The 127,251-nt window shown below is 41.5% G+C and overlaps 2 protein-coding genes across 2 annotated transcripts; both read right to left on the bottom strand.

Moving 5' to 3' along the window:
- Positions 1 to 7,461: 7,461 nt before the first annotated feature.
- LOC121528783 (germ cell-specific gene 1-like protein) lies at positions 7,462 to 46,378 on the bottom strand. The gene is made up of 5 exons (XM_041816374.1): positions 45,975 to 46,378; positions 37,200 to 37,247; positions 29,433 to 29,585; positions 7,910 to 8,021; positions 7,462 to 7,762 (listed from the first exon to the last, which is right to left on the bottom strand). Exons 1-5 carry the CDS (start codon positions 46,273 to 46,275, stop codon positions 7,462 to 7,464), a joined length of 915 nt encoding a protein of 304 aa, XP_041672308.1. The 5' UTR covers positions 46,276 to 46,378.
- A 4,646-nt stretch (positions 46,379 to 51,024) lies between these two features.
- Positions 51,025 to 67,699, bottom strand: LOC121528529. Its single transcript, XM_041816030.1, has 10 exons — positions 67,612 to 67,699; positions 67,396 to 67,465; positions 56,449 to 56,500; positions 56,005 to 56,091; positions 55,766 to 55,840; positions 55,520 to 55,591; positions 53,775 to 53,849; positions 53,552 to 53,629; positions 52,417 to 52,594; positions 51,025 to 51,047 (listed from the first exon to the last, which is right to left on the bottom strand). The coding sequence occupies exons 1-10, from the start codon at positions 67,697 to 67,699 to the stop codon at positions 51,025 to 51,027; spliced, it is 798 nt and encodes a 265-aa protein (XP_041671964.1).
- Between the last annotated feature and the right edge of the window lie 59,552 nt (positions 67,700 to 127,251).

Below are 127,251 nucleotides of genomic sequence, written 5' to 3'. Positions count from 1 at the left end.
TGCTCAGTAAATGGGGACTATAGGGAAAGTGGGAAAGTTTGACCAGAACTTTCTCGTAAAGCAGAATTTTAATCTAAGTGAGGTTTTCCTGGTTAACAAAAGGCTTAATATCATCAGCCGTATGGAGGGATTTTGTGCCATCACTGCGGGTAATGAAGAGGTTGAAACGAAGGGAACTATGGCTGGGCGCCATAAACACCGATGCAGCAGCAGAGAGAGGTCTGCGCTGGCTAATTAGCAGAAGTAGTCTTGGATAAGCCGTTAATGAGAGGAGGACTGGACTGAACACGCTGCAGAGCTTTTGTCTTTTCGGGACTAGTCCAAATAAACCAGGATGATTGGATTTCCAGCTTTAGCAGAGGTTACAGTGTTATTATCATGAGGACTGATGTTAGCAGCTAACGGTAAGACTATTTTTTCATTTGAAATGTAGAGTTCTAACGCAGTGTTAAGAGAGCACTTTTGTTATGTGTTTGGATGCTTCGTTGTTGTCGCTGGAGGATGGTATTTGGCTGTTGTAAGCTGCTAATTTATAGTAGCAGCCAATGAGCTAACAGGCTAATGGTGCTGATGTGAAGCTAACTGTTGTTGTTTATGAGTTTAACGTGGGTGTATATTATGTAACTGACTGCGTGTGTAAGGAAAAGTGTGCAGCTTTCATTTTGATACTTTAAACCACTTACTCGTAAAATAAGAGAGATTTATGCATTTTGATGCTGTTAATGCAGCAAAATAATGTTAAAGCAAATGTCTGGTAGTCCAGAATTCTTGAGGACTGCTGTTGAACGCTGTTCAACCATTACCCTGAATTTCCATATACAGCATGCACGCCGCGCACCGAAGCGCTGCAGGTTAGCTCTGACTGAAAGGCGAGCGACCTCGCCCACTGGAAGCGAGTCTAGAGCGCTGTACTGCGGCGTGCAGCCCTGATCATCAGGAAGAGATCATGGGAGAACTGCGGGTTCATGCAGGAATAGCATGTCAACAGTGGACTATTTTACCTTTTGGGGTTAATTTATCATCTTTTCCAGTATAAGTCCATGATATTATTGCTTCCTCCACTGAGTGAGAACATTAGGAAGTTAAAAAGTTAATGTTTGCTTAAAGGATCTGTGGTTTTATGCAAAATTCTTTGGCTAAATATTCCCAAAAGTTAACTTTGCCTCGTCAATGGTGCCACTGAAGCTGTGTGACCCACTGACCTCTTGGTGACCCTTTGCCCTCGCTGCAGGATGAGACATAATGTTGATATAGTGATGATTTACGATCAGGAGTCTGTGCATTGTTTTATTTTGAAAGAGGTGGATGTTCTACGCTTGTGACTTCCATGGATGGAGCTTTCTGAACGACAGTGAATTTACAAGGTTTGGCAGCGGCTGGCGCTGGCATAGACCTGCAGCGTATCTGAAACGAAGCGGAGCGGAGTGGCGCTCCAGGCACGCGCCGCTGCCGGTCCAGAGCACTGGCTATGGAAATGCTCTGATAGACTAGAGAGGGAGCGAAGTGCTCTGCGGTTCGATTCGCCAATGTTCTGCGGCGCGCACACTTTATATGGAAATTCGGGGTTAGTTGACTATAGGCAAAGTCTGACCAATCAGATTCGACTATGAAAAACCTTAGGCGTTGACACCCCTTCAATAATTTATTTTACAAATTGAATAAAGAACATGTTTGAAGGGGAAGTGAAGCAAACGGCAGGAATAGAATATGGATTCTAGACACTGGTAGTGGTGTTGAGAGATGCAGGATCAGATGAGGAGTAGACTTCTGCAGAGCTGCCCAGGAACCAATGAGGTGGCATGGAGGAGGAGACTGAGGTATGCAGGGTGAGCAGGAGCCCTGTAAGAGTCTGGACCAGACCCTGGTTCACTGAAGAGAGATGGCTGGGGTGGAGGACGGTTGCACAGAACGACTGGCTGACTGTGAAAGAGAGAATGACAGTTTTAAAATCTCACAGGTGCATGATGATTGGTCAGACGAGAATCCATGTGGCAAAATCTGATTGGCTAAGGAGAGTGAACGCCCATAATCAGCTGATCGTCAGAGCGGGAAGAGAGGAAGAATGGAAAATGGAGAGATGTGAATCAGTGGTGACTTAAGAAACTGAAGAAACTTTCTTCCTGCTTGAACTTTCACTGAGCTCCATTTAATCAGACTCACTTCCTGCCCGTCTGGATAGAAACTGAGCCACTAAATTATTATAATGATTATTCTAATTGCTATTATTATTATTATTATTATTATTATCATGATCATTATTATTGTTATTTTTATTATTATTATTTATATTATCATTATTATTATTATTATTGTTATTATTATTTTTTATCATTATTATTATTATTATTGTTATAATTATTATTATTATTATCATTGCCATTATTGTCATTTCTATCATTATTGTTATTATTAATCTTGATTATTAACTGTCAATTTTTCATTTCTATTATTATTGTTATTGTTATATTATTATTATTATTATTATTATTATTATTATTATTGTTATTATAATTGTTACTATTATTTATTGTTATTATTATTTTCATTACTGTTACTATAATTATTATTTATTATTATGATTTTTTTGTGTTATATAGTGGTAGAATTAATCATTATTATGAATAATAGATATTATTTGAAGATGGATTTTGTGTCTTTTTATGCCTTTTACTGTAGATATGGGTGAATGATGAGGGGGGTCTGATGCGCAGGAGAGGCCCTGTGTTTATGTCCAGACCCACACACCAGACTGTCTGCTCCTCTGTATAGTTAGTGAAATTCTGATTGGCTGATGAGTCGCTTGGTTAAACATTTGAAATGAAAGGAGGAAGTTTTATTTTACAAATAAAAACTTTTTAAATCTATCTTATAAAGAAGTGTTTATAAACCAAGTTAACTTGGAAGGGTCCCTGTTTGCTTTGTCTGTGTGTGCTGATGTAAAAGTCAGAGGATGTCGCCATCTGGTGGACGATGCAGCGTTAGCAGGTGGGCAGAACAAAAAAGAACAGAAGCTGGTTAAAAACAAGAAAATTCTTTATTATAATATCCCCAGCGTTTACCTTTATATGTTATACTTCATATAAATTCATAAAATTCAATATATACATGGATGCAAATAATAATAATACACAAAACTTAACAAAAACACAAAAAATGCCACTGAAAAGAAGTTTGACACAAAAACACACAACTGTCCATGCTTCAGCAAAAAACAAGGGAATAAGAAAAATATCAATAATTATAACCTGAATAAATATTTAACACATTTTATTATTTTAATGAAACACAGAAGTGTCATCACAAGTTTATAATGCACTTAAATCGACTTTGAAGAACAATCTGCTCCGTCCATCAGTACGATTCATGTGTTCATAAGAAAAGTTCAATTATCAAGTAAATACAACTCAGAGGTCTCTACTGAGCACGCTCAGATCACAGAGGCCTCTAATGAGCACGCTCAGATCACAGAGGTCTCTACTGAGCACGCTCAGATCACAGAGGTCTTCACAGAACATGCTCAGATCACAGAGGTCTCTACTGAACATGCTCAGATCACAGAGGTCTCTACTGAGCACACTCAGATCACAGATGTCTTCACTGAGCATGCTCAGATTACAGAGTTTGCTGCTAAGCACACTCAGAGAACAGAGGTCTTCACTGAGCATGCTCGGATCACAGAGGTCTTCACTGAGCATGCTCAGATTACAGTAAGTTTGGCAGTTTGCACACCGGTTCAGGTAATGATGAGACAAAGAGCATGATGGGTAATTTGAGGCATGCTTCTAGAAGGCACTCAGCAGGCAGACACTCCTGGTAACCTGTGAGGGCGGAGCTACGTCACTTCCTTAATTCATCAGAGAACTTAATTGACAAAAGCCATGGTCCCAGCGTGAGTTAATCCTTCTTCAGCCCAGCACAAGAGAGAATTTCAGATCTGGTTTTAGAAACACGGGGGTCTCAGACATGAGGACGGTTTACGGTCATGGTTTAGTTTGTTTACTGCCGTGTTTGTGAGCCGTAATCACGCTCCGCTCACTCTCACCGGTCGCTGCTCCATCAGGCTGTCTGACATTCAGGACTCCAGATCAGACCCAAAAGAAGCCATTGTGATGGTTCTCAACTGGTGGGTTGGGACCCAAATATAGGTTGCAGAGCTGCTTGTTCTATGATGTATGGAAGCCCTAAGCAGACAAACATCCATATGAACCATATCTTACTTTATCATCTATTCATTTCTTCATCCATCTACATGCTACCAGGGGAAACGTCAAAATCAAACGTTTGCATGCATGTCCTCCCTCCTTCTTTAATAAACGTGTTGTTTAGTCTCTGAGGCCAAACAGGAACAGTTTTCATCAGTCAGGTTTAACAGTGGTCAGTGGTGGGGGTCCTGAGGATAAACACGCTGAGAACCGCTGGTCACAAAAACACAGATTTACTGCTGCAAAGTTATTCAAAGAAAAATCAGGAGAGAATAGATATTATAATACATTTACCTTTTCAAGCAGCCGCCTCTTTCTTTACAATCTGAGCTCCACAAGGTGAAAATTAATCTGTATTTAGGTTTGTTGTATGACAGCCCACTGTGTTATGAACCCCCAGGTCAAATTCCAGTCAAATAAAACATCTCTGAAGTTGTAAAATTAAGCTTCAAAACCATGAAAAATGAGGCAGTAAAATCTGCTCCAGGACGGTGTGGGCGTGTCTGTTGAATGAGGAGAAGTACATTGCTCCAAAAAAAAAAAAAAAAAAAAAAGCTACAGTCTGACCTTTTGTTGACGTTAAGATCAGAGACAAGGTAAGTTTTCTGGCTCTGTTGTAGAACCAGAACAAACCAGAACCAACTGATCAAAGATCAGACCCATCTGGATCAACGGTGGCCCGGGCTCCAGAACCTCTCCACACAGCTCATGTCCTCGGTCTTCTTCTACGGCAAACAGCAGGACCCTGACCCAACTCACCAGCGTGGTGGTATCTCCAAAAGTTTCATTAAAACCAGTGATTAATTCAGATTTATTTTTATTCCAAATTCTACGCTGTTAATGATCTTTTTCTTTATTCTCAAACCATCCGCTCCCCATCAAACTAGGTTGGCATCATTTCTTTATCATCTTTATTATATCTTTATTTACTCACATCATATTCATATAGCTGTGATTTATGCTTGTGCTTCTGGGATTTGATATTAAATCTTCAGAACGTCAGTCGTCCAGAAATCATTATTAAGTTGGGAAGTGGAGTCACTGTCATGAGGACTCATTACTTGAGATATGAGATTGATTCATAATTAAAAATTTAATTAATTAAATTAAAACTTTTAATTAATTAATGATTATAATATTTAATTTGGTTATTAAATAACCTATCTGTGTGAAAGGAGGTGCCCTGTTATTATTCCAGGTTTATTAAAGGGGCTCTATGTAAGATTTTTTCTTCAAAACCTCCCACTTACAGTCTTTAATGGTGCCACTTTATCCCGGTGTGAAGAATGAGGCTCTTTATGTCGTCCTTGTTTGCCTATATAAGCCTGTGGAGTCATTTCTCTGTGAAGAATTTGGGACGAATTTTCTGCAAATTCTCAACAGAAGTGACGTCTGGTACTACGTAATGCGTGTATCCCCTTGCTCTGTTTATACCTGACAACGGCGTGTTGAATGGAGAAGGCTGCTTCTGCGAGTAAGTGACCGGCTAGCTCAGCCCAAACACCCACGCAAACTCCACGAAAACATAAAAAACGAAGACAGTTTTATCTGCTGAAGCCGATCACGCTAAAAGAGAGTGTGACCGACGATCGATGGAGCATTTAAGAAATGGAGGGCGCTACGCTCGGCACTCGGGATAAATACCGATCCAGAGACGGCCGTCTTTCTGTAGAAAAGGTAAAGCATCACTCTGGACCATGAAACACAATGTAGTGTTTATGTTGTATAAACCATACGCTATGTCACGTTAGCTTGCTTACGAAGATGCTATCCAAACAATGAGAATGTCACGTTGCTCATTTAGTGTTTCCCGGATAATATTGCATCCTTTTCTTGCTTCCTGGCACTGGACTCAACTTACTGAGTTTATTTTTTGATACTTTGTAAAATATCTTGAACACATAATGTCATCTATCTGATACCCGCGGTCGAGGCTCCATTATCAGAGCTAAGCAACGTTAGCCCTGTTGCTTCTGCTCTAAAACGCGTCCCATTCAATACACTTTACACATTACACACGTAAAAAGACAATAAAATTGGTCAATGCTGCACTAAGTAGTGAAGTTGTTCATTCATAGAAATGGTGGTGAAAATATTGTCCTTTTTTAATCACCTCGTATGAACCAATATTTAATTTTGTGCCATGTCTGCACTAGAGGTTCAAATATACTTTATTCATTTTCATTTTTAGTTCGTGGAACTTTAAAGTGTTACTTCACTTACCTCCTCTGAATACATGATGCTGGTAAATCACCTTGGTCTGCGTGTGTATTAGCTCGATCATGAGCAAGGAGCGCCGTCATGGACGAGCAACACGATGTTGTTGTAGTTCGCCTAATGGCTGGCGGTGTTACTACACTGATATTTTTCTAAATCTTGCACAGAGCCCCTTTAATATTTATTTATGATCACTTTATATGGCTACAGTATGAGTAAAAATGTTTACGTGTTTAATAAAGGATATGTGGTTAAATGTTAAATTCTCTGGTTTTCTCCCTAAATAGTTCACTCTTCTTCATCAGTGGTGCTGTAGGAGCTCTGTGACCCTCTAACCTGTGGTTATTCCACAGGATGAGTCAGAATGTTGATTAAGTGTTGATTTACTGTCACTGTGATGTATTTTGAAGATGGCCGCATACTTTACACATTTTTCCACCAGTTTGGATCGATCTGCTCTGGAGAGAGGAGTTTTGGCTGAGGCTGGTGCCACAAACAGATCTGGCAACCATCGAGGTGCTGGAGACGGACCAAGGGTGTCGAATCTGGGGGTTGAAAGGTCAGGGTGAAGCTGTTTAATGCACACTCCAGTGGACAAAACCAGGAGCACTGGGAGCTTTTGGTAAAAATGTGACCTTTGTCTTTTTCTCGCTGCATTTACAGTTTTGTCTTTTAACTCTTTGAGGTACAAACTAGATCTCTACATTCTAACTGGAGTGAGTTCAGCCTCAGAGATGTGGAAAGACCAGAGCTAACTGACCATCCAGAGCCATCCTCTGCTGTCCTCCTCCTGTCCTCCTGCTGTTCCCTCTTGTGGGTCCATGTTTAACCTGGCTGTTCCTCTAGCAGTACTCCTCCCCCTGTGGGTCCATGTTTAACCTGGCTGTTCCTCTAGCGGTACTCCTCCCCCTGTGGGTCCAAGTTTATCGTGGCTGTTCCTCTAGCAGCACTCCTCCCCCTGTGGGTCCATGTTTATCGTGGCTGTTTCTTCCAGCAGTGCTCCTCCCCCTGCAGGTCAGCCATGTTTAACCTGGCTGTTCCTCTAGCAGTACTCCTCCCCCTGCGGGTCCGGCAGGTCGTTCAGGTCTAAGAAGATGGAGGTGTTGGAGAGTTTGCGTCCGTTGGTGGACAGGTCCAGCAGCTCCTCGGCGGTGCTCGGCACAGAGCTGATGTACATGTCCCACACCTGCTCAGGTGAGTCCAGCTCCAGGAGCTTCTGTTTGATCTTCAGGTTCTTCTCGATGTTCCTGCGCTTGTGCTTGAACTCCAGGATGGTTTTGGTGTAGCGGTTGATGGTGGTGACCGAGGACGCCATGCAGGCCGTGAAGGAGCTCCACGCCAAACTGGGGGACACAAAAGCAAACATTTGGAGCTTTAGCATTAACAATCATTTCAGCTCATCAGCTGATGAGGATAAAAAAACATGTCAGTAACAGACATGAACTCCCTGGTTGAACTAAAGATGCATGAATAAAGCATGAATTACTCACATGTAGGACCAGCTGTAGTCCCAGCTCTGAGGCTTCCAGTCCTCTGGACCCAGGCTGACCGTCAGCTGGAAGGCTGTGGTGAACATCATGTGGGCCACCATGCCCAGGAGACCTACGACACAGAGAAATACCATCACTGTACACTGTGCAACAACACTGACCCCGACCTAACACAGAGAAGAGACAGGAGCATGAGTTTCCCTCTGTAGCGTTCAAATCTGCATCTTCTAGTCCTGACCAATCAGAGATCCACGCTGAGACACGGTTTAATGAAGGAGAGAACCACGGAGGAGACATGTTTTTAAAACCATGTGAAGAAGGTGTCATCATCACCATCCTCAGTCAAACATTGCTGCAGTTCCCTGTAGTCACCACAGGGTGGCAGTGTTACATCATATCAAACTGAGCTTTCAGACCCAGATCTGAGGGTCTGTTGGAAAAATGAATGAACTCACTGAGTGTAACCCACATGCCATGAAAACCTTAATGATCAACACTACAGTCTTTATATGTTGTCTTTACAGTGTATGAGTTAAAATTAAGTTAAAATGACAGAACACATACATGTTATGCTATAAATAACAGTGGAACCAGGATGGAACCCAAGAGGAAAACAAATATGTAGTCTGAATGAAGAAACACACAAGAGTTCATCTTTTAACCCTCTGAGTCCCAGGCTACTTTAACCATTGTCTCTCCAACCCTGTGGTGCTCAGTCAAGCTCTAAATGTCTTTTATTTCAGGACAACCTGGGCTTTAAGGATCTGTGTGCTGGAGTTATGTCACTACAATTTTAAAAAAGTGATGGGACTATAAGGACAAAAGGAAAAAACCAGACCAAAAATTAAAGGTCACATATTTGACCCCTGTCAGACATGTTTATATCGGTCTCAGAGGTCCCAGAAACATTCCTGTGTAGTTTGTTGCTGAAAAAAATACTCTAGTATTGGATTTTTGAATGTCTAAAACCCCTCTGTTTCAGCCCTGCTCAGAACGAGCTGTTCCTGTGTCTGTGGCTTTAAATGTCACTGAGCTGTCTGACTCCGCCCCCCCCTCAGGAAATGGATGTGGCTCTCCTGATCCTCCAGAGAGGAGGGCAGAACTTTCTTCTAAGCGAGAAGTGCCAACCAAACCTGGGGGTGTGGCCAACTCCCCACATGACATCATGAGGGGAAATCTGAGAACGGCTTGTTTCAGCACACATTTTCTGAGGGGGGGTGTTTCTGATTCTTTAGGTATTGTGGACAGGCCAGGGGCACATATTTTGTTAGAAAATCCTGAAAAAGTGTATTTTTTTAATAATATGTGACCTTTAAAACCCAAACATTTCTGTGTATTAAAAACAGTAAACACTATTGACTATGTTTTTTTTAAATTATTCAACCATCATATTGGGACCAAAGAATTAAAAAATAATCATTTTGTGACAAAAGTCTTCAGTACACATATTTACAATGAAAGTCTTTTGACTTTTCTGAATTTTCGTCGTTGCATAAAACTGTTCCTGTCTGCAGAGACTCTGAGGGACACGTCACGGCCTCTCTGTGTCTCTTTCTCGCCATTATGACCCATTCAGACTCTCTTCTTCAGTCTCTACTGTCGTGGACAAAAGTATTGGCACCCCTGGAATTTTTCCAGAAAATACACCATTTCTCCCAGAAATTGTTGCAATTACAAATGTTTTTGGTATACACTTGTTTATTTCATTTATGTTCATTGGAACAACACAAAAAATCTGAAGAAAAAAGACAAAATTGACACAATTTTACACAAAACTCAAAAAATGGGCCGGACAAAATGATTGTCCCCCTTTTAAAACTGTGGGTAAATCATTTTATTTCCAGCATGTGATGCTCATTTAAACTCACCTGTGGCAGTAACAGGTGCTGACAATCTAGAAATCACAGCTGAAGCCAGTAAGAATGTCTAAAAGTTGACTCAACCTTTGTGTTGTGTGTCTGTGTGCAAGGGCGTAATATTGGAAACCTGACCGATCCGTAAATAGTTTGAGCAGAAATATGTCATAAACTAACTACACCACAAAACATTCACCAAATGCATTGTGATCTTTTACTCTTTCTTCTTTTTTCAAATGTTTCTTGGAAAAACAGTGCTGTGCACACCTCTATAAATGCATGTATAAAATCTGTATATATATGTTTTATGATCTTAAGATGTGGGCAAACTTCTCCCTCTTCCTCTTGAACAAAATGGCTTCAGTCTTTAATCAAAGCATAATGATTATGGGCTGCCATGGTTCAGCTCCTGAGCACAAAGGTGACTCACTTTAAAACTAAACAGGACAAAATCCACTCATGTGTCACTGCGGAGGAGCATTTCACCATAGAAATGTGCAGAACACTAGTGGGGTGTTCTAGTGCAGCTGATAACCTCATCATAACCTAACCCAAACCTTATATTACTGTGGAAATAATGAAATAATTATTGAAAATCTTTAAAAAATCAACTAGACATCAGTCCTCACCTGTTCTCCTTTCTGAATCTATTATAATCAATAATGTGATTTTTAAACCTTACCTCACACACTGAAGCTCCATCTGCCTCTCCTGTCTCTGTGACAGTTCTTCTCATGATAAAATTGTTTATGTTTAAAAAGTATTAATGGGCTAATACATATTTCACTAATCAGTTTAAGACCTCACCTGAGCTTCCTCAGTCTCTCCACCTTTCATCGCTTCAACTGCCTCACTACTCTGTATTCTCCTGATAAGACATCATTGCACATTATATCTAATATAATGTCATACTTGTTGATAAATGGTTGAGTATGATCAGTGGCACCGCCAGGATGACAACTGAACGTACGCACAATAACCATTCCAGTGCATGAATGACACCTCTAGGACAAAGACAGACAGAGAGAGAGAGACTAACGCTGCAAGTACTGCACCAAAACTCAGATCAACCACATGCAGCCAGAAAACTGCCCCTAAAAACATCAGACAGCTTTAAGAGCAGCAAAGAGAAGAGCAGCTACAGTTACAGGAGAAATTCCACCACTTATAAGTAATATAAAGCCAGTAGATGGAAAATTCAGAGGACAGGTGTATGCTACATGTAGGTCTCACGTTTTATGAACATTGCTGTGCGTTTCCACTCTTACTATTGTTACTTGCGATGTTTTAAACTGCCAGCTCATCCCTGGCAAGACAACGTAAAGAGTGATTTTGCGTTAAAATGCTTGTGTTTTGTGTTGGTGGTTTTGTTGGGTGTATTGTGAGGGTTTTATGTGGATAAGGGATTGTTTGTGTGGTGTTTATGTTGTGTTTTCCTTGCAGCGGTTCCGGCACCATGAATTAGAGTGGGGAGGGTTTTGGTGACTCCGTGGGCCGTGCCATCCAACCGTTTGTGTGTTTATGTCAATAACCTGCACTGAAGGGACCATGCGGTAGTGGCATAATATTGATAGGGATGTATCTCTAGCATCCCTACCCAATTCTACGCCCCTGCCTGTGTGTGTCACACCAAGCATGGAGAAGAGAAAGAAGAGCCCAGAATTGTCTGAGGACTTTAGAAGCAAAATAATGGAAGAATATGAACAATCTCAAGGTTAAAGACCATCTCCAGAGATCTTGATATTCCTTTGTCCTCTGTGTGTAAAATAATCAAGAAATTCATAACCATGGAGCTGTGGCTAATCTCCCTGGACGTGGACGGAAGAGAAAAACTGACAAAAAAATGCAACGCAGGATAGTTGGAATGGTGGATAAACATCCTCAGTCAACTTCCACACAAATTCAGGCTGTCCTGCAGACTCAGGGTGCAAAAGTGTCAGCTGGGACCATACGTGGTCATCTGAATGAGATGAAGCGCTATGGCAGGAGACCCAGGAGAACCCCACTGCTGACAGAGAGACATAAAAAAGCCAGACTGGAGTTTGCAGAAATGTATCCGAGTAAGCCTCAATCCTTCTGGGAGAACATTTTGTGGACAGATGAGACTAAGGTAGAGCTTTTTGGAAAAGCACGTCATTCTACTGTTTACAGAAAACAGAATGAGGCCTACAAAGAAAAGAACACAGTACCTACGGTCAAACATGGTGGAGGTTCATGGATGTTTTGGGGTTGTTTTGCTGCCTCTGGCACTGGGTGCCTTGACTGTGTGCAAGGAATCATGAAATCTGGAGACTATCAAGAGATTTTGGGCCGCAATGTAGGGCCTAGTGTCAGTAAGCTGGGTCTGGGTCAGAGGTCATGGGTGTTCCAGCGGGACAATGACCCCAAACATACCTGAAAAAGCACCAAGAAATGGTTGGAGACAAAGCTGGAGAGTTCTGAAGTGGCCAACAATGAGTCTGGATTTAAATCCCATTGAACACCTATGGAGAGATCTCAAAACTGCTGTTGCAAGAAGCACCCTTCAAATCTGAGAGACCTGGAGCAGTTTGCGAAAAAAGAGTGGTCCAAAATTCCAGTTGAGAGGTGTAAGAAGCTTGTTGATGGTTATAGGAAGAGATTGGTTTCAGTTATTTTTTCCCAAGGGTGTGCCACCAAATATTAAGTTGAGAGGGACAATACTTTTTTCCGGCCCGTTTTTTGAGTTTTGTGTAAAATTGTGTCAATTTTGTCTTTTTTCTTCTGATTTTTTTTGTGTTGTTCCAATGCACATACAGGAAATGAACATGTGTATACCAAAAACATTTTTAATTGCAACAATTTCTGGGAGAAATGGTGTATTTTCTGGAAAAATTCCAGGGGTGCCAATACTTTCGTCCATGACTGTACGTCTGTGCACATGCTCTGCATGATGTGACGACGGAACAGCTTGCCTTGGTAGTCACAGCCTAGTTGCAATGCATTCTGGGATACAAACAGACAATGTGGGAGTGGGCTAGGTGACTCACTGCAGGAATGATCAGAAAATGGATTATAAATGGATAAAAAGACGTCCGACTTCAGAGTTACTGGTGTGGATTTAATATTTAGTCCGTCAAGTTCCAGGTTCAATAGAGAACATTCTGTCAGATTGATGAGGCGTCATCAGAACGGCACAACATGGAGGCTTCAGAGGAAAACTGTGGCTGAGATTGAGGGTATAAAAGTTATTTAACTTTGAATAACACGTGTCTCTTCTTGTCATGTATGACAACACCAGATGATCATTTTCTAATCCATGTAAATAGCAACATCAGAAACCTGCAAACTCCTGATGTGAATGCTGACTGCAGAGGAAGAGTATCTCAGAATAAACGACGCCACAGTCTGATAAAATCATGGTTATAATATTCTTATAAAATCAGGATGATTAGCTGTTGCATCAGGTAGTGATGATGATGATGAATCAAACAAACAGGATGAAGAGGAGCAGATGAAGACAGATGATCTCTGACGTTAAAAGCTCAGATGTTTCTGAGTATAATAGTCAGATTTATGCTTCCTTATTTACTATTACGAGGGAGAAGAAGATGTCTCATTCCCAGCCAGCGTCTCACAGCTGATAGGATCAACATTAGAACACATTTCTGAAAAATAAGCAAGCAGAAAGTGGACAAAAAGCAGAGCAGAGACAGAATAAGAAAATCCTTGATTTAGGTAAGATTGTGATGATTTTAAATCTGAGCCATCCAAAGACAGGAGGAGGATTTTAACAGATCTCAGAGTCCTGCAGACACTAGACCAGGGTTTACCTGGGGTTCCCATCATTTCTACACTTGTTCTTCTCTTCACGAGTCTTTAAAATCCTCTCTGTCACCCACAATCATCTTGACAGTCTCATAGTTTTTACACACAGAGAGGAGGATGAGGAGGGCAAATATTGTCTTTGCATTTTTATTTCCTCTCGTCCAATCAGAGCATCTCTTTGTCGCCCTCTTCTCTTCGTCTCATCCTCTTTAAAGCTCTCGTCTGCTTCATTATTTGAACCCTTTGTTTCTGTGTTTTTATCAGGATATATGTCAGATTCTGTCAGCTCCCATTCTCCTTGATGCTTATAGAATAAAAAACAGCGCCATGTATGCGTGTGCATGCAGCAGGCCAATCCGATTAGCACATAAGCCTCTGAAATCCTGGGACTGAACACAAGCTCAGCTGATCCAAACACCTAAACTCGCTCTGATCCCGCCACGGCTCCGCAGACATTAGCATAATCACATGTAGATCTGAAGAGGCTTTGTGTCCGACCGGTGGAACAAATCAGAAGTCTGGAACGTTCTTCATGTGGAAACGAAGCAGCGCGTTCACACAAGGTCACATGATGTTGGACGAGATGGATGTGTCCTTCCAGGTGGGTTAGAGAAATACAGCAGCAGAGCTGTCAGTGAACTGCATCTACCAGTCTTCTTCTACTGATCCAGATTTATCCTGATCACTCAGGAATTTTGAGGTTTTGGCCCCTCATTTTGGTTGTCCGCTAAGTATCAGGTATCAGTTGGCTAATCTGGGGAACAGTTAGATTAAAATGCGCAAAGTTTTAGAAGCTGACACGGCAAAATGTGCCAAACTTAATCCCTCAGAAAAATTAGAACATGGTTACAGCTCAATGGAAACGTGCCGGGTGGAGATGGCTCAGGTAAGACTGCAGTACCAGATGTGCAACATAAAACACAGTTTATAGTGCAACCAACGACCAAGACTCAACAAAGTCATCCATCAGTGGCCCTAACCATAAGATAGGGGTCTGGGTAAGAGCTTCATGCATAAAAATTCGTACACATACACTATAATGCCAAAAATATTCACTCACTTATCCAAATAATTGAAATCAGGTGTTCCAATCACTCCCACGGCCACAGGTGTATAAAACCAAGCACCTAGGCATGCATACTGTTTCTACAAACATCTGTGAAAGAATGGCTCACTCTCAGGAGCTCAGTGAATTCCAGCGTGGTACTGTGATAGGATGCCACCCATCCAACAAGTCCAGTGGAGAAATTTCCTGTTCCTAAATATTCCACAGTCAGCTGTCAGTGGTATTATAACAAGGTGGAAGCCATTGGGAACGACAGCAACTCAGCCACCAAGTCGTAGGCCACGTAAACTGATGCTGAGGCATCCCTAACCCTTCTGCAGAGTCAATGGCTACAGACCTCCAAACTTCATGTGGCCTTCAGATTAGCTCAAGAACAGTGGTAGAGAGCTTCATGGAATGGGTTTCCATGGTAACAGCTGCATCCAAGCCATAAATCACCAAGTGCAATGCAAAGCGTGGGATGCAGTGGTGTAAAGCACGCCGCCACTGGACTCTAGAGCAGTGGAGACGCCTTCTCTGGAGTGACCAAACGCTCGTCTCCATCTGGCAATCTGATGGACCAGTCTGGGTTTGGTGGTTGCCAGGAGAGCAGTACTTGTCTGACTGCATTGTGCCAAGTGTAAAGTTTGGTGGAGGGGGGATTATGGTGTGGGCTTGTTTTTCAGGAGCTGGGCTTGGCCCCTTAGTTCCAGTCAAAGGAACTCTGAATGCTTCAGCATACCAAGAGATTCTGGACAATTCCATGCTCCCAACTTTATGGGAACAGTTTGGGGATGGCCCCTTCCTGTTCCAACATGACTGTGCACCAGTGCACAAAGCAAGGTCCATAAAGACATGGATGAGAGAGTTTGGTGTGGATCAACTTGACTGGCCTGCACAGAGTCCTGACCTCAACCCCATAGAACACCTTTGGGATGAATTAGAGCGGAGACTGAGAGCCAGGCCTTCTGGTCCAACATCAGTGTGTGACCTCACAAATGTGCTTCTGGAAGAATGGTCAAAAATTCCCATAAACACACTCCTAAACCTTGTGGAAAGCCTTCCCAGAAGAGTTGAAGCTGTTCTAGCTGCAAAGGGTGGACCCACGTCATATTAAACCCTATGGATTAAGAATGGGATGTCACTGAAGTTCATATGTGAGTCAAGGCAGGCGAGGCAATATTTTTGGCAATATAGTGTATGTACCATGATAAGATGACAAAAAAAGTCTCTTGGGGCCATCCTCTAAAACGTACAGGAAATGCACTACGAACAGCTAAAGGTCAAATTTTGGCTTTTTTGGTCGATTCACCAGTTTCATGTTTTAACAAACTAGTACGAGGTATTTCATCTGACTGACTCCAGATTCTTTTTGCTCATGCTAGACAACCTGGAGATCTAAAGTTGTGCAAACTGTGGGTGTTCACCTTAAGGTGGGCCCGTGACAGGAGCTCAAAGTTAAGCTTCTTTTTGTACAATTACTGCAGTGAAAATACATCAATAATGCCTTATAACATTTTAATGCTTATACCAATCATCACCAAACTTCACAGGAATGATCACACATTGATCCTGAATACATTCAAACATCAATATCATAACTGTGTCACACCGCCCCCTTCTGGCAATTGAGTATTTCCATCTCTGATTTAAAAAAAAATTCCCTTTAAATGTTTAGCCCCAGCACACCATTCAGCCTAGGCTGATGATTTTTAGTCTGCGTGTTGGTCATCATCAGACCTACAGGAGTCATGCCCAAATCCCAACAGGAAGTCCACCAGCTTTATCTCAATTTCAAAATAAGGCAGTTTTGGTGGTGCCAAATGACTTTAACCTATTAAAACTTTAGCAAAGAGTATTCTCTGATCTTCTGCTCTCTCCTGCAAAAACATCTCATCTTTAAATCCTTAAAAGAGATACTTCAAAATATTTGTCTTCATCAGCTACGATTGCTTTTAGCGGAGTGAGGGGCCTCGTGATTCCTCCAAATGACTGAAAACAGACTTTACTTATCAGAGGGAGTTTGAAACAACACACGCTGGAACAAACTCACTACTGACGGTTCAACATAAAGATGAACAGCTCTGGGATGTGTTACACCTCTACACCAGAGGTTCTAAACCTTTTCAGATCATGACCCCAAAATAAAGGTGCTAGAGACCGGGGACCCCCGCTGTACCTGAAGGTGGCTGAACACAGCCATGCATTCTCTCTGATCTCCTCCACATAGCCACCTCCTCCCACTCCCTTAGATCCTCCTCCATCCACCTCATCATGACCTCTGCCCCTCTCAACTCTGGAACTCACTCCTACCAGACTTCAGGAACATTGAGTCTCTCCCTCTCCTCAAATCTCGACTCAAACCCACCTGTTCGGGATTGCCTACTCTTTGTAATTACTTTGTCCCATTTTTTACTGTGTTGCTTTTATCTACTGTTTTTACTCTTCTTGTTTTTATCTGTAAAGTGACCTTGAGTGTTCAGAAAGGGACTTATAAATAAAATGTATTATTATTATTATTCAGAATAGTCATGTGGAGACAAGGCCGTCCATAAAGGGGGATAGATGGGAGAGCTTTCTGGGGCCCAGCCAAACAGGGGGTCCATGCAGGTCAGCAAAACCATGGTCTACTGTAAAGTTAAACTGTGATTTCCATATTTTATATTTAACCAAAAAAAAACAAAACAAAAAAAAACACTGTTATCAATGAAAAATGTCTCTTTTAAATCATTTGTCTTATATATAGCCTTCTTAGAAATTTAGATCTATTTTGTAAAAAAAAAAAAAAAGAATTAAAATTGGTTAAAAATGGAAAAAATGGTGGAAAAGATGGTGAAATAGCATCTTAAAAGAAGCAGAAATGGGTTAGAAGTGGCAAAAATTACATAAGAATGGCAAAAAAATGGTTGGAAAAGGTAAAAGTGGGTTACAGTGGCTAAACTGGGCATAAATAGCAGTAAAAGGGAATTAAAAAGTGTCTGAAAAAGCTTTAAATTGGCAAAAATTGGTGGAAATCTGGTGAAATGATAAGAAAAGTTGATATAAACTGGCAAAATAGTGCTAACAGAGAAAGGCAAAATAGGTAGATATTGTCAGAAATTAGTCAAACTGGCAAAAATGGGCATACTAGATAGTAAAATGTGGTTAAAATGGGAAAAATTAGGCGTAAAAAATGGTAAAATGGAGCAAACTCTGGCAATAATGGGTCAACAGAGGCAATATCAAGCTTTAGTGGCAGGAACTGGTTTAGAAGAGGCAAAAACAGGCAGAAAAAAAGTGGTGGAAAGAGTTAAAAATGGCAAAAATAAGTGTTAAAATATGTGGAAAAAATGATGAAAACTGGTTAAAATTTGGCAAAACTGGGGTAAAGTGGCAACAGTGGAATTTGAAAAATATTCTTAGTTTTTTTAGGGAATCTGGAGACCCCCTCTCAGTGCCCCAGGCCCCTCAAGGGGGGCCCGAGCCCAAGCTTGAGAACCACTGCTCTAGACAAAGATCATACTCCATACTGCTGTCTTTGTGAGGAAAGTAGTGGATGTGGATTTGTGTTTACTGACTGGATGAAGGGAATCCCTGCTTTAAACAATCCCTCAGACTCATGTAAGAAGACCATCCTCTCTTTTCTGATTCTCCAAACTTTGGCATGTTCGGGATCAAAAGTTCACTTCTCTTTTCTTGAGTCAAACAGTTTTGATTTTACTGGTGAAGCTGGAAACACTGGACTTTATTTATTTATATGGTTTCATGCAGACGTGGTGCACATGTGAGGAGAATCTTTGACTCCATCCTGGTATCACTGGTGAGCCATGACCAACTGTTTTAGTCCTCTCTTTATGGGTTATGTTGGAATGATGGTTCATATAAGCCACATTAGGCCACTTTTACACCAGAACTCTCCTCTGAAAATGGAAATCAGGCTTAATTGAATTAATAAATGATTGTTTTAATTAACTAATTGATGATGATTCCATCTGATCTGATCCTTAATGACAAACTGATCAATAAGAAGTCTGAGAGGAGGTCAGTGTAAAAATGAGGAATATACATTAGATTAAATCCTGCTGTTTGGCTTGTTCTAATTGGGTTGTATTAATTGGGGGCGTGGCTTCTTCAGAACAGCAGCTGTGGGAGCAGTAAAAAGAAGACAAAGCTGCTGAGGCCACGCCCACCGCCGCCCACCGCCCTCTCATACTCAGTGAGATCAGGAGGAGAAGGTCCGATCTGTAATGTTCTGCTACAGCTGCTAGGATCCTGTGCTAGGGATGTGCTCTAATTCCTCAGCATGGTTATGAACCCACATGGTAAATGTGGAGGTAAAGTCTTTATAAAGGCTCCTCTGGGTGTTTACTCTAAAACAGCTCAGAGTCTTTTAGCAGGATCTGCATGGAGCAGAAACAACGTGGCACCGTGTTAGCTGACTATGCTAGGTTAGATTTGACAGGCTAATGTACTATTCACACAGGGACTATGACCTATGACCTCTGCAGACATCTGTGAAGGTGCTGCATGGCGGCAGATGTTCAGTGAATTTTCATTTCTAAAGGTAATTAAAGAAAATGTAAAGTTGTGCACATCTCAGTCTACAATAGACTAATGTGCTGACGTGTTTTCCCCTCTCTGTATAAATCTAATCATTTTAGATCTATTGACAGCTGTCCATGAATAAACTAGTGAAATACCTCCTCTAACTTCATCAAGGTGGTCTGATACCGGCCTAACACCAGAGGACTTTACTGAAACTCTCAGAGAGTCTGAACCAGTGATACTGGTGATACTCGAAACATTATTCCCCCAGAAAACCTTAGAAAAGGAAACTTTGGCCTCAGAAATTAATCACATTGATCACTTTCTTTCCCAGACTTGAAGGCTTTAATTGCCAAACTTAATTGTCCCATTTATCCCATTTTGCCCTTTTTTCACCCAATTAAGCTACTTCTGCCACTAAACAACATTTCTTCCTACTTTGTTGCCCATTTTTGCCACTGTTCAAAATTTTCTCACCACTTTTCACCCTTTAAAGCTACCTTTTGCCATTAATAACACTTGTTTCCTCTTTTGTCGCCCTTTTTGCAACGAATTTTAACGACTTTTATCATATTTTTGCCCTTTTTCATTATTTTTTGCCCATTTAAGCTGCCTTTTGCCATTAAATACTACCTGTTTCTGCTTTTTTGCCCTTTTTGTCACTCTTGACTGCTTCTTGTCCATTGTAGTCACTTTTCTCTCATTTTGCCCTTTTCTGCCACTTTAAGACCATTTTTGCCACTTTTAACCATTTTTTTAAAACCATTTTTAGCCTACCTTTGGCCATTTAATACACTTGTTTTTGCTTTTTTGCCCTTCTCTTGACTGCTTTTTTGCCCGTTTTAGTCACTTTTCTGAAATGTTATTGCCATGTCTTTGTCACTTTTGGACCACTTTGCCACCTTTAACTTATTTTTATTGCTACTTCAAGCCGTTTTTGCCACTTTGGTTGAGTAACTCTGCTCCAAACTGACGTCTGAGACCCTCTCACGTCTAAAGGCTTTCTGTCAGACAGCGTTTAGTTTTTAGTCTCAGACTGGATTCTGTAAAGATTGTTGGTCACTATATAAGACTGGAATATGACTTGTTTTGAGATTATTTCCCAGCATGCATTTGGTGGGAATTCACAACGATGTTTGAGCAGAGAACAAGATGTAGAAGGAGGTGGAGATCACATTAGAGTTAATATCTCTGATGTTTTTAAGTCATTTACATTGAGTAGAAAAGAAATGAAAAGATGTACTCCATGATTTAAAATAAGACAATTTCATACATAATACAGTTTCATATATGTGTAGATATTTTTTATATTTTCATATTTATTTATTAATCTGATTGTTTGACCTATTTATTCTGATAACTTGCACAACAAGACCTTTTCATGCGTGTACTAAGTACTTCTGGTTCAGCGTTTATTGTACCGGACCACTTCCGCCATAATGGGCCGTCTGCATGAAAAATGATTTATGACTAATTTATATATACTTTTATTTTACGATCAGTTATTATTTTTATACTGATCATTTTTTAAGTGATTCACTAAAATCCACGTAATCTCATCGTTTGAGCTTTTTATTCTGAAACGTTCACAGTCCCTGTCTACTGTATTGAATGACGTAGCGACTTTCCTCTGGCAACATGACGGCGAATTCAGCGTCCAGCCAGCCAAACTCCTGTCACATGTCTGTGCAAAGTGATTGTTGAATTTGGATCATAAATCGATTTAGTAGAATTAATGTTAAGTAATCTCTGTGCTTGTTGGTCTGAAAGGTCACATATTTTTCGTCTACTTGTATTTCCTAACGTGATGAACCTGCGTCTGTTAATACGGCGATACACGAGGAAAACAACAAAGACCAGGTTCAGTTCAAGTGACTTCCTGTATTAGAGGACGAGATATGGCGGCGCTCGGTGTGAAGTGGAGGTCCTCCGATGAATCCAGGTCCCTCTCCCCCTCTAAACCTGAAACCAACCTTTACCTGACAGTAGACCTGCCTGTGTCTGCACTAACATCCATGGATGTTTATCAGATCATTACCAGATAAATCGGGACAGTTCTGGACCTAAACCGCCTCAGTGGTTATGATTCAGGCTGCAGTCTTCTCTCCATGGTTAGTGTTTGTAGAAGCGTGTCTAAATGTGTTTGTTTTCGTGCGTTTGGGGAATTTTAACGTTCGTTTTAAGAGATGGAGGGGAACTTTGCTCCACGATGTGCATCAATAATGAGCTTTATGTCTTCTTTCAAATTCAATACTCAACATTAACGTCAGATCTCTGCAGGAATCAGCAGAATGACCAACAGGATCACACGATTTAAGTTCAGTTTAACTGGAGCTGAAGGGTAACTGCTCCACTGTTTAACATAAGAGACGGGGTTGTTTTACTCCGTATCACCTCCATGCTTCCTCACAGCGACGCCATACCGCTAAACTATCCTCTGTGCTGGTGTTGATCCTGCAGACTCTACATGTTTGATATTTCATCAGTGATAAAGAGATGTCTTTTCTTCATCATAAACCAACTCTCCTCCTCCTCCATGACTGACGGCTTTAATAAAGTTTAATCTGTCGGGGGGTTTTTTCGTTCCCCTGGACCTCCTCGCCATGAGCGCTCCCCGCCTATAACGACCAAAAACAATGATTTTAATGTGGTTCGTAACTGGGACTCCGTCTGTGGTGATCTGAGGAGCAGACGTCAAAAAGCCACCCGGCTGAGACAGACGCTACAGAAATAAAAACCCTGCACTGTGAGTGAACTTCTCAGGGTTGAGCTGACTGTTTCTCGCTCGCTGTGAGTCACATATGAATAAAACATGAGACGTGCAGACGGGTTGACGGGTTCAAGTTGTGTTGGACTCAGAAAGAGAGCGGGCAAAAAGCCAGAGCGAAAAAATAAGTCAGAGAGGCTCGGGTCTGAAACGTGTCAGCAGCAGGGAGCGAGCAGCTTCACCTCCTGTCAGCCGGGAGAGAGACGACGAGGACGCCATGAAGGATGGCCCCAGGATCCTTCCTGTGGTGACACAACGATGACGGTGGACGGCGTCAGCCTCTGGACCTTCGCTCTGCCCCCGTCACATAAAATATGCCCTGAAACATGAACGCTGGACGGTTTCATCGTCCAATCATACAGCGGAGTCTGGTTAGAGGGATTAAGTTCAGCCAGAGCGAGGACACCAAAATAAGAACTCAATATTTAGTTTGGAGCACCGCAGAACAGGGCAGATGTGGTGTTTCTAAAACTCTATTATCTAATATTATCCCACAGAGCTCCATCAGAGAGTAATCTCAGCTATCACAGACAGAGAGCAATATTTTTATATTCATTATTATCTGAGGACCTCCTTACAGCCCCTTAATGTCCTCCACTTCAAATCTAATAAACCCCAAAATAATTCAGATAAATACAATCTTAGAGCCTTAAAACAAAAGAACTAGAAGGGATTTTAATGGGGCGCAGGTGGCCTGGTGGTTTAAAGGTCACATATGATGAAAAATACTCTTTTTCAGATGTTTCTAACACAAATATGTTTCCTGGCCTGTCCACAATCCTCCAAGAATCAGAAAAACCCATTCCCTCTCCTCCTCTCTTTCTCCACCTTTCAGAAACAAGCCGTTCTCAGATTTTCCCCTCATGATGTCATGTGGGGAGTTAGCCCCGCCCCCAAGTTCGATTGGCCCTAAGAAGAAAGTTCTGCCCTCCTCTCCTGATCCTCCTCTCAGCTGGAGAATCAGGAGAGCCACATATATTTTACCTGAGAGGGGCGGAGTCAGGGGCGGAGTCAGACTGCTCATTAACATTTAAAGCCACAGACACAGAAACAGCTCCTTCTGAGCAGGGCTGAAACAGAGGAGTTCAGAGACATGCAAACATCAAATACTGGAGTGCTTTTACAGCAACAAACTTCACAGGGAGGTTTTGGGGACCTCTGAGACCGATATGAACTTGTCTTAAAGTGGTCAAATATGTGACCTTTAAGGCGCGCCGTGGTCAGCCCAGGTTTGGATCAGCCCTGTTGCACTTTCCCGCATGTCTCTCTCATCCCTGCTTCTGATTCTATCCACTGTTCTCCACCATCAGTAAAGGCATAAAAGCCCAAAAATGACTCTTCAAAAAGGGATTCTAAATCAAACTTGAGGGAGAACTCACCAGTTTGTCCTTGGATATTTCATGCTGCAGTTTTTTGGTTTTGTGCAGAGCCAGAGAAAAATCCTTCCATGGTCAGCGTATTTTATGGCAGATTCATTTCCCAGATCAAAAATCGGGGGAAACTCTCATCATGCTGTTTTTCGTTGTTAACTAAAAATGGAAAAACGGCTTTTTATTTATTTATTTTTTTCATATTTGGTCAAAGACCACAAAAAAAAAAAAAAAAAAAAAGGAATAACAAGAGTTTTTTCTCTTTTTTGAGTCTGGTTTCGACCAGGACTTTCTAATCTTTCTACTTCTATTCCACCAGTCTCATGATATGATGTGTACTAGAGCAGATGTTGATCTGGGAGAATAAACCAGTCAGAATTCAGAGATCCTGAATTTTCTCCTTATAATCTATTGATCCATAAAAATCCCATAATATTTTCATTTTCATATTTTCACTGTAAAGGGTCCTCCCTGTTGCCCGTCCTGTCATTGTTTTTATACCATAATGTTCTGGTTTTATAGAACTGTAACTCCACTCGCATCTGTCCTGACTACACGTGACAGGAGAGAGCGTGAAGCAGCCTGATTATTCCTTTAATAATGTCCTGACAGCATGTGAGCGATGCAGTCACTTTTACACGGTTCACACCACAGAGTGCTGGTTTGACTGTTTTAGGAGAGTTCAGAATCAGAATCAGCTTTATCAGCCAAGTATGACTACAGAAGGGGAATGTGAGTCCAGTCAGCTTTGCTCTCAGTGAACAGGAAGTCAACATTAAATACAAAATAAAAGCCATCTGAGTAAAGTATGACAAGTTAAGATTTTAATATTTACAGGCTCTTATCGCTATTATTTCTAGTAAGCCTGTGTGCACTGATGTACAAAGGGAGCAAGAATGCTGACTGGACAGTTGGTGCCTCAGCGCTGATGAAGAGTCCTTATTGACTCTTTAGGAACCAGTCTAGCTCAGAGCAGACCCCCTACACAGAGACCTGGCCTGTATTTATTCTCCAGCACAGTTCTGACTCTTAGAGGTCTGAGTATTCTCCACAGAAACACGTTTCTAATATGATGCCTAAACTTAAACCCTCGGATCCTGCTATGTCCGTTTTGAGTACATTCATCATTTTTATCATCATTATTTTGAGTTGATAGTCACAGTTTCATAGATTGAGGCATCAAATTTGGCCAAAGTTATTATTTTTCTTCATATATATATATATATAAAAAACATGTCGCCCAAAGAACTTTACTGGCACCAAAATGCTCCATCCATGCTTGTTCATCTGAAATCTGGACTATAGACTTCCATTAAAGACACGTTTTTTGACTGTGTGTCTATGGCACCAAAACAACATACAGCAACCTTTTCTATGCAGTCACTCGATCACCAGGGATCTACATTTCACCATTCCACAGTGATCCAGCAGTGCCAGCACACCATTTTAACCCCTTCAGCAACGTGCATGCAAGATTTCTTCCATGGACTCAGAGTGTTTGAAGCGCTATTTCACCCTCTAAACATCATCAGAATTAAATGAACCGATTGATGCCACTAGATAGGGATGTCTGAGAGTGGGCTACATGTGTAAGGAAAAGTCTGTGTGCTCCTACGTGTGTGCTCAGGTGTGAATCTGCTTCTATGTTTACAGATGGACATGCTGTAAGTGGAGCGTTTACAGCTGGAAATGCTACTTCTGAGTTCTGCAGTCTGGGACTAAGAAAGAGGGACATTTAGACAATTTCAACTTTGCCCTCACTTCATAGCAAGTGGATGGACATGCATGAGGATGCACGTGTCTTTTCGATCAATAGGTAAGAAAATATCATATCTCAGATATGCAGTAAATCTGTATATGTGCATAATTAACGTAATCACAGTCATATTTTGGTTAGAGGTGGAAATGTGCGTGTTTGTGATTCATATCCTACATATTTCCTCAGATTTTTTTTGCCTGTACATAAAATAAACCTAACATGAACAAATGCATTCACTCTCATATGATTTGGTAGAGTAGGAGGCTGGAGAAAAGGAGGGTCAAACTGGCTCCGATAGACTCATCTGAATCCAAGTCATAGGCATAGTGTACAATAACTGGCATAAAAAGGGTGTAACATTGATTTTTTTTTTCTTAATTTTTTTTTTTTTTTAGCGGTCAGGTTGAGGAGATTTGAAGCAGTGAAAGTTAAAAAAAAATCTGAAAAATGAGTATTTTATTAACACCTTTCTGCATGTCTGTTTTCTGGACAAACAATGACAGATGGAGCTAAAATATGAAATTTGGCACTACAAAAAAATTTTCAATGTATCAAAATCAGTTTTACTACTCATCAGTGACATGGCCCAGACTGTATTTAATGGAAAAAAGTCTTTTTTTATCTAGACAATTTTATACGGGAATTATGGTGTTTTTGTGGGGTTTTTTACCATAAAAAAAATGTGACATGGCGTACAAAAACTGGCATGAAAAGGGTGTGACATTGAAAAATTAATATTTTATTAACACCTTTCTGCATGTCTGTTTTTGGGACAAACAAAGACAGATGTAGATAAAAATGACAAGGAGCGAGGGTTAAAGACTGCTGCAGAGCTTGACTTTTATCCTGCTGCTGACCTACAGAGTCATGGTCTGAAGAGGTGTCTGTGCAGCCGTCTGCTGATTCACCGCTCTGAGTGTGGTGGTCAGATCGTTTTCACAGAGTGGATTAGAGGAAGGTCGTTGTTAAGTCGTCCGCTGAGAGAAAGAGAGAGAGGCTGATGGGAAATCTTCTCAAGGCTGTGAGGCTGCAGCCGAGCTCAGGAGGAGGCTGGACCGGTGCCAGCGTGAGGACTAAAACCCTCACCTGTGCTTTAATAGAGACTGAAACAACGAGACCAGGAGCTCGAAATGAGATTCTTCATGGGCATCAAGGTTCAGACCAGTGATTCCCAAAGGGGGACCCGTGCAGATCCAAAAACCACTTCCAAGAATATGAGACTCAGGGGTCGAAGATAAAAGCTTCCAGAGGAGAGTGGTGGGAGAGCCTCTGCTCCTTCACATAAAAGGAGCTAATGAAAGCCATCTGACATCTGATCAGGACCCTCCATGATGCCACACCATGTGGGAATCTCTGATATATCCCATCAGGCCTCAGGACCCCCCAGGAGGAGCGAGAAAACATCACTGGAGAAGCAAATGTCTGTGTTTAACCTGCTGCCAAGGTGACTCAAACCCAGAGAGGCGTAACAGGATGAACCCTTCCTCTACATGAGGGCTCTCCTGGGACGCTGGTCTCTATTCATGCTGCTGCTAATTTAATTGGTGCAATAAAAGGGCGGGTCTAAGGCCTGAGAGGTAATGCTTCAATCAATACAGAGCAATAAAAATAAGAGCGAGGTACATGAATTTTTATTCTACTTTTTACTACAAACATGCAGTTAAATGTCATAAAAATGCATTTAACATAAATCCTCTTTACTAGTCCTGATATTACCAAGAGGAGCCTGAACAACAGGGAGTCAAGGAGGAAGGACCAAACACTGCAGGATCTCAAGTGTCCTAACCTGGGTTCTGGGGGGGGGGGCAAAGGGCAAATTTGACAAAATTGTGTTTATCAGTGTCCTCTGTAGCAGCAAACACAGTCATCCCAGCAGTGGATAGAAATCTGCAGCCTTACGTCGTCGATCGTGCTGGTGAGGGAGCGGGCATCTACGAGAAAGATGCTCACTACTCAGAACACAGAGATGAAAACGATATATCTCCGTTTCATTTTGAAAAGTTCTCTGGAAATACGGGATCATTTCAGGAAATATCTCTGTAAGCACGAAACCACTGAAAAGCACTGAAAACGCTGTAGTATATATGCCAGGCCTGTAAGTGGCGCTGAAACGCTGCCACAGAAATGCACCAAAAGAGAGAAGAAGATCACAGAAAACTGACCCAAACTCTCTCCTGGTTGTTCTCTGCGTTGGATTTAAGAACTTCTGGTGTCTGCTGTGCTCTGTGGTGGTAAAGGAGCATCAGATTCTGCTGTAAAAGCTCAGTAGCTTCTGCAGCACGAACACAACCCTGTAATCCGCCGTTGTTGTTTTGATTTGATTTGCACATGCGGGGTAAGTGGCCTACGCTATGTGGGAAGTAATCGTTTCAAGAAACATGCGGTTGGCCGTCCACACGGAGACGAAACAGTAAGAGTTTACATTTTTGTTCACTCTGAGAAAAATAATAGAAAAAGCAGAGATTATGGCCCTCTCAAAACGCTGCTTCCGTGTGGATGAAACACCAACCACAAAACTTTTGTGAATACTCCTGAATTCATCTCCGTGTGGATGGGGCCAAAGCCTGGGAACTACAGGTTAACTGATTTGATTGGCCAGGAGGCGACCCAGATCACTAATTAGTCCTGTAGACCTCCAGCTACAGGTCTAGACAGATGAAGGGGGACCAGAGTCTAGAGGAGTCTTTACCCCTTAAAGCCTGTTGTATCATATTTGATACATACTTATGATCAATTATCTCATCAATAGGATCAATAAATCACAAAAAAAACCTTCTGAGTACAATCTGATAAATTATAAAAACGCCCTCGAGAGGATTATCAGTTACCAAAAACACCTAATGAATAAAATGAGATACAAAAAAATAGGTTACATTTTTGGAAATTTAGATTTTTTTGGATTTCAGTAGAAATGAAATAAACATTTCAGTTCCCAAAAAATTAGAATTTTCTGGCTATAATTTGTGTTTTCAGGCTTTAATGGGTTAACCTTGCAAAGCAGATGGATACGCCCATTTCTGTGTTTCTCACTGGCAAATCCATCTTGCAAAGCTCCCGTCTGAACCGTTTGGGCCCAGTTAGAAAGTGACAGGACCAATCAGCAACGAGGGGCAGTACTTTCAGTCTTGGCGAAGTTGTGACGTAAACAAGCAGCAACAAGAGGCTGGTGCCTTTATGGCGGAGGAGATTAGCGTGGATGCTGCTAAAGCGCCAGTTTTATCAGAACTTGATGACATTTCTTCATTAAAAGAAGAACAAAGAACAGCAGGGAGTTGTTTTCTTTTCAAAATTGACAAAAAGTCGAGTACTGACATGTCTATAGAAGCTATGGTTCTTGTTATGCAGCTCTAATGGAGTTTTCTCCTCAGTAGCGGCTACATCACGTGTTTTGTTGCTCTGATTGGCCCGTAAAGCTGTGACAGACAGAACGTTCATCCAATCACCCTCCAAGATTTTTTTCAAAGGCTCTGCCCTTTCCCAAACGCTGTCTTTGGGAGGTTTACCAGATGGATGTGTAAAAGAAATCCATCTGGTGTGTCAGGGTTAGACTGAGCAAAGACACCAGCTGAGCCTCTTTAACAGCTTTTCTCCCTCATTTTGTCATAAACATGCTACTAATGGAACAGCTGGTATTCTATTGATACAACTAACCTTATGAGGTTAAAGACTGAGTTATGATTTGTTGTCTGCAGACTCTTTTACATGAACGACAGGTGCTGGCTTCTGTTTGAGAGCCAAGCTGGTACCAAATGAAGAGCTGTTCAGAGCCGTTATTACTGAGCTGAGTCAGATGATCCGGATCGAGTGAGACTGGACAGACATCATGAGAAAGATCAGGGTTTCCTGTGACAAACTGGACTGAGCCAGACCTCTTGGTAGAAATGGATTCCTGAATGTTGTCTAATTTTAGACGGAGGCTTTTTCTCCATGCTTGCTGCTGTTTCTCTGTGAGCTTCATCAGGTTTTGTCTACTTTTTGTCTACTTTCACGGCCCACAAGTAGCTCAAGAGCTCACTCATAATAAACAGCACTTTTCTATGCAGAAATTACTCACCCCCCCATCCTGACTTATTTGTGAAACGGGATATGGGATAAACAACCTATCAGGGCTAAAAGTGACGTAAAAGGGGCGTGGCTTCTTTGAGTGACAGCTGGGGTCTGCTGGCTCTCTCCTAGTTCTCACCTTAGCTAATTCCAGTACATAAAACAATCCACTAAAAATGAAATCATTCTGCATTTTAAACTTTCTGATTGCAATTTTCTGATAACAGCTGCTGTGTAAATGACTCTGCAAAAGCAAGAAGAACATGGCAGCACACCTGGCCAGGTAAGAACAGGCAACAGTGGCTAACACATGAGCGTCTGTGGCTAGAACATATTTATTTCAGTTCAAAGACCAGCGATGCCTTTACTGACCTGAAAGGACGGTGAATATGGCGGCAAAGGCGTTGAGTTTGAGGCCGTCGATGACGTTCCCAAAGTGACACACCTCGATGGACATGAGGATGCCCCCGGTGGCCAGCAGGAGGATGTACAGGCACTCTGCTACGATGCACAGCCACAGCACGCCTGAGAGGAGAGGAGAGGAGAGGGAGAGATTAATTTGGTGGGGGAGGGGGTGAGCACAGGTGGGTGAGCGATCGGGGGGGGGGGGGGGATATGAGTGAGCAAGGACGAAGAGGAAGGAGGAAGAGGAAGGAGGAAGAGGAGGGTGTAGAGTGACCTGGCAGCCACACGATTAACCTTCACAGTCAGAGAGGATATAAGACCGTCAGCCAGCTGATCGCGGCGTGGCGCTGCGGCGAGCGTGGAGCGCCTGACTATCAGCGGATTAAAAAGCTGTGACTGTAAGCTGAGCTGTAATTACATCCATCACCAGGGGCCAGACGCTGATTGTGTTAATGAATCACCGAGGAATAAAAGAAGTCCAAATATCTCTGTCTGAATTATGAACGCAGGATTTCACCTGCTGCAAACCCTGGAAGAAGAGAGCAGATTTAATTGAATTTAAAGGAGGGAGACGGAGATAAAGAGGGATATTAAAGTGGCTGTTATTCACAGTTTTATTCTCATTTATTCTGAGGAATAAAGGCCAAAGAGACTCTGCTCTCAGATGAAAATCCAGAACATAAATACGGCTGTCATTCAGAGGCAGTGTTTCTGCTCTGCCTGCTTTCAGACCTCTAAATCCCTGCAGAGATGTTCAGATGGATGCTTTATCTGCTGTTCCATGCATTTAGACAGTCTCTCCATCAGGAGATGTTTCCCCTCCTTTGACTCGTTTGTTTTATCCTGGCAGGCAGACTGAGGCCACTGGTTGAACTCTGCAGTAAACATGTTAGTTTGCTTATTGACCTACAAAATTAAGTCAATTAAGGATTGACTAAGAGCAGCCAGGAGGTCAGACGTCTCAGCAGCATTAAAATTTGACACCAAAACAGAAATCTAGCGCTTACAACACGAATGAGAAAGGCCGATGTTACAGTCTCAGTAACTCAGTGATACTTAACCTGTGACACACGTGGCTCTTTGTGATGATTTGTGGCTCTTTTATGTCTTCATTTGAAACGTTATTCCCATTTTTGACACTTTTGTCCTGCTTTTTGCAGATTTTTGCCTTTTTGTTGCCTATTTTTGCCACTTTTCGCCCATTTAAGCTGCATTTTGCAGTTAATGCCACCTATTTCCCATTTTGCCACTCTTGATGCGTTTTGCCCATTATCCCACCTATTTGCTGATTTTTGCCCATTTTAGTCACTTTTCGCTTTTTTTTTTTTAAACAGTTTTGCCACTTTTGCACCATTTTTTGCCACCTGTAACTCATTTTTTCCCCATTTCTCACCCATTTTTGCCACTTTTCTCCCAGTTTTTGTTGTTTTTTGCCCATTTTTGCCACTTCTTTTTGACACTTTTATCCTGCTTTTTGCAGTTCCTTGCCCCTTTTTGCCTATTATTGCCACCTCTCACCCATTAACTCATTTTTTGGCTGTTTCTCACCCACTTTTCCACTTTCTGCCCTTTTTGCCTATTTTTGCCACTTCATGCCAATTTAAGCTGCCTTTTGCAATTACATGCCACTTTTTACCAATTTTCCCACCTCTTTTCAGATTTTTGCCACTTTTTGACAGTTTTTTGCCAGCTTTAACTTATGTTTTGGTCACTTCTCACCCATTTTTGCCATGTTTCTCCCAGAGTTTGCCGCTTTTTGACCATTGTTGCTACCTTATTTTTTTGCAACTTTCCACCACTTAGATTGTGAATCTTGCAAATGTATTTTTCAACAATTTGGCTTTTTGGTTGAGCGGGGTTGAGGAACACTGGTCTAACTGGTCACCGTGTTAACTGGTGCTAAATGGTGTTTTTGTGTCTTTTTCTGGTTTTCATTACAGACTGAGCTAATTTTGATATTAAGATGAAAGAGGACTTACAGCTGAGCTCTGAAAGCTGTAAAAGTTTAAGGAGAAAAATAATGACAGCTCTACATATGAAGGGGGCAAAGGGATGCTGTCTACATTTACGCCTTATTTGACCCGCTTTGAGCCAGCTTCTCCTCCCAGTACAGCCTCAGACTGAAGTTCAGAATGAGCGTTCATCCTCTGTGTGGTTAAACAGCAGACTGACTGATGCCTCCTGTCTGTCCCAACATTTCTGGTAAGAATATGAGGTGATGAGGGTGTTGCCGTCGTTAATCCACCTACTCACACATATAACTGGAACTTTAATGTGTGTCTGTAACCTCCAGTGCCCACAGACTCCGCCTACACCATGGTTAGGGTGTGCTCCAGCCAAAGGTGAGCAACTATGCACACTGGAGGAGTGACTTTAATGAAACACAGCCCTGAGCTCCTGGAGACTAAAGGTCATGATCAGAGGAAAATAAAAGTTCATGTGGGAGTAGAATAGAAAACTGATTATTATAGCTTTATTATTAATCAGGACATTAGAGGGTTAAAGGTTGATGTTTTTTATATAAAATGTGCAGTCAGACACAGTTCTGTGGTTTTCCACATCTGAAGTAGGGCTGGGCGATAAGGTTAAAGTATGAACCCTGACTTTTACACACCAAAATCTATTTACATATTTATCTTTTTTTGAATGACACAGAAACTTCTACAGGTTTCTTTTATTTTTTTTTGTTTTATCAATAACATGCAACACAGTTGATCTGAATTTTCCTTCACAGGTAACCGTAACCCTAGAGAATCAGCAATAACATCGCGATTACAATTTATTAGCCTCACACATAACACGACAAAGCATATAACTCATTAAAAACGACTATGAATTAGCATTCAAGATAGTGCCTAGCATACCCCGATAGCCGTTAGCATTTCTGACTCAGTATTAGCATCACAGGTTAGTGATTAGGCTGCACAGAGGCACAAGGGTTAACACTGTTGCCTCACAGCATGAAGGTCCCTGGTTCACTTCCTGGTCAGGACCTTTCAGTGCGGAGTCTGCATGTTCTCTCCGTGCATGTGCGAGTTTTCTCCTGGTGGCTTCCTCCCACCACCAAAGTCATGCTCAGTAGGTTAACTGGTGACTCTAAATTGCCCGTAGGTGTGAGTGTGAGCGTGCCTGGTCGTCTGTGTCTGTGTGTCAGCGCTGTCATTGACTGGTGACCAGTCCAGGGGGTACCCCGCCTTTCGTCCAGTGACAGCTGGGATAGGCTTTATACCGCTTATTCCATTGGGGGTTACGGGGGGGCTGGAGCCTGTCCCAGCTGTCCCTGGGCAAGAGGCCCTGGACTGGTCACCAGCCAATCACAGGGCTGACATATAGAGTCAGACAACCAGGCACACTCACACTCACACCTGCGGGCAATTTAGAGTCACCAGTTAACCTAACGAGCATGTCTTTGGTGGTGGGAGGAAGCCGGTGTACCCAGAGAGAACTCATGCATGCACGGGGAGAACATGCAAACTCCACATAGAGAAGCCCTGACTGGGAAGAACCTCCTTGTTGTGAGGCAACAGCACTAACCCCTGTGCAGCAGTGCAGCCCGGCATCAAACAGGACGGCTTTATTACCTGTAAAGTTTGTGAAAAATTTGCAGTCAGCATCTGAACTGCAGAGATGTGCAGAGAAAAGGATCCAGAGGAAGTCTGCTGACTTCACTAACATTTTATGATGCTAGAACAATGTTTAAAAGTTATGGATATTTTAAATGTTTGTGCAGTAAATCATCTTTTCTGGTGAGACTAAAACCATCAAAAGTCGTCTCTGCACCGTAAATCTCTGAGCATGAGCCGTGTTTTTATTCTGTGCCTGCTGTGGGTGAAAGGGACGTTTTGGAGACTGATTTTAGGATGTTTTTGTGTTTGTGCTGAAATGTTGGCACGGCCACCAACAGATCAGACGTTGTCAGAACATCTGTCGGCCTCGGAGAGCCGCACGCTTTCAGTGTTTCATCTTTAAGCCAACATCAGTCCTCTTATACTCTTATTAAAGTCTGCCTAGCATGGTAGTCCGAGGTATTAGCTCGTCTAACGGATCCATAATCCTTTTTCTATGTAATAGAATCAAGTCAACGGCTTAATACCGCAGCAGGAGTTTGGTGTTTGGGTGGATTATCAGATCAGTTACTCTGTTAGGTAACAAGGAAAGTTTGATTCTCTGCCACATTCTGCTCTCCATGTCGGTCCTGAAAAAATGCAGAGAAGTTTTATCAATGTCTACATCCGCTAAATATGTCCCGTAATGGGGGGGTAGGGGTGGGGGTGGGAGGTGGGGGTGTCTGGGATCATCCATGTGAGGGGTCCCATGAAACCATGACCCATGGACTCTGATAATATTGATGCACTCTATAAAACACGCTAACAGGCTCTGTGAATGAGGAGAAACCTCCTGTAGGACACTCCTGGTGCCTCGTCATCTCCCTCTCTCCTGTTCCTCATCCATATAAGAGGGAAAAACATGGCCTGCATGAAAACCACACATGGGAACCAGAGTGATGAGGCTGATGCTCATTCTGTGCAGAGAGGACATGGTGGAAGGTGTGTTTACTAAACCACCTTTAAGATTTCATGGATGACTGCATCACAAATAGAGCGGAAAGCGTTATAAGGTAATATTAAAAGTAAAGGCTGTGCAGATTCATTCTGTCCTTCTGTCACTGCTGCTGTTTGGTGTTTACTGCTGCACCTGAGTGATAAACAAAGACGTTTACCTTCACCTGTCAGCTGTTCATATCAGCTGACAGCGGCCCAGGAGCTCAGATCAATCACCTGAATGTGACGTTTTCAGATAACGCTGCAGCAGAGGTCGGCAGGTTGACTATAAAAGTCATCTCAGAGAGAAATGCAGAGCTGCTGCAGCAGTTTTATCAACATTTTACCATCCTCTAGAAGCTGGTGTCGGCATTTCCTCCTTTCTGTTACATCTTTTATTAGAACAGGTGGCTTTACTGAGGGTAGGGTCAGGGGTCGACCCATTACCGGGGCTGATGATTATCTATATCTGCCTATTTATTTTACTGATTGCTGATATGAAACCCCTCAGCAGTCCTGGTAAACAAAGCAAACACACTTAACCAAGCGTACCCACATAAACTGATGCTGTGTTAAACCACCAGGAGTACAAGCACATATGAGATGACGTTAGAAGGGAAACACTGATGTTTCTGAACACCAGCAGACTCCGTAGAGGTGCTACAGTATACAGATGGTAAAAGGGAGTGTAAGGTTGCAGTATTGCAGCCATCAAACCAGACTGTTGTGGTTAAGAGGGAGCTCAACAGAAAGACAAAGCTTTCCCAACCCTCACCTGTGGTCATGAGCTCTGGGTAATGACTGAAAGAACCAGATCCAAGCAGTCCACATGAGTTTTCTCTGGAGGGTGTCTGTACTCAGTCTTAGAGATAGAGGAGCTCAGACATCCAGAGGGAACTAGCAGTACAGCGGCTGCTCCTTCCCATCAACAGGAGCCGGATGAGGTTCTGGGATCTGATCAGGATGTTTCCTGGGTGCCTACCTTTGGAGGTTCTCAGGCCACGTTCATGGATGATGGTTTTTGAATGGATGATGGATGGATGGATGGATGGATGGATGGATGGATGGAAGGATGGATGGATGGATGAATAATGGATGGACGGATGGATGGATGGATGGATAGACGGATGGATGGAAGGATGGATGGATGCATGGATGGATGGATGGGCGGATGGATAGATAGATGGATGGATGGATGGATGGATGGATGAATAATGGACGGACGGATGGATGGATGGATGGATGGATGGGCGGATGGATAGATGGATGGATGGATGGACAGATGGATGGAAGGATGGATGGATGGATGAATAATGGACGGATGGATGGATGGATGGATGGATGGATGGGCGGATGGATAGATGGATGGATGGATGGATGGATGGATGGATGGATGGACAGATGGATGGAAGGATGGATGGATGGATGAATAATGGACGGACGGATGGATGGATGGATGGATGGATGGATGGATGGAAGGATGGATGGATGGATAGATTGATGGATGGATGGATGGATGGGTGGACGGATGGATGGAAGGATGGATGGATGGATGGATGGATGGATAGATTGATGGACGATGGATAGATAGACGGATGGATGGATAGACAGATGGATGGATGGATGGATGGATGGATGGATGGATGAATAATGGACGGATGGATGGATGGATGGATGGATGGATGGATGGATGGAAGGATGGATGGATGGATGGATGATTGGATGGATGGATGGATGGATGGATGGATGGACGGATGGATGGAAGGATGAATAATGGATGGATGGATGGATTGATGGATGGTTGGATGGATAGATTGATGGACGATGGATAGATAGACGGATGGATGGATAGATAGATGGATGGATGGATGATTGGATGGATGGATGGATGGATGGATGGATGGATGAATAATGGACGGATGGATGGATGGATGGATGGATGAATAATGGACAGACGGATGGATGGATGTATGGACGGATGGATGAATAATGGACGGATGGATGGATGGATGGATGGATGAATAATGGACGGATGGATGGATGGATGGATGGATGAATGATGGACGGATGGATGGATGATTGGATGGATGGATGGATGGATGGATGGATGGATGGATGGATGGAAGGATGGATGGATGGATGAATAATGGATGGATGGATGGATGGATGGATGGATGGATGGACGGATGGATGGATGGATGGATGGATGCTGTGTATCATGCTGAGCTTTCAGATATCAAACTATCCACACTAGGCTGCCTCCATACAAAGCATTTAGGATAACCACCTGGTATCAGAGCCACCATCCAAGAATGAAGAGTAAAAGCAGCTGCTCAGAGCCACCATCTAAGAATGAAGAGTAAAAGCAGCTGCTCAGAGCCACCATCCAAGAATGAAGAGTAAAAGCAGCTCCTCAGAGCCACCATCTAAGAATGAAGAGTAAAAGCAGCTGCTCAGAGCCACCATCCTAGAATGAAGAGTAAAAGCAGCTGCTCAGAGCCACCATCCTAGAATGAAGAGTAAAAGCAACTGCTCAGAGCCACCATCCTAGAATGAAGAGTAAAAGCAACTGCTCAGAGCCACCATCCTAGAATGAAGAGTAAAAGCAGCGGCTCAGAGCCACCATCCTAGAATGAAGAGTAAAAGCAGCTGCTCAGAGCCACCATCCTAGAATGAAGAGTAAAAGCAGCTGCTCAGAGCCACCATCCTAGAATGAAGAGTAAAAGCAGCTGCTCAGAGCCACATCCTAGAATGAAGAGTAAAAGCAGCTGCTCAGAGCCACCATCCTAGAATGAAGAGTAAAAGCAGCTGCTCAGAGCCACCATCCTAGAATGAAGAGTAAAAGCAACTGCTCAGAGCCACCATCCTAGAATGAAGAGTAAAAGCAACTGCTCAGAGCCACCATCCTAGAATGAAGAGTAAAAGCAGCTGCTCAGAGCCACCATCCTAGAATGAAGAGTAAAAGCAACTGCTCAGAGCCACCATCCTAGAATGAAGAGTAAAAGCAGCTGCTCAGAGCCACCATCCTAGAATGAAGAGTAAAAGCAGCTGCTCAGAGCCACCATCCTAGAATGGAGAGTAAAAGCAGCTGCTCAGAGCCACCATCCTAGAATGGAGAGTAAAAGCAGCTGCTCTACTGAACTCTACCATGACATGATGAAACAGGAATGATTCTTTAAGCATGCATGCTTACCTCTTTCATTTGCCGGAGCCACATAAATGAAACTTCTGCAGTGCTCACCTGGAAAGGAGAGAAAATCAGACATTTGAATCAAACTCAGAGACACCTTTCATTGACTAAAGCAGCAGACTGATGGAAAGTCAAGGGGCTGTGGTTATACTGAGTGAGAAAATCTGAATGTGAAGCAGTACATCACTAAACAATGCTCACATCTAGAATATGTAGTCTATCTGCACAGAAATGGTTAGAAATGACTACTTCAATGTTATATATATTTTTACAGGAGTTCTGACATTAACTCGAACATTTCAGAGTTTTTTAAAAGAGATAAATCCTTCATTTTCATGCTCATAATAGAGCAACTATGGCAGACAGGACTGGTTTATCATCACCATGGAAACGCTGCATGTCATAATGAAGCATGGACTAGTAATGGAAGCTGCCGTTCTGTTGCTGTATCTCATCCATGTTTTGTGCTGCTGTCTTGTGATGGACCATGATTATTCTCTGAGTTGTAACCCAGAGCTCCAGACATGATGAATTCAGGACTCTGTTCCACAGCAACACTCCATGAGGTGTGTTTACTAACCAGTATACCGCCATCTTAGTGTTATGGATGGATTTTACAAAACGAAGGAGAAAAGCTGTTAAAGTGTCTGTCCTGGTTTGCTCAGAGGGATCTCAGAATACTAAGGCCCTTGCACATCAGAGGTGTCTTTTGTTTTATTTTCAAGCATGCAGTGACTCAATGCAAGCTTTCACACCTTCATTTTGCTGTGAAATTACCTGTGGCTAATATTTTTCAAAGTTTTGCTCCTGATGAGCACAAATCTGACCAATCAGAGCGCTGTCAGGAAGGACATCAGAGCTAAATCGTTCTCCTCTTTTCACATTCTAATCTGATATTATGTAGTCCAGACAGAGACAGAAGCAGGCTAGGGATGGGAATCAAGAACCAGCTCCACTTGGCTCCAACATCATTTGAGTTCATCTAAACGATTTCCTCGTAGCCCTTAGGGGTCCATGATCACACCAACGTGATTTCACCATGCTCTACTTTTGTGACATGGCAGCATGAAAACAAAGCCACATTTTTCATTGCAATCACTTCATGTGGAAAGCGTGATCTTTAAGCTTTCTTTCAGTTTTTGTTTGATGCCAATAGGCCAAATAAAACAGGAAATAAGATCATTTTAGTTTGATATAAAAATTAATGTTACACACAGGGGACAGTGGAGCATACTGTGCAGGACTGGCACTGGGATTTTTTCATCATTTCAGCATTTTGCAATTTCTTTTTAAAAAAGACAATATATTGTTTTAAATATTTTAATTTGTGGGTTGTAGTGTTTTCTAGAGGCTTTATATCTAATACACTTAAAAAATATAGTTTTCCTTTTATAAAATTGAGGTAGTAGAAGATTAAACCAAACATGAGCATGGTTTACGTTTTTGGAGTGGTTTATTTTGTCAAAAGAAAATTAACAAAAGAGCAAAATAGCCAGAGGACCTCTAAGGGTTAAATGCCTTACTTCCATGTACCTTGAAAAACACGGTCTTGTGAGAGGAAGTGGGATGAGAGAAGTAGAGGAAGTGAACACAGTAGGGCTGGGAAATAATCACAAATTAGATTAAATCACAATATGACCTGCTGCCATTTTTAAATAGCAGACTGCAATATTTCCCTAACCTGAAACCGTTTAAGCTCATGGTGAGGTTAATTTTCCAAATCTATCAGCCAAAGTGGACTATGGATCGTTTAGAGCAGGGGCGTCAAACTCAGTCACAGCAGGGGCCGAAAGCTGGATTCAGGTCTAACCTGAGGGCCTAACAGGGTCCAGATTTAACTGAAAACTGTCAACCATGTTTTTGCAGGTCATTAATTATAGGGAAATTAAACAGTGATGATAAATGATTTTAAGATTTCTAAAAAAAGAGTCAAAATGATTAAATATCACAGCATCAATGTTACTGTGTCCATGTCAAATAAATAAATAAATAAATGAGTTAGAGGCTCAAAATCTGAGGAAAAAAGTCAATTTTAAAAGTCCTAAAGGTCAAAATCAAAATTAAAAGTCAAAACAAAGTTTTAAAAGGCAAATATATGAGATAAAGAGTTAACATCATGAATTTAAAGGTCAAGATATGAGATGAAATATAAAATCAAGAGTTTAAAAAGTCAAAATAGAAGATAAAGTTCAAAATTGTGACTCTAAAAGGTAAATATATGAGATAAAATTCTCCATCAGAGTTTCGAAAGTGAAAATATGGGATTAAAAGTCAAAGTTGGGAGTTTAAAAGGCCAAGATATGATCTAAAATGAAACAAATGTGAATCTAAAAGTTTAAAATATGAGGGAAAAGGTCTAAATATGAAATAAAAAGTCAAAATCCTAAGTTTCAGTCAAAATTTTGGCATGCAAAAAAAGAAATATATGTAAATTTATTAACTTATTAAATTAAATCTTCAAGGTTAAATTTACATTTCTATACTGGAGGAAATCTGCAGACCTCGTTCCAGTGAACCAGTCCTAATTAAGATCTGATCTGGCCGGGTAAAACTGCACCGTGGGCCGCATTTGGCCCCCGGGCCTTGAGTTTGACGCCCCTGATTTAAAGCATCATAACAGAGATGTGAGCCAGAAAAAGGACTTTGTCTCTGGTCTGGACCAGAGCCAGGCAGCTGCACTCTGATTACAAAGGTCAACGTAAGGTCAAGGGGCGGGCTAACAGCGTGAGTGCTTCTCTCCAATCAGATTGTAGCGTTTTTTAAATTTGAGAGGAGTGTCTGTTGAATGAGCTGAAGACACGCCCACACCGTCCCAGAGCAGATTTCACTGCCTCATTTTTCATGATTTTGAAGATAATTTTATAAACTTAGAGATGTTTTATCTGACTGTCATACAACAAACCTGAACACAGATTTATTTTCACTTTACAGGCTCTTTAACACCAGGAGAGCCGTATACAGTGTCATCAATATTATTATTATATTTTAACATGTAGGATCAATGAGAAGTCCGTCCCTGCTCCCACACTGAAAAGAGGGAGCAGAGCAGAGAATGACACAGCACCTGTCTGTCCATTCACACACAGAGAGGAGGAAACCTGCTGTGATGACGATCAGTTTACCAGAGGACAGGGTCAAACACACTCCTGAGTGTTTTTAAGAAGGTGCAGTATTCTGTTTAACATCCCGTTGTTCCTGATGTGAATGTTTGTGAAAAGGCCTGAACGTACAGCACCAACATGAAAGGTCAACATTAGCTCTCTCTAGGGCTGGGAAATAAGGCCTAAAAGTCATATCACATTTTGTTGCCCTTTACAGTAACAGTCAGGTAATAAATGATAAGAGATGACTAATAAATCCATACTCAGGTGTTAACCCCCACAGACTGAACTCACGTCTGAATAGAAGATCCCAGAGCGATCATCATCTCCCTCTCTCTGTGCTCACTAGTACTGTCTGACTGCTGATGCTGCACTTTCAGTTTCATTTCTCTCCTGCTCAGATGTGTTAAATCCAGAATCAGAGAACATTTGACCGGAGAACAAACGTGTTTTTCTGCTGTTTAGCTGGTTAATAGAACGGTTATTTGTTCTGGTCTGTGGTCTGGTCTGTCTCAGCCACTGTAAACGTGATTTTTGTACTGCTCAGTGATTATATGGCAGCTGTTTTTAGATGTAGTCTTTAGACAGAGATAGTTAAAGTTTTAGTCACATTTCAGTCCTGATCACTCTTCACACTTTTAGGCTGAATCCCAGTTCTCCCCTTATCCCTCAGTCTTACCCTCAAGCTCAACCCTCAGTCTGAACTCGCCCCTCTAAACCAAGGGGCGGGGCATCTGGTGACTTAGAAATGGGACACCCCTTAATAGCAGTTACCATTTCAGACTGTAGAGGGCAGTAATGTGCCAAAACTGTGAAGTCTGTCGACGCAGAGGAAGAAGAAGAAGGAGAACGTGTTAGTATTCAACCAAATAACATGAATAAACACCACAACCACGGACATGTTCAGCTGAAAGTCACCGTATAACACGGCCGTTAGCTAACGCCAAACACCAGATCTAACTCGTAGGCTTGTGGTTACCGGCTTATGATCGTGAAATTAAAAGTAAATGTTACACTTCACAAAATAACATTAAACTGAGATATTGGAGTGGTTTTCATCATTTTTAGATCTCTATTAACAAATAAATTTACATTTGTAGCTCCATTTCTTCTCCACATTCGCCGCCATCTTTCTTTGAGCGATAACCTTCAACACCAAGGGAGCTCCAGGAACATCTCAGAACTGAGTTTATAGATTAAGTCCCCACTCTGGTTTTTCACCAACATGGTAATAAATTAAACCCCGTCTGATTTTATAAACATTACAGCAGCTTTGATCATAAACTAGGCTTTATGACAAAACCTGAAACTGAGCTTAAATTATATAAAAACATACGCCCACATGTAAAAAACATAAATATATACTGATATAGAAAACACTACATTACCTCACCACGTAATGACTTTCCTGTCATTAATACTATTAACCTACTGAGAGTCGTGTGATTTAACAAATGGATTAACGTTTCTCTGACATGAAAAACCCCTGGTATTAGGGACGACAGGAGTTAGAGCTGAATGTTCCTGTCTGCTCTAACTGCCTTTATATTGTCTTAAAATCAGAACTGATCTACTCTCAGACTAACAGCAGAGCTCCGCTCTATTCCCACTGACTCTCTCTCTATTCATGCGCTCAGTAATAATTCACACTCGTCATCAAAAAAGAGAATATTTTCCTACACAGAAGTTAAATAATAGTCTTCTAGTGGTTTATTTATTGGTCTTTAGGATAGCAGAACATGATCATGATCATGTTTATGGATTGGGCGGTAAGGACTGTATGATTTACTAGCACCAATAAATAAATGAATATGACTCAACAAAAGAGCATCTATCATAGGTGAAATGTTTCCAACATCTCCAGCATTTTATTTACAATAAGAAGAGAAATTACTTTAAACTTCTGATTTTATTAGGCTCAGACAAAGTTTCACTCACCAGTGTGAGAGCTGAGGCCATTTTCAACAATCTGACGGCAGTATGAGAACACAGATCTTTAATTTTGATCATGTGTGATGAAAGATTCAATCAGATCATGAATGGGAACGCACATTTAAAACTGAGGGTTAAGGGGAGAAATGGGATTCAGCCTTGGCTGATTAAAGGTCCTTACATTTTAGTCTCTACTTTTAGTCACATCATATTTTCTCTCTTAAAAAATCAGCCAAATTGTAAAAAATAAATAAACACTCATTTTGTAAAACTAACAGCCTCCATGGAATAATCTGAAATAAACTGATGAAAATACTGACATCTACTGGATAACAGACATTTGTGATGAAGAGCATTGATTTTATTAATAACGCTGCTTATTAATGCACCTTAATGATGATAATATTAGTAATATTGATAGGAATATTGGTGGAAAAATGAGACAATAGTTAACTGAATCATGCTTTATATCTAATTAAACAAACATTTCTCCTTTAAAGGACCACATCTATTCAGATTTCTCAATAAAAACAGAAATTCTGATTTTCTCCATGTGACTTTGAACACATCATGATAATGTAACTTCGTCCTCCTTAAGTTGTCAGAAGTCTAACTGTCTTTGAACACATCATAATGCAAAGGTACAGGTCTTGCTGACTGTAGCCCTTTAAGACCTGCAGGAGCGCCGGCACCCACAATGCATTTCTCCTTTTAGAGTCCAGCTGCACAGCGGTGAAGGGGTTAACAGTGTTGACTCAGCGTTTCTGTGTGGAGTCTGCATGTTCTCCCCGTGCATGTGTGGGTTCTCTCCAGCTTCCTCCCACCACCAGACATGCTCAGTAGGTTACCCGGTGACTCTAAATTGCCCGTAGCTGTGAGTGTACCTGGTTGTCTGTGTCTGTCTGTCAGCTCTGTGATTGACTGGCGACCAGTCCAGGGTGTACCCCGCCTCTCACCCAATGACAGCTGGGATAGGCTCCGACCCGTAACCAGATAAGCAGTATAGACAATGGATGGACGGAATTGCAACCAAATGAGATAAAGCAGTAAATCGTCATGCATATAAAACCTGTTTCCTTCCTTCTTTTGCAGAAATGTAGTGAAAAGTGCACACATCAAAAACAATATAATGTTATATAATCCAGACCGCTGCCTCTCACAGACTCCCTACTTTACATGAACGTGATAATGAATGTTGAAATTTGTCTGCGTGAAACCTATCAGGCTGTTTTCTTGCAGGTCACACTTGTTTTTTAATCGTGGTCTTCTGCAAACGTTTGCATGCTCAGAAATATCTTAGAGATTTGACTGCACAACTGTAAATAGTTTATTTCTTATAAACATGCTGTCGTCTGCAGATCGAGCACACTTTCTCTTCGTTTCTGCCTTCTGGTAGATCATAAACGGTTTCTAACACGGATCTCAACTCTAGACTGGAACAGGACCTGGAACAAGGTTTTTTTTATCACTACTCCTCTAAGACTGAGGAGGATGACTGTTCAGCAGCAACAGAAGCTCATTTTCAGAGTCTCTGCTACTAAACAGCTGATGCAGAGTTTTGATTTGCTTTTGCAAACTTCTGCTTCTGCAGAGGTTTTTAAAAAGGAGCTTAAGACATCTTTTCAGATTGGCCTTTGAACATCTATAACATTGATTTGGATAAGTGCAATTGTTCCATGGTTTTCATATTTTCATGCTTTGCTGTTGTTTATTTGCTGTATTTTCATTTTAATTGTTGTGAAGCACTTTGTGACGTTCTGTGAAAGGTGCTATATAAATGAAATGTACTCACTAACTTAATGTCTTGTAAAGATTACCACTAGAAAACAGAGAAGAGCTGCGGGTTTAATCGACCTATCAGCTCCTCTCTCTGTCACGCTGCTTCACACCCAGGCTCGCTGCTCCTCCCCCTCTCTCTCTCCTCTGGTTGGTTTAACACAGTGGTTCTCAACCTTGGGGTTGGGATCCCCTTTTGGGGTCGTGAGACACTGAGACGGGGTCTCCAGATGCCCTAAAAACACTAAGAACATTTTTTAAACTAGAAAAGCACTCAGAGAGCGCAGACCTCGGCCGTCAGCCCTGTCTCCCAGTAGTACAGAAACAAACCAACCCGACACAGCCTTGGCAGAGGTAATGACACTGTTGCCACTTCACACCAATTTTAACACATTTTTGACATTTAACACTTATTTTGGTCAGTTTAAAACTCTTTCCACCACTTTTTTTCTGCCTGTTTTTCCCTCTTCTAAACTAATTCTTGACACTGAAGCTTAATGTTCCCTCTGTTGACCCATTATTGCCACTATTAACCCCCTTTAACACCCTTTTTTTTTTTCAATTTTAACCACATTTCACTTTCTGACCTGCCCATTTTTGCCAGTTTGACCAACTTCTGCCAATGTCTGCCTTTGTTTCCTTTCTCAGTTAGCACTATTTTGACAATTTACATCGGTATTTCTTACCATCTCACCACATTTCCACCAATTTTTTGCCATTTCAAAGCCTTTTCAGCCACTTTTTAATTCCCTTTTACCACTATTTATGCCCATTTTAGCCACTGTAACCCATTTTGCCTTTTTTGGTCCATTTTTTTGCCATCCTTATATAATTTTTTGCCATTTCTAAACCAATTCTTGCTGCTTAAGCCTAATGTTCTCTCTGTTTACCCATTATTGTCTCTATTAAACCATTTTTACACCCATTTTTCACATTTTAACCACATACCACCATTTGATATGCCCAATTTTGCTAGTTTAAGCAGTTTCTGCCAATATCTGCCTATTGTTTTCTTTCTCAGTTAACCTTTTTTTGGCCAGTTTATAACAATTTTCCATCACATTTCACCAAATTTCCACCCAATTTGCCAATTTAAAGCCATTTTAGCCACATTTAACTCCCTTTTACCACTATTTATGCCTATTTTAACCACTGTAACCCATTTTTGCTACTTTTAAAATCCAGCTTCATCACCCTCTCCACCATTTTTTTGCCATCATTAACTCATTTTAGCTATTTTTCAAACAATTTTTCCTCTTTTTTTTGACAAAAAGGATTTCCATTTTTAAGGCTTTTTACTGCACACATGAATGAATAAAGGTATTTGTTTCTTTGATAAGAGCGGTTATTATTCAGGTTGAATATAAAGTCTGGCCTCTGAAATAAAAAGTCCTCTACTTCCATCAGTTTTTATCATCAGAATTCTAGTTTTAGCCCGTCCTCGTCCCGTACACACATGTCAGATGTATGATGTATGTTTGCTGGTATCTGACACACTAACATGGATATTAGCCCACTCTGATAAATAAAAGCTGTTCTGCATGATAAACAGGTTTTATGTGACTTATTTGGCTCAGTCCTGACAGCTGATTATCACACAGGCTTCAGATATCTGCAACACTTCTCTGAGATGGAACAATACCAGCAGTTATTGTCTGTTAAAATCAGTTTAGAGGAGCTGGGATCGGGTGTAGTTTTGCTCCAGAGCTTCTAAAAAGCTCTCTGAGTTTTAGTTTTTCTCCGAAGCCTCTCAGGTCAAAGTTGAACCTGTTATTCTGTCTTTCATGGATAAATCTCCTCAGATTAATAAATCCATGTTAGTTTTGGTCCCTGATTCCCAGCCCTAGTCTGTATTTTTGGGTTACTGATGGACCTGGCTCTCCGTGACGCAGCTTTGGCGCGCTCAGCCCATGCGCCTCACTGCGCTCCGGTCCCCCGGTCCCCCCGGTCTCCCCTGTTGCAGACTCACCGCTCATGTTGATGTTCTGCTCGCAGGAGAACCAGATCCCGGTGTGGAACTTCCTGAGGACGTACTTGTCCTCCCCGGTCTCCCAGATGTACTGAACCAGGCGGCTGTCGTTCACATTGGAGCTGTTGAACCGGATACAGAAGGGCTGCTTGCCGGTGACCGGCCCCGTGCACAGAGGTTTCACCACCTTCCGCGTGCCCTCGCACCAGAAGCTCGTGGTGAGCGCGGACACGGCCAGGAAGAGCGCGAGGAAGTTCAAGGAGAGAGCCAGAGACGCTCTCCGCCGCCGGTCTATCCCCATCACTGAGCCACCGAGTCTAATCCCTGCGCTGTGTCACACCGAGCCCTTCTAGCACGCACTCATAATCCCGTTAGTCCGGATCTCCCGGTGCTCCCCGGTATCCCGGTCCTGTCTCTCTCGGTGATCTCAGCGGGTGCGGCGCGTGCAGAGCGCCTCTCACATCTGCTGCTCCCGGAGCTCACGAGCTCAATTTGTAGGCTGCACCCCCCACACCCCCCACACCCACCTGATACACCCCTCCTCACCCTCACACAGAGGATGGAGCTCGTGGGTCTGTGAGGTGGGGAGTTTGCAGCTTTCGCCGCGCGCGCCGGGAGGAACGTTCACTCATTTAAACCGGTTTCTGCAGGGACTCCAGACCATAACCAGCAGCCTCCCTCAGGGTTTAATGTTGAACAGTCAGATTAAAAAAGCCTTTTTCTGTGTTTTTTATGGAGGTTTAATTTTCTCAGTCATTAAAAGTCTCACAAAAGCAGACCAATAAAACCCAGAATCCCCCTCAGACCTCTTCAGAGCTGGGCTGGTTTTACTCTGCTGTAAAACCAGCGAACTAAAACAGTCTGATGGAAAGATGAAGTCCAGATTGATCCAAAATCAAGAACACAAACCCGGACCTGGAAGACCAGAGAAAGACTGAACCACCAAGATTCAAGGGTTCAAGGACTCAGAGGGGCCATCGAGGGTTTCCACCACGCCAGCATGATAGAATAAAGTGCCCTCTGGGGTAGGGGTTCTCAACTGTTGGGTGAGGACCCAAAGGTGGGTCATGGGAGTGTTTTTAGTGGGTCACTGAGACGGGGGGATGACCACACCCTTAGTGCCCTGATGTTTGAAAGATCTTTGCAGTATACAGACCATGTCCTCTAAACCAGGGGGTCTCAACCTTTTCACCCCGCGACCCCCAGAATAAAGGGACCAGAGACCGGGACCCCCACAGGACCTGAAGAAGGCTGAACAGCCATAACAACCAAGAATAGTCCATAAGGGGGGTAAATGGGAGAGCTTCCTGGGGCCCAGCCAAACTGGGGGTCCATGGAGGTCAGCAAAACCACGTTTTAAAGTTAAGCTGTATTCAACCTGAATAATAACCGCTCTTATAAAAAAAAACATTTAACTTTATTTATTCACATGTGTAGTAAAAAAGGCTTCTTAAAAATGTAAATCCTTTTTGTAAAAAAAAAAAAAAAAAGATGAATGAAAATGGTTTAAAAATAGCTAAACTGGGTTAATCATGACAAAAAAATGGTGGAAAAGGTGATGAAGTTGGATTTTAAATGTAGAAGAAATGAGTTAGAAGTGGCCAAAATGAGATAAAATGGCAAATATGGGTTTAAGTGGTAAAAATGTGCATAAATAGTGGTTAAAGGGAGTTAAAATGTGGCTGGAATGGCTTTAAATTGGCAAAAATGGGTGGAAATCTGGTAAACTGGAAAATTGATATAAACTGGCCCAAAAGTGTTAACTGAGAAAGAAAAAAATACACAGATATTGGCATGTTAAATGATGAAATGTGGTTAAAATGGAAAAAATGGGTGTTTAAAGGGTTTAATAGAGACAATAATGGGTCAACAGAGGGAACGTTAGGCTTAAGTGGCAAGAATTAGTTTAGAAGAGGGAAAAACAGGCAGAAAAAAAGAGGTGGAAAGAGTTTAAAACTGACCAAAATAAGCGTTAAATGGTAAAATGTGATTAAATTGGTGAAAAGTGGCAACAGAGTAATTTAAAAAATGTTCTTAGTTTTTTCAGGGCATCTGGAGACCCCCTCTCAGTGTCTCACGGCCCCAAAGGGGGTCCTGACCCAAGGTTGAGGACCACTGGTCTAAATAGACACAATTTGGCAAAGTTGCCTCATTGGTTCTTACAATAAACACAATTATACAACGATCCCCCTTAGATTCCCTCAGTGGCTGAGGTCACAGCCACAGGAGGTTTGATTTATTCTGATCAGAGATTTAAACGTCTCTGTTCACATGGACGCTGATCTGATTCACATGTGTGTGTTCGTGTGTATTATACATTTGATCTGAATACATGCTCTGACAGCAAATCTGCTGAAAAACTGCCATAGAAGAAGAAATTCTTCTTTGCCTGTGCTGTACATAAACCACCAGCAGTCATTTGTTTAATCAGCTCCTCCCATAGTGAGATACTGGGCTGTTCTACTGTGGTGTCTTATATTATCTAATCAACTGTTGGGTGTTCTTTTAAAGTTTTGAGTGAAAGAGCTGTCTCTGCTACAGACCAGTTTGCTTTGCTCCCATGTTTCTGCTGGTCCGTCTGTGGGGCAGATGTGCGCAGTGAGACAAACCTCATCTCTAAGAGGAGAGAGAGTCAGATCAAACGTTTTCATGGATGCTGATCCAGACGACTGTCAGAATAAAGTGTTGATAGGTTTTATCAGAGCTTGTGGAACAAAGAAGCTGCTGTAAAAACGCTCCAGTATTGGATGTTTGCGTGTCTAAAACCCCCTCTGTTTCAGCCCTGCTCAGAACGAGCTGTTTCTGTGTCTGTGGCTTTAAATGTTAATGAGCTGTCTGACTCCGCCCCTGACCACACCCCTCTCTGGAAATGGATGTGGTTTAATGGGTGTGGCTCTCCTGATCCCCTTATGAAACAAAAATATATGGCAATATATTGAAAAATATAATACATTATATTAAAAAATATATTTCCATATATGGGAAAGTGTTGCATATATTTTTCAATATACAGCTATATATGCTTTGCTTATATATTGATACATATAAAACATATATTGCAATGAAAACAAAAGCTGCCCAATATTTTTTACATGTAATTGTTTTATTGAAACACTCAATTTCTTTCCATTGACACAAGTTTACATAAAGCAGATATTTATCAACTCATATAGTACTTGGTTTGCATTATAACATATTTCATGAAAATATGCATGATGGTATACATGAAAAAAGTGTTAACTGAAAAAATACTCAATAAGACGCCTTGTTAGTCATTTTGGCAACATAGTAGGAGGAAACAGATGTGATTTCATACCTTAATGGACTGAGTAGTTTCCAACTTCTACATATAAACACACCTGTGTTTATGAATTTTACACACATTGATACTTGTCAGTGCATTCAGATAATGCCTACAAAAGTACAGTTCAATCTGTTAAGAGACTGTGACACAGCAAGTAACAAAGGGAGTAAGACATTGATGCAAAAATCTGTGATCTTCATAGGACAGACTAGATTTAGGATTAAATTTTCCCTTAAACACTGTCACATTAAATATTGGTTCCTGTCCTGAAGCACTTGTTTCAGACCAAGAGCAAAGCATTTTCTGTGACCTTGTTCCTCTATCACAATATAATAGTAAAAGGTGATTTTGAGTTGGCCTTTGACAAGAAGTCTGAATATTTTTACAACTGTAGCCACAGTGAGTGAAAGTTGCTCTCTCATGACCAGTATCTCTTCACTGGTAAGCTTTTGTGAATAATGCAAACCCAGCACAACACCTTGATCTGCTACTTTTCCAACTGTTTCATTATTATTATTATTATTTTTTACCAGTTAAATGGTTATACAGCTGGATGCATTCTGGCACAGCATTCTTAATGCATCATTTCTCAAAAGAGGCAATACTTGTCTGTATGTGAATTTCTTCATTATCTGTAATGGAACACACTGAGTGCCATGAAACATTTTTCATGAAATACGACATTTTGTCCTTTGGCCAAAGTACATAACAGCATGGTGTTTATAAACAAACAAACAAACAAACACTTGACCCTTTTTCCCCTTTCAACAGACATCTACTTTGCCCTTAACTTTTTAGTCTTCCACACTGCATCTTGGAGGAATGCATGCATAGAGGCCCGCATATTGTGGCAGGTCAATTAGCATGCATTTTTCTTTGAACATTGTCACATCAAATATCTGTTTCCTGCCCTGAAGTACTCTTTTCAGACCAACTACATTTTCTACATTAATCAATGTACTGTGTGATCTGTCATACTGTCTACCAACAGCAAAGCATTTTCTGTGACCTTGTTCTTCCAGCACAATGTAATAGTAAACAGTAATGATGTGCCCATTCTGTAACAAAACGGTGAAGCTGTTCCTTTTTACTACTCTAGTGAACTCTTGTGAGTAATAGAGTTGGCCTTTGACAAGAAGTCTACTGAATATTTTCACAACTGTAGCCACAGTGACTGAAAGTTGCTCTCTCATGACCAGTATCTCTTCACTGGTAAGTTTTCGTGAATAATGCAAACCCAGCGTAACAACCTGATCTGCTACTCTTTCAAACTGCTTTAGTCTTTTTTGACCAGTTAAATGGTTATACAGCTGGATGCATTCTGGCACAGCATTTCTTAATGCATCATGTCTCAAAAGAGGCAATACTTGTCTGTATGTGAATTCCCTCATTATCTGTAACGGAACACACTGAGTGCCATGAAACATTTTAAGAATTTCCCCATTAAATGACTCAAAAATATATCCTGAATGGGCCCACAAAGGTCCCCAATTCTTTACAGACTCAGGCAAATGAAGACATAAATGTACATTAAATGACACATTAGGCTTTCCATAGAGTGTTTCAAACTGTTTGACAAAATTTACAACCAGTTTCTCGCATCTTTTTAACTCTTCTGTTGTAATAATGTCCTTGCATAGTAAGAACATGAATGTGACAAGGACTAACCAGTGCTGGTAAAAAATCTGGGGAAGAATTCCTTTCAACACAAAGACACTATAAAAGAGTAACCAGTTCTGCCACTCACTAGCCTTCCAAAATCTCCGTTGCTGAAGAGATCGGGGCACTCTCGTCACACTGCAAGGAGGCTTAATTATTAAGAGTTGTTGATCAAGTTCAGACACTTTATTCCCAATATAATAAGGTTTCTCGTGGTTTTCACTGTCCAGCCACATGCTTGCCATTTGCCAAACCACACCAAGATGTACATTATGCATATGGTCAGGAGGCATGCCAGATATAATGTCAAAATGTGGGATGTTTATAAGACAAGTGGGTCCTTTAACACCCCTCACAGGTTTTGTGGTCCGTAGAGCCTCCCTTGCATCACTTATAGTTGACGCATGGTCCCTTTTTGGAACTTCTTTGTATGGGTATGCCCTAACAGTACCATTTCCCTTTTGAACTTGTTCACCAGGATGCAGACAGAGGCTGCACCCATATTGACCATTAAACTGGGTCATGTTTTGCAGTACAGGCCTGGCAACTGAATCACACATCATAAGAGCTGCTACAACTCTACACTGTTCCAAAATGCTGTTTCTTTTCAACTTGAAGCCCACAGTTGACAACTTCTGACACTCTAGAGTGAATGGCTTTAAAAATGTATTAACATTTGGCTTTTTATTGCCAAACCACAAGCCAAAAAGTAAAACATTTTCTTTGCGTACAGGGTAAGGAAGCTCATTTACCATCCCTTGCAATGGCCAGATACTATAGAGTGATGATTTAAATACAGGCACTCCATCACAGTTGAGTGTTAAGGAGTATCCTTGAGAACAATCAAGTGGGCCTCCATTTTTGTTCAGATTACGGTACATTTTACCACTATATATATCTTCATAATTTTCAGAACTACATGTGCCTTTTCCTGACTTGAGACAATCTCTGATATCTTCTCTTTGGAGAAGATGTTCCAGCTGTGTTTGGATTGGTAAATATATGAAGAAGTTTCCATTTTTCAGTGAACTGTTTTTATCCCACATTGTGTTGCACACAGTACACTGGCCCTCACTAACTCTGTCCCCAATGTAATATTCACAGTTTGGACAGTATATGTGACATTGTAGGTGACCTTGTACTGGCTTAAATTCTTTGAAGAACAGGTGCTTTGAGGTTGAGTGTTTTCTGGACAGTGAATATTAATCAAATCCAGAAGATCGGAGAGAGCCACACCAGTGAGCGTGTGTCTCAAAACAAATGAAAGTATGAGTAAAAAACTCTGAGCTTTGGTTATTTGTGAACCAGTGTATAGAGGCTCTTTGTTTACCTGAGGAAACTCTTCATTATTGAACTCTGGCAGATGTGTTTCCTCATTTATTGACTCATCAGTACTATCTTCATATACACTGGAAAATTGTTCTCCATGAACAAAGACAGATTCAGAGTCAGCAAAAGACTGCCTGGTTTCAAACACACTGCTGTCGACACTTTCATCCAAGTCATCAGGAATTAAGTTGTTTGATGACTGAGATGTTGGGCTCAAATGTTGTGGGTCACTGGAGTGAAGATCAAATTCTGTGGAACATTCATCTTCAAACAAGAGTGGGGATGTAGAATATCTGGGCGTAACTTCACCACGGTCTGCTTGCAGGCTCTGTAATAGGGAAAAAGAAAAAAAAGCAATTCTGATCTTGAATATTCCAGAACTATAATAAAACAAAAATGACTATACATAGACACAAAATTTGTGATACCTATGTCATCATAAACCTTTTACAAATGCAATTATTTTGCACAATAGGAAATTAACATTTCAGAGGAACTTCCTGGGTTTTTAGGACTCATGGAACTTACCAATTTTTATACAAAAAGCAAGAAACTTGAGAATTTGGATTTGTAACCCTTCAACTTGCAAAGTGGGACAACAGCAATGATTTTAAATGCAAACCCTGAAGCAGTCCTTCCAAAACCCCTTCTGTGTAATTTGACAGGGTTCGCAACAGCAACAATTTACCTGGCCATGATACCTGGTGTACTCTGCCTCCTTTGGGTGTTAATAAGTCTCACTGGGAACTGTTTCACTGCTAAAGAGCACAAGCAAACTGCATCTATCCACCGCTAATTTGTTGTAGGCAAATATATAGGTTTTACCAGTGCTTTTCACCAGGAAGTAGTTCCCATCAAAAACTTGTTATCCCCAAGGCCCATGGATTATGTAATGCATCCATGCCATTGCTTTTTTTTTTTAGTCTATTTCTTTTATTGTTAAATCAATTCCTAAATTTAAAGAGCAATATCAGGTGGTTTTAGAAGCAATGCTGCTACCTCCTGTATGTTGTATGGAAAAAGACATGGCTCTGTCTCAAGTGGCCATGGGGTAAACAGATCATGACAAAATTTTCATTTTTGATTGAACTGTTCATCTAAGGCTCAATGCTTCAGCAACTGTTTGAACTTGCCCAAATGATTAATCTTACCGGATTCAAGTTCTGTTGTGAGAACAACAAAACAAAACAGGATGTCTTATTTGTAAAACTAAATCTGCTGAATTTAACTGTGACTTACAGCATTTGTGAAACTAACCCATTCATATACTTTCCTTTCTACTTACAGTGGTGGGTTGAGCATCAAGAGTGTCTTCAGAGAAGTTTTCAAAGTCATGGTCTGAATCATCACGGCCCATCACGTTCTGTTTTGTGACAACAATAACTAAGTCTTTACTAATCTCAAAATGAAACACCTCATCACACAAATTCACAGGACAGGACAGGCTTATGCTTTGATTTGAATCAAGTATTTACTGATCATCTACACACATTTCAATTGATACCTACAGAGACTTCTTCTCCCGAAAGACACTGCTGTCCTCTAAGAGGGGTCCAAGATTCAGAGAGATTGTCGAATGTCCTCTAAAATATAATTTAAAACAACCATTTACATATATAAATAACAACAATAAATGTGTTAGCCTATATAGGCTACTAAACAACAAAAAAGCGTGAAGATCCCCTTAATCATTGTTTACAATTTAGCTTTTTCCCCCACATGAGAACAGGTATGACTCATTCTTTAATCCTTGGTTAAGGTTAATTCAAGTTAATTCAAGTTGTAGGTTCATCATTTGATGTTTAAACCCACATGCCTTTCTTTTGAATTCTAGTTCCCAAGGTTTCCAATGCACGTTTTCTCTTGATGCAAAGCTGCAGCCATAAAACAATGGCATCTTGGTTTTGAAGGTATCACTCAATATAAGTGTGATATGGCTTCAACAGAGCTGCAGCTAGCACACAGCATGCATGTGACATCGCTGTAAATTTGAGTTGGAAGGGTTAAGCCAGGCAAGCAAAGGTTGAAGATGGCATTAAATATTAAAGCTGCATTAATAAAACAGTTTGTTTAATGTTGTCTGATCTCAAATTAGTACCAGGTGAAAGATACATGGTACTTAGGGTAAAGTCACCAAAACCATGTCCATCTTCAGAACCATCACCAGAGACATGGTCAGAGGAATTACGATTCAGGTTCTGTTGAACAACAATAAAATGTCTGAAATTGTTTTCACATTATTTTAGTGAAGTTGTCAAGAGCCAATACAACTAGAAAAGCACTCGAAGTCCCAGCCCAGTCCCCCCATGCTGTGATTTACTCGTAAAATTAATTTGATCCGGATCACTCCTAAAATCTAACCAGTTCTTCCTTATGCCATTTGTGACATTTCCTGAAAATTTCATCAAAATCTGTGCATAACATTTCAAGTTATGTTGCTAACAAACTAAAAAACCCTCCCAATTACATAACCTCCTTGGCTGAGGTAATTAAAGACAATGACCCGAAACTAGGCTTTGACTGTTTCAGTATTACATTAAACCAGGGTATAGTATGATTTTCAATACTGACAAAAATACAGATGCTCTTCTGAGATGCTGTGTTGAGGCAATGTGTTGTAGTGTGCGGCACACGCCACCACACAGGTCAGTCTAGCAGCTGAGCCGAGAAACATGTCATCTGAGACAAAGTTACAAGACTAGCTAATAAAAAGGATGCCTCTGCTTACGAGTGCTAAGATGATACAGGTAAGCCAGCAAACACAGCAGACTACTGGTCAGAGTAGTGTGTCACAGTACATGAGTAACAGCTAAGTGAGTGGCAGAGAGTAATGGTGAATTCACATTGGCAGTAAATGCAGCTACAGTCTAGGCTACAGTTTGTTATAGTTGCAGATTCTCTTAATCAAATTAAAACTCTTGAACTGTGTGCTGTTTCTCAACTACGGGAACAGTGTCACTATGATAATCGGCACTGCCTCCAGTAAGGGACTACTATCTGCAATGTAGTAAAGACAAGTTGAGTCTTTCTACACCAGTTTCATGCAAATTCCGCCATTATACCCTGGCAAAATGTCAAAAAAAGTATGAAGGCATAAGAAGAAGATACCACCCAAGCTTACCTAAAACCTATCAACCTTTTAATATATATATATTAATCTATGTTGTTGCAAACACAGGCCAGATTTCTGCTACAATTATTAGCATTTCTACAGAATATGCTGTTATCTAGACATCACATGACTGAAACTTACAGAGGCTTCTGCTCCTGACAGACTTTGTTGTCCACTGAGAGGAACCCAAGCTTCAGAATCATCATCAGTTATCTAGAAAACAAATGACACAATAAATAACCATACACAGTTTACAAAACAGCCTGCATGTGATCAGAGTTACTCAGTTCTAACTTTGTTAATTCTTAAAATATTATTGGACAAAAAACATCCTCATATGAAGAAAGTGCAATTAAACAAAGAAAAGAAAAAGTAGACTATACTTACGGCACAGTGGGTGACATCATGTGCATCTTTGGATTGACTGTCAGACTCGTGGTCAGAGGAATTAGGATTCGGGTTCTGTTATATGAGAATAATACCAACATTCTAACCAACTTAACACATTGTGTTACATTGAAATATTAATAAAACACAGAAACATAGGGAATACACCACTGAGCTATTATTAGTATAATGTATCATGACTATCTTGGTAACAAAAAAAGTAAGCTTTTGAAACTAACATCTGCTTCTTCTGCTGTTCCTGGTAGACTTTGTGAAGATTTTCCACTCAGGGGGCTCCACACCTCAGAACTGTCAAGGGGTCTTGCCTAAAAAATTAAAAAAAAGGAAAGATCTCCCTACATATCATGTCCAAACCACTTTCTATGGAATGAGTGCACCTTCAATATTGTCTTAAGACTAAAAGCAATATTATGAAGTTATTACGCATTATCACACACTATCAACTAGCAAGGCATTGTCACAGTTTAAGTATCATACATATTCCAAAATATTGATAATGACCTCAGGTGCAGGAGTGGGGTCTGGCAATACAAGATTGACTGTAAAAACTTTTTTTTTGTCTTCCATTTTTAGCATGTGCTGCCACTTGACACTTGTATTTTCCAAAAGGTTTACAAAAAGGTGTGAATTTGTATTGCCATATTATAAAGTTCATCACTCACCAAATCCTGGGTTGACGTATCAATCTGAATACTGGCGTCTGCCTGTGCTTTCCTATGAGAATGCAAACATAAGGAAAAAAAAGAACTTTTCCGAGTTACTTCACTATAAAGTTATTGAATTACTTTATCGATTGCATGTAAAGATAATGATTTACTCAAAAACGTAACTTTAACATTAATTTAAATATTTGCTTTAATTTCATTATTAATGAGCACATACACAGTTATATTATTTTAGTGTACCTACTAGGGGTGTAATGAAATAGTCAACTCGTGATACGATACAAAATACTCATGATACAATATAAAAAATGAAAAAAAAAATTACCCAGTGAAGATCTGTGTAACGGATTTTTGTTGATAAAAACAATTTGACTACAAAAGTTGGAGACAGTATGTGGGAGTGTTTAGCTTCACAAAGAAAGAATGAAAACAAATTTAACAGTCTCACTGGTTCTTATTTATTATTTCTTAAACATAAAGGTTTTGAAAGCTTTTGTCTTAGGACCTTTATACTTTCGGCTCAAAATGCACAAACCAAAATCAAATCTCTCAGCTTATAACAATTATAACAATTCTGTTTTTAACAAGTAGATCACTACCTTGCTGAGGCTGAAACTACAGCAAAAAGACATTATCTAAGAAACAAACTAAAAACACCTGAGTCAGGCCACAAAATCTGGTCTTTTGTTTTTCAGTCTTCTCCTAACTATGTGCACAAAACAACCAAGTATTTTGTCATCTTCTGCCATTCTCCTGTGCAGAATGTTAGAATAAATGTTATATTGAGTTAACTTAAGACTAGTGCAAAATACAAACATAAAATTCTGTCTCTCCAGAGATGATTGCAAAAATACATTTTTTTAGTTTCTTCCATTATGCAGACTTACAAACATACAAAAGTTATTGCTGCCTGTCTTCAGTACAAAATAAAATGCTCTCTGAAAATATTAATTATTTGTAGTTTTTTTTTCTTATTCAGACTACAATACAAAATACAAACATAAAATCTCAATCTCACTAAAAAGTGCTTTGTTGTTGTAAACAATGATGACTACTCCATTCTTGAAATGAAAAGGCAAAATAAGAAATTAAATTTTCCTCAAAGTAAATTAATAATGTCCTCATTAAGTTTTGGGTTGGTATATTATTTTCAATGAACTGCCTTATTTTTTGCCTGGAACAAGTGCATATTTTTGTTTGTTTGTTTTTTCCAAGATTATTTTTGGCGTTTTTTTTTTTTTTTTATTTTTTTGCCATTATTTAGCCTAGATAGAGGACAGTGGGAGACACATGCCTCAGAGTCAAAACTCTTAGATTTTTATTTTCTTAATGGATATCAAGTCTATGCTAAAATTAAAATACTGTTAATCTGCTTTTTATTAGAAAAAACTACAGCAGATTACAAGAACATCTCTAATTTTCACTCTGACAAATCTTCACCAGAGAATATTAAGTGTCCAACTTCTCCTGTCCTCTGCTCTATACTGTATGGAGGAAATGTTTTCATACATGTGTCTAATAGTAATTAAAATATCTCTTTAAATAATAGATGACTTACAATTGGCGCATGAAGCTCACATTTGGAGAACATTAAACAACTGATGTGTAATGTAAGAAGAAATAAACACACCATTTAGTTGAATTCTCTTGGGCTCCTAAGTGATCAGTTACAGACTTTTATCCTTCTGCCTCTGTTTCTCACTGCCTCAGTGAACTGATTTAAAGTTTCAGAGTTTCTCTCTTTTAAAACCGTTAAATATTGATTTATGGCAAATTTATATTTAACCCTGAATATACAAACGTTTAAAAGTTTCAACAACATTTAAAGTATGCACACCTTTGCGGAGGTTTTTATCATTTAGATCACCCTAAACAAACGGAGTATTAATCAAACAATATTTAGACATGTCAGTGTGAGTGTGTGTCCTGTCCATATATGTCTGTGAGTGTCGCGTTTATGTGTGTCATACAGCATCAAAGCCCTCGGCGCAGCGTAAAAATGCACGAATGGATGAAGAGATCAGACACTTTTCTGTTATTTTGGAGGTAAATTTTAGCTTTTATGTTCCAAAAAGCCTCTCTATAACAAGCCTAAATCATAAGGGCTAACAGACAAGCATTTTCAGAGTGAAGCAAAAGTTGTGACACTGATAAATTCAACCCACCGTCTTGGCTACTTAGAGTCACGCTGCTACCCGCCACGGCCGAAATCCACCCGCATTTGGCTCGTTGGCGGGTGTAAATGTCAAACCCTGCTTATCACCATATTCTTGCTTCATTGCTGGAAAGCCAAAATTACTCCATTCAACCGACAAGAGTCACGGAGCATCCACTATCTTCACCTTGTCCGCCGTCTTATATAAACACTGCAGCATGTGAACACATCTTAATGTAACCATATATCCTGAAGTTAGCTAATTAGCTATCATCCTGCAAATTTCAGCACCGATTTCAACATTCGATTTCTATTTTTAACTTGACTAGTTATAAAGTTAAAACTTCCGGTTGTAACTAAAACACTAACCTTTTTTTCCATCGTTTTGTTCTCGCTGGAATCTCTGTTTTATCGTAACGGGAAGAATATATTTTCTTTTCAGTCGGTGCATTCTTTTCTCCTTGAGACCTTGAGACATATCCTGGTCTAGTGAACAAAAGACACGACATGGACCAGTGAGCTGTCATTGGTCGAAAAACAGAAGATTTTTGAACCAACGATATTAGCCAATCACAGCACAGTAGGGCGGGACAACGCAGGCAGTGCGGCGCACTCTTGGGAAAAGGAGGGAGAAAGACTGTTAATTTTACGTTGCTGATTAAAATGTCTAAGACTCGGTTTGCCCTAGTGTCTTGGGCTAATGGACCAGACAAAGATGCGCTTAGTATCGTACCAACAAAATGGATAATTGACTTTGACCCGACTGATATTTCAAAGACATATCTTGTGGAATGTCGCATGGCTAACACCAAGAAGCCTGTCAACGGATGGCAAGTTGAGCAAGCAGTGGTGATACAGCTAGCAGGTAAGTTCAGCTGTAATTTTAATAGTGACCCCAGTTTAAATTAGAGAACTTTTGGGCCAGCATGCTAAGAATGTGACATTTAATATTGTTAGTAATTAGCAATTTATTTCATCTTAGATGTATCTTAAAGAGTGGGTAAGAGATTACATATTTATGTTAGCCAACTGGAAGTTAGCATCGCACTGGTTCACTTGGCAAAAACCTTATGAGTTTTTTTTTTTTTAAATTATGGCTGAAAATAAGCTCTGAGAAAGAAAACTTACCTAAAACGTACTACTTTTCAAATGTTGTTGACATTGTCAGAAAGCTAATGATTCTGCTTAATGTTCATTATTAAAGCAATAGTGGGTGTTGGTGTGGACTGCATCAAACTGTGCAGTGTTTCTAATATTCTGCCCCTCTTGTATGAGGGGCAGAATATCTATTGTACAAAATATTAGGAACACCTTTAGATATAATGCACTCCGAACCAACACCCACTACCACCTCAATAATAAACAGAAAGAAGATCAGCTTTATGACAGCAACAAAAATTGGAAAAGTAATAACAATAACCAAAATAATTTAGTTGAAGTAGAATTTATGACAGAGCAGTTGTATAGGCTGACATTATATTGTGCAGGTGTACCTAATAAAGTGTCTGGTGAGTGTATATCCCATAAATACATTTAATTTGCACAATGTCCATCTAGCTTTACATTTTCTTAACATTGCAACTTATGACAAAAATCAATAATGGGGCACATTATTATTTAAAATTATGATAAATATATGTAATGGTGCTTATTATTGGCATTTCGTTGAGATTAAACATAATATCTTCCAACATTATTGTAGACAAAGAATCTACACTGAAATCTGCTGAGCAAGAACTTTTAAGAGTGGACATGGCAGAGGACCACAAGAGATCCAGGAAACCAAAACGTCTGTACTATGATGAAGATGAGGATTCAAGTCCTTCTGAAATTCCAAAAAAGGTAATTGAACCACTATACAATGCACAAGGTGGTGGAACTAGATCACAATGGGATGTGACCAAAGACAGCACTACCATCTATACAAGCCCTTTCCACATTCTTTCATTTCATTAGTGTGCAATTCTACTTTGAAATAGATTTTCCGTCAGTGAGCTACACCATGCTGTATACTGCATATAAATAATGTAATCTGATTACTTTTTAAGAAGAAAGGAATTGATAATTAAAAACATTAGCAAAATTGTAACTGATATCAGTTTGTGCAGTATTTCTGTGTTAGTTCATCAGTAATCAAAAATGAAAATTGAATATCTTCATCCCATAGAAGAAGCCCAAACTTGCAGCTCAGAGACGGGCTGAGGAAGAAATTCTTTCTGAAGAAAGCCAACTTACCCCTGGATTCCAGAGTCCAGAAGAATATTCAAGCAATGGAAGTAATACTCAAATCATTGACCTCCAGAACCAGGTCAAGGCTTTGCAGAAGGAAAACACCAGACTCCGCAACATGGTTGTCAAAGGTAAGTATCTCTTTTAGATTCAATAGTAACAAGTATCTTTTTGTTACGGATTAAATTCATTGATGTGTACCTCTTTTTATTTCATGAAATAGATTATTGTGGTAGGAACAAATGGCTTTGCTGCCAGATGAATCTTGAATTTCACCCTGCATTTACACACGAGAAAATAGGTGGGCTTGCATTCAGCAAACCAATTATTAGTTGCCTTTAGTTGAGTACAGGAGACAAGAAATAATAAATACAATTGCTGAATTGTATTTCAAATGTAATCTTCAACAATAACAGTGGTTTTTACATTCTTAAAATGGGCTTGGTACCCAAACCTTTGCAGTGATTGCAGTTACCCACCATTGAAACAGATCATGTTTAACACTACAAACAACTGTGCTGGGTTACTAATCTTGTAAATTCAGGAGCAACATGGGAGAGCATTAACAGTAAGGATTTTAACACTGTGCAGCCCACAAAAGTAATAAACCACAAACATGATACAAATCTGCAGCTTTTGATAGAGTAATTCAACAAACATAATACATTTCCCACAAATGTTATAACAGTTGCCTACTACAAACATAATACCTAATTGTCTGAAAATGTAATAGCTATTGCATTTGTAGATTTGGAGGGCAAGAAGGTAAAAAAATCTTCAGCTTTCACAGTTGGAATTAACCTCCCACAAATTTACCTTCTCTCTCTCTCTCTCTCTCTCAAACACACACGTAGCTTTATCATTCCTCGTCAGTTGACAGAATTATTTGAGGCACGAAAATATCTTGTTCTTATAGATTTATTTATTTATTTATTTATTTATTTATTTATTGCATAAGCACAAAGCCTGTTGTAATTGGGATGTCTCTGCAGCAGGTTCATCTATGTTTCATTAGCCTGCCGGTTCAGCACCACAGACAGCACACGGACAGGTTGATGGCCGAGACCCTGACAGGCTGAAAAGTCAAAAGTAATAGCTATTAAATCTGTGGGAAATTACGTATGATATTTGCAGTAGCCAAATGCTTTAACATTTGCGGGCATGTATTATGTTTGTGATTAATTACGTTTAGGGGCTGTTATTACTTTGGCGGGTGTCACAAGCATTATTCAGATCATTACGTTGTATAAAAAGACCTAGTTGTTTTCATCTGTGTTAACTAAATGCTACTCAATTATCTCTGCTGGAATGAGATACCACCAAAGTTTTTATTTAGGGACTTTTATCATAGTTAAGAGAAAACAAAATGCTATTGCCTGATCTGAACACTCATAACAGGCACGAAAATACTTAAGTGCCAGAAAAGAGGTAACAGAGGAACCAAACTCAGGGCCAGCTGCCTGCTGCTCATTCATTAAAACATACCCTCTGCTGGCCAGAGTGTGCAACACAGCAAAAGTACAACATCTAAGTGAAGTACTTTTTTTTCCCATCATATTAATATATATTATATTTTTAATTACATTTTTTCCCAGAGATTCCAGCCATGTTAGTGGACATGAGAAAGGTTCTCACCAAGAATAATTCCTCCAAAGAGCTCAACATCTCTGAGATTCAAAGTGAGGAAGAAACTGTGACACCTTGCAGACCTTCAGAGGTAAGTCTTTTGCAGTTGCTACATTTGGGGTAGAAATGAAACCATAAAACAGCATTCAGTTGCTTGTGGTGATTTTCTTTGTATTTTGTTTTTCTTTTTTTTCACAATTAATAAGGTGAAACTGGGGAATGATGGCACCACCACTGTCTCATCCCATTGTTGGGAGACTGCAAAAGCACAAAATTCCGCCAGTGGGATGGCACGAGTCCTGCTGATGGGCCTCTTCAGTGTTGATGTTCTCCTGAAGTCCAACCTGACAGGAGGGATCAACAAGGTTGATCCCACAGCAGAGCGACGACAGGCTCTTGATGGGAAAAAACTGCAAGCTTTACTTGGTAAGATTTCCTATATTTTCAGAGCTGGCAGCAAGCTTTGGTGTGTTTGTAATAATTAATACATTATTCAGACAGCTATTCTAAATTTCAAGGACAAGTAGCCTTCTGTGGTTAATAGTAGTAGTTAGAATCAGATGAGCACCTAATGTCAAAATCATTGCAAAGGACTTTTAGGACACACATCATATGGGTTAAGCAAATACTAAAATACCAGCTCAGTAGAGTATTGTTTGACTTGAGTCAGCAGCATATGCATATACCTAAACCTCAGTTAAATGCAAAACCTCTTCATAAAAATAGCATAACCACAGGCAACTTTCCTCCAAAAACAAATCAGTGAAATTTAGTAAGCTATAATTCAATACAAATTAGTTTGTTACTGACTCCATCTCTGTAAAATTAGTCTAACAGTAGACATACCTGAAACCCCAGTTTGCAAGGCTATACAGTCAAATCATTGGTTCTCAACCTGGGAATTGGTGCTCCTGAGAGGGTCACAAGATCATTTCCAGGTGTCTCCAAATAGTTTTGAAGAAAAAAATAAAATATTTATCCATTACATTGCCTGTACCATAGATATTTTTTGCCTTAAAATACATTTAATTGAATATATTCATGAGAATCAAAGAGCGCAGGTATACAAATTCTGATTGGACACATAAAAAACCCCATTTGACACTTTCAGAATAACATGAGTGGGGTCTCAGCTGAAGATGGTTGAGAACTACTGCTCTATATTTGCCAATTATTTAGCACCAAGCAGCATGTTCTATAGCAGGCCCACTTTCAACTGGCATACAGTAAATTAATACATTCACATTAAAATGCTTTTATAGACTTCAGTGAGGGGGCTGTCACTGTCATATCACGGTTTTGGGATTGTCTGAGAACATCTGGATCCAGGGCTATGAGTTCATATATCAGTTTGCAGTTTAGTTCATATTTATCAGGGTTTGTCATGACTTGATAGGATTTCCTGTTGTACCACTCTGAGGCCAATATTAAATTTGATATATCACAATCTCTTGGGCAGATTTACATGAACAAATGATTGGCATGTAAAGAATGAACCATTAAACAATAAATATAGTGACCTCATGTCCTGTCCACTGATAGTGCCATCTTCAGGCCAAAATGTATAAACTATTCAATTATCTGCATTCCTCTCTTATTTACCAAGCCCACCCATGTTTTAATTTATTATGGATATTGTCATATCTATTTGTTATTGCCCTGTTCTGCAGATGCAGTTGTAACCCACTATCCAGGAACCAAGGTATCAGATGTAAGAAAATCCATCAACACAAGAATCTGTGAGTTAAGGCACCAGGTGAAGAGAAAAAACAAGATGGACTGTTAAATAGGATAACAGACTGTTCATTTCGGTCCTTTCCATCTTTTATTCTTTCAACGTTCTGGACCGTGTCTGTGATAACTGATTATGTTTTAAAATCGGCTATCTTTGAGAGTTAATGGTTCAAATCTATTCCAATGGCAAGGCCAGTTAAATATTACTTTTCACTACATGGTTTCCAGATGCTGTGATGCAGGGCCTTGTTTTAATGTTTGATCAGGTTACGTTTAAGGGTAGGGAAGGAAATTCTGGAGAAGGTGGTTGATGAATGAGTCCAATTCCCAGGTCGCAAAATACCAGTCTTTTGGGTTATACTTTCTGGCTGAATACCGATCCAAAACGCTGGTAGTTGAGAACCAGGGAATGACACCCAGCAATCAAGTATCTTCTTCCAGAATACCTTCCTTACCTTTAAAGCTGGCTTAAAGTGTAATAAATTGCTCCAATGGCAAGGCAGAATAAGTATTAAGTTTGACAATATGGTGTTGAAGCATTGGTGTATGGTTCAAAAAAGGATTAAAGATTATTTTGAATGGTTACCCATTAGTCTGTACTATTTTTAACATGTTGCACACACACATATTGCACACACACACACATGCACTATATATATTCACATATATATCTCTATATATAGAGATATATATGTTATATATATGTGTGTGTGTGTATATTTACAAATATATGATTCATTATATATTTGTGTATATTGTACATACATGTTCCCATATAAATATAAATATATTGTCCATATATTTTGTGTTATATTACAATATATTGAAAAATACATAAGGAATTGCCGCTTTCCATATATTGAAATACATATGACAATATATTTACTCATTATATGTTAATATATTTATTTATATATTTAGCAGTATACTTCACAATATATGTTTGTATATATGTGCATACATATATACATACATATATTATGAAATGTATTTCTAAATATATGTAATTATATATTTAGTAATACACTTCATAATATATGTATGTTTATATGTGCATACATATATGAATACATATATTATGAAGTGTATTACTAAATATATGTAATACACTTCATAATATATGTATGCATATATATGCACATATATACATTCATATACTATGAAGTCTATTACTAAATGTATGATTACATATATTAATATATATGAGTAAATATATTGTCATATATCTTTCAATATATAGAAAGCGGCAATTCCTTATGTATTTTTCAATATATTGTAATATAATACAAAATATATTGACACAATATATTATTCTGTATATTTTCTATATATATATATTATATAGTTACATATATTTTTATGTTAATTTTCAGTCAGTAATATATTGATAGTCAATATATAGGGAAATATATTTTCTTTGCATAAGGGGATCCTCAGGGATCAGGAGAGGAGGGCAGAACTTTCACCCAAGCAGGGAGGGCCAACCGAAGCTGGGGGCGGGGCTAACTCCCCACATGACATCATGAGGGGTTAATCTGAGAACAGTTTGTTTCAGCACACATTTTCTGAAAGGTGGAGAAAGAGAGGAGGGATGGAATGAATTATTTCTGGTACCTGGCATTTTAGTGAGTTGTCAACAAAGATGGCTGAGCTAGACTACATTGAGAGGATCGCTGCTCTCTATCTGCAGTGACTAATAAATAAACTCCCACCTCCTCCTCAGCTCAGTTTCATTCATGTACCGGAAGAACAGACAATTTGTGTCATATACACCGGGTTCCAAATGATTCTGCAAATTGGATTTTAGTGTCATAAATATTCTTTGTTTTTCAGTTAAACTCTTGGATGGTTTTGTGTCTCAGGGCTCTTTGGATCACTGACATCAATCTCACACACCTGTGATCATTAGTTTGCCAGGTGAGCCCAATTAAAGGAAAACTACTGAAGAAGGACGTTCCACATTATTAAGCAGGCCACAGGTTTCAGCAATATGGGAAAGAAAAAGGATCTCTGCTGCTGAGAAGCCTCCAACAGAGCAATGACTTGGACAAGGTGTGAAAACATGAGATATTTCAGGAAAACTTCAGCATGACTTCATCGTACTGTGAAGAAATTAGTGTCTGATTCAGAGCACAGACGGGTTCCTGCAGATAAAGGCATAATGAGGAAGGTTTCTGACAGACAAATTCATGGGATTAAGAGAGCAGCTGCTAAAATGCCATTACAAAGCAGCAAACAGGTTTTTGAAGCTGCTGGTGCCTCTGGAGTCCCACCAACCTCAAGGTGTAGGATCCTCCAGAGGCTTGCAGTTGTACATAAACCTACTATTCAGCCCCCCCTAACCAATGCTCATAAGCAGAAACGGTTGCAGTGGGCCCAGAAACACATGAAGACTCATTTTCAAACAGTCTTGTTGACTGATGAGTGCCGTGCAACCCTGGATGGTCCAGATGGAGGAGTAGTGGATGGTTGGTGGATGGCCACCATGTCCCAACAAGGCTGTGATGTCAGCAAGGAGGGGGCGGAGTCATGTTTGGGCCAGAGTCATGGGGAGAGAGCTGGTAGGCCCCTTTAGGGTCCCTGAAGGTGTGAAAATGACCTCGGCAAAGTATCTAGAGTTTCTGACTGACCACTTTCTTCCATGGTACAAAAAGAAGAACCGTGCCTTCTGTAGCAAAATGATCTTCAAGCATGACAATGCTCCATCTCATGCTGCAAAGAATCCCTCTGTGTCATTGGCTGCTATGGGCATAAAAGGAGAGAAACTCATGGTGTGGCCCCCATCCTCCCCTGACCTTTAACCCTACTGAGAACCTTTGGAGCATCCTCAAGCTAAAGATCTATGAGGGTGGGAATTTGCATGATTCCCAAAACACATTCACAGCATTCATGCTGCTTCAGGCAAACTCACGTCTACTCGCGTGTTTACATCAACTTTACAACTCGCACAAATGATTTTACTTGCGTGAACACATTAGGGAACACTCTGTGACAGTGTCTCTCAGCTGCCTTTTAAATGGACAAAAAAGATAAAAAGCCTTTCAGGGTGGTCTCCCTGTGGGCAGGGTCTCCTCTCAGTGATGAACCACATGTCTAAAAGTGGAGAGAAGTGGATTTGAAACTATTCCACTTTAACTGTTTGCCAGCTTTAAACACTGGTGCCCCACGGCACACAGCAGGTGTCCTCTGTATCATTTCACCCTGAGTCCACCACTGATGACGGTGTGCCTGGAAACACCTGTGGCATAAAGTCCATGACGTATGGAAGGTCTAAGCAGACAGATTCATGTTATATTAGCAAGGTGTAAAAATGACATCCACATCATTAAAAATGTTTAACCTTCCCCTGGGTTTCTCATAGTTTCACTGAACTTTTATAAGCTCAGCCCACTGCTGACATCAGGTGGTCTTCGTACCAGTCTCACCCCTCCTCTCAAACATCCTGAGTCCACCACAGTCCTGACGACCCTTTAAAACCTGGAGTCCAGTGATGACCGTCTCCATGTTGGATGTCTGCAGCAGGAAGAGTGGGGCTTTATTATAGCAACAAAAGAGAAAACTCATGAAGATGTGTGAATTAGAACAAGTACTGTGTACCCCAGTCCTCATGGATCCACCAGAACATGAACTAATCTGCAGGAGGATTTGTAAAAAAGTCTCAGGATGCTTTTATAGTTCTGCTTTTTCTGACTGTGAGTATATAACTCTGCATGGTTCCTAAACCAAACAGCTCTCTGATTCATATCTTTAGTATTTTAATGATAAACAGTTCAATCCTACATGTCCCACAATGCAACAGGGTTTTTATTAGTGAATGGACACCCTTTGTAGTGGTCCCCCATGAATGTTCTTTAAGACATCATGTGTCCGGTTTATGAAACACGTTTCCTGATTCCGGTCCCAAAACGACACGGATGACATCACTATGACATCATCAGGGTTATTTCTCCCGACTGGATGAATCTTCTTTGAGAACATTAAGCAAGCGTTCCCATCTGCACTGTGATTCATATTTCTGACATTAGTGTTCAGTGATTGTTGTTTTCAGCGTGAATCACAGCCGAGTCATTCTGCTGTTACAGAAGAACAAACAGTCGTCAGAATAACTCTGACACTGATAAAACAGAGGAGAACACCGCAATTAATAAAAGAGGTTACACAACCCCAATCCCAAAAAAGTTGGTACGCTGTGTAAAATGAAAATGAAAACACAAGTCGGTGATTGCCACATCTCATAAACCCATATTTAAGTCACAGGAGAATACAAACAACATCTCAGATGTCGAAACTGAGACATTTTCACATTTCATTAAAATTTTACCTCATTTTAAGTTTGATGGCAGCAACACATCTCAAAAAGAAAGGGACGGGGTCATGTTTCCCAAACAGCAACGGTAAAAATGACACATGGCTTTGCTCTAAAACCTCCATCCACTTTTCAGCAATGATACTCAGGATCAACAGCTGGATGGGATCTATCCTTTTTAGTCCACATCACATGGTGTCCATGGCTTCCAAAAGTAATCTCACATTTTGATTCCTCTGACCACAGAACAGTTTTCCATGATGATTCCTCTGACCACAGAACAGTTTTCCATGATGATTCCTCTGACCACAGAACAGTTTTCCATGTTGATTCTCTGACCACAGAACAGTTTTCCATTTTGATTCATCTGACCACAGAACAATTTTCCATAATGATTCCTCTGACCACAGAACAGTTTTCCATGTTGATTCTCTGACCACAGAACAGTTTTCCATAATGATTCCTCTGACCACAGAACAGTTTTCCATAATGATTCCTCTGACCACAGAACAGTTTTCCATGTTGATTCATCTGTCCACAGAACGGTTTTCCATGTTTCTTTAGTCCCTCTTAAATGAGCTTTGGTTCCTTTGACTACAGAACAGTTTTCCATATTGATTCCTCTGACCAGAACAGTTTCCCGGTTTTCCTCAGTCCGTGTTAAATGAGCTTTGGTTCCTCTGACCGCAGAACAGTTTTCCATGTTGAGTCATCTGACCACAGAGCAGTTATCCGTGTTTCCTCAGTCCATGTCAAATGAGCTTTGGTTCCTCTGACCAGCGGTGTTTCTGGATCCTGTTCACATATGGCTTCTTCTCTCCATGATCCAGCTTTAACGGTCATTTGTGGATGGCACGGCTGACTGTGTTGACAGACGATGATTTCTGGAATGTTCCTGAGCCCATGCAGTGATTTCAGTCCAGAATCATGCCTGTTTTTCACAGATTGGTGAACCTCTGCCCATTTTTACTCCTGAGTGACTCTGCCTCTCTAAAATTCTCCTTTTATACCCAGTCATGTTACTGACCTGTTATCAACCAAAGCAGCTGTAAAATGCTCCTTCAGCTGTTTGTCATTAGCACCACTTACTTTTCCAGCCTTTTGTTGCCTCGTCCCTGGTAAAACGTTCTGTTGAGAACCAAATATGGGTTTATGAGATTTGACAATCACTGACTTCTGTTTGATTTACATTTTACACTGGGTCCCATTTTTTTTGGAACTGGGGTTGACACGCCATCATCACTTTGATAACATCTTCAAACACAGGCAGTGGCGCTGCTGGAAACACACACACACATGCTTCAGCCATAATTACCATGCACACATTACACACCAGCATTATCACGGCAGTTACTAAAGGACTATTCTGACTATTTTTAAATACCACTGTTGCTGTATTGCTGTCCAGCCTTGTGGAGATCTGACCTTGCATGGCTGGATCAGCATTAACTCTTCGATCATTATTAAATTTAATGTTAATTTCTGTTACAACAATAGAAATACCTACAAACACTACTGCTGCTGCTGCTAAGCATACAACCATAAAGGCCTCCATGTTTCTCTCCACTTGTTTCCTCCATTTTTTCTGCAACCACAATGCACACTAAAACAAGCTGAGATGTAAGCGTGACATCTACTCCAAACTGGTCTTATCTAGGACGTCAATGGTTTCCTCTTCTACTATAGAGAAAGATTTAGAGCTGGCAGGAAAGTTTATCACAATCAAACAGACAGTTAGCACCGCGGTGTGATTGCTACCAGGGGAGTATCTCAGCTGATGGGGGGAGGGGGGCTTTAAATCAGAGAGACATGCATTGACGAGGGAGGAAAACCAATGAGCAGGATGCAGAAATATTTAGGACAATATGAGAAAACACACCGCTCATAGGAGGAGCTGTGTCAGGGGATATGAGCCCGATGTCCATCAGTAATTTCCTCTGACTCCAGCCTGCAGATATGAATTAAAATGAGGAAAACACAGTGTATGTGTGTGTATTAGTGTGTGCATGGTGTGTATCAGTGTGTGTGGAGTGACAGGGTGTGTGTTTCTGGAAGGAGGAGGCTGTCGAGGAACTGCAAACGTTTGTCCCATGAGATTAAAAGTCATCATTCTTCCTCCCTGCCCTTCTTCTTCCTCTGACCTCCAGCAGCCCCTCACAGACAGCATCAGTGTGGGACAATAGATTCCTGCAGTGTGGATGTGGAATCATAATTAATAACAGCGATGTATGCAGCTCCTCAGCCTCCAATCACATCCATCGTTAGTGTCTGTGCCTCCAGAGGTAATCAATAGTCGGCTGCAGCACCCTAAGTGCCCACATACGACACACAGGCTGATCCCGCAGGGACGAGAGGTCTCACTCGGACTGAAATATCTCTGCTCGTCTTATTTTCTGCCTCAGAGAAGGAGGGCTGCGTACGAGCGGCTGCTGTGATAGATTCTGGTCACATGTGATGACCTTGCTGAGGCGGGTCGAGTGGCGGAGGCAGAGAGATAAATACTGGAGCCTCGTAGGTGTGAACAGGTGATGTACTGTCACAGGAGGTTACTGCCGGCTCAGTATGAAGGTCATCTATTTCTCTTCTTTGACAATATCGTTATTTATTTATTCCTGTGATTTATTTGTGCACATCTAAAGGACAACGTGTGTGTGTGTGTGCTTTTACCCAGCATTCACACACAAACATACAGAAGCCTTAAATCTAATGACCTGGACAAGATATGAAGTCCAAAGGCATTACCATAGAGCCTTGTGGGACTCCATATAAAGTATCTGTAGTTATCTGGGGTGCCAGGTTATGCCTCAGGCACACCCCTTTGTAAATTGCATGGTAACTTTTAGGGGTGTTAGAAAATATCGACACACTGATATTTTGGGATATTTCGCTGTGCAATTCTGTATTGATATTTTAAAATGCAGTATTGAAATTTTATTAATGAATAATTTACTTTGTTGGTGCGGTAGTTTGTGGTGTAATTTCACCCCCAGACCACTAGTAGGCAGCAGGCAGTTGACTCTTCCCTGTTCTTCTCTGATTAGACAACGAGTTCAGCAAGACCTCAGGTCTGAGCGAGCCGGTTTCTCATGCCTACCCAGCAGTGCAGCTTCTGCTGCATCTGTAGTGGATATGTGGACTTATTTTAGCTTCCAAAACATTAAAGACGGTACAAACATGGACAGGAGTCAAGTCGCTTGTAAGATATGCTACGCCAGAGTGAAATACTTGAAGACACGATGAAGTGTGAGACATCATAGCGATAGCTTAGCAGCTAACAGCTAATGTGAAAGAAGCCTGCTGAAGCTACCGCTGATTTTCACTCATGTCACTATGATTACTAATGCTGGGCATAGATTAATTTTTTAATCTAGATTAATCTCACTGCAATCCTGTAGTTAATCTAGGTTAATCTAGATTAAAATGCTAGATTTGAATTTTGCCAAAGACTTAAAAAAATGCTTGACCTATCTAAATATCAAGGAAAATGCATCCCAGACTGCTTGAGAGCTCCTCGCTTGCTCACCACTGAACCCTCCCTTTAAACACCAGTTTGCTCATCGTCTGGATTTCAACCAGGAAACATAACAGAGAGATGGTGAAGGATGATTCAGATCAGCGCCTGTTCTCTCTTGCTCGCTCACCACTGCCCGACTCTCCTCTCTCTCTCTCTGAACCTCACTTTAACACGTAGTTTCCATGATATCAGTCATGAAAATCTAACAGATAAAGGCATACGTTTGTAGCCTACAGGTCACAACAGAGACAGAATTAAAAAGTTGTTCTCCATCTCTCCAACTTGTCTCAGCGCTGTGATGCCTGAGTGTGTGCTGTATGAAGCTCTCTGTCAGGATGGATCCAGCGGGATTTTAGGGCGCTTTCACATTAGGCCCAGTTGATTCGAACTGCGCCGCGGCGTGATTCCTACCCCTCCCCCTTCCTCCGCAGTCATGCTTTCACACTAGCAATATTGACCCGTGCCCGGTCTGAAACAGCAGGTGGCGGTATGCTCGTAGCTGGTTTACAAACCCGCAAAGGAGGAGAGAGAAGAAGAAGATTGTTTTTGTTTTGACCCGGCAAAAGTCCATCACGCATCCATGGATGATTAAAATCACTTCTAAGATGCCAGCAATTTCGCTCTTCATATCTGCACATCTACTACAGCTCAGAGGACTAAATGGGCTCGCGCTGCAAAGATACAGCGGTTTCTGAGGTGACAGGAGACTTTTATTGCCTTTGCTCCTCCTCTCACTGACTCCAGCCTGTGTTCATCTGTAAGGTGAGTCACAACAGAGCGTTTATTGACTGGATTCTGATGATTTCTGCCCTTTATGGAGGAAAAAAGGGGAACAAACTTCCGCGCTGTTTAAAGAAGTTTAGTTTTTACGATGATGTCATAAAGCTGATACGGCGCTCTGTCCCAGCGCAGCCTCTGGTTTGTGCTTATGTGCAAACAACATGTAATATCGACTACTGGTTGTAATCACACACCCAAGCATCCACTCTTTCATTAAAAACAGACGTTGTCCAGTTCAGCGGAGCGTAAGCCTGCCCACAGCAGACCCAAACCTCCGCCCTCCTCCCACTGGAAATGACTGGAGGCGTGTTGGTAGCCCACTGCATGTGCTCGGCGGTGTGTCTGTAAGCCCCTTTAGTAAATAGATTAACATGCGATAATTTTCTTATCGCTTGATAAGAGTCTCTTAACGTAGCACGTCAACGCCGTTAACGGCCCAGCAATAATAATTACCTTGTCAATACTTTGGTTTTTTTTAGGACCTGTGCTGTCGTTAACCTTGCAAAGCAGATGGATTCGCCCATTTCCTGTTTTTGACTGGTGAATCCATTTTGCAGAGCCCCCATCTGAACCGATTGGGCCCGGTTAGAAAGTGACAGGACCAATCAGTGACAAGGTGCAGTCCTTACAGCACGGCAGAGTTGTGACGTAAACAAGCAGCAGCGAGAGCTGGTGCAGTTATGGAGGAAGAGGTTAGCGTGGATGCTGCTAAAACGCCAGTTTTATCAGAACTTGACAACATTTCTTCATTAAAAGAACAAAGAACAGCAGTCAGTTGTTTTCTTTCAAAAACGACAAAAGTCGAGTACTGACATGTCTACAGTCGCCATGTTTCAGATTTTTTCTGTGCCCGTGCAGCTCGATAGCGGCTACGCCACGTGTTTTGTTGCTCTGATTGGCCCGTAGAGATGTGACAGACAGAACGTTCATCCAATCACACTCCGAGTTTTTTTCAAAGCCTCTGCCTTTTCTCAAACATTTCCTATTGAAGCTTTCTGGCGTGCCAGGTGATGCCGTTTTAGTGTCGTTAAGAATGGCGACTTCTGTAGTACAATAAAAACAAAAACACTGGCCCGTCACGTCATGCCCTCCTCACAACAGTCCATCAGTCTTTAAACCTGGACATGAGGACCAGTCCTCCTCCACAAGAACCTTGTCTTTACATAAAGACATAAGAGCTGATGTACCATGAAATATAAAAGATTTAAGTATATATGCTCTGTACTGATTTATTTTTCCACTTTTCTTTTAAAAATCCTGAAAGGGGGAGCAGGCGGCCGAGTGGTTAAAGGCGCTCCCCACGTACACGGGCGGCCTGGGCTCGAATCCAGCCTGAGGCCCTATACCGCATGTCTCTCCCCCACTCTTGACCCTGTTTCTGACTCTATCCACTGTCCTCCTCCATCTAATAAAGGCACAAAAATGCCCAAAAATAAAATCTTAAAAAAACAAAAAAAAAAAAAGAAAAAAGAAGAAAATCCTGAAAACATTTTAATTCATGACAACAAATGAGAAAAATCTTCCTCTTCAGATTGCAAAGAGTCAAAACTCTGGATGATGCAGGACCATATATTTTATTATACACCATATATTTTTTATTTGTATACTGTACACATCATTTTAATACATTTTTATTAGTAGCTTAATTCTGTCATGTTATATTCCATATTGACTTAAAATTACAAACATATACACCCCCCCCCCCCCCACACACACACACACACACACACACACACACACACACCCACACACATACAAACATATATCTGTTTACTAAAATATTGCAATATATCGATATTGGCACCCTTGTTTCGTGATACACATCATATCGCCAGATTCTTGCCAGTACACACCCCTAGTAACCTTTGGAGCATGGTCGTAGGCACTAAATTGTTTTTCCTATGAAAGCTCTCTATTGTGCCTTTCTAATTATGTTCTTCATGCATTTGTAGTTTTTACAGAACAGTTTCTAGTGAGCCTGGAACTTATCTGAGTTTTTCAATCTTTAAGGATAGATCCACGTCATCAGATCCAACAATAAATGTCTTTGTAACCAAATTTGAGTCCTTCTTCGACCATTGACTTCAGCTTTCTTCTGTGGGCATTGCCATATTGTTGACCTGCAATGCATTATGGGAGGTGCTGTGGAGCAATGGCAAGCTCTACTACTTTGAGGAATGGCACGAATTTATCTCAATTAATCTAACTGCAAAAAGGCGCATGGACTTTTGTTGTATATATGTAGGTGTTTTAAAACTGTTAAACATAGAAAGTGAGATGGAAGAACACGTTTGTGCAAAAAAAGGCTGAGCCACCGTTGTTTACTGTGTTATCAATAAATATCTTTGAGTTTCAGATTCTGATTGGATTTCTCTTTTGCCTTTAGAGTCCTCTAACTTTTTTAAATTCTAATGTTAATGTTCTTAAAGTCCAGGTTGTCCTGACTAAGATGAGCTTTACTGTGCACCGCAGGGTTGATGTTTCAGAAGCTTTTCAAGACAAAAAGTCCAGGAGAGACATGATGGTGACAAATAAGTGTGAGCTCTGAGGGTTAAATGGTTCATAATTCCTTGTCTGTTTTTCCACAGGTGTATCAGGTAGAATCAGAATGAAAAACAGTAGGTGCCCTTTTATTGTCGTCCTCACACATCCTGAGCGCTGCCCGGCCTACTCAGAGTCACTATTTTGGATTTATAGTGGATTACCTCTCCTTCTATCGTGGGCTGATGTAGGAACCAAATATCTCTCAGTACAGGATCAATACATGTTTACCCGAACTTCAACAGCAAAGCCACATCCTGGAGCATCTTCATGCCTCTCTCTGAGCTGGTACAGGCTAAAAATATAGAGCAGATGGGTTTATAAAGAGAGAAGTTTGATTTTATTGATGCCTGATTGGAGTTTTACCGACTGTTTTTACTGCTCCGTCCCTCCGTCGGTTTTATTCTGACTCTGAGATTTACGTCCTGGAGAGAGAGAGTCATAATGTTTTATAGCGAGGCGGCATCCTGACACCTTCTCCTTCAATCACATCTGAACACACAGCAGCAGCCTGAACATGGCGGTAAATACATCCAGCTTCATTTAGCTGATTACATCTCACACTTATGATTTTATTTATTCACAGGCTGATCTTAAACACTCATCTAAAGAGTCTGCAGGATTGATCCAGAGCTCCTGACGGTGTGAAATATGTGTGTTTATATGGAGTCTGCTGAGTCATGTTGGTGTTCGCTGCCGTAGTAACGGCGCCGTCAGCTGACTCATCCTCGCTCTCCTTAATGAGCTCATTTACATAATGGAGGAATACGCAAACACTAAAACACGGTCTCGTACTAAGAGGACCTGTGGGGTCACCAGGATGAACTCTCACTGAGTAAAGGGGGTCAACATCAGGGAGAGAAGAGGTGCTCTGACTCGTGCACCAAAGTCTCCTGTCTCCTCAGAAAGAAATCATTTCTCCCCAGCATGAGCTCGTCTGATCCTCTGAGCTGGACGGTAGATGTGGGAGGAGACAGTCGTAGTTGGTGTCTGTAAAATCTTTTAAAAAATCTGAAGTAACAGGATGAAACATAAACAAATGTCAGCCTTAGTGGTCGCCATGGCGGTCTCTTCTTTCTTCTTCATGGTAGATTTAAGAGCATCCTGCCAGCAGCCATAGGTCTGATCAAATTCATCCTTCCATCCATTAGACCAGGGGTGTCAAACTCAAGGCCCGGGGGCCAAATGCGGCCCACGGTGCAGTTTTACCCGGCCAAGGTCATTTCATATTATAATTAGAACTGGCTCACCTGAATGAGGTCTGCAGATTTACTCCAGTATAAAAATGTAAATTTAACCTTGAAGATTAAAAAAAACCTTGTTAAGTCACAAAAATCTGAAAAAATAGAGAGTAGAAACAGTCAGGAATGGGGAGAGAAATTAATTTGTGTTTTAATTTCATGTTTTCATTTTGCATCCCAAGATTATGACTGAAACTTCGGATTTTCACTATTTATTTCATATTTTGACCTTGAAGATTCACAGTTTTCATTTTAAATCATATTGTGACCTTTAAAGCTCTTAACTTTGACTTTTAATGCCACATTTTGCCTTTCTCAACTCATGATCTAGAATTTGATCTCATAGTTCGGCCTTTTAGAGTCACAATTTTGACTTTTATCTTCTATTTTGACCTTTTAAACTTTTGTATTTTGTATTTTATCTCATATTTTGACCTTCAAACTCATGATTTTAACTCTATCTCATATATTTGCCTTTTAAAACCTTTATTTTGATGTTTAATTTTTGTATTTTGACCTTTAGAATTTATAAAGTTGACTTTTTATCTCAGATTTTGAGCCTTTAAACTCATTCATTTATTTTTTTTAGCATGTATTTGACATGGACACACAGTAACACTGATGCTGTTGTATTTAATTATTTTGACTTTTTTTTTGAAATCTTAAAATCATTTATCATCACTGTTTAATGTTCCCTATAATTCATTATGTGAAAACACGGTTGACGGTTTTCGGTTAAACCTTGACCCAGTTAGACCCTCAGGTTAGACCTAGATTCAGATTTCAGGCCTGCACTCTAAACCTGAATTAGTTGACATTACTAAAAAGCACGAGTAAACCGATTGCCTTAAACCACTTTAGTTTTTACACGAGCTAAAACTAAAGAAGTTAAGTTGTATTAACATAGAACCTTAATTTTATGCAGTAGGCATATTAAGTGAATATTAGCAGTCTTTACTAAAAATCACAAGTTCACATAAATGAAGTCTAAGTTGTATGAAATAACAATGCTCAGTTTAACTTCCTTGAAGTGTGACACCATGAGTGAGGGGGTCAATGTTGCAGACCACCCTGTCTGTATGTGACTGTGTCTGTGCTTCAGAATAAATAACAGCTGCTCATGCTTCCTGTGTGAGAGCTTGACAAACTCATTCACTTGTCTGAGAGCTAACCTCGTCACTGCTCACCACAATATGAAACTAGAATAGCACCCAGACAACGCAGACTTCCACCATTAGCCATGTCTCCCAACAGTGAAGAGTCCCTTAAAACCATTCCTGGATCCAGACAGTGCTCCAGATCAGCTGATCTGGCAGCGCTCTGGCTTCAACACGTGTGGAAGTCATGATGGAAGCGTTGCCTGCCGGTGCCAACAGATGACAGTCTGACCCATGGTTTTTTGAAAACTTTGAAACAACCCCTCCCCCGTAAGAACTAAACATGTTAGATTATCTCAGCTTAACATGATCATTGCATCTTCCAGCTGAATAGTACAAAAACTAATCTGATTTAGTAATGTCAATGTTTTTTGACCAAACATGGAAGAATACGTAATCATTACTAAAAAGTTTAAGTAGAAACAAAATCTGGGTTTACGGTGTGCTGTGACTGAATTTGACACCCCTGTACAGAATTTAGTTAAAAAGAGCAACTAAGCAGTATTTAAGACAACCAGGCACGCTCACATCCATACCTTTGGCCAATTTAGAGTCACAAATGAACCTAACGACAAGTCTTTGGTGGTGGGAGGAAGCCAGAGTACCAGAGGAGAACCCATGCCTGCACGCCGTTTGGTTCAGAGAATGGGAAATAAAGTTTTAGCAACTATGAGGAACTTTAAATGTATCTGTGTGGTACTGTTTGTAAGCGGAGACAGCCAAAGAAGCAAGATGAGGTAGACATGATGAAGAATTAAAGTCTGGATCTGCAGGTGGCACACTGGTTTTCATAGAAGGAAATGATTCAGACTAAGGCTGAATCCCAATTCTCCCCTTAACCCTCGGTCTTAACCCTCGGTCTTAACCCTCGGTCTTAACCCACGGTCTTAACCCTCGGTCTTAACCCTCGGTCTTAACCCACGGTCTTAACCCTCAATCTTAACCCCTCGTTCTTAACCCCTCGGTCTTAACCCTCGGTCTTAACCCTCGGTCTTAACCCTCGGTCTTAACCCACGGTCTTAACCCTCGGTCTTAACCCTCGGTCTTAACCCACGGTCTTAACCCTCAATCTTAACCCCTCGGTCTTAACCCCTCGGTCTTAACCCTCGGTCTTAACCCTCGGTCTTAACCCCTCGGTCTTAACCCTCGGTCTTAACCCCTCGGTCTTAACCCCTCGGTCTTAACCCTCGGTCTTAACCCTCGGTCTTAACCCCTCGGTCTTAACCCTCGGTCTTAACCCTCGGTCTTAACCCTCGGTCTTAACCCTCGGTCTTAACCCACGGTCTTAACCCCTCGGTCTTAACCCTCGGTCTTAACCCTCAATCTTAACCCCTCGGTCTCTAAATGTGTGTTCCAGTGAAGTGTGAGGGCTGTCCCAATTCTCCCCAGGGTTGAGGGGCGAGTTTGAGGGCGTTATCTCCCTCAACTTTGAGATGTTCCTGGAGCTCCCTTGGTGTTGAGGGTTATCACTCAAAGAAAGATGGCGGCGAATGTGGGGAAGAAATCGAGCTACAAATATAAATTTCTTTGCTAATAGAGATCTAGAAATTATGAAAACCACTCCGATATCTTAGTTTAATGTTATTTTATGGATTATTTGCCATTTTGTGCCGTAACATTTACTGTTATTTTTTACGATCATAAGCCGGTAACCGTGCCGCCGCAGACAAGCCTACGAGTTAGAGCTGGTGTTTGGCGTTAGCTAATGGCCGTGTTATACGGTGACTTTCAGCTGAACATGTCCGTGGTTGTGGTGTTTATACGTGTTATTTGGTTGAATATCTTCCTCTGAATTGACAGACTATGCAGTTTTGGCACACTACTGCCCTCTACAGTCTGAAATGGTAACTGCTATTAAGGGGTGTCCCATTTCTAAGTCACCAGATGTTCCTTACTCTTGGTTTGGAGAGGTGAGTTCAGACTGAGGGTTGAGATTTAGGGTTAGATTGAGGGTTAAGGGGAGAACTGGGATTCGGCCTTTAAGTGTTTGTGTAATGATGAAGCCCAGTGTTTAATCATAGTGTTATTTTCGGTCTTCTTCCTGAAGGTCCTGCTGACTCTCTACTGCAGAGTTTCCCAACTGATTTTCCTTGGAGACCCCCCCTCCCCATACATGTACCTAAGAAAAGCAGCCCCCCCCCCCAGGGACCCAAGAGAGAAGAAAAGTGACACACTGCCCCCAAAAATCAACATACATTTACATTTTTTCACTAGTAAAACCCTTAAAAGGCCCATGCATGCTGTTCTTATCAACAGACCTTTGTATAAACTGCCTAATAATGGCTTTATCATGGTTTTTATCAATATTTGCAAATCTAATATTGGCAGCCTCAGAGCAGGCAGAGCCTTACGCCCCCGCTAAGATCTTTGGCACCTCCAGCAGAGGACAGAGACAGCACATGAACTTTGTGCTGAAAATAACCTAAGAGCCACAATCTAAGTGGTGACAAGTGGCAATAATGGGTTAAAGTGGCACTAAGAACCCGTTAAAAGTGGCAAAAATGGTCAAAAATGGGTGAGCAGTGCCAAGAAATGAGTAAAGGGTGGCAAAGAAGGCCATAAAGGGGCAAATAGTGTCAAAAAAGTGGTGAAAAATCAGTGAAACCTGACTAAAACAGGCAAAAAGCTGTAAAGAGCAGCAAAAAAGGTGAAAATGTGGCATTTCATGGCAAAAAGGCATCTTAAATGGGAAAAAATGGCAAGAAAGGGGAAAAATACCAATAAGCAGGATTGAAGAGGTAAAATCTGGTGAAAAAGGTCAAAAATGGGATGAAAGTGGCAAAAAGAAGTGGCAAAAGTGGGCTTAAAGCAGTAAAAACTGATCAGAAGTGGGAGAAAACTGAATAAAGGGCAAAACACTGCAAATAAGGGCGATGGAAATAAGGGTGAGGATTAAAGCCAACTGTATAAACGTGGGAAACAAAAGGATTAATGTGGGATTATTTCTGAGGTCAAAGTTTCAGTTTTCTAAGGTTTTCGGGGAGAATAATGTTTCTAATTTAAACATAAAAATCCACGTGTTGAGTTTCACTGCCTTAAAGAATCCGTCCTGCTCTTCATCGGTGATGAAGACTGCTGAAACCTCCCTGTCTTACTCCAGGATGGCTCTGACAGTCAGGTCTAAGGTGCAGATGCTTCTCCTCATGCATGAAATTAATTGTGTGTGTGTGAACTGTATGTGCTGTGGGATGAAATGCATTTCTGTTTATGGGTAAAAAAATGCACCAACAGTTGGGAGGCAATTTAAAACCTCCGTATGTTTCTATCCTGCAGAAGAAGGGCAGAAATGGAGGAATAAAAACTATAATAAATGTGTTTGAGAAGTAATTGGCTTTATATCTGAGCTCTGTGGCTTCAGATAAAAGAGGAGTTTGAGATATTAAAGCTGCTTCAGCGCTATTAATGTCAAGTCTGCTCAGATATGTTTGTTATGTTAACTCATTTTTCCAGCTTTTCTTTAAAGAGTCTGTCATAGAGCAGCACAGGAGGATGGATCAGCCAATCAGATCACTCACAGTGATCGTTTCTGGTAAAAAGAAAGTGAGTGGTTTTGAGCTTCTGATGTTCTTTTAACCCCACAGGTCAAACTCACCCATTCACTCCCATTCATTCCAGAGTGTAAACTGTAGATTTCCCTTCAGGGATGAATAAAGTTTGACTTTACTTCATTCACACACTGATGGTGGAGGCTGCTGAGTGGGCTTCAGTATTCCTCAACTTTAAATGAACTAAACTTGAATCCCTTTTTTTGAACTGAACTGATGTTTTTATGTTTTTGAAATAAGGGAGATTTAAAGAAGTGAAAAATAAGAGCCTGAAAATGTATTTTTGAGTTGTTTGGGAGGAAACAGACTGATTTTGGTGTTTGTTTTAAGCTCCAGGTCTTTTCTTTAATGAGTTTGAATCCCTTATGATTATTTTCATGGACTTTGTCTGATAATGGTGTTTATTTTAGTGATTTAATCATTTCTTTGGGGTCATCACTACATTTGTACAAGACCAAGCTTTATTCTTACTCAGATTTTCCCCTTATGATGTCATGTGGGGAGTTACCCCCGCCCCCAGGTTTGGTTGCTCCTCCCCACTTGGAGGAAAGTCCCTCCTCTCCTGATCCTCCTCTCTTGGGAGCCACATCCATCATGCCACATCTTTTTCCTGAGAGGGGTGGAGTCAGGGGCGGAGTCAGGCAGCTCATTAACATTTAAAGCTACAGACACAGAAACAGCTCGTTCTGAGCAGGGCTGAAACAGAGGAGTTTTTAGACATGCAGAAATCAATACTGGAGTGTTTTTACAGCAACAAACCTCACAGGGATGTTTTGGGGACCTCTGAGACCAATATGAACTTGCCTTCAAGGGGTCAAATATGTGACCTTTAAATAGAACCTGTCTGACAAAGTGAAGTAGGCTGAAAGATCTCCAACACATCATGGAACCAGCTAAAGAAATTCAAGAGCAGGTAAGAAACAAAGTTATTGACATCTATCAGTCTGAAAAGAGTTACAGAGACACTTCTAAGCTTTGGGACTCCAGCCGACCCCGCTGAGAGTCATTATCCACAAATAGAGAAAACTGTGAGGTGGCAGACCTACCAAAATAACTCCAAGAGTGATGGAGGACTCATACAGGAGGTCCCAGAAGAACCCAGAACGACATCTTAAGACCTAAGACCATCACTGTTAAAGACCTGAGACCATTACTGTTAAAGACCTGAGACCATCACTATTAAAGACCTGACACCATCACTGTTAAAGACCTGAGACCATCACTGTTAAAGACCTGAGACCATCACTGTTAAAGACCTGAGACCATCACTGTTAAAGACCTGAGACCATCACTGTTAAAGACCTGAGACCATCACTGTTAAAGACCTGACACCATCACTGTTAAAGACCTGAGACCATCACTGTTAAAGACCTGAGACCATCACTATTAAAGACCTGACACCATCACTGTTAAAGACCTGAGACCATCACTGTTAAAGACCTGAGACCATCACTGTTAAAGACCTGAGACCATTACTGTTAAAGACCTGAGACCATCACTATTAAAGACCTGACACCATCACTGTTAAAGACCTGAGACCATCACGGTTAAAGACCTGAGACCATCACTGTTAAAGACCTGAGCCCATCACTGTGAAAGACCTGACACCATCACTGTTAAAGACCTGAGCCCATCACTGTGAAAGACCTGACACCATCATGGTTAAAGACCTGAGACCATCACTGTTAAAGACCTGAGACCATTACTGTTAAAGACCTGAGACCATCACGGTTAAAGACCTGAGACCATCACTGTTAAAGACCTGAGCCCATCACTGTGAAAGACCTGACACCATCACTGTTAAAGACCTGAGCCCATCACTGTGAAAGACCTGACACCATCATGGTTAAAGACCTGAGACCATCACTGTTAAAGACCTGAGACCATTACTGTTAAAGACCTGAGACCATCACTATTAAAGACCTGACACCATCACTGTTAAAGACCTGAGACCATCACTGTTAAAGACCTGAGACCATCACTGTTAAAGACCTGAGACCATCACTGTTAAAGACCTGAGCCCATCACTGTTAAAGACCTGAGCCCATCACTGTTAAAGACCTGAGACCATCACTGTTAAAGACCTGAGACCATCACTGTTAAAGACCTGAGCCCATCACTGTTAAAGACCTGAGACCATCACTGTTAAAGACCTGAGCCCATCACTGTTAAAGACCTGAGCCCATCACTGTTAAAGACCTGAGACCATCACTGTTAAAGACCTGAGCCCATCACTGTTAAAGACCTGAGACCATCACTGTTAAGGACCTGAGACCATCACTGTGAAAGACCTGAGACCATCAAAAAGTAGGAGACTGGGCCAAAGTGGCATCCATGGGAGAGTTCCAAGGCCAAAACCACTGCTGACCAAAAACTAATACAAGGGTTGTCAAGTTTATTTGACTATAAACATCCTGATGATCCCAAAGACTACTGGGAAAATTTACTTTGGATTGACAAGATAAAAGTTGAACTTCCAGACCAGAAGTCTGAAATTTCCGACCATCAGTTCATGACCTTAAACTCAAGCACACTTGGGTTATGGAGCAGGACAATGACCCCAAACACCTCTCTCAAGCAAGTCCACCTCTGGATGGTGGACTTACTCTGAGTGGTCCAGTCAAAGTCTGGACTTAAATCTGACATGACCTTAAACAGGCAGTTCATGCTGGAAACCCCCCAATGTGGCTGAATGAAAAAATCCTGCACAGAAGAGTGGGACAACATTCCTCCACAGTGATGTCAAAGACTCACTGACGCTTCTTTAGTTGTTGCTGCCAGGACAACAGTGGTATCTGTTCTCCTGGTAGAATATTCTTTTTAAAAGCTGATTGGTGGATTTCTGGAAAAATCATCAAACATTTAGTAAGTTTGATAAAACTGTGTCAGCACAGTTGCTCTAAAACTGCAGGGATTTACAGAAAAGGATTCACTAATTTACAACATAAAGTATTTTCCACCAACACTTTCTGAATTTAATCATCTTCTTGGGGTCGGATGTGAAGCTGTGGGGGGCCTCCAGAGAAGGCGTCTTCACTGCTCTAGAGTCCAGTGGTGGCGTGCTTTACACCACTGCATCCCATGCTTTGCATTACACTTGGTGATGTATGTCTTGGATGCAGCTGTTACCATGGAAACCTATTCATGAAGCTCTCTACCACTGTTCTTGAGCTAATCTGAAGGCCACATGAAGTTTGGAGGTCTGTAGCCATTGACTCTGCTGAAAGTTGCGACCTCTGTGCACTATGACCTCATCATCCTCTGACCCTGCTCCGTCATTTTACGTGGCCTACCACTTGGTGGCTGAGTTGCTGTGGTTCCCAGTGGCTTCCACTTTGTTCTAATACCACTGACAGTTGACTGTGGAATATTTAGGAGCCAGGAAATTTCACCACTGGACTTGTTGCACAGGTGGCATCCTATCACAGTACCACGCTGGAATTCACTGAGCTCCTGAGAGCGAGCCATTCTTTCACTAATGTTTGTAGAAACAGTCTGCATGCCTAGGTGATGATTTTATACACCTGTGGACATGGAAGTGATTGGAACACCTGATTTTAATTATTTGGATGGGTGAGTGAATACTTTTGGCAATATAGTGTAGATGAAAATAGTCAGACATGTTATTCTTGACAGCAGTTATGCGGATCTTAAGCTTAGCAGCATCACATCGTGATCCTCCTGTTAGTCTCACTGATGAAGACAGCTCCTCATCATCAGCTGCTGCTGAGCTCTCTTCATCATGTCCATCAGAGTCTGGTTCTCTGTGGTTCACTGGCTCTGATTATGAGTCTGTAATGACTCACAGCATTAATGTGTCTCTTTCACCCACATGGAAAATCTTTTTACCAGCAGACAAAGAGGAGTCAGAGTGTTTTCACCGGGGGCCACAGGCAGGAGGGCAGCAGGCTGATGCAGCCCCTTTAGTGTCCCTCATCTTTGGAAGTGAAACCGGTCCAGTGTAGGTTAGTCATTTAGACCTGGTCCACATGTAGGAGGGAACTATAGAAAAGAGAGCTTTGTCTGTGTGTTCTGCTCTGGTGGAAGATTTTTAGAAACTTACTATGGGTCAAACAAAGCTGGTTTCTTCTTCTGGTTTCTTCACTTTTACATGTTTGTTTTGTCCGTCCTCTTTGTTCAATCGTGTTTTTATGCGTTTAGGTGTACAGTAGGTAAAATTCTGCCACCAGGGGGCTCTCAACCAAAACAATAACACAACGTCACTATAGGTGTCTATGCTCTAAAAACCACTCATCATAGGCATTCTCACTAAACAGAAAACGACGCTCTGTTTTCATTTATACATTTCTCATAGATGGATCGAAGATTCAGTGACTCTTCCAGTGCACATCTCAGGTTGCTTCCAAAAGGAACCAGGAAGTGTTTTATGGGAACATTTCTCTCTCATATGAGAAAATTAGGAATGAATTCAACATGTGACATGATGAGCTGCTTTTATAGAACAGAGGCTGAGATGGAGCAGATAAATAGAGATAAACATTTCACTGATTTTTGTAATGTTACACAACAGACAGATAAGAATCATCCAGGAGAGATGAGTGAGACAGACAGCCTCTATCTTTAAGATCTGTTTGTAAGATACAACATGCAATTATTTGTTTAAAGTAGCTTTGCATGTGTAAATTCAAGGTCAGTGATTCATCTTCTGTGATCAGGGCACCTCTTCAGATGACAGAGGGGTTTTAGGTGCCACAGTTGGCCCACAGGCCTCAGTTTGGACCCCCTGTGTAGAGAGTGTAGGTAAGATAACAGGGATCATGTGAGCTGTCTATCAGAGCTCCTCCTCATCTTAATAAACTGAACCAGGAGCTCTAAATGAGATTAACAGTTGACAATAAAGTCAGGAGTGCGTCTCCGACTCGTTAGCTCCTCGGCTAATGGACACGCTCGCTCTCTCGCTCGCTGCTGTCTTCCTCTGGGCGAGTTTCACACAGTCATTACCCGCTCTGCCTCTGCTCAGGCTTCAGCTCTACATAAACCATAAATCAATGCTAAACACGCAGGATTCACCGTCTGCTGCCTGTCAGAGGAGTAACCAGCTCCATTTGTTGACTTTATTGGTTTTAGAGATTCTGCCTTTAATCGCTCCTCCAGGCAAACTCAAACCAGGCAGCTACGCTTTAGACGGGAACAAGAGAGATGAAGAACAGCCTTTACACGTCCTGTTTTTATCCACTCAGTACTCAGAGATGCTGAAACAGCTGAAGGAAAGAGGACAGCCCAGCTTTGACTCTATTCACTTTAACTGAGCCTGTGTGTGTACATGGGGACAGAACATTTAGGCTTCGACTCAGGAATCATCTCTGGAAAATTATCCAGAATGTCTATTAAGGTTGAAGCATTATAATAAATTATAATCAAATGTTAGGGAATTTCTTTGGAAATTTTGGGCATGTATTTGGACACTTTGAAGACTTTATTGAATTTTTGTGGAATTTACCTTGATTATTTTTATCTGTTGTTGGAAATTGGTCGAGTTGTGGATGTCTGGGGGAATTCTTAGGCACTTTGATTGAAATTTGGGAAATATATTTCTGCTTTTTAGAAACTGATTTAATTTTTTGTCAGCAATTTGATTTGAAATTTTCAGTTTTTTTTTAAAGGTTTATTTTTGGCATTTTTGTGCCTTTATTAGATAGAGGATAGTGGATAGAATCGGAAACATGGATTCGAACCCAGGCCGTCCATGTACATGGGGCGCGCCTTAACCACTCGGCCACCTGCGCCCTGAAATGTTCAGGTATTTTTAAAAAATGTGGAAATTTTGATTTGATTGGGAATCTCAGTGAGGGGGATGTCCTTTAGAATTTTCAAGAATTTTCAGGGAATTTGTTTGGAATTTCTTGTCCTTTTAAAGGAATATATTTACAAATTTGGGATGGAATTTGCCTTGAAATTTCAGGGAATTTTCTTGAAGAATTCCAGGACTTTACAGGGATTTTTTTGTTATGCTTTAATTGGAATATTTAGGGTCTAGTGGATTTTAGGAGGTCCAGGAAGACAGAGCACGCTTCTCTCCTCACACAAGGGGAGACGGTCGAGCGTGTCACCGACATCAAATTCCTGGGCATCCACATCATATCTGAACTGACTTCCCCAGGTGAACACTGCACACCTGGGGAAGAAGGCCCAACAGAGGCTGTTCTTTCTCAGGAAGTTGAAGTGTAACGTGTGGTACAGGAGCTGCACAGAACAGGAAGGACTTAGCCAGGGTGGTGAGAACTGCACAGGGGATTGTGGGGGTCCTCTTGTGGATTTGGACTCAGTCTATCCTCCGGGTCCGGCAGGGGGCCGGCTGGATCGTTGCGACACGTGTCACTCACATAATGTGACGCTGTCCATGGTGCTGACATGTGCCACACTTATAATGTGATGCTGTCTATGGTGCTGACACGTGTCACTCATATTATGTGACGCTGTCCATGGTGCTGACACATGTCACTCGTATAATGTGACGCTGTCCATGGTGCTGACATGTGCCACTCATATAATGTGACGCTGTCCATGGTGCTGACACGTGTCGCTCATATAATGTGACACTGTCCATGATGCTGAAATGTGACACACTTATAATGTGACGCTGTCCATGGTGCTGATATGTGCCGCTCATATAATGTGACGCTGTCCATGATGCTGAAATGTGACACACTTATAATGTGGTGCTGTCCATGGTGGTGATATGTGCCGCTCATATAATGTGACGCTGTCCATGATGCTGAAATGTGACACACTTATAATGTGGTGCTGTCCATGGTGCTGATATGTGCCGCTCATATAATGTGGTGCTGTCCATGGTGCTGAAATGTGTCACTCTTTGAGAAAGGCTGTAAACAGCTGATTCTACTCTCTTGTGGATATTTGCAGTGATTATCGTTTCATTAGCTTATCCTTCTGATTATATTGTTGATGCACTCTTTTTACTGAACACCTTTCACTTAGTTATGCAGTACAGATCAGCATGAGAATGCTTTTAGCAGGATGTCAGACTAGTGATTAGTATCTCAGTGTGTTAGCATTAGCTGTGGTTCACACTGTAATAAGTCAGCTCTACTTATTCCCTGTGTGAGTGCTGGTTGTTTTCCTCCTTGTGATGAGGCTGCTTTTTCTCCTTAAAGCTGGGAGGATATTCACCATTGTTTTCCATTTTAATGCCATGCTGACAGAGACATTTATGCAGTTAAATACCATGAGGAGCTGTAGTTCTCTATCTTCACCTCGTGAGTCTGGAACAAACTTTTCTAAACATTTTTGCAGTAAACTTTTTGTCCTCTCTTTGTCTCTGTGCAGCTCATTTCTTCAATTCTACCCTGGCTGCATCAGGACCGTCATATGTGGAGGAAAACCTCTGAGTGATGAGACGGGTGGCGCCAGCTCAGCCAGAGTTCAGCTGAAACAAACAACGCTCAACTTCTCCACTCGATCTGTCCTCTGGAAGACACGCTGGTAAACACGGAGACTTCAGGCACAATGTTCCCCCACTGCTGCAGTCTGTCCAACACAACAACCAGATTTATAGGAATGAGGAAGAACTCAAGCTCATCGCTGTAATCCTGCTACAGAAATCCAAAGACTGGGAAGCTTTCTCTAACATTTCAACTGGAAAATTCTCCACATGAGGAAAGACTCACTCAGCTCAATCAGTGATATACATTTCCAAGATCCAGAGCTACGGCTTTACAAACATTTTTGATATTCATGACTCCAGAACGAAGAGTCTGACACTAATTTAGAAGCAGTAAAGTGAAAATTTCAGCACACTGGACCATAATTTGGACAAAAAAGATTGGCGGTAAAGAAGCCTTGAATGGGCCCAAGGCTGTGATCAAATCAGCCTCAGAATAGTCCCTAAATTAATCTGGTACGTAGCCTGCCTCCATCATGCTTTGTCTGTGCATGGTCTTACATGTGCTGCACACTACAGCGCCCCCTTCTTGTCAGTCACTGAAGTTACACTGCATGTCTTGTGATCTGGTAGAAGTTCCAATTTGCGCTTGATAGACGAATGAGAACTCAATTTCAAAGCACCCAGGATATTTTTCACACCCATAGATGTGTTTTCAGAAGGACAGACCTTTCAAAATAAATCATGGTGGCTGATTGGACAAACATTCCGCTTTTGACATTTATTATTGACCAATCAGAGCGCACATAGTCACTGAGGAGTAAACTACATAATCTTCAGTCAATCCAGGATTGTTCACTATCAGTGGAGCCAGTGGGTAAACTAAACTGTTGCTGAAGCCGGTGAGGAGAAGAACAATAACATCTTTAACACCAAGGAAATCTTTCAGTGTAACTCTTTGCTGCTAATCAAGGAATACTGTCCACTTCTGATTAAACTGCAGCCTGAGTCTCTTCACCGTCCGCCATCGTTTACAGGGTTGTGGTAACTTTAACTGAACCATGCCTGCAGTGTTGCTGTTGCCTCTTTCTCGGCTTTTTAAATAACAGTGTCTCTGTGTCTGATAGTTCTTTTTTCATCCAAATGTCCAGCTTTATTTTTTCGTTTCCCTGAAGTTCCTGTCTTTTTTCTCTCATTTTGTTTGCTTCTCCTAAGCAATACCATCAATACACACCAGGGGGAGCTGTACTGTTTGAATGTCTTTAGGTAACTCTTAAAGCTTTTGAGGAATTTTGGTAACTTTCTAAAATTTAGGCCGGGGGTCGGCTCTTTTGCCCCTCCCAAGTGTCTCTCTGCAGCTGAGCGAGAAATTTGAAATCAAGGAAACAATAAACAAATATTTTTTTTAATGCTATATTGAGATAGTTTTGTATATTGTATCAATAATAGCTCTTCCATTCCCTTATTATTTTATTTTTTACAGATAGGCCTATTTTATCAACTTAAATATGCATCATATCGTGCATCAATGTCACAGTGCATACTGGTGCTGTGGCTGGGGTGGAGGAGGTAAAGCTTTGCCAGCAGCAGTAGTGTGGTGCATCAGCATTAATGCAGTCAGGGAACAGTGAGAAGAACGTCATATTGAAATGGACCACTGTGTCGAGACAAAGAGCTATGATTGGGAGTGGGAGCTGTAGTAATCCTGTAGTTCTCATGTGATCCTGTAGTTCTCATGTGATGATGCAGTTTTAACGTGGTTCTGCTGCTCTGTGCTTCAGAGCTGGTAAAGGTGCATGACGCCAGATAAGAAAAACCACGGCATATATGGAACACTGGGTTTCATGGGTATGAGACCAGGGTTTGCTCTAGGTCTTTACATGATGATGGGATTGAAACCTTACATAAAAAGGAACTAAAAGCCTTCCTGTCATTAAAAATGTCCTTGATATCTTTCTTTGAGTGTAATAAAAGTCTGATTTCTATATAAAGTTCAGCTGCGTCAAGGGTTCAGTGACCTACTTTTCACTGAGCTGATTTAGTGGAGAAAGAATCTCATCCATCCTCTCACTCTCCTCCTCGGTGTTTTTTTGTTCGGAGGTTAAAAGGAGTCTCAGGTGGCGGGGCACACTCACCAATTACAGCACAGACACCGGCGTAACTGAAAGAGGGAGGAGAGTCATAGGAGGAGGAAAAATCAAACTGGACTCACAGATGGAAGAGAGAGCCGATTGTTCCTCTGAGCTGTTATTTTTAGCAGAAAGAAGGGAGGAAATAACCCCACAAAGGGAATGTATGGATGTAAAGAGGCAGCAGATGGACGTGTGATGAGATCAGAACACCTGGTCGGCCGTTTAATGAAAATAGCTGCAGGTTTATTAAGATCAGAATGTCACACGGTGTAATAAATGATGGTGTCACAGTTCATTATGCAGACGCAGCGCTGGTTCTTCATTAGGATCAGGAGGACTCTGATTCATGGCACCCCGGGGTAATGGAAGAGAAAATGATAAAGGCGAGCAATAAAGCTAACATGAGATAAGGTAACATGCCAACGACACTTCTGATTTATCTCCAGTGTTTAACAGCGCCACTCTGCTCTAGGTTCTACACTATCACACATTTTTGTCTCCAGCTCCAATCAGCACAAGTGAAAGGACATTTCTGCCATGCAGCATTCATCAGAAACGCTTTACATTTGTCAGATTCAGTCTCTGGTGATGTTTAATGCTGCTGTTTGGATCTGTATTTGTTTTTGAAGCCACACTCACCAGAAACAATAAAATCGCAGTTTAATCACATGACCACGTCAGACAGTGACTTCCTCCCGTAGTCCTCCAGCGTGGATGTTTACGTGTCTGGGGGTGAGGATGTGGCAGACAGGTCAACCACAGCCAGCAGTGATGAGAGAGGAGACAGACCCAGGTCTGTCAACGCTAAGTTTCCTCTTAAACAGCCGGTGAGTGGAAGTCTGGATGAAACCAACGTTACGGGTACATACGGCAGTGACGAGTCTAAAGTACCACCTTGTAGCAAAGCGCATACATGCTAATGTTAGCAACGATGCTAAAACAACATGGGATCAAGCCACCATCGTCAAGCTTCACCAGTGGTTCTCAACCCTGGGGTCGGGACCCCCTTTGTGGAGAGGTGGGTCTCCAGATGCCCTAAAAAAACTAAGAACATTTTTTAGATTACACTCTTGCAACTTTACACTAATTTTGTCACACTTTTCATAATTTTTTTCCACCAATTAAACACATTTTTGACATTTAACACCTATTTTGGTCAGGTTTAAACTCTTTCCACCACTTTCTGCCTGTTTTTGCCACTTCTAGACCAATTCTTGTCACTTGTGCTGCCCTAAAGGCATTTAATGTCATTATTGCAGTTCTATATACACAGTAGCTAAGCTGTGTCTTTTTGTTTGACTTTTTTGGCCTTTCACGGCTACCGTAGTCAGTCCAGAAAGAAGCAGGAGGAGGACGCAGCTAAGTGGCCGCCTGGAGTCAGCTAATCTCAGCTTTTAAGTTCGCCTTTAAAGAGTGTTGGAAACATTAGCCTGTAAGTACGGTTATTTAGGACTACTTATGAGGCTGTGTGTTGAAAATGTCTGATTTAAGTCAGAGCTGGGCGATTAATTGAAAAATAATCCAAACTGACATTTAAAGCCTCTAACCAACATAAACCTGCCTTGGCAAGTATTTCAATCTTTTCCCCTTTTCTTGGAAAAATTTGACTTTTTACGAAAAACATTTTCATTTCAGCTGATTTGTGTTTTGATTTCAAATGTTTCAGTAAATGTTTAATCTGTGCATGTTCCTTTCAGTCGTTTGTTTAAGATTCAAAGTCAGAGGTTGGGGAGGAATAATCGTTCATTAATCGTAATCGAGGTAAAAAGTTCAATTAATCGTGATTTTGATTTTTGCCATAACTGCCCAGCCCTAATTTGAGTTTCTGTTTTAATAGAAAATTACCACGATCACAGTGCTAATTTTTGTTAGCCCGTAAATGGGATTTTCCATTATGTTTTAGCATTAAGCTAACGCACCTTTTTTAAGTGTGTGAAATGATTGCAGATAATAAACTAGCTTTACAGAGCATCATGTTAAGACGTGTAATACAGCTTGGTTACAGTGAAAATGTTATAAGTCTGTAGAGTGAAAAACTATATTCTCTGTTATTTTACAGTTTTACTAAAGAAAGTGCCTTCGTGTGTGAGGTCATAATAAACGGCCAAGCCAAGAAGAAACGGTCTCTCATTTCACAAGAAATTATCTGCCAAACTAAATCTGAACATTCAGGGAGGGCAGAATATCACTCAGGCCTAATGTTCTCTCTGTTGACCCATCATTGCTACTGTTAACCCTTTTTACACCCATTTTTCCCCATTTTAACCACATTTCACCATTCAATATGCCCAATGTTGGTAGTCTGACCATTTTCTGCCACTATCTGCTTATTTTTTCTTTCTCAGTTAACCTTTTTTTGCCAGTTTATATCAACTTCCCATCACATTTCACCATATTTCCTTCTCTTAACCCATTTTTGCCATTTTTATCTAATTTTTGACACTTCTAACCCATTTCTTAAAATCCAATGTCACCATTTGTTGCCATCATTAACCCATTTTAGCTATTTTTAAACAGTTTTCATTCTTTTTTGAGATAAAGGGATTTAGATTTTGAAGAAGGCTTTTTAATACACACATGACTAAATGAAGATGTCTGTTTCTTTGATGAGAGTGGTTATTATTCAGGTTAGATATAAAATATGGATATAACTGCTTAACTTCACAATGGACCATGGTTTCCTTTTCTTTTCTTTTTTTTTATTATGTTTTTGCACAAACAAGACTCAGTACAAGACAAATAAACATTAAGAGACTAACAAGAACTGTACTAAACAAAAACATGACAATACAATAACATAGTATCAAAACAAAAGCTACAACAAAAAGTCAGACTTGGCAGCAAAATATGCAGCAAAGCTTCAGCCTCCTCGACGCACATGGCAAAGGATATCCCAAAATTCATATCACCCAGCAGGAACTACAGTTAACAACTGAAAACATTAAGAGATCTAATAACCGGGCCCCAGACCCTCTCAAATGTTTCATTAGACCCATGTTTGTGGCTACGGAGCCTTTCCAAATGTATACCTGAAACTAATTCTTTAATCCATCTAGACAAACAAGGAGCATTCAGTATGATTCTCTTAGCTACTAACATGCCAAACATAAACGCCTGTTGCACAGTATATGGGAGTTTCAGAAGAGCTTTGGAGCACCCAAACAAGGCGATCAGTGCATCTGGTTGAACTTTTAAATTATACCTTTTGCAAAACCATCTAAAGATGTCCTGCATAAAGGGGGCAATCTCTGGGCATGACCAGAACGTGTGACCAAGTGTCCCCTTCCCAACATTACATCTGTCACAAGTGTCAGAGATATTAGGATACGTTTTGCTCAACTTTTCTTTTGAATAGTGTATTCTGTGCATAACTTTAAACTGAATCAGTTGCAGCCTTGCATTGATTGAGCCTTGATGGGTTCTTTCCATCCCCTCCCTCCAAACATCCTCAGAAAATTCAACACCAAGATCAGCCTCCCAGGCGGCTTTGATAAGCTCATCTGAAAGTGGGTTATGTTTAGAAAACAATAAAACAAAATATGACATGAGATGTTTTGTATCAGCTGGTAACTTCATTAATTCATAAAAGGGATGTTCGTTAGGTAAGCTCTCAAAATTATTAAAGCTACTCTTAACAAAATGTCTAACTTGTAAATGTCGGAAAACATGGGCTTGTGGGAGGGAATAGTTTTCCTTAAGCTCCACAAAGGATGCAAAATGATCATTCATATACAAGTCTGCAATTGTTCTGATTCCTTTTTTGCCCCTGTGAATAAAAGCTTGGTCACACTTGGATGGGATAAAGTTGTGATTAAAGCAAATAGGTGAATATACAGAGAATTCAGGTGCATGGATCACCCTTTTCATCTGTTTTAAGATGTTGATTGAGTTCTACAGGACAAAATTTTCTTTAAAACTATTTACTGGGTAATCATTTGTTGCAAACATGAGAGCTGCAAGAGAACTGTTTTCCACTGCTTGAGATTCCAGCTGTAGCCACTTAGGTGTAGGCTTGTTATTGAAGCCACTTGTTGGGGGGTACTGGTCATGCCAGTATACTAAGGCCCTGGCATTAGCCGGCCAATAGTAGTGTTGGAATACTGGGAGGGATAATCCCCCCATTTTCTTGGATTTTTGTAAATGGGCCTTGGATATTCGATGGTTTTTATACCCCCAAACAAATGGCAATATTATTGAGTCCAGAGTTTTAAAAAATGACAAGGGGAGCTTAACTGGAATATTCTGAAACAAATACATTATCCTGGGGAGAGCAACCGTTTTAATAGCATTAACACGCCCTATGAGAGAGAGCGGCAATGATCTCCAGAATTCAATATCTTTTTAAAGTTTGTCTAGCTGACTACAGAAGTTGTTGTTAAACAAGAGCTCTGGATCAACAGTAATAGACAGGCCTAAATAGGTGAACTGGTCCTTGGCAATTACAAAAGGCAGGGAATTAATGAAATGTGGATCCAAATTTTCTGTCAGAGGAATAAATCTTCTTCTTCCAGTTCACAGAATATCCAGAGAGGCTACCGAAGCAGTTTATTAATGAAAGAAGAGGAGGAGGAGGTCATAAAGATTAATAAATCGTCCGCATACAAAGACAATTTACATTCAATATTCCTCCCTTTGATTCCTTTAATAGCAGAATGCTGCCTTATGCTAATGGCCAAAGGCTCCAGTGCAAGATTAAACAACAGGGGACTGGCACAGCAACCCTGCCATCAGGTTAAAGGGTGCTAACCTATTACCATTAGTAAGAATAGCTGCGTTTGGACAAGCATACATCATCTTTACTATTGATAGAAAAAAATGGCCAAATCCATAACGTTTTAAAGCGGCGTGCATATACCTCCATTCGATCTGATCAAAGGCAGGTTCTGCATCCAATGAGATGACTACAGGTGTGCTGTTAACTTCATGTTTGGCATACATTATGTTAAATAATTGACGTGTATTAAAAAAAGAAAATCTGCCAGATAAAAAAACATTTTGGTCAGGATGTATTAATGATGGAATGTGTCTACCAAGTCTACCAGGTACAGCGGGGGGTCCCGGGTCTCTGGCACCTTTATTTTGGGGGTCAGGGGTGAAAAGGTTGAGAACCACTGAGCTACACAAGCGGAGTCCAGCAGACCTGGATTTGTCCACAAGGTGACATCTGAGCTAATTCTGAATAAATGAAACTAATCATGGGTTGTCAAAAACTGCAGACCATCAACGTCATCGTCTAAATATTGATAAAACATTCAAATTAACCCATTATCACAGAGAAGAGTAAAATAAACAAACTTCACAGACTTTTGCCACCATTTTTTTCTAGACACACATTGGCGACTCACTGAAAACTGCTCCACGACCCACTTTACGGTCCCGACCCACCTGTTGAGAACCACTGATGTAAAGTTTATTATCCAGTTCAGACCAGACCTCAGAGGAAAGTTCATTCCTGGTGAGAGAGGGTTAATAAAGTCCTTGTCCTTATGAGAACTGTCAGACTGGGGCTGAGTGTTGTTTTTGATGATGTTAATAAAATAATCTCGGGGTCATGGACAGTAAAAGCACAACTATATATGAGAGCCTCACAGATTCCTGAGAGTGCTGCTCATGTTCTCAGGCTCTCAGTGAAATCCAAACTCCTCTTTGTGTCTTTATTTGCTCCCAAAACTTCACAGCTGGATGTCCATGAGCTGCTTTAATCCCCCTCCTGCAGCAGATGAGATATTACCCAATACGGCAGCTTTGGAGGGTCAATAAGCTTTTAGTTACGGTTCACTTGGACCATGGCAGCGACCTGATGTATGATCCAGAAACACACGGAGCGCTGTATCAATCTTACTGCTGGTTTGTGCTCCGATAATTCAATTACAGCCGGCCGGCTGTGTTTCCTCTTTATGGAGGCGGAGCCTCAAGAAATAAAAATCAAAATGAAAAATACCAAAGCTGCTTTTTTTTAAACCACTCCAGCTAGATAATGAAATAAAAATGCTTCGACTCCAGTGGAAATATTTTAAAGTGGAGCTCTCGGCTTCATCCTCTGATAGTTTTAGGAGGAACTTGTGCAGGATCCAGTGAGTCTATAAAGAAATTAGAGCTCAGCTGATCAATAGCTACATCCATGCTGCTACAGCAGCACACCGATCATGTGAAGCTGAGTGCTTTACTGAGGATTAAAACACGATTTAGAGTTAGGATCTAGAACTAGCAGCTTTTTTTAGTTTAAATTAAGAAATAATCACACTAGCAGTCAGTCATCTGACCTGTTCTCTAAAATCCATTAGATTGATATTTTAGAGGTGTCATGGTGTTTTTATGGCACTAAGCATGATCATGTAAGGGTTAATGCCTGATGAGGTGTCCAGTTATCAGGGATTAATGGATGCCAGGAAGTCCTGAACCACCAGAAGTGTAGTGGAGGACCGTTACCTCCGTGAAGTTCTTGATTCTTGAGCATGATTGCTCCCAGAACTTCTCTCCCCCAAGCTGGTCTGCTTCCACATCAGAAACATCCTTGTGTTCCTGAGCTGACTTACATACACTATATTGCCAAAAGTATTCACTCACCTGCCTTGACTTCTTAATCCATAGGGTTTAATATGATGTAGGTCCACCCTTTGTAGCTAGAACAGCTTCAACTCTTCTGGGAAGGCTTTCCACGAGGTTTAGGAGTGTGTTTATGGGAATTTTTGACCATTCTTCCAGAAGCACATATGTGAGGTCACACTGATGTTGGACCAGAAGGCCTGGCTCTCAGTCTCTGCTCTAATTCATCCCAAAGGTGTTCTATGGGGTTGAGGTCAGGACTCTGTGCAGGCCAGTCAAGTTGATCCACACCAAACTCTCTCATCCATGTCTTTATGCTCCTTGCTTTGTGCACTGGTGCACAGTCATGTTGGAACAGGAAGGGGCCATCCCCAAACTGTTCCCACAAAGTTGGGAGCATGGAATTGTCCAGAATCTCTTGGTATGCTGAAGCATTCAGAGTTCCTTTGACTGGAACTAAGGGGCCAAGCCCAGCTCCTGAAGAACGAGCCCACATCATAATCCCCCCTCCACCAAACTTTACACTTGGCACAATGCAGTCAGACAAGTACCGTTCTCCTGGCAACCACCAAACCCAGACTGGTCCATCAGATTGCCAGATGGAGAAGTGCGATTGGTCACTCCAGAGAACACGTCTCCACTGCTCTAGAGTCCAGTGGCGGCATCCTTTACACCACTGCATTGGATGCAGCTGTTACCATGGAAACCCATTCATGAAGCTCTCTACCACTGTTCTTGAGCTAATCTGAAGGCCACATGAAGTTTGGAGGTCTGCAGCCATTGACTCTGCAGAAAGTTGGCCACCTCTGCGCACTATGACCTCAGCATCCTCTGACCCCGCTCCGTCATTACGTGGCCTACCATTTGGTGGCTGAGTTGCTGTGGTTCCCAGTGGCTTCCACTTTGTTCTAATACCACTGACAGTTGACTGTGGAATATTTAGGAGCCAGGAAATTTCACCACTGGACTTGTTGCACAGGTGGCATCCTATCACAGTACCATGCTGGAATTCACTGAGCTCCTGAGAGCGAGCCATTCTTTCACTAATGTTTGTAGAAACAGTCTGCATGCCTAGGTGATGATTTTATACACCTGTGGACATGGAAGTAACTGAAGCACCTGATTTACATTTATTTGGATGGGTGAGTGAATACTTTTGGCAATATAGTGTAACTCTAATTGCTGATGGGTATCCGCAGAACGCCGGCAAATCGAACTGTGGAGCACGTGGCTCCCTCCCTAGCCTATCAAAGCATTTCCATAGCCTGTGCTCTAGACCGGCAGGGGCGTGTGCCTGGAGCGGCACTCCGCTCCGCTTTGTTTCAGATACGCTGCAGGTCTATTTCAGCACCCTCTGCTGCCAAACCTCGTAAATTCAGTGTTGTTCAGAAAGCACCAACCATGGAAGTCACAAGCGTAGAACATCCGGTTCTTTCAAAATAAAACACAATGCACAGACTCCTGATCATAAATCATCTCTATATCAACATTGCGTCTCATCCTGCAGCCAGGGCAAAGGCTCACAGAGCTACAACAGCGCCATTGACGAGGCAAAGTTAACTTTTGGGGATATTTAGCCAAAGAATTATGCTTAAAACCACAGATCCTTTAACAAACATTAACTTTTTAACTTCCTTATGTATTCACTCACTGGAGGAAGCAACAACATCATGGACTTATACTGGAAAGGACGATAAATTAACCCCAAAAGGTAAAATAGCCCACTGTTGTCATACTATTCCTGCGTAAACTTGCAGTTCTCCTGTGATCTCTTTCTGCTGATCAGGGTTTGCACGCCGCGGCGCAGCGCTCTAGACTCGCTTCCAGTGGGCGAGGTCACTCGCCTTTCGGTCGGAGCAAACCTGCAGTGCTTCGGTGCGCAGCAAACACACTGTATATGGAAATTTGAGGTTGGTCACTTCTTCAGAAGACCAACTCCGACTCTGACTGAAGTTGTGGCAGTTGACGCTGAGAAGGAGGACAATGATGAAGGTGACGAAGATGTCGCGTTAATGTAAACTGAAGCCCCCGGCGGCAATCCGGGTGCATCCTCCACTGCCGGTGTGACCAGTAAGACATGCAAGTTTAATCCTCAATGGCACAAAACCTCAAGGCCCCTTGATATAATTTCCATGACCATTCTAAGCACATGGACAGAAGTATACTTAAGTTAATTATTATTATTATTCAGAGGACCTGGAGAATGTTTAAGGATGGATGGAGCTCTTGTGCCCAGGATTACTGCATGATAGCCTAAAAATCAAAAACATTAAAGACAAAATCAAATTGCATACTTTTTCAAAACTTGCTGATTCTACCTTCTGTACATTTTGTGTACAAAATAAATAATTTTGCTTGTAAATGTCTATTTGCATCACGTTTATTACAGAAAACACATTATTTGATCATTTTTTTTGTGCTCCTAACTTTTTCAACTTAGGAGCACATATGCTCCTTGGGAAAAAAGTTAGCGTCAAGCCCTGGGAGGAGTGTCCACACTGCATGACTTACTAACAGGGGTGCCTCAAGGATCAGTGCTTGGACCTCTGCTTTTCTCAACACACACACCTCACCTTACCTCACTCATCTGCTCCCGTGGCTTTTCTTATCACTGCTATGCAGACGAAACACAGCTTTACCCAGATGACACATCTGTCTCAGCTCGGATCTCATCCTGCCTTGCTGATGTTTCTAAATAGATGAGGGAACGTCACCTTCAGCTCAACCTGTGCAAGACTGAGCTCATGATCACTCCAGCCAATCCCACTGTGGAACCACTGTCAGTATCCAGCTAGGATCAAATGAACTCATGCCCACTGAGTCTGTCTGAAATCTGGGTGTCATGATTGATGACCAGCTTACCTTCAAGGTTAAGCTCTGACATGAGAGTGTTCTTATCTCCTCAAAGAGATAATCACTCAGATGTTCAATAATCTTCCTTAAATCTGTCCAAAATTCAGTGAATAAAGAGAATGTGCTCATATAGCCCACACTGTCAGTGGAGAAGGTCACCTGGTCAGATCGATACGTTTCCTCCTCTGAGAGCGTGACCGTGCATGGAGATGCTGATGCTATCAGAGGAGGAGTTCAGTGTTAGGCAGAGATAACCAGATGACCTTTAACCTCTTTAATTATCTTCTGACAGCTCCATCCTCATTGACAGACCCAGAGCTGATAGGATAGAGCTGCAGCATCCTCTCCTTACATGCTTCTACCTCCACTACAGGATCCTCCAGACAGCCTTTAGGTTTTATTGTTACAGACGGGTCTCCTCCTCCTCCAGCAGTGGTTGTGTAGCCGTCAACACTTTGCTGTTTTCCAGAAATGAACGCTGCAGTCAGCACTTTAACTCAGAGACCTGACGTATACGGACCTTAAAGCTTTAATAATCCGGCTCCTATGGAGGCTGTTCAGAGTATAAATGCTGTCAGGATGATTGCTGATGATCGCTGTAATGCTTTTATACTGTCACTGCTTCATGAGTGGAAGGATTTAATACCAACTCTTAAACGTTAGCATCTCCGTCTGTGGATGAGGAGGAAAAAATGCATCAATAATTACATAAAAATGCACGCATTTGGATTGTTGAGGCTATACTTTAAAAGGCAAAGGAAGTATGTATTGGAAGTCTGTGTCCAAACCTAAAGTGATGCACATTTTTTAGTGATCCTAAACCTAAACCTTTGCCAACAACCACCATGCATACAGAGCCCTGAACCCTAAATTCTACCTAATGCATGTTTGGTCCGTCTCTGCAGAAGAGCTGATGGATTCCCTCTCTAACATGAAGCCCTCTGCAGCAGATATGAGGACTTCCATTTAGATGCTGTACCACTGTGCATCAATTTAGCATGGAGGAGACTGAGCGAGGCAGGAAGTTCATAATCAAATTGAAATATCAGGTTAAATTTCAGAATAAAATACTCAGTTTTGATGCCAGACAAATAACAAATGAGCCCAGCGTCAACTGGTTTAAAGGATAAGAACAAATGTCAACGTTAAATCCTATTTCTCAAACACATTGCAGGAAACTGATTCAGTAAACTTTTTCATGGTTTGTAACAAAAATACACCCCTCCTGAGACAAACCGTTCTCAGATTTCCCCTCATGATGTCATGTGGGGAGTTAGCCCCGCCCCCAGGTTCACTTGGCCCTCCCCGCTTGGATGAAAGTTCCACCCTCCTCTCCTGAGCCTCCTCTTAGCTGCAAGCTGAGAGGAGGCTCAGGAGAGCCACATCCACTAAGCCACATCCTTCTCCTGAGAGGGGCGTGGTCAGGGGCGGAGTCAGACAGCTCATTTACATTTAAAGGTGCAGACACAGAGACAGCTCGTTCTGAGCAGGGCTGAAACAGAGGGGGCAGAAATCCAGTATGGGAGTGTTTTTTTTTAAGCTAAAAACTTCACAGGCATGTTTTGGGGACTGATATAAACTTGTCTTATGCCACCTTTAATAAACAGGTTACATACCCATGGTAGAAGCACAAAAATAAAAAAAAAAGAGACAAATCAACCCTTCTCTAATTCCTGCAGGTTAGAATAATAGCAATAATATAATGTGTTCATGTTTTTATAGTGCCAGTAGGATCATCACATCTGGCTGGGCATGATCCTGTAAATATGTCTACTCATAAACTAATAATATTTATAAACACAAATAAATAGCACTAAATAAACTTTATCTTCCTCTGTTTACTTGATTATGGCAACTGTCCCATATACTGCTATATAAAATGCTTTTATGTAAATGAACGGCTGAAATCATGGTCTAAATGTAGCCTAATGTATACAACTGTGTTTGGAGTATGTGTGCTCATTAATCTCTGTCTGATTTACCTGTAATGTTAGAAAAATTAAACTATCACATCTGCTTTCCCCCAAAATGGAGCAAAAAATGTGAGAAAAGAGACTAAAATGGACAAAAGTGGCAAAAATGAGGAGAAAAGTGGCATTTAATGAAAAAGGGAGCTAAAATGTGCAAGAAGTGGCAAAACATGGCAAAAAATGGCAAAAATTGATTACAAAAACTAATTTACAGGGGGCAAAATTGGTCAAAAATGTGGCAAAAAATGAGTGAAAAGAGACTAAAATTGACAAAAGTGACAAAATGGTCAAAAACAGGCAATGAAGTGGCAAAAATTGGCATAAATAGGGAGAAAATATGGCAAAATTGATTAAAAAAAATGAGTTACAGGTGGCAAAAATAGTCAAAAAACTGTAAAAATGTGGCATAAATGAAAAAAGGGACTAAAATGGAAAAAAATGACAAAATGGTTAAAAACAGGCAAAGAAGGGGAAATAAAATTGATGAAAATTGAGAACAAAAATGACTTACAGGTGCCAAAACTGGTCAAAAATGTGGCAAAAGTGATTGAAAACAGACTAAGATGGAAAAAAGTGACAAAATGGCCACCTAGGCTGGTTTCACAACAGGGGCCTGGACCTGCAGACCTTTGACCCCGAAGTCTTTAACACTTTATCAAACCAAACTCTCCAACAGCGTCTAAGTCGGCTTGAACAGGTGACGCCGCTTGTGTGGTCTTAGACGCCGTCTGGGGAAATGTGAACGCTACCATGCTCAGAGTACTGATCAGAGCTGTGACGGCACCGTCAGACGTCTCTCTATCAGACGGAAACTCTGGAGGTCTGGCTCCATCTACGTCTGTATGCATCTTTGTATTGGCTGGATTAAATCTGGTTCAGTGAATGAATGTTTGTCTAATGGTCAGAGCACTGCTGGTGTTCAGAAATTAATGATTCTGCCACACATCAGCTGTGATTCTCCCTCAATAATGAGAAACATTAGTCCAACTGCTGCCATCGGTTTGTGTCTATTCAGAATTTTCCTCTGCTGATATTCTATCTCTGAGATCTCTGCCGCTAACACAACACCAAGGAGAAAAACAGAAATACATTTGTGTTTAAATAAGGCATTGAGAACGTTCCACATCATCACATTTTTATCATGATTTCAGACTGTGACGGCCTGTGTCTGCAGTTATTGTTGGTAATCCAAAGTAAAGATGTACTAGACTTAAAGACACAGGGGGAAGTCAGCTGGACGCTTCTCTAAGAACCGCTCATTAGAATGAGCATCCATGACATCAGATGTTATTTTGGTTTATGGACAGAGGCCTCTTGTATTTTACTATGTTAACAAATGTAAGACAGGTAAAGTCATTTTTGAACTAGGGCTGTGAGGACACTGAAGGGTCCTGACATCCTGGCAGATGTCGGCTGGGTCACAGCCACAATTTATTTATCATTTAAAATGAGAAAAAAAAACAGGACATCAAATGTTCGAGATGCTTCTGCTGTCTTATAGTATGTGGCGTGTTATCATAAACATGTAATACACATTTAAATACACATCTGTGTAGAGGGCCAGACCCTAATCATGTTAGATTTGATGTAGATCAGAAGTTTCATAGGAGAGTAATAGTGACTTCCTGTAAATGGCGAGATAACAATTGTGTCACTTCGTATTGCCATTAACCTTACAGTATAGCAGGAGCTGACCTTGGTCCTACATGTGAAATCTGAAGGTAATCAGATGTTTGGTGTGAGAGTTGCACTTCCTGTCAAACTGGCGAGATATCAAAATGCTTGACATCCTCCTATGAAACATGTCTGTGCTGAGGCCGATGATTTCTGTCAGCTAAATAAGGTTAAACACATTAAGAGGAATGAAGATATGACCCATTTGTGTCACTTTTTGTCGCCAGTGGGGGGCGCTATGATGGGATGCTTGCATGTGGGCGTGGCCAGTGTGATACTTTTGTTTTGCAAGAAAGAGCAGAAGATCACAGAATATTGTTTATTAAAGTTATGATAGGTTAACTCATTTGGTGCCATCAAAACTGCCTTATTTTGAAATAGTGATGAAGCTGGTGGACTTCCTGTTTAGATTTTGGCATGGGTCCCAGAGACTTTTTTGTAGGTCTGATGATGATCAATATGCAGACCAAGAATCAGAAGTCTTGACTGGATGTTGTGCTGGGGCGGGGTATTTAAATTTCAGAGATGGAAATGTTCATCTACAGAAGGGGGCGCTGTGATACAAGTATGAATGTATTCAGGATCAATGTGTGATCATCACTACAATAATTAAACAAAAAAGTAGTCTAAGTTTGGGCTCTGCGGCCCCACCCTGCGGTGAAAACCCACAGTTTGCACATCTTTAGATCTCCAGGTTTGTCTAGTCTGAGCAAAAACATTCAGGAGTCAATCAGCGAAAATCCCTGAGACTAGTTCGTTAAAACACAAAACTCTGGAATAGCCCAAAAACGCCACAATTTGACTTTTCGCTGTTTGTAGTTTCCTGTTCATCATAGAGGATGCCCCAGGAGACTTTCTAATCTAATCATGATATCATGTGTACAGATTTTCATGCACATAGTTCTTGTCCGGCCCCTATCTATGTTTGGGGCCCCTGTGGGCCCCTGCTTGCATGGCTCCATCAAAAATTTCACTGGGGGACAATTTTCTGTAAAGTCTAGTGAGTTTTAGCATGGTTAAACCCCCAAATTAATGATTCTTCTGACAGAAAAATGATGCATTCAGATACAAGAGGGTCCTCGCTGATCGATGTTGGTGCTTGGGTTCTACTTATCAGAGCAAGAGTATCAAAATGTCCACTTTATAGGTTAAATCACTGTTCAGTCTTCATCTATCAGCAGACACTTTCCAAAGAGGGCAGATCTAGACCTTGCTCTCTGTTCTATTATTGATCCAATGTGAGCACAGCCATGGTTTACATGTATGCCGGCTGTGCTGCACTCTGATATGCTGCAGCTTCGCTCAGATTGAGGGTGAAGGACTAGAGTGCTATGTAGATCCATGCAGCTCTGCACAGCTTGAGCTGAGAGAGCACAGAATCACGGAGGAACTACGAGTTAATGCTAGAATGGTAAACAGCAGTTTACTCTGCCTGTTTTGGGGCTGATTTATCATTAATTGCCACCTTTTGCTTGTGTCATTGAATGAGAATGTTGATATAATGATGGTTTACCATCAGGAGTCTGTGCATTGTGTTGGATTTCTAAGTTTACTGGATATCTTGCACATTTTTCCGGCTGTTTGGATCAATCTGCTCTAGGTGGACTGATGTGGTCTGGTAGAGGGTCGCCCTGAAATAGACCTCGCTTGTATCTCCAGTGAAGCAGTGTGGAGTGGCACTTCTGGGATGTGCTAGAGACGGACCAGAGCTTTGGGAGTGTAACTGCTCTGATTGACTAGAGCAGTGGTTCTCAACGTTGGGGTCGGGACCCCATTTGGGGTCACGAGACACTGAGAGGGGGTCTCCAGATGCCTTAAAGAAACTAGGAATATTTAAATACTAATTTTTCAAGATTTCAACCTGTTGTCATCACTTTTTCCCACAAATTTGCCAACTTTAACACATTTTTGCCACTTAAAACCCATTTTTGTCAGTTTTAAACCCTTTCCACCCCTTTTTTTCTGCCTGTTTTTGGTACTTCTAAATCAAATCTTGCCACTCTCTGCCTATTGTTGGCTCTGTTGACCCATTATTGCCAATATTAACCCTCTTTACCACTTTTTATGCCACATTTTACAATTTATTATGCCCATTTTTGCCAGTTTAGCCCACTTCTGCCTCAGCTAACCCTTTTTTGCCAGTTAATATCAATTTTTCATACCATTATTTTGCCATTATTAACCCATTTTAGCTATTTGTAATGTATTTTAATTCTGTTTTAAACAGAAGGATTTACATTTTTAAGATGCCTACTTACTAACTGCACAATTGAATTTAAATTTGTTTGATAAGAGTGGTTATGATTCAGGTTAAATTTAAACACCACAGCTTAACTTTACAATGGACCATGATTTTGTTATTGTTCCCCCTAATGGGCGGCCTTGTCCCCACATGACTCTTCTTGAATGTGCATGACTGTGTTCAGCCACCTCCAGGTACAGTGGGGGTCTCCAGTCTCTGACACCTTTATTTCGAGGGTTGCGAGCTGAAAAGGTTGAGAACCTCTGGACTAGAGAGGAAGAGATTTCCTGTGCAGGGCACTTTGGAAGCAGATTGCAGTACAGTTGGTGTATGCGTAAATTTAGGGTTAAAGATTTTGCAGGATTGGGGTGCAGGTGGCCTTGGGGTTTAAGGTGCACCCCATGTACACGGGTTTGAATCCAGCCTGTGGCCCTGTCCTGCATGTCTCTCCCCAACTCTCTCATCCCTGCTCTGGTTCTACCCACTGTTCTCTGCTGTCTTTAAAGGCACTAAAAACATTTTGTAAAATCCCAGTGGCAGGGCTCAAAGGTACTCTGTACCATTCTGGATCTGTGTGAAACAGGTGGAACATTGTGGTGGATGTGGTTTGCTGTGTTTGAGTTAGAGTTGACCAGCCAATGGTATGAATGTAATGCAGCTCTGACTTTGAAACACTCTTTACAGCGCTGAAAGTGTGGATTTAGACATGTTGTGTCACCGTGTTTGCTCAGCTTCAAATAAAAAAAAAAAACATCTGTGAACCTTGCCATGCTGCATGGCATGTTCTGATGACTACTTCCTGCAGGATCATGCTCCTTGTCACAAAGCTTGAATCGTGTCTGGACCTCCAGAGTCTGACTGGAGTCAAACATCCACCATAGTCATCAGGTCTGTGCAGTCGAGCACCTTTGGGATGGGAGATCTGAGTCAAGGATGCACAGCTGACAATTCTGCAGAAACTGATGCTTTCATGTATATGGACCTAAATCTTCACCAGCACTTTGTTGAACCGACACCATTAGATACTTAGGCAGCCAAGAAGGAAAAAGATGGTCTGGGCTGGTACCAGGAGAAAACAAAGACAGTCTTGCACAGCTCTGATGTCTCAATCACGTACTGCCTCTTCATTAGAGCTGAGCTGAGTTTGTTTGCCCCATAATAATCTTTTTTTACCTGTCCAGCTTGGTTTGCATGTGCCCTTTGAGGCCTTTCTTTAAATAGATGTACCTAATAAAGTGGCCGCTGAGCTGTGTATAAACTTTTCTTTCCCACGGCATGAATCCAGTCTGTGCCTCTGAATCTTGTTGTTTAAAATCAGTGAACTGTCCCTTTAAATGAACTCTCTACCGTGTTGAACACATGAATACTCCTCAAAGACTTCCTGTCATCGCAGTGCCGCAGCGTTCACATAATCAGTCAGAAGAATAATCAAGGTCTGACTTTGTTTGTCTCCAGACAAACACTCCATTACCCTGCATGTGTGAATGTGGGGCTCATTGTCTGTCTCTAATTACTGATTCACCGACGCTGTCTGCAGCATGTCAGACACACCGTCCTCCTCTCACAGAAACAGCCGCAAATAAACAAAAGAGTAATGATACGGCGAGCTGCTGTCACCCTGAGGAGAGCTGCAGAGAGGAGAGTCAGGATAAACTAGAACTACTGCCTGCTGGCTGTCATGTGGTCTGAGGTCTACAGGACTGTTGGGGAGTGACAGGAGAGTGCTGGGTCACAGCTCAGACTTTTTTTTTTTTTACCTCATAAATGACTCAGAGTGAATCTTGGAGTTACCATGGTCAAGTTTTGAGGAAAAGTTTGGAAAATCCTTCAAACCATTCTTGACAAATTGCTTTCATTAAGGAGGATTAACTAATTAGCAGACATAATGGTTGAAGTGGCAGCATGACGCCTCAGCAGGAGAGAAATGAAACTTAAATTACAAGTGCCGATACACTGAGAGTTAAAAAATCATGTGTGATCTGCTCAGACAAATTCAGGGGAAATGACAGTTGTAACTCTATTTTTTTTTAAATATTTGCAGCATCAGGAGGTCATATTAACTGAAATCAAAGCTATTTCAATCAAAAACATCTTAACAGACCAAGTTCCATGTTAACATAGGAGCCCTTCTCTGATATCACCTTCTCTATTCTTGCATCCATTGAACTTTTTGGAGAGTTTCTGCTTGAATTTCTTTGCAGGATGTCAGAATATCCTCCCAGAGCTGCTGTTTTGATGTGAACTGCCTCCCACCCTCATAGATCTTAACTTGAGGATGCTCCAACGGTTCTCAACAGGGTTAAAGGTCAGGGGAGGATGGGGGCCACACCATGAGTTTCTCTCCTTTTATGCCCATAGCAGCCAATGACAGACAGGGATTCTTCGCAGCATGAGATGGTTCATTGTCATAAATGAAGATAATTTTGTTACAGAAGGCATGGTTCCTCTGTTTGTACCATGGAAGAAAGTGGTCAGTCAGAAACTCTAGATCAGGGTTCCTCAATGAGTTTTTCCTGGGGACCAACATTTTTCAAGGACAGAAAGCGAGGGCCAGACATGATTCTTGGATGTTCATGTATGTATATATACACATATATAGGCTATATATACACCCTCACAGAGTATGGCTTAACTAGCTACTTCAGAGAGAGGATTTATTTGCAAACAATCTAAACAGGTCAGTCATGCTGTCCTTGTATCAGGTGGCTTTTTTTTCACATTCCTAAAGTTTTTTAAGATCCACTGATGCTAAATTTACAAGACTGGAATATTCATTACAAACATTCATTCAGCATGACTGTTTATGTCTTTAAAATGGCAACCTGTTGTCCACAATATCTGATCAGACCCTCAGATTATTTCACCTGACCTAGGATCAGTGCAGAGTCCAGAAAGAGAGTCCTCACCTCACCAACTGAGTTAAAACTTGACTTATAAGCACATGTCTGAGCAACGACGGACGTTCTTCTGCACGTCCGTTCTCTCTGAGTCCCCCTGACTTCCCTGCGTGCGTCATGAGGTGGCGCATCTCCGTGGGCAATTATGTCTGTGAGCGCTGCACCAAGACCAAAAATGCTGATCTCTCATGTCATAGGACAGCCAATGTCCAGGTTAGAATACATTTGCAGTTATAAACAATTTGTTGTATCGTTATGACAGTAATTTTTACCATTTTTTAACAAGATCTGGAGTCAAATATGCCTAGGATTTATAAATTATGTCCCGTTTAAACGTTAATGATCAAGACCATAACAGCACGTCTTGTTGACATAAAATTAAATTGTATGTAAATAAATATAGTTGATATTAGTTTGGCATCACAGATTGTTTATAATGAGGGATTAAATCAGGCTGACACTGAGCTGAATCACCAAAGCGAGATACGATGTCTGGAACCGACGGACAATTATGCAGGGAAAGTGTTTGCTATCCTGAGTGCAGCTGTTTTAATCCCCACAGGGATGAAAGTTTGGTTTTACAAGGAAAAACCTCTGATATTTGTTAAGGCCTGAGATGCAGAAAACTAGTCAGAGGTGCAGGAAGGGCTGGACTCACTGAGAGTCCGTGCAGCTGTGCTCGGTGGTTGAATTCTTCATCTTCAACAAAAGAATCAATATTAAATGAGACAATAAATACTTCTCCTTCAGTCTAAAAGCCATGCAGCTTGTATCAGCCTCTTTTTGGGTATAATGACCTTTCCTGGCAATGATTATCGCAAGATCATGATAAATGAGTGAAAATTTGTCTTTTAAACACCTAAGAGGGTAAAAATTCAAAATAAATATATTTTTAAAATTTACATCTTTTCCCCCTATTGTCTCACGGGCCAGTGACACCTGCTGGCGGGCCGGAAGTGGCCCCATGTGAGGATCGTTGCTGTAGATACTTTGCCGAGGTCATTTTCTCACCTTCAGGGACCCTAAAGGGGCCTACCAGCTCTCTCACCATGATTCTGGCCCAAAACGTGACTCCGCCCCCTCCTTGCTGACATCACAGCCTTGTTGGGATGTGGTGGCCATCATTAATAACCCACAGTTATATGATCATATACTGTTATTTTAGTCAGACTGGGAATCTTTTCTAACTTATATTTCACATTCACAATATTTCACAGCGTTGTTGAGCGACCAGGTTAAAGGCTCAATGTTGATGGTTACTGACAGGAAGCAGAGCTGTTAGGAACACATTAGTCTGATTGTTGTGAGCTCTAACAGAAGTGTGAGGAACATTAAAGTGGGTGAGAGAGAGGTTTGGACAGTGAAACAGCAGCTCCACTCAGATTACTTCTCTTCATAAAGATGATCAGTCTCACCTGGCAGGTATGAAGCTGTAATTGTGCTAATAGAGTTCATACAGAGAGACAGATTTGACCCTCAGCTCAGCAGGAATATGAGGTGAATCCTGGCAGTGTTTCCGTCTCCCTGCCCCTCTCTGACTGGGACGCTGGCTGTCAGCTCGCTGAGCTAACGAGGAGAAGCTTGATGATGCTGTCAGCAGGAACTCGTCACCGTGAGAGCCACCAGATTAACCAAGACGAAGACAACAGCAGGAGTGATTTGTTTCCTGCAGCGTGCCTTCAGACGATGATTTAAGACTCTAAATGTTTTTCTTTATTTAAAAAATGCTGCAGAAATCACTGAATATTTTTCTCTAAATTCACTGAGAATGGATAAAGAATAAAAATGGACACAGACGTGTTTTCACTGGTTTTGACAGCAGGTCATGGTGTTCCAGTTGTTTCCTATTTTCTCTTCATTACCGTCCAAGGCTGGAAACTTTTACAACACAACTTCTTCTTTTCTAACTTTATGTCACCAACTTTGCAGCTTTGTCACCATATTTAGTGAGTTTTCAGACCCATCTTTTCATAAATGTGACTGGCGACTAATCAAGAAACTTTTTCTGATGTTACTGGAGGCTTTTAACCTTTGACACATCCATCTGGAAAACCTTCAATACACAGCGTTTGGGAAAGGCAGAGGATTTGAAAAAAACTCAGAGGGTGATTGGATGAACGTTCTGTCTGTCACATCTCTACAGGCCAATCAGAGCAACAAAACACGTGACGTAGCCGCTACAGAGGTGCGCGTGTGCAGCTACCGCGGTACAACGTGAACCATGGGGACTGCAGACAGGTCAGTACACGACTTTTGTCGTGTTTGAAAGAAAAACCAACTCACTGCTGTTCTGATCAAACTGGCGCTTTAGCAGCATCCACGCTAAACTCTTCTGCCATAATTGCACCGGTCTCTTGTTGCTGTTTGCTTATGTCATGTCTCCGCCGCACTTGAAAGTACTGCCCCTTGTCGCTGATTGGTCCTGTTGCTTTGTAACCGGGCCCTAATGGTTCAGACGGGAGCTTTGCGAGATGGACTCAGTGAGAAACAGGGAAACTGGTGTATCCATCTGCTTTGCAAGGTTAGCAGACTTCTGCAGACTGACATGAAAGCATGTACAGTTCTTAAGCTTCTCAGTTAGCGGCGGGTGCTGGCATGGGCCCTGTCCCAGAGCACTCACAGGTGGCCCAGTCGCCATGCAGCAGCTCGCTCAGCTGGAGTCAGAGCAGGAGATGTTCACCCCTCCATGTCCAGACTGCAGATTAACCACACCGTGAAGGCACCTTGACAGTTTCTATTGTTAGATGCTGTGCAATATGGCAAAAATATAATAATTTTCTCAAAAATAACCTGATTAAAATCTGTGATTTTTAAAAACACTCTAAAAAGTACTAGTTGGTGCTAAAAAGCGTAGTAATAGTAGACGTGGCACTGTCCCGTGGTGGCTGTAGACCCGAGGCGTGTGGGGCGTCCCATCTTTTTATGCACACAGGTTGGCAGAGATGTACTATTAGGAGCACATGTGTCAGTCTTTAGAAACTCTCCTCTGGTTATTTCATTGAGGTTTTTCTCAAGGCCGTTTCAGAGCTACTGCACCGATGTGATCAGGAATCATTCTGAGTTTTTACTTCTGCAGAATGAAGCGTTTCTCTCGGTGTGATCATCTCACGGCTCCTTTGACTCTTTCCAGGCTGATAAAGAATAAAACAGCGTGGAGACGTCACAGCTGAAAGCTTCACACGATGAAAAGTGAAGCATCTTATCTGACCTAAAAAACCCTCGTCAGTCTGTCTCCATCGGTCTCTGAAGTGGGTCCGGAGCTCTGATTCGTTGTCTGGTGGTCGTGTGAAATCTGCTGGTTGATGAAGTGTGTGCGTTCAGACGTGTCCTGGGATTGCCCCGGCAGGTTCCTCCTGGGCGTGCTTCAGAGGAGGAAAAGCAGATGATGGAGGGATTAAGAGTTAGTGTGCCAGTCAGGGACACAGCTGTGATGGACAGATGTTACATAATAAACTGGAGAGATGATTTCCTCTAAGACAAGGACATGAGAGAGGAAACGGTGTCAGTCACCTGAGGATGCAGGTCAGGGATAACCCTGCTCTGTACTTCCACATGAATGTGTTAAAAACATTAGCAGCCGTTTCTCCTCCATCTGAAGGTTTCTGTGGTGTACATTTAAATACCAAACTACTCAGCTTCCTACAGGGAATCCCAGGTTTTACACAATGTATCATAAATAAAAGGATGATTTTCCACCTTTAAAGAGGAACTAAAATCGCCCAGATGAGGGGCTCCAACAGTGATTTAACACAGAGCCATCAGGATGAAACAAAGGGATTATTATGTTGAAATACAACCCACCAGCTGAAAGAATAAAAGATCAACTTGATGAGAAATGAAAAATATTCCCATCCCAGCAGGAGCAGATTTTCTGTCAGACTGGGGGGAGTGGTGGTGAAGATTATCCGGTCTAGACGACAGAGAGGCAGCAATCAGAGTGACAACGACGAGGTGAGAGCTCAGAGGGACGGGACGACCCGACGGGATGTTTGGGTGCAGCAGGTTGATCTGACGGATGAAGGTCAAATTTAAATCTTTGGTCTCAAATGATTTTTTAAACAAAGACTGCAGCTTTAATAGTGTTGTAAGAAATCAATAAAAGGAGACAGACAACATTGTTTGTTGAGTATTTAATCATGGAAAGAGCTGTTGCTGTGATTTACTCACATTCATTAAAAGCTGCGGCTGCTTCTCTCCAGGATGGCGTAGGAAAACACACAGAAAAGTGCATCTCCATGTAGATATTCATCCTGAACCTTCACGCTTTGGATGCCAAGGTTAATGCTGATCACCTCTGACAAATATACAGATATGCAGACAACACTTCCTGTTGATTCTTTTTTGTTTTTTCTTCTTCTTTTTTATTAATTTTTACATAGCACAGCTTTGTCCCGACTCTTAAGCTTGGTTTCTTTCCTTTCAATCATGATTAAACGTCCTCTGACGGACACTTGCAGCATCTCAAAATCTGCGCTGTGCGTCACATCACCATATGGATGTGAGACAGGGGATTTTAGTAGTCTGGACTCTGCAGACGGAGCTGTGTTAGTTTGGAGGTCTGCTTCTTCTTCCAGACTCAGACTGAATCCCCCAGCTGGCTGAGCTGATGGAGGGCGGTCAGGATAATTGCATGGGACTATTTAGCCTCCCACCAAGGACACCTGCGCCCTGTGAAGAAAGAGAGAGAGACTGTCTGAAGCTCTGCGTGGTGTTGATAACATACATTTACTACTGCAGCTCCTAACATACAGCAGCCCTTTATGAAGCCTGCTCTCCGAGGAGCATGTTTTGTTTCCCCCTCTCTCGCAGCGTGCCGTTGCTTTGTAGATGATTCTCCTGCTCGCTCTTTTACACCAGAGCACATCAGAGCATGCTTCCATCCACCGTGGCGTGGAGGAGTGGAGATAGGGAGGCGGAAACATCAGGGGAATCACAGCACGACGTGAACGAGCCTTCAAACAGCCAGCAAGCATCCAGCACTCGGCACCGCGGGGTTCACTGCTGCTCTGACCCAGATAGACGCTGAAGCTCAGGGCACGGGGGCAATTACTGAAAAGAAGATTCAGCGGCACAATGCCTTAATTAGACACGCGCTTTAAACTGCAGGCTGATACGGGGGAAATTAATCAGAATATAAAAAGCAGCCTCAGGGCAGAGAGAAGAAGCTAGCAGAGATAAAACATGATGAGAAAAAGGGCCAAGTTATCATGGGAAAATCTCTCTGTTCAGTTATGTAATCTGAACTTCAGGGCTGCTAAACTAACAATTGGTTTGCCTCTGCTGGCTGCAGGTCGGGTTTGTCTTCTGTTTTATTCACTCAGCTGCATCCAAAATGGATTATATCTGTGTGGGCTCATCCCTGGGTTCCCTTTCTTTGAAAAACAAGCAACAAGTGTTTATGAGAGCCAGAGCAGAGCTGGATGTTTGCTTCTATACAACCGGAGCATGTCCTCTGTGTGTGAGAGCCTCCTCTCCAATCAATGCAATCAGAGCCTTTCAGTCCCAGACAGAATAATACAGACGACAGGCCTCATTCAGAGTCTGGACAAAGCTCTCTGCTCCTCCGTCTCATCTAACCAGACTTATTCAAGTGTCACTGTCATATCTTAGGAGGAGACTTCTTGCTCTTTGCAGACGTTTTATGATTTATAAATACAAAGACTGAAGAAGGTTTTTCTTCTGAGTGTGAAGAGCTCAGATAGAAATGTGTCTGTAGTTGAATGATTGGTGTCGTGCATGGAGAGTTTGGATTTGTTGTTGATGGGTAGGACATTACAGGATGTAGGAAATGAAGATAATGGCTGCAGAAGAATTAATAATAAACCAACAGTTCCATTTTCCAGCTGAGAGGACTCCATTAAAAAGGAAGCTGAGTGCTTTTAAAAGCTGGTTACCCCAGGAAGCCTCGGCCTAAATTCTCCTTTCTTCAGTCATCAATCCAAAGACAACATCAAATATGAAACACAGCCGCCAGCATCAGTGATCCGAGTCACAGCAGGCCGTCCATTTTTGGTGTTTCTATGTACAAGGCCCCGTTTTTGTTTTCTGCACCTGTTGTTCATTAAATTGTATTTGAGAGCGTTTTGTTGTACTGCATTTCCCTGTTTAACGTTCTTCTTGGCGCTTCTTGGCCACTGTACTAAAGTGGGGTAGCAACATAAATGCTAAATAAATGCTTTATTTCAACTGCCATAAGTTGCTAAGAGTACCAAGATAACCGATCCATACCATCCGTTTTTTGGCAGCCTTCTGCTGGAGTACTCAGTCTGCCTGTCTGAGCCCAAGGGGTGGCGCTGGCATTCAAGTTAAGGCCGGCTCAGACTACGCGAATTCAGCCAGATTTTAGCCCGACTGCAACGTCGCAGCTCATCGTCAAAACTCAGGAACAATAAATGGTCTTGTAGTATAACATAATTATGGACGTGTCCAAGACGCCCCACGACCACGATTTAACAAGACTAGTATGTCAGAATTTTTGTTCCATCACCTGATGTCAACGACGTAAATCCTAATGTCTTATAACAGGAGAACATTTGCTCCTTATCTTTGCATCATCATTTACAAGATTAACCCTCCGATCCTACTATGTCTACTACTACCTGAAGACATTCATCATTTTTATCATCATTATTTTGAGTTGATAGTCACATTTTTATAGATTGAGGCATCAAATTTGGCCAAAGTTATTATTTTGCTTCATATTAAAAAAAAAGGAAAAAAAAAAGTGTTGCCCATAGAACTTGATTGACGCAAAATAGCTCCTTCCATCCTTGTTTGTCTGAATTCAGACACATAGATTTCCATTAAAGACACTTTTTTTGACTGTGTGTCTGTGGCACCAAAACAACTTACAGCAACTGTTTCTTTGCAGTCAGTCGATCTCCAGGGATCTAAATTTCACTATTCAACAGTGATCCAGCAGATCGCACCAGCGTATTATTTTAACCCCTTTGACAACACACGCATGGTTTACCTTCCATGGACTCAGAGTGTTTGAAGTGCTATTTCACCCACTAAACATCATCAGAATTAAATGAACCGATTCATGCCACTAGATATGGATGTCTGAGAGTGGACTACATGTGTAAGGAAAAGTTTGTGTGCTCCTACGTGTGTGCTCGGGTGTGAATCTGCATCTATGTTTACAGCTGGACATGCCGTAAGTGGAGTGTTCACAGTTGAAAATGTTACCTCTGAGTTCTGCAGTCTGGGACTAAGAAAGAGGGACATTTGGACAATTTGCATAGCAAGTGGATTTACATGCATGAGGATGCACGGGTCCTTTTGATTAATAGGTAAGAATATATCATATCTCAAAGATGCAGTAAATCTATGTATGTGCATAATTGGCATATTTGTGGTCACATTTTGGTTAGAGGTGGAAATGTGTGCATTCGTGATTCATATCCTACATATTTCCTCAAATTTTTTCTGCCTGTACATAAAATAAACCTAACATGAACAAATGCATTCGCTCGCATATGAATTGGTAGAGTAGGAGGCTGGAGAAAAGGACGGTAAAACTAGCGTTTTGGCTCCGATAGACTCATCTGTTTAGCATGGACGCTATATCACTGAATCCAGGTCATAGGTATAGTGGACAATAACTGGCATAAAATGGGTGTAACTTTGATTTTTTTTCTAATTTTTTTTTTTTAGTGGTCAGGGTTGAAGTTGTTGAAGAGATTTGAAGCAGTTAAAGTTAAAAAAAAATGTTGAAAAATGATTATTGTATTGACACTTTTCTGCATGTCCGTTTTCTGGACAAACAAGGACAGATGGAGCTAAAAATTACAAGGGAGCGAGGGTTAACGACTTTTTATCCCCTTTTATTCCCTAAAACTAATGTGTAAGTTTTATTCTATTTTATTTACGTTATCACATGCGTACCTTAAAGGTGCAGCGTGTAGACGTTTCACAGAAACGATGTAAATGGGATATAATGTTTGTATATTTATGTGAAGTATGTTAAAATAAGTGTACAATCATCCCCTTAAAACTTTCGTTTTCTTTCTACAAAATTAGAAAAAAACTTTTTGAATTTACATTACTGCGGGTGGCGCTCACGGAGGCTGACATAACGAACCGCCATGTTGTCTACGGAAACGTTTTGGGGACAGAAAGAGCGAAATGCGATTTTTAAATACGAACCTGCCTGCCAGTCCTGAAAGCTACCTGGAAGGCAGGTGGAAAAGAAGACTTATTCTACTTAATTCTTTTTTAACAGACCAGAGTGTTTTCTTTTTTACCTGACAGTTTCGACTGCTCCCTTGCAGTCTTCCTCAGAGTGGTCACGTGATGTTGCTGTGACGTGTCTCGTCAGCTGATTTATACAAGGGAGCAGTCGAAACTGTCAGGTTAAAAAGAAAACACAATTAAGTAGAATAAATTAGTAGTGGCCCAAATGAACCTCACTGGAGAAGAAGACGGACCTACAATCTATAAAAATAATGGTTACAAAAATGAATGAATAAACCCTCACCTCGTCACTGCTGTAAATGATGTCCGGCTCACCATCCTTTTTGGTCTTCACAGGCTCTCGTTGCTTAGTGATGTGATGTTTTGGTAACAGATGGGCTCATTCTAAAATCTGAACACTAGATGTCGTTAAAATTCCAATTTCTACACACTGCACCTTTAAGTCCTACCTGAAAGAGAGCCAGTCCATATTGTCCTTCTCTTATTACATCCATACTTATCCATAATCAGTTCCATAATTGTTTCTTATTTCCTTTTATTTACGAGCTAAAGACCGCTACAATCCCACAGAGCGCTTCTGTTGTAGAGTGATTGACACTCTTTGACCCGCCCCCCCAACAACCTGTGAACTCACACTCAGTCATGGAGACGGTGGTGACGTCAGCATCCGGGGAGCGGTTAGGATCACTCTTGTAGTGTGGCCAGGTTGTCGACCAAGACGGGGCAAGATTTTTGTGGTATAGTCTGACATGGTGCTGTCATGAACAACCAAAAAAATCGTGTAGTCTGAGGCGGCCTTAAGGGAACGTTGAGCTGTGAAAACACAAGACATATCGGGGTTTAATATACCAAACTGTCCAGTCAAAGGAGCCATTGTTTTAAAGGGGTGCCATGGTGGCCAGTGCCACCCCCGCAATCTGATTGGCCACCCCATAATTTCTGGAACGTCATTGGCTTACATGCCTTGAAGCTTCCGGCATCTTTATTGCTGCAGAGTTGTAGAGACGCTACAGACACAGAACTCCAGGAGCAACTTTTTTTTTTTCAACAGTTTACAAAGAGTTAGTCCAGTTTCTTAGCTTCTGTCTTGACTTTGTCAGCTTTGCTGTTAAAATGAAATTAGCTTGTATGCTAATCTGATGTAGGATAAAGTTAGCCTTGTGTTTACTTCTGTAGCTTTGGTTAAGCAGCAGTGATGGTGGTTCCTGTTCCTATACCAGCATCAGAGATACGTCTGACACTGCTTAGAATGCAGGTATTGGTATTGGCAATTTTTGCACCGACCGACCCGACACCGTTTGGTTTAACTTCAAGTTTTGCTTGACTTAGCCATGCTAAATGTTAGCGCTATAAACTGAAAATCATTTCTTCTTTGCTGACTATTAATGCAAACTCAAAAAAAATGTGCATGTCATTCATGCACATGAATACAATGCGACCACCTCTACACATCCCTTCACCCCCCCTGAAATCTCTGGCGCCTCCCTGGACCCCAAGTTGGGATCTGGACGATGCATCAATGTTAGGTGGGGGTCAGGAAGGGAAAACAGCGGTTCGTAACCTGGCATTCCCAGATACACCAGTTGCACCGCACTCCACAGCCACAGTGTGGCTCCAACCGAAGGTGCGCACTGGAAGTGTGTCTGTAGTGCTGCACAACACAGCACAGACCTAATCAGCTCAAGACAAGAGGGCAAATCCACAGGGGAGCTGCAAGTTCACACAGTACATTCACAGAGGATTATTCTTCCTTTTTGGAGTTGGTATGACATTTATTTTTACATGATTTCATGATTTATTGCTTGTACCATGGGTGAGTACATTATGAGGTTTCATGCTAAATGATGTGGTTTTTACCTCAAAAGTTTACTTTTTCTTGTCAGTGATGCTGCAGGATGAGATGTAATGTTGATATATTGATGATTTTTGATCAGGAGTCTGTCCGTGTTGTATTTTGAAGTTGAATGGATATTGCACATGTTTTCAGGCTGTTTGTAAGATGTGCTCTACGTGGATTGATGCGGTTTGGCAGCAGCCACAAAAATAGACCTGCAGTGATTCTCCAGCTAAGTGGTGCTTCAGGGATGTGCCAGAGAGTAACTACTCCGATGACTAGACGGGCTGATTTGCTCCTTGGTACGATGCATCTGTGGATCTCAGTGTGGAAATTGGAGGTCATCTCGCCTTTACTTTGTAATGGTCTGGATCAGTGTTTTAAGGGTTAATGGTGTTTTGAGAGCGTTGAAGGCAGTGGAGTTAGCCAGGTGTGCACAACCACACATGTGTCTGGGGTTTCTACAGTAGTCGTTGTTTATTACAAAGTAAACATAAACCTTATAAAGCCTGGTTTTATGGCTTCTATTTTATCATAAATGAATAAAACAGAAGTCATGAGTCCTTACGTGTGAGTTGAGAGCTAAATGAGAACAGGAGCTCAGCTACAGGTAGGCATCCATAATGAGGGCGCCATTTAGACTGAAAACAAAGATAAACAGCTGCACCCTCTTGTGACATTGCACAGTGTGTCTTAAAGGTACATCACACAATATCAACTGTTAGAACTTGTGAAACTTCTGCTTTCAGTCTGGTAAGACTGCTTGACCTCAGAAGTCCATCTCTACTTTTTGCAGATGATGTGGTTCTGTTGGCCTCTTCAGCCAGAGACCTCCAGCAGGCACTGGGGTGGTTTGTGGCTGAGTGGGATGCGGTCAGGATGAGGGTCAGCACCTCCAAGTCCGAGGCCATGGTTCTCTCTTAGAAAACAGTGGGTTGCCCCCTCCAGGTGGAGAGGGCGTCTTTGCCCCAAGTGAAGGAGTTCAAGTACTTCGGGGTCTTGATCACGAGTGAGGGTAGAAGAGTCAGAGTGAGACTGACAGGTGGATTGGTGCAGCAGCTACAGTACTGCAGGCACTGTGCCAGACCATCATGATGAAGAGGGAGCTGAGCCGGAAGACATCCGGAAGAATCTTGAAGTAGAGTCGCTGCTCCTTCAAAAGGAGCCAGTCAAATGGAGACAGTTGAGGTGGTTGGGGCATATGATCAGGGTGCCTTCTGGTTGCCTTCCTGTGGAGGTCTTCTGGGCACGCCCAACTGGATGGAGACCATGGGGGTAGACCCAGAACTCGCTGGATGGATTACATATCTCATCTGGCCTGGGAATGCCTTGGAATCCCCAAGGAGGAATTGGAAAATGTTGCTGGGGAGAGAGATGTCGGGGTTGATTTGCTTGGCCTGCTGCCATCCGACCCGACCCCAGATAAGAGGAAGAAGATGGATGGATGTTGGATGGATGGATTATAGATGGATGGATGGATGGATGATGGATGGATTATAGATGGATGGATTATAGATGGATGGATGGATGGATGGAACCTTCATCGATGTGACTGATCTTGACTTAAACATAACGAGTCAGCCACATTTATTCCATTCCTTCCTGATTCAGAGCCAAACAAAGAAATATGCCTTGTGATTGTTTTCCCTTCCTCCCTCTCTCTCTCTCTCTCTGCTGGAGGAAGAGGGGGATCAGTGAGGCGGGGAACAGGTGTGAGCAGGTGTGCTGAAGAGGTTTGAACTCTGCCTCTCTGCCTCATTCGTCTCTCTGTCACAGTCTGCTCCATGGGGTCTCATTGTCATTCTGAGAGGATCTCTGCAGACCAGCTCTCTCTCTGATGACACAGATCCTCCTGGACAAGAGGAAGAGCCATCAGTACACTGATGATCATCATGATGGAGAAGAGGAGCTCAAACCCATGTGACAGAAAGAGATCTAAAAGCACCACAACTTTGAGTTTCCATGATTACTAAACTAAATACCTACATATCTTTAATTGATAACCTGGTTTCATTATACAGTACAGGAAGTCTCACAAGAATATGTCAAACACTCAGCATTGATTCACTGAGCCTTCAGCTATTTTTAAACCATTCAGTCTCTACCGGACTTGTCAAAAAAAAAATCTTGTTAAACATCAACCATGATGAACATGTCACAGACTCTGAGGACCACATCACAGACTCTGAGGACCACATCACAGAGTCTGAGGACCACATCACAGACTCTGAGGACCACATCACAGAGTCTGAGGACCACATCACAGAGTCTGAGGACCACATCACAGACTCTGAGGACCACATCACAGACTCTGAGGACCACATCACAGAGTCTGAGGACCACATCACAGACTCTGAGGACCACATCACAGACTCTGAGGACCACATCACAGACTCTGAGGACCACATCACAGATTCTGAGGACCACATCACAGATTCTGAGGACCACATCACAGAGTCTGAGGACCACATCACAGACTCTGAGGACCAGGGCCGGTTCTAGGCATGCATACATGAGGGGGCAGGCAGAAATGTGAAGGGGGCAGCATGTGTACACATCATGCTCCAGCATATTTTTTGTTGTTGTTGTCTGTGAGGTACCAGCAGCATCAGTGCTACTGGTACAGGCAGGAGGAGCACTACCTTTTTTAAAAGCTCTGAAAAATGGATGCGTCGTGCAGAACTGAAGGAAACTTTAAGTTCGATGGCAAAATTTTGTTGTTATGCTACGCTGTCGTGACCAGTTTGAGTTTGTAGAAAATTATTTATGTATTATTATTTATTTTTCCGTCTATTTGTCAGGGACAATACATAAGCATTGCTGCATTTAATTACAGTCCAACCGATGCAATGCATAAAAGACATCTAGCCATGGCTAATTTGCAGTCCTTGTCCCTGGTTAAGCTTTTAAGAAATAACACATATGATACAACAGAATAAAATGGACATAAAAGACTAACAATGGCAGTAGACATGAATGAACAACCACAAAAAAATGCATAAAAACAGCAGCAGCAAGACAAACATAAACATGCAGCCACATACATTAAAGCTAACAGTAAGGCAGACACAAACATGCAGACAAATGACAATGACTAAAATGACCATTAAGAGAATAGGTGAGTAGCTAAGAACAAAGATAAAATGGAGTGAAATGAGCTGAATGATATAAAAAATTTAAGACATGTAGCTTAGTGTTCACAGATTTGCCTTTGTTTGAGCCATTGTTTTACCATCTTATTGAATACTTTGAAGTCAGTGTTTTTGTTTCTGATGGCAGAGTATTCCAGATCTGTGGGCCTTTAAGAGAAAGAGGGCTGACCAAATGTTGTTTTACATTTTGCTGGTTTACAGTCTCCACTAACTGCTCCTCTTGTAATGGCTCCTTTACTGGAGTACTTTTGAGTCAGTTCACTGACAAGCTGTGGAGCGAGATCATTCACACACTTGAAAGTCAGTTTGATGAATGAGAAATTTATGAAGTTTTCAAAGCTCAATAAATTATACTTTTGTTGCACTTTACAATGGTGCCATTTCACCGCTTTCTGATCTAGTATTTTTATTTTTGTTTATACAAGGACAGCAGTGGTTTGATTGCTGATTGAGTGGCCTGACCCCAGACAGTAATACAGTATGAAAAATGTGATAAAATCATTGCATGTAAGTAAAGCTGGGCAGCCTTAATTGGTAAACAAGATCTTATGAGTCGAAAGCAATTCAAGTTGGTCCTGATGGTCTTGGATACTTTTCTGATATGTGCCTCATATTTTAGTCGCGAGTCCAGGACAACTCCTAGATATTTAAATTCATTTACTTTCTCTATTTCCGTCTGATCAATGTTTATTATAAAATCATTGAATTTTCTTTTGTCTTAGAGAGAAACACATAGAGACAGTTTTCTCACAGTGCACCTGTGCCGGGCGGCTGTGTGCCACAGCACGGAGCAGAGGGGAGAGAGGAAGTTTGGGCCATTTTCAGATTTGATTTGAGGGGGCAAAGCATTTCTTTGAGGGGGCGTTGCCCCCTCTTGCCCCTGTGTATAGCCGGCCCCACTGAGGACCACATCACAGACTCCAAAGGCCACATCACAGACTCTGAGGGCCACAGCACAGACTCTGAGGACCACAGCACAGACTCTGAGGACCACATCACAGACTCTGAGCGCCACAGCACAGACTCTGAGGACCACGTCACAGACTCTGAGCGCCACAGCACAGACTCTGAGGACCACGTCACAGACGCTGAGGACCACATCACAGACTCTGAGCGCCACAGCACAGACTCTGAGGACCACGTCACAGACGCTGAGGACCACATCACAGACACTGAGGACCACGTCACAGACGCTGAGGACCACATCACAGACACTGAGGACCACATCACAGACTCTGAGGACCACGTCACAGACGCTGAGGACCACATCACAGACACTGAGGACCACGTCACAGACGCTAAGGACCACATCACAGACACTGAGGACCACATCACAGACTCTGAGGACCACGTCACAGACGCTGAGGACCACATCAGACACTGAGGACCACATCACAGACTCTGAGGACCACGTCACAGACTCTGAGGACCACATCACAGACTCTGAGGACCACGTCACAGACGCTGAGGACCACATCACAGACACTGAGGACCACATCACAGACTCTGAGGACCACATCACAGACTCTGAGGACCACATCACAGACGCTGAGGACCACATCACAGACTCTGAGGACCACATGACAGACTCTGAGGACCACGTCACAGACTCCAAAGGCCACGTCACAGACTCTGAGGGCCACATCACAGACTCTGAGGACCACGTCACAGACTCCAAAGGCCATGTCACAGACTCTGAGGACCACGTCACAGACGCTGAGGACCACATCACAGACTCTGAGGACCACAGCACAGACTCTGAGGACCACATCACAGACTCCAAAGGCCACGTCACAGACTCTGAGGGCCACATCACAGACTCTGAGGACCACATCACAGACTCTGAGGACCACATCACAGACGCCAAAGGCCACATCACAGACGCTGAAGACCACATCTCACAAAAGCTTGTCATCAACCTTTTGTCATCATTCCTTGAGCCAGTCAGAGTTAACAGGATTCATTCCAATTTAAACGTAGACATCAGCTCATAGAAACTCTGCTTCAGTAAAAATGAACTGAAGTCTAAACTCAGGAGGAACCCTCTCTTCTCCTTAGTCTCATTTGATCCTGTTTGTTGAGTCCTCTGTTAAACTCACACATGTTCATAATAACACAGAGGTGTTTTAGTTCCTGGTTGTGTACAGAGTAAATCTGAAACAGTCTGTCTGTTCTGTTGGTGAAATATGAAGAGAACAGCGTGTCCTTCAGACTGAGGAACAGCGAGGACTGACGTCACGCCAAACAAACCAGAGAGAGAGAGAGAGAGAGAGAGAGAGAGAGAGAGAGAGAGAGGGGGGCGAGCGGAGCCGTGCTGCTGGTACCATTAAGAAAATGAAAGAAGTGAAGGGATTTCAGAAATAATGTAATTATTAGTTCTGCCATAGGAACGCATGATTAATGCTAAAGGAAGAGAAAAAGCAAAATAAGAAAACGAGAAAGTGTGTCGTTTCATATTTTAATGGTTGATTTTCATCAGGATAGTGTCTCAACCTTTCTCAACCCAGTCATAAAAATTAAAAAATATAGTAAAAAAAATAGATAAAAAGAAATGTGGGGCAACAAATTCATTTGTGTTTCATTTCATATTTTTAATTTTGCATTGCACTACTATGACTTCAGTCTATTTTTTGGGACTTTTATCTCATATTTTGACCTTTTCAATTGATAATTTTGACTTTTTATGCAATATTATGACCTTTTAAATGCTTTATTTTCAATTTTAAGTCATATATTTGCCTTGAAAACATGATTGGGACTTTCCTTTTAATATTTTTGCCTTTTTAAAGCATTATTTTAACATCTTATTTCGTGTTTTGACCTTTCGAAATAAGTCAAATAAGTCTGACTTTTATCTCGGATCTTGAGTCTTTTAACTCATTTGGACTTTTTAAATCTCAGAGTCATTTATCATCAGTGTTAGTTTCTTTTCCCCATAATTTTATTGCTCGTGAAAAATGAGGTTGACAGTTTGGTTAAATGTGGACCCTGTTAGGTCCTCAGGTTAGACCTTAATTCAGAATCCCTTCTGTGATTGAGTTTGACACCCCTGCTGTAGAGGGACCTGGACCCTGGAAACCCGGGTCTAGTGTGAGAGGTCTGTGCTGCATTTCACACTTCCTGACCATCCTCTGGCAGAGATGGAGGAGGTCGGCTTCAGCATGAGAGCCCAACATGTTTGTGACATACAGCCTCATCAACACCAGTCCTCATGACCGTCATTTTAACAACGGTGTGGAGCTAGAGAGCGTAGCCAACCAGAACGATGACATATCATCCAGAGTGAGTCATGTGACTGTCATGTCACCTGTGTTTCTTAGTGGTGCTGACTCTGACGCCGTGTTTCTAGTCATAAATACTGTCTGCATGTGTCCTGTGCTGATGTGATGGCCTACCTAGACTCAGGCCTGGGTGGGCTGGCAGCAGAGTGAGAGGGGGCCGGAGGACGGGGGACAGTTGTGCTTCAGAGTGAGCTCTGAATGTCTGCAGCTTTCCTCTGCTCCGGCATGCTCTTAAATGTGTGATCAAACATTCTGCTGGGACGGTCCAGGAGCACATTGTCCCATCAGCATCAGGGTTTAATGCTCCTGCAGAGGGAGGGGATTTTCTGATCATCTAACATCACCAGACCGACCCGTGTCAGCGCCTGTCCTCCTCCGGACGGCCGTTAGACAAACCGACGGCTCGGAGGTGAAGTCAGCGAAAACATGTAAATGTCCAGTCAGCACTTTTTCCTCATAAAGAACCCTGATCCTAAGGATTAACCCTCCACATATACGATGTTAGGACCTGCTAATGTTAATGAAAAACAGTTATTTCCCAGGAGACGCTGATGAAAGCCTTATAGGAGGAGTTACAGGCAGATGTTTGATGATGAATTATTAAGAAGTGAGAATAATAAAGAGGCTGTCAGTTCACTCTCTCTGGATTCATACGCTGGTAAGAGCTTCAGTATCGATTAATCATCATCCACAGGGACGGCGTTTGATCACTGAGGGTCAATATTTATCTAAACTCTGATTCATGCAGAGCTCTAACCACCAGAGCTGAGGAGCTGATTATTATAATAACATCACTCACAGAGCAGCATTAAAGCCTCATTTCTACTGGAGGACCCTACAGAGCAGCCCACACATGTCTCTGACATACTTCTACACAAGAAACAACACCGACTACAGGCCGCTGATGACTGGTCCAGTGGGTAGGACGGGGGACAGCACGGTCTAATGTCTGCAGACGGTGATAGTCATCCATGTCTGTCTGATCTCCTCTCTCATCTTCTCATCACTAACTACAGAATAATCAACTGATGATCAATACTCATCAGCTACAACTCCAACAGAACACGCCTGCTTTAGTCACCGTGGGTTCCTGGACACAAACAAGCAGGAAATGAGGAGCAGGAACTGGCATAAAAGCCACTCTGCTGACTGGTATTTGGGCCAAATCTTGCAGAGCGACTGCAGACACACTAAACCAGTGATACTCTGGAGCCACATGAGGCTGTTCCATGACTTAGTTTTAAACATCATTCCCCCAGAAAACCTTAAGAAAGGGAAACTCTATTGCCCTATTTCACCATTTTTGCCACTTTTTATCCATTTATGCAACCATTTGCCATTAAATACTACTTTTTTTCTACATTTTTGCCAATTTTTGCCACTTTTATCCAATTTTTGCCCTTTTCACAGCTTTTCTCCACACTTTTACCCACTTAATTTACCTTCTGCCATTAAATCTCACTTTTTTGTCCATTTTAGCCACTTCTTTTGCCACTTTTATCCAATTTTTGCCCTTTTTCACCACTTTTTGCCCTTTAAGGTACTTTTTGCCATTATATACCACTTGTTTCCTATTTTTTGCCAATTCATGCCACTCTTGACTGCTATTTGCCCATTTTGTTGCTTTTTGACCACCTTTATCTTATTGTTATTGCTACTTTGAGCTGTTTTAACCACTTTTCACCACTTAGATTGTGGATCTTGCAAATGTATTACTCAGCTATTTGGCTTTTTGGTTGAGTAGGGTTGAGTAACTCTGCTCTACAGCATGATCATATGCAGTTGTTCTGAACTCCTGCCTTGTCCAGTGGGTGGCAGCATAGTTGTAA

The sequence above is a fragment of the Cheilinus undulatus genome, linkage group 20 (assembly GCF_018320785.1).
Source record: "Cheilinus undulatus linkage group 20, ASM1832078v1, whole genome shotgun sequence".
NCBI lineage: Eukaryota > Metazoa > Chordata > Actinopteri > Labriformes > Labridae > Cheilinus > Cheilinus undulatus.
Note: the sequence above shows the minus strand (reverse complement) of the source record. Positions and strands in the feature narration are given on the sequence as shown.

What these genes read in the sequence shown, in the direction of transcription:
- LOC121528529 (XM_041816030.1), bottom strand. Translation starts at nt 67,699, where the DNA reads ATGGAGACGGTCATCACTGGACTCCAGGTTTTAAAGGGTCGTCAGGAC. An exon ending in TGAGAGGAGGGGTGAGACTG is followed by an intron (nt 67,466 to 67,611) that starts GTACGAAGACCA and finishes CTGTCTGCTTAG; the next exon opens with ACCTTCCATACGTCATGGAC. An exon ending in GGATGAAAGTGTCGACAGCA is followed by an intron (nt 51,048 to 52,416) that starts GTGTGTTTGAAA and finishes CGATCTCTTCAG; the next exon opens with CAACGGAGATTTTGGAAGGC.
- LOC121528783 (XM_041816374.1), bottom strand. Translation starts at nt 46,275, where the DNA reads ATGGGGATAGACCGGCGGCGGAGAGCGTCTCTGGCTCTCTCCTTGAAC. An exon ending in CATATTCACCGTCCTTTCAG is followed by an intron (nt 8,022 to 29,432) that starts GTCAGTAAAGGC and finishes TCTGTGTCGTAG; the next exon opens with GTCTCCTGGGCATGGTGGCC. An exon ending in GACTACAGCTGGTCCTACAT is followed by an intron (nt 7,763 to 7,909) that starts GTGAGTAATTCA and finishes TGTGTCCCCCAG; the next exon opens with TTTGGCGTGGAGCTCCTTCA.